General features: G+C 43.5%; 4 protein-coding genes across 5 annotated transcripts; 2 read left to right on the forward strand and 2 right to left on the reverse strand.

Annotated features, from left to right (window-relative positions):
* Window positions 1–4,665: 4,665 nt before the first annotated feature.
* Window positions 4,666–8,184, forward strand: srd5a3 (steroid 5 alpha-reductase 3). Its single transcript, XM_084185482.1, has 5 exons — window positions 4,666–4,912; window positions 5,147–5,301; window positions 5,436–5,627; window positions 6,499–6,630; window positions 7,830–8,184. Exons 1-5 carry the CDS (start codon window positions 4,692–4,694, stop codon window positions 8,087–8,089), a joined length of 960 nt encoding a protein of 319 aa, XP_084041608.1. The 5' UTR covers window positions 4,666–4,691; the 3' UTR covers window positions 8,090–8,184.
* Window positions 8,185–8,867: 683 nt separating this feature from the next.
* LOC311148499 (putative divalent cation/proton antiporter TMEM165) lies at window positions 8,868–12,669 on the forward strand. The gene is made up of 6 exons (XM_084185480.1): window positions 8,868–9,210; window positions 9,757–9,985; window positions 10,166–10,341; window positions 10,458–10,640; window positions 10,939–11,044; window positions 11,350–12,669. Exons 1-6 carry the CDS (start codon window positions 8,956–8,958, stop codon window positions 11,424–11,426), a joined length of 1,026 nt encoding a protein of 341 aa, XP_084041606.1. The 5' UTR covers window positions 8,868–8,955; the 3' UTR covers window positions 11,427–12,669.
* Window positions 12,670–12,747: 78 nt separating this feature from the next.
* On the reverse strand, window positions 12,748–83,698 carry clocka (clock circadian regulator a). 2 transcript variants are annotated; one of them, XM_084185466.1, is made up of 23 exons: window positions 83,639–83,696; window positions 61,757–61,846; window positions 41,344–41,408; window positions 40,835–41,079; window positions 39,061–39,152; window positions 33,618–33,680; window positions 33,341–33,489; window positions 31,420–31,511; window positions 28,605–28,694; window positions 28,348–28,468; window positions 25,952–26,065; window positions 25,717–25,835; window positions 25,476–25,558; window positions 24,919–25,025; window positions 24,649–24,796; window positions 24,391–24,472; window positions 20,986–21,130; window positions 20,781–20,875; window positions 20,519–20,686; window positions 20,245–20,403; window positions 19,599–20,017; window positions 19,162–19,417; window positions 12,748–19,076 (listed from the first exon to the last, which is right to left on the reverse strand). In XM_084185466.1, exons 5-23 carry the CDS (start codon window positions 39,078–39,080, stop codon window positions 18,798–18,800), a joined length of 2,709 nt encoding a protein of 902 aa, XP_084041592.1. In that variant the 5' UTR covers window positions 39,081–39,152; window positions 40,835–41,079; window positions 41,344–41,408; window positions 61,757–61,846; window positions 83,639–83,696; the 3' UTR covers window positions 12,748–18,797. The 2 variants fall into 2 exon arrangements, with proteins under 2 accessions (XP_084041592.1, XP_084041593.1); XM_084185467.1 differs by lacking the exon at window positions 31,420–31,511 and having other exon boundaries at window positions 83,639–83,698.
* A 41,726-nt stretch (window positions 83,699–125,424) lies between these two features.
* On the reverse strand, window positions 125,425–134,617 carry LOC311148502 (neuromedin-U-like; the record flags this gene model as incomplete). Its single annotated transcript, XM_084185483.1, has 7 exons — window positions 125,425–125,460; window positions 125,552–125,605; window positions 131,431–131,457; window positions 131,653–131,706; window positions 131,936–131,983; window positions 132,135–132,190; window positions 134,470–134,617. The coding sequence occupies 7 exons, from the start codon at window positions 134,615–134,617 to the stop codon at window positions 125,425–125,427; spliced, it is 423 nt and encodes a 140-aa protein (XP_084041609.1).
* Window positions 134,618–144,179: the final 9,562 nt, after the last annotated feature.

The following is a 144,179-nucleotide window of genomic DNA, read 5'->3' on the forward strand; positions in this document are numbered from 1 at the left end:
GACTAATTCAGACCATTCTGTCTCCTGTGGGAAAATTGATCCTAATTAAGTGTCTGTTGTACTGCAGACGCAGTATAATTACTATAGAGGAAGAGGAGGACTGAATTTATAGCCTCGTAATGAATTTCAATTGTCATACATATAATGTCCAGGAAATGGCTTTATCCTTGAGACAGATAAGAACAGAGTAGACCAACGCTATTACCATTAAATCAAAGCAACTATAACTGAACCTTGTTGGCTAAAGAATAACTGCTATTATGTTAATGAAAACATTATTTTATGTTGCTCCCCTACAGTACTTTTATGAACACAACTCACTGTAATCAATCAATAATATTGCAAATTATTTTAGACACTATGGAGCTCGTTCTCCTTTCAGTTAATAAGAAATATTTTGTCCGTCCTGTACACAACAAGTTCGCCATCGGTATTTTAACACCCACAGTGTTAAATGTAATACTTTCTTAGAAATGATATGTGACCATCTCAAATAGTCTTAAACTAACACTAAGTGTTGATAAACTAACACCCCAAGAGTGTTGGGTCCATAACACCATGGGTGTTGCAAATTTCAACTTAAATTAAAGACCATGAACAGTCCAAATCATGTTTTTCATGAAATTGTATGATATTTGGATGAAACCAGATCAAAGTATGACGACCAAAGTATGAAAAATAACTGTTGCTTCTACATTGATCAAGTTTGATCATAAAGTTACTGGTCCCCTCCCCCGTGTCAAACACTTAAATTCAGGAGGTGGGATTATTAAGGGGATAGGGTGACATCACCCTAACGCTCTCATTTTAATACACCAATGGTAACATGATATTCTCTTGCCTAATTTAAATAAGTACCGCCTTGTAACCGCAGAGGGGCGTGGAATATATAGCTAGATAGCTACTCTACTGGTGCCAAAATTTGACTTTTGGGTGTCAGCAAATATAATTACAAGTTTACCCTATTCATACAGTTGAAGTCGGAAGTTTACATACACCTTAGCCAAATACATTTAACTCAGTTTTTCCCTGTCTTAGGTCAGTTAGCATCACCACTTTATTTGAAATGTCAGAATAATAGTAGAGAGAATGATTTATTTCAGCTTTTATTTCTTTCATCACATTCCCAGTGGGTCAGAAGTTTACATACACTCAATTAGTATTTGGTAGCATTGCCTTTAAAAAAATGTACTTGGGTCAAACGTTTCGGGTAGCCTTCCACAAGCTTCCCACAATAAGTTGGGAGAATTTTGGCCCATTCCTCCTGACAGAGCTGGTGTAACTGAGTCAGGTTTGTAGGCCTCCTTGCTCGCACACGCTTTTTCAGTTCTGCTCACACATTTTCTATAGGATTGAGGTCAGGGCTTTGTGATGGCCACTCCAATACCTTGACTTTGTTGTCCTTAAGCCATTTTGCCACAACTTTGGAAGTATGCTTGGGGTCATTGTCCATTTGGAAGACCCATTTGCGACCAAGCTTTGACTTCCTGACTGATGTCTTGAGATGTTGCTTCAATATATCCGCATCATTTTCCTTCCTCATGATGCCATCTATTTTGTGAAGTGCACCAGTCCCTCCTGCAGCAAAGCTCCCCCACAGCATGATGCTGCCACCCCAGTGCTTCACGGTTGGGATGGTGCTCTTCGGCTTGCAAGCAACCCCCTTTTTCCTCCAAACATAACGATGGTCATTATGGCCAAACAGTTCTATTTTTGTTTCATCAGACCAGAGGACATTTCTCCAAAAAGTACGATCTTTGTCCCCATGTGCAGTTGCAAACCGTGTCAATATAGGACTCGTTTTACTGTGGATATAGATAGTTTTGTACCTGTTTCCTCCAGCATCTTCAGAAGGTCCTTTGCTGTTGTTCTGGGATTGATTTGCACTTTTCGCACCAAAGTACGTTAATCTCTAGGAGACAGAACACGTCTCCTTCCTGAGCGGTATGACAGCTGCGTGGTCCCATGGTTTGCTATCAAGAAATGTGTGGAGTGGTTGAAAAACGAGTTTTAATGACTCCAACCTAAGTGTATGTAAACTTCCGACTTCAACTGTATATAGGGTAAACTTGTTCCCCATTCATCTGTGTCTGGTGTTAGCTAGTTACCTAGGTCTTCAGCCAGCATGGAACAAAATGGGGTGAAGGGTCATTCAAAACTCCGACACAGTTGTCAAGTCAAAACATCCGTCAGTGCTGCTGTGAACCACATCACAAGAAACATGGCAAACAGGAGACGTATATAAAAAAAAGGAATTGATATCATTGATGCAATTTCAATGTTGTTTGAGTTGCTTTGTGCATCACCAAATTGTCTTGAGATGATTTTACTGCAACACTGCTCACTGCATCCAAGTTTCTTGACATAGGTGTTTCAAAGAGCTGTCAAACAAGGCGAGCTCATGAATGTAAGCTCCCCGCCCACTTAGCCTGTCTTTTAAAACATCCTGGTAGTTAGCCATGAGAGAAAAATTACTTTTTCTCAATTTATTTGCATTTCTATCCCCAAAAAATACTATGGTTGATTTTTTTGTTACTCAAAATGTTATTTTACATTGGAATCAGAATGACTGTTTGGGACCTTAAACACTTTATTAGAGCTGATGCTGTTCAACTTTCTCAGTGTTAGGGAATTAACACCTGTGGTGTTACAGTAACTGGTTTTGCAGTGTTGTTTTAACACTGTAGGGTGTAAAGCCTTATTTGCATATTTATTTCCCAGGGTGCCTTTCGAGGGAATTTTAGGTGCTAGTGACAGAGACATGGTTGTTGCAGTCGATGACTTTAAGTCCTGTAGCCTTCACAAAGTGGGGGCCTAAGTGACTATTTTATCATAAAAACGTGATTAATCATGACAATACCATACTTTGACAGCTTAGTGTTACCCTAACACAGTGGTATAAAACTCCTGGTTTGCAGGCCACATCAGCCAGTCACATTCTGTTGGCTTGCAAAGTGTTATATAATTGCTATTGGAATTCAGCCAGAGTTAGGATAGCCAACAATTGGACCTTTCCAGCACCCACAACTGCAGTTAGAATGACTGCCAAGATTAGGAATATTAATAATTGAGACTACCTAAACCATCTAAACTGGAACAACCATCTCAATAACGGGTGAATAAGTCCAACCACTTACAGATTGGATTAGGTTAGAAAAATGTATGTTATTTATCTTTGTGTAGTATAAGACCAATTAATCAATCAATGTGCGTACAGAAACATAGATATTAAAACAAACTATTCTAAAAAGCAACCTGCAACAAAGCATGCTGGGAAATATGATAATGATGCCCCTCCCAGGTCTTTTTCACTCAGAGTTAACGGAAATTAACTCAACACATTCGAGTAACAACAACACCACGATTCTGTAAATTCTGTTGTTATTTTGTTATTATAATCTGTGAACAACGTGCCCTAATTTCTGCCAACAAAGCCAATGTCAGCCATTCCTCTCCTGTTCTCATTTAGGGTTGTCAGAAGCCAAGACTTGTGAGCGTCATAGAGCATGTTACATGTGCGTGTTCCTGAGACTCAGCTTTTCATAGATAGCTTTTAATAGTTTGTAGCTCAAACCATTCGGACTCTACATATGTTTTTGTATAAAAGACACGGCCCCGGGCCCCTTCGGGATCCACCCTTGTCTCACAAACACCGCTCTAGCTTGTTAATCACACAGACTACAGATGCAGAAGAAATAGACATATCCAATGGTACAACCCAGAAGTTTGTAGCTCAAACACACTATGTTTAAACAGGGTTAGAAGTCCAAAACGTGCCTGCAATACAGTGTGACTCATTGGGTTAACATCTTTTTAGCTTCCTCTCATGGATATGTTTTGTATAATTTGTATATTTTTTTCTTGTGTTTTGTTGTTTTCTTTTGCAGGGACAGTGGAGACACAGGGTTCCTAGTGGAGGCTGTTTTGAGCTGGTCTCCTGTCCTCATTACTTTGCTGAGCTGCTGATCTATGTGTCTCTGGGGATTGTCTCTGGCAGTCACACTCTCACCTGGTGGCTCATTGTCCTCTTAATAAACACAGGCCCTTCCTCACTTTGATGTCTATAGTTCTGACTGGGTCTTGACTGCTGGAGCCACTGTACCTCTCATACCGCCTCCAACAGAAGGCCATTAAAGGAAATAAATGGAATAGAAACAGTTAACATGGTTCTGCCTACATTTGCTCTACAAAAGCTGAATGAATGTGTTCAATGAAAGTTCCCACAGCAGCCACTGGATGGCACTATAAATTTGAGTCAATGACAGTTTGGATATTTTGCATTGTGGATTTTCTGAGCTGTTTTCTCAGGCAGTGGCTCGAGCAGTGAAGTCAGAGGCTGTCAAGAGGCAGAGACTGTAAAAAATATACTATCGGAGGTCTTCTGGCCAAACTCTTGCTGCCACCTGCTGTTTACACCTGTAACATCAACAGCACATTAATGAATCATTGTGTTTTTTATCATCTATTGATTGGATCAGTTATATCAGTAATGTATCATACAGTATTGTGGTTATTTATCTGATGACCTACCTAATACACGACTGTCCCTGTGTAGTCTCCAAAACCCGACCCTAGGCAACGTTGTCAAGGGTCGAGTTTTCGAGACTAGTCCCTGTGCAGCAGTTGAGCATCGGAACTTGAATGCTCTATTGGTGTTTCCAGCCGGAGGTTTTTGAGTGCCTTACCAAAAAATGCCAACGCTTTTAGGATTTTGTGTTATTGATTTCCTGTGGTTATCCTTGGCTTCGTGTTTTCTCTTAGCTTTTTGTGTCCACAAACTTTCACTTTACCTGCCGACTGGATGTGAGCAGTCAAAACTGTATCTATTATTCCAGGATCTAATCCGATACGGTAAAACCAAGGGACCACTGAAACGAGACCACTGGCTGCGTGTTTTTCATATCCCCAAAAGGTAATGCCTCGGCCCTTTTGAGGAAATGGGAAAACATATTTCAAATGTATTTTAAATTATTCACTTCCATATATTTACTTTATTGAGGGGACGTTTATCAGCACAATGTAATGTAACAGCTGATCAGAAGCCCAGACTTCGAATGGCCTTGGAAGACTAGAGCCCCGATTGATGATGATGATGACACTTGACTGAGTGTAGGCCACTGTTTTTAATTAAACCTCTTATTTGTAGATGGTTCTGGCACTTCTATGCAATATCTGTTGGCTGGAATGGTTTGCTTATTGTCCTGTCACTTCACATGATTGTATGGGGCCAGCAATTCCCATCATGGTTGACTGACATATTGGGATTCCTGACTACTGGTGGACCAGTGGCAGTCAGGCAAGGTAACTTTTCCAGATTTGGGATATTTTATGGTTACCTCACATTTTTGTTTTCACTCGCTGTGTTGGCACCTGGTAAGACCAACTCCTCATATTAGATTGTATGTACCTGTAGAATACTGACTCATCTTTTTTAGTTCCACAGGTGTCAGCTGTGCTGGTGCAGGTGTTGTTATGGGTCCATTCCCTTAGACGACTACTGGAGTGCCACTTGGTCAGCGTGTTCTCTGATGGGGTCATTCACATTGTTCAGTATATATTCGGCTTGGGCTACTACATTTTACTGGGACTGACAGTGCTGTGCTCGGATCCTTTGATAATTGAAGAAGGTGAGCTTTGTATTGAATTGCTTCACAATTCACATACTGTTTGATGATCGTTACTGAACAAAAATAGAAACGCAACATGTAAAGTGTTGGTCCCATGTTTCATGAGCTGAAATAAAAGATTCCAGGAATGTTCCATAAGCACAAAAAGCATATTTCTCTCAAATTGTGTGCACAAATTTGTTTACATCGCTGTTAGTGAGCATTTCTCCTTTGCCAAGATAATCCATCCACCTGACAGGTGTGGTATATCGAGAAGCTGATTAAACAGCATGATCATTACACAGGTGCACGTTTTGCTGGGGACGATAAAAGGCCACTCTCTAAAATGTGCAGTTTTGTCACACAACACAATGCCACAGATGTCTCAAGTTTTGAGGGAGCGTGCAATTGGCATGCTGACTGCAGGGATGTCCACCAGAGCTGTTGCCAGAGAATTGCATGTTCATTTCTCTACCAACGTCGTTTTAGAGAATTTGGCAGTATGTCCAACTGGCCTCACAACCGCAGACCACATGTAACCACGCCAGCACAGGACCTCCACATCCGGCTTCTTCACCAGCTGATGAAACTGAGGAGTAGTTATGTCTGGGTCTGGCTCCCCAGTGGGTGGGCCTGGCTCCCAAGTGGGTGGGCCTATGCCCTCCCAGGCCAACCCATGGCTGCGCCCCCTTGCCCAGTCGTGAAATCTATAGATTAGGGCCTAATTTATTTATTTATTTCAATTAACAGATTTCCTTATATGAACTTTAACTAAGTACAATTGTTGAAATTGTTGCATGTTGCGTTTATATATATTTTTCAGTGTATTATATGTGATTGTGATATGATTTGATATGCTGCTGATGCCAGACTGATGGTGTTGTTTTGATAGGGAGCCCTGCTCTCCCACTGCTCTCCCAGCTGAGGTGGTACCATATGGCTGGAGCTGTGCTCTTCTCCTGGGCCTCTCTGTTGCAGCATCGCTCCCTGGTCCTGCTGGCCAGACTGCGCACTGGAGGATCAGGTGAGGTCATGCAGATCAGATGTCTAAATTATTAGCTCGAAATGACTCAGAGAGAGCACACTCAGCAAATAAATGTCACTTTAACTCTACCCACATGTACATATTACTTCAACTACCTCAACTAGCCGGTGCCCCCGCACATTGACTCTGCACCGGTACCCCCCTGTATATATAGCCTCCCTACTGTTATTTTATTTTACTTCTGCTCTTTTTTTCTCAACACTTTTTTGTTGTTTTATTCTACTTTTTTTATTTAAAATAAATGCACTGTTGGTTAAGGGCTGTAAGTAAGCATTTCAGTGTAATGTCTGCACCTGTTGTATTCGGCGCATGTTGCCAATAAGATTGGATTTGATCACATTAACCCTATCAGTCCCGAGACCCCAGCAAAATATTTTATTTTATCTGACTTTCATTTATCTGCATGTCCAGCCCTTATATTTAGCATCACAATGAAGTGTTTTACCTTTTTTTTTTTTTTTGGACAACTAGGGCTACAAGTAGCAAACAAAACAATTTCACACAAACTTGCATTTATGAGTTTTATTGACAAATGTCAATAAAGAAATGTCAGCCAAAGCAGAAACCTGATAAAAAAGATTTTTTTAGGAATGCTGTAAATACAGAAATGGTTTGTTCACTGGGAAATGAATATCCAAATAGTCAGTGACAACTGTGTGGAGTTTGTGACAGCAACTATGTGAGCTTATTACAGTTTAGACACTATGTCCTGGGATTTCCTATGATCTTCTTTGTAGAAGAACATCTTACGTTCTAACGACTCTTGTGTGGCTTGTGAGCGTCATAGAGCAAAATGTTACATGTGTGTGTTCGTGAGAGTCTCGGCTTTACATGGAAAGCTTTTAATAGTTTGTAGCTCAAACCATTCGGACTCTGCATATGTTTTTGTATAAAAGACCCGGCCCCGGGCCCCTTCGGGATCCGCCCTTGTCTCACAAACACTGCTCTAGCTCAGCCCCGGTTAATCACACAGACTACGGATGCAGAAGAAATAGACGAATCCAATGGTAAAACCCAGAAGTCTCTAGCTCACACACTATGTTTAAAAGGGGTTAGAAGTCCCAAATGTGCCGTCGATACGGTGGGACTCATTGGGTTAGCATCTTTTTAGCTTCCTCATGGATATGTGTTGCATAATTTGTATAATTTTGTTGTTGTTTTGTTGTTCTCTTTTGCAGGGACAGTAGAGACTCTAGCCCACAGGGTTCCTAGTGGAGGCTGGTTTGAGCTGGTCTCCTGTCCTCATTACTTTGCTGAGCTGCTGATCTATGTGTCTCTGGGGATTGTGTCTGGCAGTCACACTCTCACCTGGTGGTTCGTTGTCCTCTATGTGCTCTTCAACCAGGCGCTGGCTGCCCAGCTCTGTCATGAGTTTTACACAAGCAAGTTTCAGTCTTACCCACAGCATCGCAAAGCATTCCTCCCATATTTATTGTAACTGATGCATGATGTGAACTGATGCCTGATATGAATAATGTGATTTATTTTGTACAACCTATTTTGCAAGAAAAATAAATCTAAAGACATTGTTTGTTGAAATGATTGCATTGAATATCTATTTTTGAATAGAATACATTTATAGATTTAAGAATGAACAGGACAAGATTGATAAGGACACCTTTAACAGTGGAAATAATTTGTGTACATTGGCAAGGACTGATAAGGGAGTGCTTTGGCTTCTGTATTTAAGGTGACTTAATTAAGGTGCAGGGTTTACGCCAAGCCCTAGCCCAGTTTATGCTGTCACTGACAACAGCAGCTCCACTAGATAATGAATGGCATTGGTGTCCATTTCGGCGGCTTTATACCATCAAGGGGTTCATCTTACATATCCTGAGATTGTCCCCAATTTAAAAAAGCAGTAATTACATCAATAGAAAAGTCTTCCAGCATTTAAAAAAATTATCACAGTATTTGAATTGTTTATTTGACCACTTTTATTACTCTACATGAAAGTTTAGCTACTATATAGTATTGTTTCATAGAGCCTCTTCCGCTCTGGCTTTATTTGCTCGTCTCCCACTATGGGTTTGCATTTGCAAGTCTCTCTAGCTTGACATTTTCCATGACATCTACAAATTGACAGTTGAAGTAGCCAATGAGAGTACTGCACGGTAGGTACGTCAGCAAATAACATACGCGTCCTCCTTTTAGCGATCCAATCACATTAGTCGTTTACTGTCTTTCAGGTAGAATGTTCACAACTTCAAAATTCCGTATGAGTTCTATCCTCAATGGTTCTATCAGTGAGGGATAGGCAAGCTTATCTACCAAGACCAACTGGCTCATTATATCGAGTGATTTATGCAGTCAGGGGCAGTGATTAAAAAAAATTTGTTTTACCCATACGCTTCTGTAAACTGCCTTTATTATCAGCATTTTAACACAATCTGCGCGCTTCGCTTTGTTAAAATGTATCTCCTGGCCGGCGGAAGGGATGGAAGGGCTAACAGAAGTGTGATGTGTGTCCTGCTACCCCTGGCTGTCGCGGTGTTGTCGGCCGGAGTTTCTGCGATGCAGGAGGAACACAAACCAGTCCAAGAACAACCACCACAAGAGGTAACTAGCTAACTAGCAATCAACGATAAAATGTAATTAACCGATGTTTCGCGTGCATGCTAACGATAGCGAGCTAACTCGTTATCTAAATACCATTCCACATAACTAATAATGCTAACTAACTAGCTAGCGTCGTTAACATAGCCAGAACAAGATGATGTGTAAAGTCACCCCCCAGTATCTATTTCACTCGGTCACTTTGACCTCTTTCTGGGTTCATGCTTTGGGGACATGCCATAGGTGGAAAACATGGCTAGTTGGGTTAGCCACTTACCAGCTTGCTATTTTACTGGCTGTTCTTACCTTCGAGCTCGTGTGTGGTGTTCAGTTCAGCGTTGTCCTGGTCGTTACTAGCCCTAGTCTGGAAGCTGAACTCCCATAACTACCTAGTTGTATTGTACCCCCTGTCTACGTGACTTGACTACCTGCGTCAATGAGAAAGACTGTACCATTCCAATATGTGTACAGACATACAAATTAAAACATGGTTTTCATGGCTAACTTGTTGTGGAACTGAACTGACATATTTTTTTCACCCTTCAACAGAAAACTCCTACTGCTCATGCCATTGGTTCAGAGGTCAGTGAAAATGATTCCAGCAAATCTGGTGACCTGGGCTTCATCCATGCCTTTGTTGCTGCCATCTCTGTCATCATTGTCTCTGAGCTGGGAGACAAGACTTTCTTCATCGCTGCCATCATGGCTATGCGCTACAACCGCCTCACCGTGCTGTTAGGGGCGATGCTAGCGCTTGGCTTTATGACCTGCCTTTCAGGTTGGTGGATGGATGGGATGTTTGGCTCCTGATGGTTGGGGTAGATATTACCTTTTTAAGTTTGTTAATGTATCCCAATTAGTGGAGGTACCATATGCAGATGCATCCTGGGTTTGTCTGAATGTTTGGTTCTGTACAGTCTGTCCTTTGTCTTACTAAGTCCCTCTTGTGTTTTGTCAGTGATGTTTGGCTATGCCACCACCATTATCCCCAGGATTTACACATACTACGTGTCCACGGCTCTGTTTGCCATCTTTGGTGTGCGCATGCTGAGAGAGGGGCTGAAGATGAGTCCAGACGAGGGTCAGGAGGAGCTGGAGGAGGTACAGGCTGAGATTAAAAAGAAGGATGAGGAGGTCTGTACAAACACACACACTGCCCACACCTACATTTACATATTGTTTTCATATTACCCTGCTGTAACTCTTGGTCTAGGGTTTCATTGTTTGGTTTGTATTCCTATTTCCTATAGCTCCAGCGGTCTAAGCTGGTGAATGGGGCTCCAGATGTGGAGTTGGGTTCAGGGTCAAACCATCCTCATGGGAAATGGCACAGCTTCATCTCGCCTGTGTTCATCCAGGCCTTCACCCTCACCTTCCTTGCAGAGTGGGGAGACCGCTCTCAGCTGACCACCATCATCTTGGCTGCCCGGGAGGTGAGTCCTGACAGACCCACTATGGAGTCTGAGTCTGCTTTCCTAGTAAAATGGCACATGTTACACTGAAATCAAGCCAAGGCTAAAATGCTGAGGTGTGGCTGCAAAGCATTCATTGTGGATCTAAAGTCGGAGTTCATGATTAAGGTCAGGATATAGGGTTGCAGTGTACGTGTAATATACTCAAAGGGAATTATATTGTTAGGGAATCACTGTTGTTCATTTTTGCTACTGCACTGTGATACTTGTTGGTTCTGTGAGAGGGTTAAAGGTGTCATAAACAAAAGCTCTGTCTCAGGATCCTTTTGGAGTGGCGGTGGGTGGTACTCTGGGACACTGTCTGTGCACAGGACTGGCTGTGGTTGGAGGAAGGATGATTGCACAAAAGATCTCTGTCAGAACTGGTGATATATTTTATATATATATGTTCCCGTTTAAGTGGCCATAGCCTAAACCAGGGCTCTCCAACCCTGTTCCTGGAGAGCTACCGTCCTGTAGGTTTTCGCTTCAACCCTAATCTAGCGCACCTGACACTAATAATTAGCAGGTTGATTAGATTAATCAGAAGTTACAACTGGGTTTGGAGCGAAAACCTACAGGAGGGTAGCTCTCAAGGAACAGGGTTGGAGAGCCCTGGCCTATACTGTAATGAATGTAGCTAGTAGTCATTGTAATTGTGTTATGGACCCCTATGTTTTCTCCTCCTCAGTTACAATCATTGGTGGGATCATGTTCCTGGCCTTTGCATTCTCTGCCCTCTTCGTCAAGCCAGATGCTGGAATCTGATTGGAGTGAAGACATTCAGGCAAATGTTGTACATACCTGTAAAGCTCAACTATGTGTATAGAGAGGCTGTACTCTTGACCGTGTGTATGACCGAGTTGTACTGTACTCTCATGGTGTGGGTGAATGTGTGTGTGTGTGTGTGAGAAATATGGAGAATATTCTCTAATGGGACTCTAATTGGTGAGTGTGTCTGTGTGAATGTTGCCCTCTTGTCTTACTGAGTCTTTGATCCCTCACCAGTCTGAATCTTGTGGCTTACAAACAGAACAAGACTTCCCTCTCCCTCAGGCCCGTCAGTACTGAGCTTGGGTCTGTTTATTCATTCGTCCCCATCCTTGGTTATTATATTATGATTTAAGAGCAGCTCGTTCTTTCACTGAGTGCATGGAATCTCCCCTCTTCAGCATGAGCTCAGTGTTATTGAGCAGCCAAGTCACTGCTGGTTGAATGCTGACTCCAGGGCAGTCCCATGGAGGGCAGTGTTGGGATCACTGTGGAGAGACGCAGTCCCTCTGCTCAATGGCCAGGCCTCAGGTCAACTCCCATATATTTTGTTCCCTTCAGAATGTCATCTGAGAACAGAACATAGGGCTGCCTTAGCGACATAACCCACATAATGAGGAGACTTACCATTTTCCAGATGTATCAGTGATAAGTATATTACTGTTGGGTGATTTCCATCTGATTGATAGACAACACATGCCAGTTGTAAGCATCATTGGGATCTTGAAGCAGAAGTAACCCATTCAGTATTGTCTACATTCCGGCCTTGTAGTAGCGGGGGGGTGGGGGGACACGTCCACCGGCCAGTCTGTCCGTTGTCTACAACTCAAATTACTACAACGGTTTATAAAAAGGTTGTGTGAGGCCTACTGATGAAGAAATCATGGTACTAAATACTTCATAGCTTCCTCCTAAATTTCACTGCCTTGTTTTGAGACCTGAGCCATTGTCTACTACACCTTTCCTGAAAAGTGGTTGGTTATGGTATTTATTTACAACTTTGGAGCGGAGAGATTGTTAATGTTAACCGTTTTGGGGTTTTGTTTTTTAGCTGAAGTACTGTACACAATACATTTTTAAAAAGTGCACAGGGAAATGTCACTACATTGTCAATATTTGACTAGTTTTACCCTGTGATGACCGACCAAGCGTGTACATGTACGCTGTTTGCGATATAGATGGACTTGATTGTTAAAGCCTGATTTAATGTAAATACTCAATAAAACCTGTCATGCCTAGACTGGTTTCTTACCTTACATTCTTGTCTAGCCCCTACATTTTATGCAGTGACTAACTTATCCTGGATATGAGTAATTGCAGCAAATTGCAAGAAGCAGGTTTCTAACCTGACAATTGACGCCTGCCTTCTGGTTTATCCATCACAAGTGAATGTCCAAAACGAGGGATTTCTCAAAAAACAAACATTTATTTAAAAATTGAATAAGGGGCGCAAAAAGCACTGCTTGCTTTAAAAGGTTCCATTATGTTTAGTTTATGTAAGAATGGTCTGGCTCTAGAAATTAATTTATAGCAGCGAACTTTGCAGTGATATTACAGCACTATTAAAATGCAAAATGCCTTCAGAATGTCTCAGGTTGTGTGAATACCCTAACTTACCTATGCTGCAGGGCATGGTTAGCACCATTGAAATAGAAGGGGCAGAATGGACATTAAAATGCACTTTTCATTTTTGGGATATAAATCTGGCCACTGTAGTAGTCTTAATATGGGTACTCTGAGAACAATTCAATGTATCATGTTGGTCCATTCCACTGATTTCTGGGCACCCACAACGATCAATGTGTTTGAACTTTGTGTTCACCTGATAGTGTCACAGAACTAGAGAGGTTGTGAAATGCATTGAACTACAAACTGTCCATTCTACTTGTTCTAAAAGTATGTAATTATGGGTCAAGAACAATTGATGTAAAAAGTGGAACACAGCCCTAGGTTATGACTCAATTGTGCAATAATGCCAAGAGAAACTATTTCAGTTTCAGGTGCTTTTTGGAAAGTGTACTGAACAGATTAATTTCATGAGCCAAACAAGTGTTCTGCAAAGAACGCCACACATACAAAGATTAAATGATAGCAGAGAGAACACTGATAGACATTCAGAACTTCTAGTGCGTACATCAGAACTACAGAACATTAAACATGATTCACCACCTTTTACATTGGGCTTTCCATCTGGGTATTAAAAACAAGTATAACAATTTAGTATTCCCATCTTTCTCTTTGGATACAAAGCATCTTTACCACCCCTTCCCTCCATTTTCCCCACCCCACATCTTGCATATGGTCTGGGTTGAATTACCTTGTAGCCTTTTGAGATACAACATAGGAGATCCCTACTTTGATACTTTAGGTAAACGTGAATAATAAGTCTTATGGGTAATTTGTGAAAAAGGAACATCAACTTGGTCATCCTAGAGATGATCCAATATATTAATCTAGCATTCCTCTCATAGCACATTGAGAGAATTCATAAGATTTATTTGGCAATTGAAATCAATTACATGGGGGGGATATACAGTATATGCTATTAAACAAGGATTTCTTTCAACATTTCAATACACCTTTGCATAACCATGAGCTAATGATGAGTCCTTATCAAGGAGCTCAAAGTGCCGATTCTGTTTTGGGGAAATTAGATCAATAGTTCTTACGCGTGTCACAGTTTGTTTAATTCCTTTCTCATTTGAAGAAAATCATTAGGTAGATGTTTTTTCTGGTTTGCTTTCCCTTTCTACACCATGATGGCAGTATATTACAGTGTATGACATTACATATCTACTATAGCTCTATTAATCTTTTGAGGTCTAGCTTGGCCATAGAAAAATAATCTTAAAATCTGAGGTTTGTGTTCTGTTAAAACACTCTTAAATTCTTTACACATACCAGTTTTTACACAGCTATGTTAGTGTTTGATATTAAATTACATTCATTCAAGTATTGCACTGCCTGACCTACTAATGGTAGCTGTAAGGTTTATCACGCCATAGGTGGCGCACGTTTACTTTGTGTTAATAAAAAAGCAGCATAAAATCAGTGACCAACCAACTATTAAGTAAGAGCCACATATACCGTTTCTATACAACTTGTTGAATAATCTGTGTTGATATGCATTACTGGCAATACAATAACTTTGTGGTTATAAGTACCGACTTTGTTCTACTGTACAGGGCAATGAACCACCAATAGCCTAGCAGCAGGGACCACCATTCGCACTAAGCGTGAGTAGTGACTAGCAGGCTTTGTGTGACTTATTGTACTTGTGAACACAAGGGCCTGGGACAGTTTTGCCATGAGGTACTGCAACATGAACATGGATTGGACCAGCCAGCCTTGTGAGAGACCGGAGCAGGAAATGACCCCTAGAGGGCCCAGACATTCTACAGTGTTGCGCTGTGATACCAGAGAGATTTGATATGAAATATGTGGTTTGTCAACTTCCACCAATAAAAAAGTGAAACTTAATGCAGGTTTCACACAATCCTTCTCAAGAAAACGATGGCCAATGATGAAGAATATTAAATATTCTACACTGAACAAAAATATACAACGCAACATGCAACAATTTCAAAGATTTTACTGAGTTAAAGTTCATATAAGGAAATCAGTCAATTTAAATAAATTCATTAGCCCTAATCTATGGATTTCACATGACTGGGAATACAGAAACGCTTCTGTTGGTCACAGATACCTTTAAAAAAGAAATTGCAGCGTGGATCAGAAAACCAGTGAGCACCATTTGCCTCATGCAGCACAACACCTCTCCTTCATATTTTGATCAGGCTGTTGATTGTGGCCTGTGGAATGTTGTCCCATTTCTCTTCAATGGCTGTGCAAAGTTAATGGATATTGGCGGTAACTGGAACACGCTGTCGTACACGTCGATCCAGAGCATCCCAAACTTGCTCAATGGGTGACATGTCTGGTGAGTATGCAGGCCATGGAAGAACTGGGCCATTTTCAGCGTCCAGGAATTGTGTACATATCTTTGCGACATAGGGCCATGTATTATCATGCTGAACCATGAGGTGATGGCAGCAGATGAACGGCACAACAATGGGCCTCAGCATCTCGTCACAGTATCTCTGTGCATTCAAATTGCCATTGATAAAATGCAACTGTGTTTGTTGTCCTTAGCTTATGCCTGCCCGTAACCAAAACCCCACCGCCACCATGGGGCACTGTTCACAACATTGACATCAGCAAACCGCTCACCCACACAACGCTGCCATCTGCCATCTGCCCGGTACAGTCGAAACCGAGATTAATCTGTGAAGAGCACATTTCTCCAGCGTGCCAGTAGCCATCGAAGGTAAGCATTTATCCACTGAAGTCAGTTACGACGCCAAACTGCAGTCAGGTCAATACTCTGGTGAGGACAACGAGCGTGCAGATGAGCTTCCCTGAGACGGTTTCTGACAGTTTGTGCAGAAATTCTTTGGTTGTGCAAACCCACAGTTTAATCAGCTGTCCAGGTGGCTGGTCTCAGATGATCCCGCAGGTGAAGAAGCCGGATGTGGAGGTCCTGGGCTGGCGTGGTCTGCGTTTGTGAGGCCGGTTGGACGTACTGCCAAATTCTGTAAAACAACATTGGAGGCGGCTTATGGTAGAGAAATTAACATTAAATTCTCTGGCAACAGCTTTGGTGGACATTCTTGCAGTCAGCATGACAATTGCGCACTCCGTCAAAACTTGAGACATCTGTGGCATTGTGTTGTGTGAAAAAACGGCATATTTTAGAGTGGCCTTTTATTGTCCCCAGCACAAGGTGCACCTATGTAATGCTCATGCTGTTTAATCAGCTTCTTGATATGCCACGTCAGGTGGATGGATTATCTTGGCAAAGGAGAAATGCTCACTAACAGGGATGTAAACAAATTTGTGCACAAAATCTGAGAGATAAGCTTTTGTGTGTATGGAACATTTATGGGATCTTTTATTTCAGCACATGAAACATGGGACCAACACTTAAAATGTTGTGTTTATATTTTTGTTCAGTATATAATAAATGTTTTATAGAGATGAAATTAACTGACCGGGTCCCTGACCATGCTACTCTAAGTGAACATTCATGACGACTACTACTAAAGTGCCATTCTGCAGAGGCCCCTGACAAGAAACGAGCAACTGGGAAAACCAGAGGCTCGATCCCCAAGAACCTCACTCGACTTCATTTACCATAGAAACCTGGAAATCCACTATGGAAGTTAATATGGCAACATACAGTACAACCAGTCCATAGGACCCCACTCAACAAGTCGTTTTAAATTCACCATGGCACGACAATCAAACCATCACCTTATAACCTTCCAACACAGTTACATGGGGATATTTACTGCCTGACAGGAGGAGCAGAGCAGAGGAGCAGAAAAACTTCAAACAGACATCTGTTTTCCGTATTTGTTTCAATCCATTCTTTTGGCAGGTCCAACTAACGCCAGTTTCACTTGTTTCAGAGGTAATTTGCATTCTTGGATCAAATAGCCTCAGCATTTTATCTTCTTGTCTGTACTGGGCCTAGCCTACACCTTAAGGAGGCATTTCCAGTATTGTAGTTTGTCTTCTCCATTCGAACAACTGAGAAGAAGTGAAGAGTACTGTTTGTAGGGGGTTCTTAATGTTAGAGATGTCAGTAGCCAGAGTTTCAATAAGTGCTATACGTTTACTTTAATGAATGACCGCAGTAAGTCAGATTAGCAGTTTAATGTCTTGATTAAGACAGCAACCCCCCACAGTGTAATACTTCCATCACTGGCTTCAGACAAACATACAAAATTACTTCACGAACACATGAAGATGAACTCGGATCACAACAATTGCTAGCGGCATTCTGTCCAAACACCTATTTGATGAGATCCACCTTCATTACATTTCTCCTCTAAAGAGGACAAATATCAATAATTTGTTTGCTTTGACCCATAAAAAGCTTCCTTGGAGATCAAGGTCATAAATATGCTGTAGTTGCTGGTTGTAAGTGACAGGAGAAAGTATGGCCATAAGAGGATGCATTCATTCATAGAACAGACACAAAGGATTCAGTATTCATTCCATTTCTAACAGAGCTAATATGTGACAATGTGTGGAAATATCACTGTCGTGAATTGCATTTCTTAGTTTAAGGTAATGTTTGTGAACATTTAAAACGTCATTGAATATATAATTTTTCTATAAGAATACTTATATTTTTCTACACATTAAGCCTTCAGGGCTAAAATAACTACAGTATTGTAAAGCATTATGACTTGGCCATTGTGTAGTCTGTACCTAGAGGTACTATTCATGCATCACTATGAGCATTATGTGACCACTCTTTAAAACATTCATAATGCCTCAGGTTTAAATAAACTAAAAAATGCTTATGAATAGCTTTTGGCATGAGGCATTATGGCAGAGTAAAGAATGAACTCATAAGGTTTCCATAGGATTCATTTAAAGTCTATTTGGTCTACTGTGGGTCTTTGCTTTATTAACTGTTTAAAATATTGTTTTGAGTAAGATTGTGTCTATTTAGAGTCCCCAACATGTTGCTTTGGACCGCAATGTATATTCAAAAAAATATATTGTTTTCTTTACCAAGACTTCGAAAGTGAGGAAGAGGATGAAACAAACTGTGACACGACCAGCAGCATCAGCGGTGTCCGCTACGCAGACACACCCCCCCGAGAAGAAGGAAGTCTGTGAAAAGATCTGCCATTAAGCGTGTTAGGTTTGCTTTCTTTCATAGAGTCCTAGATAAAAAATATATATTCAAAGCTACAAATAACAGACAACGCTTTTCATTTCATGCATCATATAAAATATGAGTTCTCTTTTTGTCCATATATTTACATATTATTTTACATGTGTTCTGTACCATAAAAGTACAATCCACATGACATTCTTAAAAATATTTTCTGACCCATAATTACTTTAACATGAAAAAACTAAAATAGGAGGAAAAACAATACACACGAGGAATCTCTGCTGTCTGTTCCGTAGGACTTCTTTGAAGCCTGGATTGAAGCTCCAGTGGGTCGACTGGATCATCCTGCATAAATTAATCCTGTGAGGGTGACCGGAGCACACACTGAACACACAAGAAGAGGGCAGGGGAGGGGACAAACACTGGCGGGACCAGGGTTTCCTCCCCCTGTCACCGTGGTGAGGGGACCTCAGTTCTGAGCATGGCCGTGAGGCAGAGCGATCCTGTGCTCACTGCATCAACAGAGCATTGTTTTCTCTCAGAAGCGCCAATCGTTCACAAGTTCTATTGATCCACCCATCCATCCATCCACTATACCTCTTCACCCCCCCCACACAAACACAGAGACCTTGGCTTGGTTCAGTCCACATGTCTAATTGGCTGTTGCCAGGTTACTGAGGCTGTGTGCTGGAGCGGCCTGACATGCTACCTGCCCTGTGAGAGGCCAGCTGCAGTTCCTGTTGCTGCTGCTGCTGTTGTTGGAGTTGTTGTTGCTGTTGTTGTTGCTGCTGCTGGAGCTGTTGCTGCTGCTGCTGATGTTGCTGTTGTAGCTGTTGTTGTTGTTGCTGCTGCTGCAGATGCGTGGTGGCGAAAGCGCCTTGCTGCTGCAGTGGGAACGCCGCCTGCAGGATCAACTGGGTGGACTGGTTTCCATGGAGCAGCCGAGGGCCCTAGAGAGGGAAAACAGAGAGGTGAGTGGGTGGGAAAAGTACTTGATATACCTTTACAGACGGTACTCTCTATTGGTCACCTCACCTGGAGGAACTGTGTTTGTTGCTGGGCCAGCTGGGCCTGTCCGTGCTGTGTGGCTAAGGCCTGAGACTGAGCCTGCGTCTGCTGCTCCTGCTGCTGAGGCTGCTGCTGGGCGATGCTGATGGTCTGAGTCTGGCCCTGCTGAGGAGCGAACGCCGTCACCACCTGGCCCATGAACATGGTCGTAGGGACCATGACCGCTCCACACGCCATCGGACCAGTCACCAGCTTAGTCAGCAACTGAGAGCCAGCAGGGAACCTGAGAGAGATGAGGGAGAGAGGGTGGAAATAAATGATCAACAGATAACAACCAGACACGTACACACAAAAAATGTATGCAAATCCCTTGAATAATCATTATAGTTCTCAGCAACACCAGCCGCGGAGTGTGGAGCATGCTGAGTGAGAGGAGAACATACCCTGTTGGTGGCATCATGTACCTGATCTGTCCCGAGCGGTCCTGGGCAAAGGTTGCCACAGTAGCTGTGTTGTTGCTGCTGTTCTGGGCCAGGCTGTTGGCGATCTGGACCACATTGGCCTGGTTGGGCTGAGAGATCATCATGGTGTTGTAGAGGGAGGCCGGCAGGGCACTCTGCTGGGGCGGCAGAGAGTGAGTCGACCGCACTGAAGACTGTGAGAGGACAGAGCTGGTGTCTCGTAGCAGGTTCTGTTGTTGAGGCTGGGCCTGCTGCTGAGGTTGCTGTTGAACTGTGTGCTGCTGCTGAGTACTGCCCTGCAGGCTGCCTGCAGACACCACCTGGCCCTGCATGGTGAGAGCGCCCCCTGGCTGCATGGTGGTCCCCTGGGCCAGCTGCACAGAGCCCAGGCTCAGCCCACCTGCACCAGGCTGGAGGAACATCTGCACCAGAGCAAATACCACAGAGTAAGACTCATCTTCTCGCATAGACAAACACAGGCATAATGACACATGCATGCATCCACACAAATGTAAGCAGACATTTTGGTTCAAGTACTCAAACATTCAGTCACTAAACCCTTTCCCAGTTCTACATAAGAGGGCCATGGTTAGTATATGGGGCCCTTATAGTGCTGTTCCCCAGACAGACAGCAGGGGGCAGTGCTAACCTGTAGGCCCTGGCCCTGCACCTTCTGGAGCTCCTCCTGGATCTGCCTGAGCTCTTGCTGCTGCCTCTGGATGTTGGCCTCGATCATCCTGGTCCTCTGCTCCAGCTGATCCTTCAGGTGCTGCATGGCATCCAGCTGGGTGGAGAACTGTACCATTGGCTAACAAAGTTGAAAATAAGGGATGTTTGTGGACGGCTCATTATAATTGAACATTTCTGTCACTGACACTAGGAAAATAAACTGCCAAATTACCGTCCTGAGGGAGATTTCTCACCTGGACACTGGGCTGGATCTGCAGCTGCTGTTGTGGTGGTTGCTGCTGTTGCCGTTGTGGTTGTTGTTGCTGCTGCTTCTGCTGTTGTTGCTGCTGTTGTTGTTGTGAAACTATGGACGGGGCCATGTTCTGCCCTGTATTCTGGGTGTGCTGGGAGCTCATCGATTGCTGTTGGAGACAAACACAGGAACTACATTAGGAACCAAATCACTATCAAATTTAGAGATGCGGTGACCACAAGCTGAAGAAAGCCCACACTGACCTGACTGCTGACGGACGACCTTCGCTGTGATGTCATCTCAATAGCAGAGACAGACTGGCAACCCGGTGTACCCCCGTCTGTCTTTAGCTTAGGTGCTGAGGAGGAAAAAACAAACACCTTACTATTAGGATCAAAGTAGCTCTCAGAACGGATGAGAAAATATTAGACGAGATGGATGTAGTGAAGTCATGTGGTCAGTGCTTACAGGCTGGGTTGGAGACGGCGGTGTGGGACGAGGACTTGCGGGAGCTGCGTGAGGAAGCGGAGGGTGTGCGGCTGCGGTCAAATCGCTCCAGGGCCTCCTTCAGGCTGGAGGTGTTGAGCTGGTGTTGAGACTCAGAACCAGAGTCCTGAGATGGAGAGAGCAGAGAGAGAACAGTCAGCAGAGACTCACTACTACAACTCCCAAACCTTGTTAGGAGACTTTGGAAATACATCATTCCTTCCTCCCTTGCATGAGGTAATCACTGATCTAACACAGTTGGATAGGTGAAAACAAAATGTTTTTATATATTTTTTCATTTGTATATTTAGCTCACATAATATAATTTAAAAGTATGCATTAAGTGTCTGTAATAGAATAAATGTGGCAAAAACAAATGTAGACATTAATAAAGGCATTTCTATAGCTTGCTAAATATTTTTTACAATGGTGGGGTAGTGCCAAGATGGAGGCAAGGTGGCTTCAACACAGCGCCTCCTATCAGTCATCTAGTGTATATATAAATAATTGGTCACAACCTCTCCAGCAGTAGGAGTTGATGCTTTCACACAGCACACTCGAGCTGTCCAGAGCAAAATAAAGTGCCCATCAATCTACACTCTGAGCTTATTTATTTTAGGTAAAGTAATTTACAAAAGTACACTTTCAATAGTGAACATACAAGCAATATGCTGGCTACTGTTGATAGTCTGCAAAAGAAAGCTACAAAAAGACACTAGCATTGATCTTGACTAGCCTACTGTAGCCATTTTGATCTCTCTTTTGGAACGTTTGTCTTAAAGGGGCAGCTTCCTATTTTCAAATATTCTCAAAATGACATAGTTTAGAAACAAATGAATGCAATTAATACAACGCAATTCTAAAGAATAGAGTAATGACTTGCATTGCTAAATTATATTACACAGCTTTTTAATACATATCATAATAACCATATGTAGCCTATTAATAGCTGAATATAGAAAGAAAGCATGCCAACCTATAGGCCAATGCATTTAAGAACTACACCATGTCCGGGCCAGTAGAAATTCTGTTCAGGCCAGTAGATTCTTGGCCAACTAGCCCGACCAGGCCAGTGAAATTTTTTTTTAACGTTGGACCCTGCAGTGTTTCATACGTAGCCACAAAGTGGTGGCGTATAGGCTATTTACTGTGCTTTGATTGACGAACAGCAAGCTTGACTAGTTTATAAAAGGTGCCGAACAGACTGAACGAAGTCGACCTCATATTTCCTTGCCATTCATAAATCATACAACGTAGTTATATGTTCATGGTATCGCATCCGGACAAGTAAACTAAAAATCTTGTTTGTATTTTCGATAAGAAGTCCATCAGGACTTGCCAGACAGTGACGTTAAAGTGAGTGACTTGTCAGTAGCCTACCGAATTGCATCGGTAAGAGAGCTGTTCATTTCGCTCCCTAATTTGCATACTGGTAGGCTTTTTGACGATTATCTGCAGATAAATTATGAAAACATTTGATGAAGATGGTGAAACCTCCTCACTGCAGGAACAATAGGTGGTCCAAAATATGATAAAAGCAAACAGATTGAATTGTTTTAAAAGCTAATGATACTTATATTGTATTTTCAAAGATATTGATATAGGTCTTCCGATTTAATCAGTGTTGACAATGGAGTAGTCAACTGCTGCTTTCTGTGTAGCAAAGGAGTGTTTAACACTGGCACTCTTGGCATTCTCTCAACCAGCTTCATGAGGTATGCTTTTCCAACAGTCTTGAAGGAGTTCCCACATATGCTGAGCACTTGTTGGCTGCTTTTCCTTCACTCTGCGGTCCAACTCATCCCAAACCATATCAATTGAGTTGAGGTTGGCTGATTGTGGAGGCCAGGTCATCTGATGCAGCACTCCATCACTCTCCTTGGTCAAATAGCCCTTACACAGCCTGGATGTGTGTTTTGGGTTATTGTCCTGTTGAAAAATAAATGATAGTCCCACTAAGCGCAAACCAGATGGGATGGCGTATAGCTGCAGAATGCTGTGGTAGCCATGCTGGTTAAGTGTGCCTTGAATTCTAAATAACTCACCGACATTGTCACCAGCAAAGCACCCCCACACCATCACACCTCCTCCTCCATGCTTCATGGTGGGAACCACACATGCAGAGATCATCAATTCACCTACTCTGCGTCTCACAAAGACACAGCGGTTAGAACCAAAAATCACAAATTTGGACTCATCAGACCAAAGGACAGATTTCCACCGGTTTAATGTCCATTGCTCGTGTTTCTTGGCCCAAGCAAGTCTTTTCTTATTGTTGGTGTCCTTTAGTAGTGGTTTGTTTGCAGCAATTCGTCCATGAAGGCCTGATTCACGCAGCCTCCTCTGAACAGTTGATGTTGAGATGTGTCTGTTACTTGAACTCTGTGAAGCATTTATTTGGGGTGCAATCTGAGGTGCAGTTAACTCTAATGAACTTATCCTCTGCAGCAGAGGTAACTCTGGGTCTTCCTTTCCTGTGGCGGTCCTCATGAGAGCCAGTTTCATCATAGCATTTGACGGTTTTTGCGACTGCACTTGAAGAAACTTTCAAAGTTCTTGAAATTTTCCGGATTGACTGACCTTCATGTCTTAAAGTAATGATGGACTGTCGTTTCTCTTTGCTTATTTGAGCTGTTCTTGCCATAATATGGACTTTTCACCAAATAGGGCTATCTTCTGTATACCACCCCTACCTTGTCACAACACAACTGATTGGCTCAAATGCATTAAGAAGGAAAGAAATTCCACAAATTAACTTTCAACAAGGCACACCTGTTAATTGAAATGCATTCCAGGTGACTACCTCATGAAGCTGGTTGAGAGAATGACAAGTGTGCAAAGCTGTCATCAAGGCAAAGGGTGGCTACTTTGAAAAATCTAACATTTATTTTGATTTGTTTAACACTTTTTTGGTTACTACATGATTCCATATGTGTTATTTCATAGTTTTGCTGTCTTCACTATTATTCTATAATGTAGAAAATAGTAAAAAAAAAAAAAAACCTGGAATGAGTAGGTGTGTCCAAACATTTGACTAGTACTGTATATATATTTTTTCTTTATCAGTGTTATTTCCTGATAGTTGCTGGTTGAAGAAACAATAGCATTAAAATGTACCAGAGGCCAACCAAAATAGAGCTTGTAAGGCAAAAAAATTATATCTTAACACCCCCACCCCAGCCCGGGGGAGCCTGGTTGACAATTTTTCTACTTGGCTGGCTACTTCATGTGCTTGTGGAAAACACTGGTCACAGACATCTTATCCTTTAAGCTGAACAAGACCTCATTAACCAAACTCAGCCCCCTCTTTATCCCCTGAACTCAGTGATTTCTCATGCTCAGCAGTCGGCGAGACGAGCTCTCACGTCAGTCTCATAAATGTCTCACCTTATCTACCGCAAAGATTTCTGGTGGTGACTCCTCAACAATCCCCAGCTCCCTGCGCTGTTCAGCCCTCACCTCAGCATAGCTGCAACACAACAGAGAAAGAGGGGTATGAACGTCATAACACAATGCCTGATGGTGTGTCTGTGATAGAGTGATCAGGGAATAAATGCAATACTACTGGTTATCCATTGTATAACATACATACTTCTTGTGACATATTCATATGAATATCATTATTAGTGATTGGCCAATCTATACCTGACGACAGTGTGCGTGCAGACGATGAACTCGGGCCTTGAGTTCCACTGGTGGTAGGTGATGTAGTAATGAGTCTGGAGCCAGATCCACTGCTGCCCTTTGGTGAGAAACCTGTAGTAGCACGACTTCCCCTTCCCGTACTGCATTACTGCAGAAGAGAGAGAGAGGAGTGAACTGATGTCACAGGTGGACATGGGACAGGAAAACACAAACACACTCATAAAATGTGCACTTATATCAAATACACAAATGTGACAGAAATTGACTCACAGTGTCCATGGCATTTGGCCAGTGACTCCAGGTCATCCACGTGGTAGTAGTCATACCCAGATGTACCCAGAACCTCAAACGGCAGGTAACCTATTATGGGTGGAGCCCTGGGGAGGTAACACAATATTATTAAATATGACAGCACAACCCATTCAAATATAATAATATACTGTTTCTCACCCTGTAAAGCAGTGATAATAACACATCAAAAACACACAAAGCAATGCATTACCCTCTGGACATGGTTTCTACAGAGGACAGTATAATAAAGGTATTCAGTGGCAGTGAAACACTAAGTACTCTATCTAGTGTTGTTGCTCCCAAACGGTTGAGACTCAGAGCTGTCCCCTCTAGAGAGCAAGCTGACTGACTGGCCCAGAGACAGAACACAGCAGCCAGCTAATTTGATTTGAGCTGAACCAAACACTCTCACTGTGATTGTGTTCTTACTGCTGTGTGCCTAGTCTCAAACAGCTAGAGGCTAACTCTCTAACATGACATAGGCAAGTAAACACACACACAGACATGGCTATAGACAGCCTGACAGCACACATTACCTGTGGTCCAAGAAGAGGAACTTCCATTCTAAGCTGTGTCTGGAGGTGAATTCTTCATTGGGTTCTTCCACAGTGCACATCTCCTGTGGGTGAGTGAGGAAAAACTAGATGTTTACTTCTTATACAAAGGAAATAATTTACAGAGCTGTCACTAAGGAAACCTTACAGTACAACATTAGACATACATGGTTACCTAGCTACCTAAATATGCAGTCTGTGATCTACTGTATAAGTGTCTTACCTTAATAAACTGTGGTTTAGCTAATCTCACAGTTGCTATGAAACAGACTCGGTCCTCAAAAGCGGGCCGGAGTGAATGCTGAATCACCCCTTCCAAGCCGTTTCGAGTTGAGTTAGGCACTTTGGGAGAAAGGAGAGAAAATAGAAATGTGGACAGACCAAAAGGCAACAGTTACTAAGTGCATTTATGGTCACAAACTAAGTACAGACCAGCTACAATATAAAATAAAACTCACCATTATTCAGGGCCTTGAAGTTTCCGATGAACTTGACGTACTCGTACACAGGGGGCGCTTTAGGGTCGATCGTCCCTCGGAGCATGTGGCAACAGAATTCTAACTGGTTTTTAGCTGAAAACAAATGAATTATATAATAAAACCGTACAAATAATAAACTCAGGGGTACATCTAATTCTGAAACAAATTATCTGCTTAATCTGTGGCCAAAGAAACTTGACATGGACCATTTAGGCAACTGCGGCCCGTGGATCAATTTCCAACAAAACAAAAGTCTGGGTCTCAATGTACTGTTGAGGTGCAATTTACCTTTTATTTTTATTTTCGCACAGTCTCTATGCACACTCACAGGGCCCTACACACTCACACACACACTCACTCTTCTCACTCACACATAATATGCACCAGTGAAGGCTCCTCAGAGGAGGAAGGGGAGGACCATCCTCCTCAGTGAATTTCATAAAAATCAAAATGGTAAAACATGAAAATAGTTCTCATTTTTAGATACAATTATACTAAATATATTCACGTCACCAAATAATTGATTAAAACACACTGTTTTGCAATGAAGCAAAACAAGCATTTCGCTACACTCGCAATAACATCTGCTAACCATGTGTATGTGACCAATACATTTGATTTGAAGGTCTACAGTAGCCTCAACAGCACTCTGTTGGGTAGCACCATGGTGTAGCCAGAGGACAGCTAGCTTCAGTCCTCTTCTGGGTATATTTACTTCCATACAAAACCTAGGAGGCTCATGGTTCTCACCCCCTTCCATAGACTTACACATGAATTATGACAACTTCCAGAGGATGTCCTCCAACCTATCAGAGCTCTTGCAGCATGAACTGACATGTTGTCCACCCAATCAAAGGATCAGAGAATGAATCTAGTACTAAAAGCATAAGCTACAGCTAGCTAGCACTGCAGTGCATAAAATGTGGTGAGTAGTTGACTCAAAGAGAGAGAAAGACAATAGTTGAACAGTTTTGAACAAACGCATTTTTTTCTAAAATGAAGGAGAAGCAAGAGAGAGAGAGTCATTATTTTTCACTTTCAGTTTTTCTTACTTAGCTAGCAAATGCATCTAGCTAGTTTAGCCTACTCAAACACCCTGCTCAAACAGAGGGATGCTATGTTAGCTAGCTGGCTATGACTATCCAACACAACACTAGAACTCTTCCAAGTCAAGGTAAGCTTTTGGTTTTACTAATTTATTGCCACCGGGGCCCGCTGGTGTAACTGCTTACTGACTATACACTGTAACGTTACTGCATGATTGTAGCGGGTTTACTATCGCGTTAGTTATATTAGCTATGTTGACTATGACGTTACTTTAGCTAATATGGGGACAACGATGTAGGCTGTGTGTAGCGGTTATGATCTGGTTTCGAAAGTTTTTTCCGCCAGGTAACATACAGCTGATGTGTTGTGCATTGAAGTCTACAAATGAAGAGAAAAGATGAGAGGAAGAGAGCGCATAGATGTGAGAAGGAATATAACGTGGTTGCTATTAAAGTGAACTGTGTTTACACGTGATCAGGGGTGTATTCATTCTGCCGATTCTGTTGAAAAACTTTTCTTAAACGGAAGCAAGCGGAACGAGCAGGGTTAAATATACCTTAATTTGTCCAATAGAAACTCTCATTTGCAACTGTTGGACTAACGATTACACCCTAGATCAGCTAGATGCAGGCAAGAGTGTGCAAGGCGATATTGAATGTGTCACTGTCTGTCCATGTGTCACGGTCTGTCACCTAAAAAAAATCTCTCAACCTGTGTGCACCTACGTTGTAAACCTTCATTCATAGGCTAGGTTGTAGCAACCTCATGATGGGTATAGAAAAAATGTGAGTATCATGTAGTAGCCTAAACCTATCGGTGTTACATTGAACTGGGTGAATGGAATATGAATGACAGTCATCCAATATGCTGTAATAAAAATAAGGCCATGCTCATTAAAAAAATGTTTAAACGTCCTCCCTCATCATAAACGGCACTGACCGCCACTGATATGCACATACATTTATACTGACTCTACACACATGCAGGCACACCCACTCACACACAAGCTGCAGCTACTGTTTATCTTATATCCTGTTGCCTAGTCACCTTACCCCTATACATACAGTATCTACCTCCATCACTCCAGTATCCCTGCACATTGTAAATATGGTATTGGAGCTGACCCTGTATATAGTATGCTTACTTACTTACTGTGTTTTTCATATTTCTTCTTATTTCTCGTGTGTTTTTTCTAGTATTACATTGTTATTGATTATTGCATTGTTGGGTTTTGAGTTTGCTAGAAAGGCATTCAACTGTACTTGTGCATGTGACATTAAAATTTGAAACAGAAAATTAAACAATACTAAAACAGCTCCAGCACTTACTCTTGAGATACTCTGGCGTTAGGGTCTCTCCCTCCAGTATGTGAGACGACAGGGCTTTATACACGTCTGAATGTTCCCCCAGGGGCAGGAAGTTCAACAGGTTCTGATCCACCAGGTCAGACTGAAACACACACACACATGGATGTCAACCTAAGTCATGTATGTCATCCTTGGTCATGGATGTCAACCCTTAGTAATGAATAACAACAACCTTACATAGGCATTAAGTCATGTTTATGAACAGATTGAATACTCACAGGAAGATGTTCCAGTAGAGATGTAACACTCTCTGAGACATAGATTATGTTCCCATCAGTCATAATTGCTAGGAAGAAGCCGTCTAACGCCTAGCAGATACAAAACAGTTGTTAAAGCACCATCTACTTGCAATATAGAAAATTACAAAGTAAACTATGTAGAAAAAAGGGTACCATTGCACTTAACTTTTAACTTGAATAGTCCTTGGTGTGTTAAACCAATAAGCAATGAAGTCCAAAAAACAAAGGGTGGTTTGCACACAAGCATTTACAGTTGAAGTCGGAAGTTTACATACACCTTAGCCAAATACATTTAAACTCAGTTTTTCACAATTCCTGACATTTAATCATAGTAAAAATTCCCTGTCTTAGGTCAGTTAGGATCACCACTTTATTTTCAGAATGTGAAATGTCACAATAATACTAGAGAGAATGATTTATTTCAGCTTTTATTTCTTTCATCACATTTCCAGTGGGTCAGAAGTTTACATACCCTCAATTAGTATTTGGTAGCATTGCCTTTAAATTGTTTAACTTGGGTCAAACGTTTCAGGTAGCCTTCCACAAGCTTCCCACAATAAGTTGGGTGAATTTTGGCCCATTCCTCCTGACAGAGCTGGTGTAACTGAGTCAGGTTTGTAGGCCTCCTTGCTCACAGACACTTTTTCAGTTCTGCCCACAAATGTTCTATAAGATTAAGGTCAATGCTTTGTGATGGCCACTCCAATACCTTGACTTTGTTGTCCTTAAGCCATTTTGCCACAACTTTGGAAGTATGCTTGGGGTCATTGTCCATTTGGAAGACCCATTTGCGACCTAGCTTTAACTTCCTGACTGATGTCTTGAGATGTTGCTTCAATATATCCACATAATTTTCCTTCCTCATGATGCCATCTATTTTGTGAAGTGCACCAGTCCCTCCTGCAGCAAAGCACCCCCACAGCATGATGCTGCCACCCCCGTGCTCCACGGTTGGGATGGTGTTCTTCGGCTTGCAAGCTTCCCCCATTTTCCTCCAAACATAACGATGGTCATTATGGCCAAACAGTTCTATTTTTGTTTCATCAGACCAGAGGACATTTCTCCAAAAAGTAAGATATTTGTCCCCATGTGCAGTTGCAAACCGTAGTCTAGCTTTTTTATGGCGGTTTTGGAGCAGTGGCTTCTTCCTTGCTGAGCGGCCTTTCAGGTTATGTCAATATAGGACTCGTTTTACTGTGGATATAGATACTTTTGTACCTGTTTCCTCCAGCATCTTCACAAGGTCCTTTGCTGTTGTTCTGGGATTGATTTGCAATCTGTTTGTAAACAATAAGTAAGTAGATGTCCTAACCGACTTGCCAAAACTATAGTTTGTTAACAAGAAATGTGTGGAGTGGTTGAAAAACAAGTTTTAATGACTCCAACCTAAGTGTATGTAAACTTCCGACTTCAACTGTATATAAATATTCATTTTTAGTTTTTTAACCTACAGTGTGTGGGTGGCCTCTGGACCTGTTTTAAAACTGGCTGCTTTAACCCACACACTTTTTTCTCTTGTTTACACAGCAGACAGGGGAAAAAATTCACACAGACGTTTCGTTGTCAACCTTCTTCAGTAAACTATGAACAAAAACATGTTCAGAATGTTGCTACTGCTACTGACATCCTTTTTTGACTGACATACTTTCTTTGTACACTGAACAAAAATATAAAACGCAACATGTAGTGTTGGTCCCATGTTGCATGAGCTGAAATAAAAGATCCCAGAAATGTTCCATACGCACAAAAAGCTTATTTCTCTCAAATGTGGTGCACAAATGTGTTTACATCCCTGTTAGTGAGCATTTCCCCTTTGCCAAGATAATCCATCCACCTGACAGGTGTGGCATATCAAGAAGCTGATTAAACAGCATGATTAAAGGCCACTCTAAAATGTGCAGTTTTGTCACACAATGCCACAGATGTTTCAAGTTTTGAGGGAGCGTGCAATTGGCATGCTGACTGCAGAATTTAATGTTCATATCTCTACCATAAGCCGCCTCCAAAGTCGTTTTAGAGAATTTGGCAGTACGTCCAACTGGCCTCACAACCGCAGACCATGTGTATGGCGTCGTGTGGGCGAGCGTTTTGCTGATGTCAACGTTGTGAATAGAGTGCCCCATGGTGGAGGTGGGGTTATGGTATGGGCAGGCATAAGCTATGGACAACGAACACAATTGCATTTGATCGATGGCAATTTGAATGCACAGAGATACCGTGAAGAGATTCTGGAGGCCCATTGTCGTGCCATTCATCTGCCGCCATCACCTCTAATTTCAGCATGATAATGCACGGCCCCATGTCACAAGGATCTGTACACAATTCCTGGAAGCTGAAAATGTCCCAGTTCTTCCATGGTCCGCCTACTCACCAGACATGTCACCCATTGAGCATGTTTGGGATGATCTGGATCGACGTGTACGACAGCGTGTTCCAGTTCCCGCCAATATCCAGCAACTTCGCACCGCCATTGAAGAGGAGTGGGACAACATTCCACAGGCCACAATCAACAGCCTGATCAACTTTATGCGAAGGAGATGTCGTGCTGCATGAGGAAAATGGTGGTCACACCAGCTACTGAATGGTTTTCTGATCCACGCCCCTACCTTTTGTTAAGGTATCTGTGACCAACAGATGCATATCTGTATTCCCAGTCATGTGAAATCCATAGATTAGGGCCTAATGAATTTATTTCAATTGACTGTTGCATTTATATTTTTGTTCAGTATAGATCCTACTTAGTGAAAGGATGTGCATACTACTGCACTTTGAGTGTGTCGACTGCCACTCTCACCTCCAGCATCAGCTGTGTGAACTCTTCATTGCTAAGAAAAGGAGGTTTCCAGTCCTGTCGAATCTCACTAGACTCCGACTGCGTAGCGATTTCTGACAGAGAGAGACACAAATAGGGGAATCACTAGCGTGAAGTACTCAAACAGCTTTGTTAAAACTAGGGGTTGGAACCGGTTTAGGGAACAGAACCGAAAACCGGACAAAAATGTTTTTCCGAAGAACAGAACCAGAACCGAGAACGAAAGTGATCTATCCATGGGTTGCACGTTTCATCACAATAATTGTTTTGAACATTCGTTTTAGAACAGATGCCCAGATGAGCATTCTAGTCAATACAGTCTTAATAGGTGGGGAGGACGATCTCATCTCAAGTGCATTACTGTGGCTTGGAAACACAATTACATTTCAAAAGGAGGCAAATAATTAGTAGGACATGTTTTTGTCATCATTGTAATGTCGCCAGATTGACTTTAGATGCAGTATAACTTTAGCTAGCTAGCTATGATTGAGGGGAGAGCGCTGACATTTTAGCTAGCTTAAAGTTAGCATTGCTAGCTATTTCTGACTAACTTTGCTAGCACATGGCAACATTGCCATTTCTCTAAAGTAAACTTGACAACATCATAATGCCAATGTTGTTGTCTACGAATTATTTGCCTACTTTAGCAATGCCATCGTATTTCCAGGCCACTATAGTGTAATTTTGACAAAACAGTCATTAGTCCCCGTTCAGAAAGACTGAGCATTAACCATCAGTCGGATATCAATATGCTGCGGCATCTGTAGAACCTTGATAACAATGGCAATGACGTGACCGAGTGACGGAGGTGCAATCCATGAATATTGTTGAACAGAACCATTATTTTAAAAGCATGGGAACTTTCCAGTCCCACAAAAAATGCAACAAAGCGCCCATGCAAAGAAACTTATTCCAGTGTCGGCCTGTCTGCCAGCTGAAAATCTTTACCAGTGTGTTCAAGCTACCGGCCCCTCGCCCTCCATCCAAAGCATGCATAGTCTATTGTAGTTACTGACGTTACAGGCGTGACTTAGAAATTAGGGAGAGAGATTTTTAATTAGAGAACAATGGATTCACTTTTTCCATGCAATTTAAGGATACTATATTTACAGTATCATGTTTCACATTGGATATATTAACTACAAAAAGGTAACGATTTTATTTTAATTGTGGTGCTGCTCTGCACACACAAGTTTGAAGCTCTTGAACACTCTAGCCGGCATTATGAGTAATGTAATGGAACTGAGAGTCATGATCAAGAGCTGGGTCTGGTCTGTTAGTTAAGCCAACTCTCTGAAGTTCAAAGACATTCAAAGTTCCTTTATAGAAGCCGCTCCTCCGTAGGTATAATTCTGTGGGCTTAATTCAGATAATATATGTCATAACAACAAGATGCCCAGTGCGGCAGGTAGCTTAATGGTTAAGAGCATTGTGCCAGTAACCGAAAGGTTGCTGGTTCTAATCCCCGAGCCGACTAGGTGAAAAATCTGTCGATGTGCCCTTGAGCAAGGCACTTAACCCTAATTGCTCCTGTAAGTCGCTCTGGATAAGAGCGTCTGCTAAATGACCTATTTATTTATTCCTCACCCGCCAAATTTCAGTCGCATGTCGCACACTAGACTTGTCTGTCCAATACATGTACATTGCTTGCCTGCTCCATAGCAAGCTGCTCTATCCATTTGTGAAGTAATTTTCGAGCTACATGTTTAAAAAAATGTTGATTTCAGAAGTTTAAAAAGGAACAATATAAACAGTTACTTTTTTGGGGTTCGAACCGGTTCAGATCTTTATTTTGCTGGTTGGAACAGTGGAATCATTTCGGTTCCCTGGTTAAAACAGTGAAATGTTCCTATTTTTCCAGACATGTTGATGTCCAAGGGCTAGAAGGAGGAGAGGTCCTTACCTTTATGCTTGCGCAGGAAGTCGATGCTCTTCTGTAAGATGGTAGACTTGTCCATCTTCCGAGTGTTGCCCGGCAACATGGTAGCCAGCTCCTTGATGAGGACATTGAACTGGTCTCTGCGCTTCTTCTCAGACTTGTTACGGGACACTCTGGAGGGTTGGAGATGTTAAACATAAGAATACACATACTAAGATGCAAACAAAAACAACACAATGATCCAACTAAGCCTTGTACAGAGTTCCCTTTAATGGAGTGCTGGAGCTTATTAAGACCTCACCGTTTTGCTTTGTCCTTTTCATCTTCTTCCATTAACCCATCAAAGATACTGCTGGCGTCATCCCTGCAAAACAACCAACCAACCAGTCAAACAACATCCTCCAATCCTAAACCTCTACTCAATAAGGACCAGCCAATCACATACCACGGCCCCAAAACAATTTAAAATCTATTTATTTAAATGTAGTGCACTAACTTTACATTTACTTACACTTAAATAATGTCAGAGGAATATTATAACATATATTCAATTACAGACCAGAACAAAAAAACCTTGACAATGGCATTACAAAATAATTATTTTGGGCCAAACATAAGAGGTGCAGATAGCATTGGCCAGACTGCTACCTCAGCCCAGGCAGTAAAGGGCAGTGCCAGACTCAGTCTATATTTAGACAGAGACTTGTGCTCTGTGACTCAGCTGCTATCAAGGAACAAAGGCCGGGGATGAGACTCATTTGCCTTGGAAGGGAGAACCATTCGCTTACTCAGCCGACCAAGACTGACATCACTAACGTATGTCAAATGGTCATTATTAGGACCTTGACAAGTGGCATTGGCAATGTTCTGCCTGCAGTTAGAAAATAATAATAAGTACAGTGTGGATGAGACCTATTGAAGCCTATGGTGCTGTGTATACGTGCCAATATGCATGTAGCTGTGCGTGTGTGTGTACATGCAGTAAATGTTAATATGTACACCTCCAAGAAAATATTTTAAAGTACTCGTCTGTCTGTCTACATGCATTGCATGCGTGGATATGCAGGTGCACTTTCCTCAGGTCCAGGTGAGGGGTCACTGTGCTCCTCAGTCCTTCCAGCCAGTACCATAGATGTTTATTGGCCAACCGGAGTCACTCCTGAGGTCTATTTTCACTGCACACTTCCTCCCTTTCAACAATCATTCATGAATCACTGATCGAGATTCCTTGGAGGGGGGAAATCATGCTAATGCACATGCGTGCTGATCTGAGCCTGTGCCATTCTGTGGAATGAGGTATACTGGCACACTTTCTGTATGTGTGCATCTGTCCCCATATTTGCCCTTATGCGTTTTGGTGCATGCTGTGTGAGTATGAAAATAATGTTTTGTGTGAGTGTGTGTGTTTTTAACCCCAGAGCTGCTACGATCAAATCAGCTTCAATTACACTCACCAATGCTATTTTTAGACGAAGCCATTAACATCAACAATGTAGAAACCTGATGGTTTAATATCAAACAGTAATAAAGACACAGTAAAAACAAGCACACAGCCACGGACAGATAAGTACAGCCAGGCTCTGGCTTATCATTAGCCCTAATGGTGTTTGCACTCATATGAGAATGAATGGGACTCGGGAGAAATGTGAACTGATATAGACGGAAAGACCTTTCTTTTTACATTCCCCTTGCTGGAGGCATCAGAGCAACAACAAATGCCCAAGAAGATGCCACCCGACTAAATGAAACTCTACCCATAGTACACTATTAAATTAGGCCACCTAAAGCTGGCAGTGTTTTATTATGCTGCCATGTAAAACTTGAGGATTGGGTATTTAAGCTGGTGTGAATAGTGTGTCGACAGCTCTACCCTCTGCCTTACAGGGGCAGAGCTACAGAGGACCGGAGGGCTATATGGGTGTGGCAACAAAACACTATTTCTTTAAGTAGCAGCCAAAGAGGGTCAAAGTGTGAATAAGTAAATTGAGTTACATTTTTCTAACATTTACAGTGCCTTCAGAAAGCATTCATAGCCCTTGACTTATTCCACATTTTGTTGTGTTACAGCATGAATTAAAATTTTATTATATTTTTTAAATCTCACCTCCTACACACAATACCCCATAATGACAAAGAGAAAACATGTTTTTACAATTTGTTGACTATTTATTGAAAATGAAATACTTTGCAGAAGCACCTTTGGCAGCGATTACAGCTGTGAGTCTTTCTGGGTAAGTCTCTAAGAGCCTTCCACACCTGGATTGTGCAACATTTGCTCATTATTATTTTCAAAATTCTTCAAGCTCTGTCAAATTGGTTGTTGATCATTGCTAGACAACCATTTTCAGGTCTTGCCATAGACTTTCAAGTAGATTTAAGTCATAACTGTAACTCGACCACTCAGGAACATTCACTGTCTTCTTGGTAAGCAACTCCAGTGTAGATTTGGCCTTGTGATTTAGGGCAACTACAGTGTAGATTTGGCCTTGTGTTTTAGGTTATTGTCCTGCTGAAAGGTGAATTAATCTCCCAGTGTCTGGTGGAAAGCAGACAGAAACAGGTTTTCCTCTAGGATTTTGCCTGTGCTTAGCTCCATTCCATTTCTTTTTTATGCTGAATAACTCCTCAGTCCTTAACGATTACAAGCATACCCATAACATGATCCAGCCACCACTATGCTTGAAAATATGGAGAGTGGTACTCAGTAATGTGTTGCATTGGACTTGCCCCAAACATAACACTTTGCATTCAGGATAGAAAGTTAATTGCTTTGCCAAATTTTTTGCATTATTACTTTAATAATAATAATAATAATATGCCATTTAGCAGACGCTTTTATCCAAAGCGACTTACAGTCATGCGTGCATACATTTATTATTATTATTTTTACGTATGGGTGGTCCCGGGGATCGAACCCACTACCTTGGCGTTACAAGCGCCGTGCTCTACCAGCTGAGTTTAGTGCCTTGTTGCAAACAGGATGCATGTTTTGGATTATTTGTATTCTGTACAGGCTTCCTTATTTTCACTCTGTCAATTAGGTTAGTACAGCCATTAAACTCTATCTGTTTTAAAGTCACCATTGGCCTCATGGTGAAATCCCTGAGCGGTTTCCTTCCTCTCCCGCAGCTGAGTTAGGAAGGCATTGGAAAACCTCCCTGGTCATTGTGGTTGAATCTGTGAAATTCAGTGCTCGACTGAGGGACCTTACAGGTAATTGTACAGTGAGGGGAAAAAGTATTTGATCCCCTGCTGATTTTGTACGTTTGCCCATTGACAAAGAAATGATCAGTCTATAATTTTAATGGTAGGTTTATTTGAACAGTGAGAGACAGAATAACAACAAAAAAATCCAGAAAAACGCATGTCAAACATTTTATACATTGATTTGCATTTTAATGAGGGAAATAAGTATTTGACGCCCTCTCAATCAGAAAGATTTCTGGCTCCCAGGTGTCTTTCATACAGGTAATGAGCTGAGATTAGGAGCACACTCTTAATGGGTATACAATGACCCAAAACACACGGCCAAGGCAACAAAGGAGTGGCTCAAGAAGAAGCACATTAAGGTCCTGGAGTGGCCTAGCCAGTCTCCAGACCTTAATCCCATAGAAATCTGTGGAGGGAGCTGAAGGTTCGAGTTGCCAAACGTCAGCCTCGAAACCTTAATGACTTGGAGAAGATCTGCAAAGAGGAGTGGAACAAAATCCCTCCTGAGATGTGTGCAAACCTGGTGGCCAACTACAAGAAACATCTGACCTCTGTGATTGCCAACAAGGGTTTTTCCACCAAGTACTAAGTCATGTTTTGCAGAGGGGTCAAATACTTATTTCCCTCATTAAAATGCAAATCAATTTATAACATTTTTGACATGCATTTTTCTGGATTTTTGTTGTTGTTATTCTGTCTCTCACTGTTCAAATAAACCTACCATTAAAATTATAGACTGATCATGTCTTTGTCAGTGGGCAAACGTACAAAATCAGCAGGGGATCAAATACTTTTTTCCCTCACTGTATGTGTGCGGTACAGAGATGAGGTAGCCATTCAAAAATCATGTTTGACACAATTATTGCACACAGAATGAGTCCAAGAAACTTATTATGTAACCTGAATGCAAATGTTTACTCCTGTACTTAATTTAGGCTTGCCATAACAAAGGGGTTGAATACTTATTTAATACGCATTTCAGCTTGTCATTTTTTATTAATTTGTAAACATTTCAAAAGTCAATTCCACTTTGACATTATGGGGTATTGTGTGTAGGCCAGTGACAAAAACATCTCAATTTAATCCGTTTTAAATTCAGGCTGTAACAAAACAAAATGTGAAAAAAAGTAAAGGGATGTGAATACTTTCTGAAGGCACTGTACATCAAACACCAACTATCACCCTAACCTGTAAATCACTTATCTTCACTGTATTTAACAAGGCAAGTCCATTAAGAACAATTTCTTATTTACAATGACAACCTGGAAAGGTATAGTATATCCCTGACTGGAGGAAAAGTATACCAGGGTTGGGGTCAATTTGGAATATCTGAATTTAATTAATTTCAAACAATTAATTTGAATTCGACACACCCATAGGAAGAAGAATTTGAATTGAATTTGAATTTAAAGAAGTAGAATTTAATTCAAAGCAATTCAAATCAATTCAACTGAGACGTGAAACATGAAAGTCTCATGCATTCGACAAATCTTTTATCAAAAGGATATTCCACTTAATGCAATGAATACTCAGTCAATATTCATGTAATAATAAGGAATTCCCCTCAACCACGCCCACAAATTGAGGAAAACAAACATTCTTTGCCATTGACCCCCAGTGTAAAAGAGCCATCTTCATCATACATTTTTTGTTATACAGAAATATCAAAACATCACGAAAAGCTGCTGTGTTGTTCAATGTAGATGTTACCAGGTCAAAAATCCCGACCTACGATTCGCAATACTCCCACGTAGGGAAATAGAGCCTGCAAGAAGAGCCCTGTGGCTTCAGGCTATTCAGCGTGGGAGAGTGGGAAATGTGGGGAACCCGGTGTCCATGTAGGCTACACATGTGTGGAAAACATTTCATCACAGGTAAGACATTTATCTTGTTTAGTATAGTTTGTTTGTAACTGCACTCACTCCTTTTTAAATTTTTTACCCTTATTTTTACCAGGTACGTTGACTGAGAAAACATTCTCATTTACAGCAACATCATTTTTCTGATATTTAAAAACATTAAGGGAATTATGAATTATTATAGACAACCCACATGACAGTGGAGGTAGAGTTCAGTGGTGCCTGACAGAGAGGCCCCTCTGTTGCATTAGACGGCATGCACACAAACACACAAACTGAGGGAAGAGAAAAACACCACCCACTCAAAATGGAGCAGGGATGAGTGGCATACTAATCCTGGGGTTAAGAGCGGGAGATCCCGTGCTGGTAGGATACAGGGACACTCCCGCTGTCACTCAGCTAGCCAGCCAGTTAAAACAGGTCCAGAGCCACAGAGTCCACCCACACACAGGTCAGTCAGTCACACACACCTAAAACGTTGCTTGAAATCACCATGGGGACTGAGTGCAGCCAAGGTGAAGCTCCGATTACGATATATTTTTTTTTACTCCTCGGTTAAGGATTTTTAACCACAGGTGATTTCAGAGACAGTGTCTCAGTTACCAGTTTGATGAGCAGGTAAGGTAGGATATTTATTTCTCTCAGGTGTAGGAGGAGATTGGTAGACTGACTCACCCGCCTATGCTGGAAGTCATCTTGTAGCCTGTTCAGGGTCGCAGTGGTGGAGAGGGGCCTTTTAATCGTGAGGTAGACATTTGTGAATTAACCTGTCAGAAAAAGCGAGATTAGCAGTGAAATGGCCTGAAACAAAAAATGATGTACAGTACCAGTCAAAAGTTTGGACACACCTACATTATACTTCTACATTATAGAATAATAGTGAAGACATCAAAACTATGAAATAACACATATGGAATCATGTAGTAACCAAAAAAGTGTTAAACAAATCAAAATATATTATATATTTGAGATTCTTCGAAGTAGCCACTCTTTGCCTTGATGACAGCTTTGCACACTCTTGGCATTCTCTCAACCAGCTTCATGAGGTAGTCACATGGAATGCATTTCAATTAACAGGAGCCTTGTTAAAAGTTAATTTGTTGAATTTCTTTCCTTCTTATTGCGTTTGAGCCAATCAGTTGTGTTGTGACAAGGTAGGGGTGGTATACAGAAGATAGCCCTATTTGGTAAAAGACCAAGTCCATATTATGGCAATAACAGCTCAAATAAGCAAAGAGAAACGACAGTCCATCATTACTTAAAGACATGAAGGTCAGTCAATACGGAACATTTCAAGAACTTTGAATGTTTCTTCAAGTGATCTCGCAAAAACCATCAAGCGCTATGATTAAACTGGCTCTCATGAGGACCGCCACAGGAAAGGAAGACCCAGAGTTACCTCTGCTGCAAAGGATAAGTTCATTAGAGTTAACTGCACCTCAGATTGCAGCCGAAATTAATGCTTCACAGAGTTCAAGTAACAGACATCTCAACATCAACTGTTCATAGGAGACTGATGAATCAGGCCTTCATGGTCAAATTGCTGAAAAGAAACCACTACTAAAGGACACCAATAAGAAGAAGAGACTTGCTTGGGCCAAGAAACATAAGTAATGGACATTAGACCGGTGGAAATCTGTCCTTTGGTCTGATGAGTCCAAATTTGAGATTTTTGGTTCCAATCGCTGTGTCTTTGTGAGACGCAGAGTAGGTGAACGGATGATCTCTGCATGTGTGATTCCCACCGTGAAGCATGGAGGAGGAGGTGTAATGGTGTGGGGGTGCTTTGCTGGTGACACTGTTGGTGAATTATTTAGAATTCAAGGCACACTTAACCAGCATGGCTACCAGAGCATACTGCAGTGATACGCCATCCCATCTGGTTTGCACTAAGTGGGACTATCATTTGTTTTTCAACAGGACAATGACCCAACACACCTCCAGGCTGTGTAAGGGTTATTTGACCAAGAAGGAGAGTGATGGAGTGCTGCATCAGATGACCTGGCCTCCACAATCACCCGACCTCAACCCAATTGAGATGGTTTGGGTTGAGTTGGACCACAGAGTGAAGGAAAAGCAGCCAACAAGTGCTCAGCATATGTGGGAACTCCTTCAAGACTGTTGGAAAAGCATTCCTCATGAAGCTGATTGAGAGAATGCCAAGAGTGTGCAAAGCTGTCATCAAGGCAAAGGGTGGCTACTTTGAAGAATCTCAAATCTGAAATATATTTCAATTGTTTAACACTTTTTTGGTTACTACATGATCCCATATGTGCTATTTCATAGTTTTGATGTCTTCACTATTATTCTACAATGTAGAAAATAGTAAAACTAAAGAAAAACCCTTGAATGAGTAGGTGTGTCCAAACTTTTGACTGGTACTGTATATCACACAGAATAGCCCACAGCCTCCATCCCTGAAGGGCAGCAGCACCCAGCCCAACCTTACCTCTTGTCTACCCTACTCTGTGGGAGGATGAGGAGTGTGGTGTAGGATGAAGGTCCAGTCTGTGAGGAGACACTGTGGGGAAGGCAGAGGTCTGTGTGCCCCCTAGGGGAGATGGGTTGTTATGAGAGTCACAGAGAGGATCCTGTGTCAAAGACCAGCTGTTGTCAACAGGTCCTTGCTGAGCTGAGCTTTCCGCCGGGTTCGGTTGTGGACATACCTCATGACAGCTACATCGGATGCTCTAACTGGTTACAAAACAGAAGACATTACATGAGTAAACCTTTGGAGTTTTCTATTTATTCAATCCCAAATGTACTTGTGTACCCTAGGTCCTTGTGTCTATCTGAAATGAATGTTTGGAGAAATGTTACATGGAGAAAATTCCACCTAGCGTATCAGTGGGCTAAGTGGCGCTATAATTCTCATGTGCCTAGGGGAAGGGTGTAGGGGTCAATTTGGGACTGTCTGTAAATCACACTGGTTAGTACAGAGCAGAGGTAAGCACTTACTGATCACATGGTTCGTCTGGAGCCGCTACAGCACTGGACTAGAAGATACCTTTTTCTTCTCAGATCTAAAATAAGAAAACACACATGACATTATACCCTGAAACACACGCACACACACACACACACCCACAACGTTATACCCTGAAAACAGACACACAAATAACCTTACATACAGACGCACACATAACCTTATACCCTTAGAGATGACACATGATGATGGAACAGCTGATTCAAAGAGATAGATGGGTCACAACAGCCACAGCCTCATGTACGCAACCAAAAACACAAACTGACATTATAAAATCCTTGTTTAGACACAGGCCCTAGTCTTTAAACTGATTAGCGGTCCTAATGATACCTACTTCTGCCAATGCAAGGATGTCTACAGTAGAGCTCGACTGACCAATATAAATCACTAATGGAGAGCTTTCCTAAAATGACCCAACAGATTGCAATGCCTGGATAGAACAGACCATCAGATTTAGTGTTAGACAAAATGTTAAACTATGAACACATTTTAGGAGAGAAAGAGAGAGACAGACATTAGGGTGTGGTGGGTATGGCTGAGTGTCTAGGTGAATGAGGGGAGTGCTGGGGCCAAGTGCCTGATAGAAGGGGGGCAGGCCAGTGTCACAGGCCATTGCCTTTCAGCTATGCCCATTTTGCTGCTCTCTGCATGTGACAGATACATTTGACCTGCACAGGCAGCATGACACACAGACTCTCACACACAAACACATCACATAACACACAGAGAATAAGGTCTCTGTCCATAACATAAGGTTACAGGTTTAATGAACTCTCAACGTGACCATGTATGTAAGCAGCAGCACGTTTCTATCCACTTATGTAGCCTTGCAACACGGGCACAGCCAATTTTTTGCAGTTGTCTTTCAACTTCTGGCGCATTGACACAGCTGGTGATGTCGTTAAATATAAATTACATTTGTCAAAACTATAAAATAACTTGTGACTATAAAATAACTTGCACAGAATTTGAAAGATACTCCAGTGCCAAAATATATAGATTTCTTTTTTAGCATACTTTTTCACGTAGTATAAGCTAGGGATGGGCACGGTTAATCGAATATCCGAACAGACGTTAGTATTCCATCACTTGTTGTGTATGTTAATTTGAGAGAAAAAAATCTTGGCCTTATTTTAACAATGAAAAATCTGTCTAAATTAAATGATCCCTGTGACATTGCTGCATACAAGGACATACCATGACATTTGAAATGATTAACTTAATAAAACAAACTTTTGAATGTAGTTTTTATGACGGTGTGTTGTTTAGCCCACCAGGCAACTCTGATAACATTATGCTATTTTCCCCTCTTTAATTAGCGATTACAGGCACACACCTAATGGAGGTTCCACAAGACCTGACACAGATCAATGCAAAATACTCAGCAGAAAACATTCTTCAAACAGAATCCGTTCAAATCAAATTTATTTGTCACGTACACAGTTTACAGCAGGTATAAACGGTGCAGAGAAATGCTTACAGTTCTATCATGGCAAACATCAGACTTCTCTTTCACTGTTGCCGTTAGCCAAAAACTACCGGAGAATAGCAGCCTGTCTGCTGTTGTGGTACCTCTGCCCTCAGTAATTGTGTATTCTGATTGGTCAAGAGCAATTTATTAGATTTTGTTTTGTGTTTTTGGACTATCTGGTTATCCGAACTAATTTCAAGATATTATTCAAATAGTGAAATAATTTCAAATGCCCATCCCTAGTGTAAGCACTTGGAAGCCGACGTTATCATAATTAGCATTCCCATAGGAGTTGACAGGTTTTAATGTTTTCATTAATTTTCCTCAACTAATAATTAATATTTTAGATTCTGTGCACGTTATTTAATAGTTTTGAAAAATGTTATTAATATTTAACGATGGTTTTGCTTGTGGCTTGGTTCAAGTGGGCAGGGCTACATAAGGTGAACACGGGTCCCAGCATGTGAGTGGTGTCTCCTCTCATCTCACCTACAGCTTTTTGAGGGGTAATCAGACCAAAGCAGAGAGCAACATTTCATTCATACACTGTTGTTTAAAAAGCTGATAATCACTAAAACTGTGTCAATACCAAAAAAGGGTCAGAGTAGACAGTTGGATCGATTCCGTGGAAAAGTCAACCTGAGTATACACAAATAAGGTTAGTCATTTCCAAATGAAACCACATTGACACTTATCCTTAAAGGGGCAGTGCCGTTAAAAACGTGATTTCCTGTGTTTTACACATATTTCCACACTAGGAGGTTGGAATAATACTGTAAAATTGCAAAAATTATGATAATGCACTTTTATTGTAAGAGCTGTTTGAAAAGACCGCCTGAAATTTCAGCTTGTTTGGCTGGGTGGGTTTTTTGGACCGCCTGGTGACATCTGGCGGTATAAGTTAATAGACCAATAACAAAGAGTTTGCCCTCATCTCTGCCAATAATAGTTAGTTTTCAGGTTATAGGTCCCTCCCATAAGGCCCCTCAGACCACTACCAGACAGTCTTAGCAAAATTCTTGCTTGAGAAATTGCATTTTTGGGGGGGGGGGGGTGGGGGGCATTGTAATTGAAGACAATCACAGTAAGGTACTTCATTGTTGCCCAATTTAAAAAATATATATATATTAAGATCAAAACTGCTGCATCGGACCTTTAAGGTCAGTATGTTGGAGTTCAGACTTTACTTGAAAAGTTTAAGTAGGAACTTGCATGAATTTTGACCATTACAGAGTAGGATGCCAAGTCTCAAAAAAGGCTTTTCAGTCAATCATATTTCATGGGGAGGCCCTGCTCTCTCCTTTCCCAGATGTTTAGTTCATTTCATTCCGATCTCCTCTGCATTATTGTAGCCATCTGCTACAGCCTGTCAACTATGCCTCTGCCTATCCCTGTTCTCTCCTCTCCACACAGGCTACACAAACGCCTCACACCGCGTGGCTGCTGCCTCTCTAACCTGGTGGTCCCTGCACGCACCACACACCTGGAGTTCCAGGTCTCAGGCAGCCTCTGGAACTGCCGTTCTGCTGCCAACAAGGCTGACTTCATCCCAGCCTATGCTACCCTCCAGTCCCTCGACTTCCTGGCGCTGACGGAAACATGGATTACCACTGAAAACACTGCTACTCCTACTGCTCTCTCCTCGTCTGACCATGTGTTCTCGCATACCCCGAGAGAATCTGGTCAGAGGGGTGGTGGCACAGGAATCCTCATCTCTCCCAAGTGGTCATTCTCAATTTTTCCCCTAACCCATCTGTCTATCTCCTCATTTGAATTCCACGCTGTCACAGTCACTAGCCCATTTAAGCTTAATATCCTTGTCATCTATCGCCCTCCAGGTTCCCTTGGAGAGTTCATCAATGAGCTTGACGCCTTGATAAGTTCCTTTCCTGAGGATGGCTCACCCTTCACAGTTTTGGGGGATTTCAACCTCCCTACGTCTACATTTGACTCATTTCTCTCTGCCTCCTTCTTTCCACTCCTCTCCTCTTTTGAACTGACCCTCTCACCGTCCCCCCCTACTCACAAGGCAGGCAATACGCTTGACTTCATCTTTACTAGATGTTGCTCTTCTACTAATCTCACTGCAAGTCCCCTCCATGTCTCCGACCACTACTTTGTATCCTTTTCTCTCTCGCTCTCCTCCAACACTACTCACTCTGCCCCTACACAGATGGTAACGCGCCGCCGCAACCTTCGCTCTCTCTCTCCCACTACTCTCTCCTCTTCCATCCTATCATCTCTTCCCTCTGCTCAATCCTTCTCCCTCCAATCTCCTTATTCTGCCTCCTCAACCCTCCTCTCCTCCCTTTCTGCATCCTTTGACTCCCTGTGTCCCCTATCCTCCCGGCCGGCTCGGTCCTCCCCTCCAGCTCCGTGGCTTGATGACTCATTGCGAGCTCACAGAACAGAGCTCCGGGCAGCTGAGCGGAAATGGAAGAAAACTAAACTCCCTGCCGACCTGGCATCTTTTCACTCCCTCCTCTCTACATTTTCTTCATCTGTTTCTGCTGCTAAGGCCACTTTCTACCACTCTAAATTCCAAGCATCTGCCTCTAACCCTAGGAAGCTCTTTGCCACATTCTCCTCACTGCTGAATCCTCCCCCCCACCCCCCCCCCCTCCTCCCTCTCTGTGGATGACTTCGTCAACCACTTTGAAAAGAAGGTTGACGACATCCGATCCTCGTTTGTTATGTCTAATGACACTGCTGGTCCTGCTCACACTGCCCTACCCTATGCTTTGACTTCTTTCTCCCCTCTCTCTCCAGATAAAATCTTGCGACTAGTGACTGCAGGCCGCCCAACAACCTGCCCGCTTGACCCCATCCCCTCCTCTCTTCTCCAGACCATCTCCGGTGACCTTCTCCCCTACCTCACCTCGCTGATCAACTCATCCTTGACCGCTGGCTATGTCCCTTCCGTCTTCAAGAGAGCGAGAGTTGCTCCCCTTCTCAAAAAACCAACACTCGATCCCACTGATGTCAACAACTACAGACCAGTATCCCTTCTTTCTTTTCTTTCCAAAACTATTGAGCGTGCCGTCTTTAGCCAACTCTCTTGCTATCTCTCTCAGAATTACCTTCTTGATCCAAACCAGTCAGGTTTCAGGACTGGTCATTCAACTGAGACTGCTCTTCTCTGTGTCACGGAGGCTCTCCGCACTGCTAAAGCTAACTCTCTCTCCTCTGCTCTTGTCCTTCTAGACCTTTCTGCTGCCTTTGATACTGTGAACCATCAGATCCTCCTCTCCACCCTCTCCGAGCTGGGCATCTCCGGCGCGGCTCACTCCTGGATTGCGTCCTACCTGACCGGTCGCTCCTACCAAGTGGCGTGGCGAGAAGCTGTCTCCGCACCACGTGCTCTCACCACTGGTGTCCCCCAGGGCACAGTTCTAGGCCCTCTCCTTTTCTCCCTATACACCAAGTCACTTGGCTCTGTCATATCCTCACATGGCCTCTCCTATCATTGCTACGCTGACGATACACAACTAATCTTCTCCTTTCCCCCTTCTGATAACCAGGTGGCGAATCGCATCTCTGCATGTCTGGCAGACATATCAGTATGGATGACGGATCACCACCTCAAGCTGAACCCTGGCAAGACGGAGCTGCTCTTCCTCCCGGGGAAGGACTGCCCGTTCCATGATCTCGCCATCACGGTTGACAACTCCGTTGTGTCCTCCTCCCAGAGTGCGAAGAGCCTTGGCGTGACCCTGGACAACACCCTGTCGTTCTCCGCTAACATCAAGGCGGTGACCCGATCCTGCAGGTTCATGCTCTACAACATTCGGAGAGTACGACCCTGCCTTACACAGGAAGCGGCACAGGTCCTAATCCAGGCACTTGTCATCTCCCTTCTGGATTACTGCAACTCGCTGTTGGCTGGGCTCCCTGCCTGTGCCATTAAACCCCTACAACTCATCCAGAATGCCGCAGCCCGTCTGGTGTTCAACCTTCCCAAGTTCTCTCACGTCACCCCCCTCCTCCGCACACTCCACTGGCTTCCAGTTAAAGCTTGCATCCGTTACAAGACCATGGTGCTTGCCTATGGAGCAGTGAGGGGAACGGCACCTCCGTACCTTCAGGCTCTGATCAGTCCCTACACCCAAACGAGGGCATTGCGTTCATCCACCTCTGGCCTGCTGGCTCCCCTTCCTCTGCGGAAGCATAGTTCCCGCTCAGCCCAGTCAAAACTGTTCGCTGCTCTGGCACCGCTCCCTCACGACGCCAGGACAGCGGAGTCACTCACCACCTTCCGGAGACATTTGAAACCCCACCTCTTTAAGGAATACCTGGGATAGGATAAAGTAATCCTTCTACCCCCCCCCCCCCCCAAAAAAAAAAAATTGTAAAGTGGTTATCCCACTGGCTATAGGGTGAATGCACCAATTTGTAAGTCGCTCTGGATAAGAGCGTCTGCTAAATGACGTAAATGTAAATGTAAATGTAAAGGGCTCACAGAGCTTGTTTTTCCATTCAAAGCTGTCCCCCAGTGTTAGTTATGAAGATGAGATGTTAATGAAGCAATACAGACCAAATTAAAGTGTCTTCAGTTTTGTTTGCATGTTCTACAGTCTTGTAAAAATAGGGGGCAACTGGGACAGGCAATGTAACATCCATAATGTTTAGGAATTTTTTTTGTAAAACATGCACCTTACATTGGATCATCTTGAAACTTTCTCTGTAAAGCTAACTATCATCAAGGTTTCATATGGTCTAATTGGTTCCTCTCTTTTCATTGTCAGTATCTTTTTTTAGCGTTTTGCTTTCTGTAACATCTATAACGGTTGTGGATGTGATGGATGGGTGAAGCTTGTGCATTCACCACATTTTGTGTGCTTGTTCTGATATGTATTTGTCAGACATTTACTGAAGTAATTGTAGATATCTTGAAAATGATGTTGTTGCTAAGATTAACTTGGAAAATCAGGCAGGTCACCTGTGATACAAGTCAGTATTAGACGTCCATCCATGTCTGAGGACGTCGGTAGATAAAGGGGAAACCGGCCACTAGGGGCAACATTGAGCGCTGTTACCTTCAAGTAAGCATGTTCAAATCTAGCGATAGAAAGTTGCTTTTGATATATTTTTTTAAGCCTATCCCAAACCTTAACCATTCGGAGTTAATGCCTAACCTTAAGAATTCGGAGTCAATGCCTAAACTTAACATTAATCCTTAAGTCTATTGACGCACCCGTGTGTCAATCTAAGTAACATAATAAAATCCCCATCAAAATCTGTCAATTTAAGCTAGAGATATCTGTTTTGCATGGGCTGCGTCTCAATCCACTGCATCCGCCTATGTTGGCCTTCCGCATCTGTGGTGGAAGGTGGCCGAGCTACAGCGGTGTTTGTCAGACCATGAGACATCCCGAAAATCGGTCTTCTCATGAAAACATATGTAGCGTCCGAACGATTTGGCCTACAAATAATATGACCACTCTATGGAAAGACGAGACTCTCGTGAAGGTAAGCCATACAAATGAATGGAAGTATGGAGGTAAATTTGTGCCAACAAAAATAAGGGGTTAAATATGTGTCCAAAAAACTAAAATATGTATTCTAACCTTATTCCTTAGGATTCCTTTTTTGACTGTCTTTGTTTTGCCATTTATGAATGTGTTATTCAATGTGTTTCTATGGGCTATAGTAATAAAGCCCAAATTCTATATTTTATCAAATCATTTTTGTTTTTGATACCTAAAGGGGTACTATAATTCAAAATCAAAAAGCTAAAACGATCCATGGTATGACCATCTTAAAACAATTCCATATGTTAGCTTAGTAGTAGTTGGCAGTATAGACAGGCACATGTATTTTGTTTCATTTGCATATTTTGTTACATTATATGTGTCTATATTCGACAGGTAAAGGTTACTTTTGATATAGGCCTATATAAAGATTTTAAAAATACCTATTAGGGTGTGGTGCCTGGCCTTGTATACTATTCAGGCTACCTGTAATGATGCAATCCTAAGGAACTAGGGCTGGGTGATATGGCCAAAATATAAAATCACAATATTTTTCACGACAGTATTTTATGATTGTTTTATAATAAAAAGTTATAAATATGCTTTGAGTAGTTCATGACCCTAGGGTGGCAAAACATAAATAATTGATATCAATGGGGCTTTCTCCATTCTGATTGTTTTATACTGTTCAATTCAACTTCAACCCCCCCAAAATAATCTGCATTTTCATCTATTTTTGCATTTATTTGTTATCATTTCCACACTATGCCATGTAGGGCTGCATGATATTGTCAAAAAATCTAGGCCAAATTAATTAGTGAACTGTTAGAATCATGGAAATATACTTAATGTTAAATTCTAAAGTTGGAATATAGTGGACAGCACTTTTAAATTGAAGCCTTAGCGGGAAAGAAACTCCATCTGCAGCTCATTGCTATGAGCAGGAGGTGAAAGACTTTGGAGAAACCCCAATCTGATGATGAATCTGTTCAATTTATTGAAAGGAGTGGAGTGATGGATGTCTAGAAAGTTCACATACAGTATGTAGCTAAATTGAAGGATTAAATTGAAACTTTAGCTGGAGTTAACTCCAGCACGGTTGCTGAGATGAAGGATTAAATTGAAGCCTTAGCGGAAAGGCAACTCCATCTGTAGCTCATTTATGAGCTGAATGGCACGGTTGCTAGGGTGAAAACTGTGGTTGTAGCCTTAGCTGGAGGAATTGTTGCATTTCCATTGTCATTTTCATTGCACTTGCATTCAGTAGCATCTATGAATCACATTATTATTATGTATAGTATTGACGTCAAAACAGGAAAACCAAGGACACGGGTGGTTCCTAATGTTGTGAGATTCTTGCTAGTGTTTACAAACCAACTGGTTCTGAGAGATTAGGATCAGGATCTGCAATTGTAACAGTAAGCAACTGTAACAAAATGGATGACTGCAGTGTAGCCATTATTATGATGTTGCATGTATTGCTAAGACATAAGAATATGAAAGTGTGTTCTTATTTTAAATGTACAGTGGGGAAAAAAACGTATTTAGTCAGCCACCAATTGTGCAAGTTCTCCCACTTAAAAAGATGAGAGAGGCCTGTAATTTTCATCATAGGTACACGTCAACTATGACAGACAAAATGAGAAAATCACATTGTAGGATTTTTAATGAATTTATTTGCAAATTATGGTGGAAAATAAGTATTTGGTCAATAACAAAAGTTTCTCAATACTTTGTTATATACCCTTTGTTGACAATGACACAGGTCAAACGTTTTCTGTAAGTCTTCACAAGGTTTTCACACACTTTTGCTGGTATTTTGGCCCATTCCTCCATGCAGATCTCCTCTAGAGCAGTGATGTTTTGGGGCTGTCGCTGGGCAACACGGACTTTCAACTCCCTCCAAAGATTTTCTATGGGGTTGAGATCTGGAGACTGGCTAGGACACTCCAGGACCTTGAAATGTTTCTTACGAAGCCACTCCTTCGTTGCCCGGGCGGTGTGTTTGGGATCATTGTCATGCTGAAAGACCCAGCCACGTTTCATCTTCAATGCCCTTACTGATGGAAGGAGGTTTTCACTCAAAATCTCACGATACATGGCCCCATTCATTCTTTCCTTTACACGGATCAGTCGTCCTGGTCCCTTTGCAGAAAAACAGCCCCAAAGCATGATGTTTCCACCCCCATGCTTCACAGTAGGTATGGTGTTCTTTGGATGCAACTCAGCATTCTTTGTCCTCCAAACACGACGAGTTGAGTTTTTACCAAAAAGTTATATTTTGGTTTCATCTGACCATATGACATTCTCCCAATCCTCTTCTGGATCATCCAAATGCACTCTAGCATACTTCAGACGGGCCTGGACATGTACTGGCTTAAGCAGGGGGACACGTCTGGCACTGCAGGATTTGAGTCCCTGGCGGCGTAGTGTGTTACTGATGGTAGGCTTTGTTACTTTGGTCCCAGCTCTCTGCAGGTCATTCACTAGGTCCCCCCGTGTGGTTCTGGGATTTTTGCTCACCGTTCTTGTGATCATTTTGACCCCACGGGGTGAGATCTTGCGTGGAGCCCCAGATCGAGGGAGATTATCAGTGGTCTTGTATGTCTTCCATTTCCTAATAATTGCTCCCACAGTTGATTTCTTCAGAAATCTTGCTTGTTTGTAGGTGACCAAATACTTATTTTCCACCATAATTTGCAAATAAATTCATTAAAAATCCTAGAATGTGATTTTCTGGATTTATTTTTCTCAATTTGTCTGTCATAGTTGACGTGTACCTATGATGAAAATTACAGGCCTCTCTCATCTTTTTAAGTGGGAGAACTTGCACAATTGGTGGCTGACTAAATACTTTTTTCCCCCACTGTAGTTCTATTAATGCTAGAATTTGTCTTATTTTTATGTAGATCTGTACCTGTCTATGTTATGTACTATGTCATATTATGTAGTTCTGTCCTTCAGCTGTAATTGTCTATTAATGTTTTATACAACGGGTGGGTCTAATCCTAAATGCTGATTGGTTAAAACCGAATTCCAGCCGGTGTCTATTCCACAAGTTAGGCAATTTATAAACATCTCACATTGCTTTTAGACTAACATTTAGTTTTCAACAGCGGAGATTTGTATAAACCTTGCTGTCTGTCTCTCCGACATTTGCAACATTGTTTCAATTTTCAAATTCGATCTCCAGCTGTCCCATAGTAATGAACGTGTCGGCAGTCGGGACGAGACAGACAGGCAGGCAGGCAGCATTTCTCAGCCAGTCGAAATCATGAATCAGCTGGCATAATTTTTATGGATATGCAGTGGGGAGAACAAGTATTTGATACACTGCCGATTTTGCAGGTTTTCCTACTTACAAAGCATGTAGAGGTCTGTAATTTTTATCATAGGTACACTTCAACTGTGAGAGACGGAATCTAAAACAAAAATCCAGAAAATCACATTGTATGATTTTTAAGTAATTAATTTGCATTTTATTGCATGACATAAGTATTTGATACAACAGAAAAGCAGAACTTAATATTTGGTACAGAAACCTTTGTTTGCAATTACAGAGATCATACGTTTCCTGTAGGTCTTGACCAGGTTTGCACACACTGCAGCAGGGATTTTGGCCCACTCCTCCATACAGACCCTTCAGGTTTCGGGGCTGTCGCTGGGCAATACGGACTTTCAGCTCCCTCCAAAGATTTTCTATTGGGTTCAGGTCTGGAGACTGGCTAGGCCACTCCAGGACCTTGAGATGCTTCTTACGGAGCCACTCCTTAGTTGCCCTGGCTGTGTGTTTGGGATCATTGTCATGCACGACCCATCTTCAATGCTCTTACTGAGGGAAGGAGGTTGTTGGCCAAGATCTTGCGATACATGGCCCCATCCATCCTCCCCTCAATACGGTGCAGTCATCCTGTCCCCTTTGCAGAAAAGCATCCCCAAAGAATGATGTTTCCACCTCCATGCTTCACGGTTGGGATGGTGTTCTTGGGGTTGTACTCATCCTTCTTCTTCTTCCAAACACGGCGAGTGGAGTTTAGACCAAAAAGCTCTATTTTTGTCTCATCAGACCACATAACCTTCTCCCATTCCTCATCTGGATCATCCAGATGGTCATTGGCAAACTTCAGACGGGCCTGGACATGCGCTGGCTTGAGCAGGGGGACCTTGCGTGCGCTGCATGATTTTAATCCATGACGGCATAGTGTGTTACTAATGGTTTTCTTTGAGACTGTGGTCCCAGCTCTCTTCACGTCATTGACCAGGTCCTGCCGTGTAGTTCTGGGCTGATCCCTCACCTTCCTCATGATCATTGATGCCCCACGAGGTGAGATCTTGCATGGAGCCCCAGACCGAGGGTGATTGACCGTCATCTTGAACTTCTTCCATTTTCTAATAATTGCGCCAACAGTTGTTGCCTTCCTACCAAGCTGCTTGCCTATTGTCCTGTAGCCCATCCCAGCCTTGTGCAGGTCTACAATTGTATCCCTGATGTCCTTACACAGCTCTCTGGTCTTGGCCATTGTTGAGAGGTTGGAGTCTGTTTGATTGAGTGTGTGGACAGGTGTCTTTTATACAGGTAACGAGTTCAAACAGGTGCAGTTAATACAGGTAATGAGTGGAGAACAGGAGGGCTTCTTAAAGAAAAACGAACAGGTCTGTGAGAGCCGGAATTCTTACTGGTTGGTAGGTGATCAAATACTTATGTCATGCAATAAAATGCAATTTAATTACTTAAAAATAATTTCTGGATTTTTGTTTTAGATTCCGTCTCTCACAGTTGAAGTGTACCTATGATACAAATTACAGACCTCTACATGCTTTGTAAGTAGGGAAACCTCGGCAGTGTATCAAATACTTGTTCTCCCCAATGTATATAAGAAAGAGAAAAATGAAAATAGAGTTAAGAAAATATTTACTAAATAAACTAGCTAGCCAGTGCTAGCTAACATATTCATGCTTTGACTATTTCAGACTGTAACATCCATAAGTCATTTTTCGTCTCTAAAGTAATCATGGAAATGACAACCTTTACAAAATTATAGTTTTTGTGTTCAGCCAAGCCTTTCCATCAAAATGGCTATCCATGTTATGACCTAAGACTTAAAGACTTTCGCTAATATGTTCAGTCTCCTCAAAAAGCTTGTCCATTTCATGTAACATCCATAACACTTCGCATTTGCTTTATTTCTCCAACATGCCAATATTTAGAAGTCCTCTTTTTGGGGTATAAACTCCCCCCTAGGGCTACTATACACACACAAAAGTTTCATTTATATTTTTTGTAAATTCTTTGAGACATTAAAGTTGTGATTTTGCGTGCAAGTCCATAACACTGGAATCGCCACGGAGAAAAACATGCAGACAGAGCATGACGTGAGAGCAGAGGAATGATAGGGAGTAGGATTAGGGTTAAAAAGCTACCGCAACATTTCTGTTTCCTCTAAAATAACAACAGTTGCCGTAGCAACACTAGCGGTAGCTAGAGCTAAAGGCTGTGCTTGTATAACTGTGAGGTCACTCAGTGCTTCACTGACCCGCTGACACAATTACCAATTTTCCTCCTCCTTCCCCTTTAACTTCATCACAGCTCCACAGGCAGCCAATAACAGAGCACTTTCAGTCACCATGAAACCCTGAGCAGCCAACCAGTGAGCAGAGAAAGTTACCATGAGCCCTGAACAGCCAATCAAGTCCCTAATCGGCATATCACAACATTCAAAAGCCAATTACACAGTCACCAAATGCATCCTGGCTTCTCTGGGGCAGTAGTGAGACAAAGGAAAGAGGAAGAGAAGAGAGAGGGAGACACAGAGGATAAAGGGAGCGACATGGAAAATGAGGGGGTGGAAGGGGAAGAGAAATGTTTTTAAAGCAGCCACTCATTAATCACTGAAGCCACAAATGTCCTGTTTCTCCCTCATATACACAGTAACCGATTAATACACTTCCCACACAGGAGCCCCCTCATCATTTCTTAGTAGCCTAAAATACAGAGCCTATAGGGTAGTGTGGTGCCAGGACAACAACCTCTCCCTCAACGTGAGCAAGACAAAGGAAATGATCGTGGACTACAGAAAAAGGAGGGCCGAACACACCCCCATTCACATCGAATGGGCTGTTGTGGAGTGGCTCGAGTGTTTCAAGTTCCTTGGTGTCCACATCACCAAAAACGATCATGGTCCAAACACACCAAGAAAGTCGTGGAGGGCACGACAACGCCTTTTCCCCCTCAGGAGACTGAAAAGATTTGGCATGGGTCCCCAGATCCTCAAAAAGTTATACAGCTGCACCATCGAGAGCATCCTGACCAGTTGCATCACCACCTGGTATGGCAACTGCTCGGCATCCAACCGTAAGGTGCTACAGAGGGTAGTGCATACAGCCCAGTACATCACTGGGGCCAAGCTTCCTGCCATCCAGGACCTATATAATAGGTGGTGTCAGAGGAAGGCCCAACATTGTTTCAAAGACTCCTGTCACCCTAGTCATAGACTGTTCTCTCTGCTACCGCACGCAAGCGGTACCGGAGCACCAAGTCTAGGTCCAAAGGGCTCCTTAACAGCTTCTACCCCCAAGCGATAAGCCTGCTGAACACTTAATCAAATGGCTCCCCCCCCCCTACCTACATGTACAAATTACCTCGACTAACCTGTACCCCCGCACATTGACTCGGTACCGGTACCCCCTGTATATAGCCTCATTATTGTTATTTTATTGTGTAACTTCTTTTATTTTTTTTACTTTAGTTTTTTTAGTACTCTATTTTCTTAAAACTGCAATGTTGGTTAAGGGCTTGTAAGTAAGAATTCAAAAAATCTCACTCACCAACACTTTTTCACCAATTCCCTCTCACAGGCATTGTGCTGATGCACTTTGTGTGTGTGTGTGTGTGTGTGTGTGTGTGTGTGTGTGTGTGTGCAGGCACTGACTCAGATGTAGGTCAGAGGAGCTCTGAGGATATGACTCACTCTAAAGTGGATCCTCGGCGCAGCTCGTCGTCACGCACACCGATGCATGCATCGAGACGCCAGCATATCGTCAGTGCCCATTGGCAACCCCATAGCAACCGCCCGCGCCATGCAGGGTAAAAATAGCTCAGCTGAATTCCTCTACAGCTGAGAATCGCTCCATCATGAGTGAGCACCCCCCTATTCTATTATAGAGCAGAGAGAGACTCCCTTTATCTCTGTTGGAGGCTGAGCTCCCCCCTATGATGGTCTACCTATCGCAGAGAGAGAGGACCTACCTCCGTCACTGGACGCTGCTCGCTAGTAGTCTTTACCAATCCATTACTGTTTGAGTGTTCTCTAATGCTATAAGAAGAGACTGCCCCATACGTGTGCTTTCTATGTTTTACCGTTCAAACTCTCCCTGTTCATTCGAGAGAGAGAGAGCGAAAGAGAGTAAGAGAGAGAGTAAAGGCATCAGCATGCTTCGGTTCAGCTGGCGCCTAGCCCAAGTCGGCTAGGCGAACCGAACGAGTGTGCTCGCATACTCCCTTAAAATACCTTTGCTTGAAAAAGCGGCAATAGTACTGTTTGTCCATCTTGAGACACTGTAGCCAGTATGCTCTTCCTCAAAATAGTCTGAATTAATTTAAGATAACTCAAGAAATCTGTCATTAATTTTGACATTTTTGCCAAGATCTTAGTCGCGAAATTTTACATATAACTAAGATGTTTGGTGCAGTATTTCTCAAGTAAAAAAATATGTGCATGAAAACGATTCATCGCTCATTGAATGACAACAAACACTTCATTGAAGAATCCCTACTGTTGACCAATCACTGACGAAGGGGCATAGACTTTGGCTACCAACTTCAGGTTGCCTAGAGACATTTATGCGTGTGCCGGAACAGCCGAAAAACCTTGCCGCAGACCAAAAGAGAGACTCAATATCTTGGTGTCATTATACTCCTAGTGTGCTCTAACATATGGACCTTCTGAAATACACATTTCCACATTCATTTATTTAACATAAAAAATATTAATATGAATGAATCTAAACAGTACCCTTTTTGATTTTGTTAATTTTAAGACGTATTGTTTGGAACAATATCTACTCTATAAGTACATACGATTTCCAGAGTGGCCTCTGCTAATTCTGATCAATTTTATGAGCATCACCAACACAGTGAATGGGAAAATGGATTCAAAGGGATCTCTGCTGGTGATTTCTTGAATGTGCAATCCTAAAAGGAGGGCTGTGATTGGTTAATGAACTATAATGTACATTTCTATGTATAAAATGGTCATATCATCAAGTACCAGAGTGCCCCCTCTTGAAATGTGATGTGTTTGAAGAGTATATGGGTCCAAACAATGTCTAAAAATAAGCAAAATCAAAAAGGGTACTATAAATGAATGGGAATCTAGACAGAATCTAGATAATAATTCATATTTGAGAGCACAATATAGACTAAGGAGTATAATGACACCAAGATGCTGTCTGTATCATGTACGGTTCACGGATCATAGGGTCTTACTGGAGGTATGTAAAACGTACCTAGATTAAACACAAGAAATCTGATCCGGATCGTATGGACCTTGGCATACAGAATAGGTCCTCTCTAAGCTCAGCCTAAGCCTGTGTGTACCATCCCCGACATATTCTGACATCGAAAACCAAGAGGAATTTGTGGACCATCTATTAGTAAGGGGTTAGGATAGCCGGAGTGTCACCATGTGAAAAGCAGCAGTACTGCTTTTAGGGAACTGACAGTGGGGATGGGAAAAATGTGTCCGCCATAGAAACGGGTCCATCGGCTCGCATTGCCGACATTTAAAACATTCAGCCGTTCAGACAAGGAGCTGGAGGAGGAGAGGTTCTGCTCTAAGTGGCAGAGAATCCCTCATTAATCTAACGCAGTTGGAAACCACCAATGAGCATCAACACATTCATTGCCGGGAAAGCGAACCAAATATACATTTACCCACACTTTGCATATACACCCTCTCTCTCTCCCGCTCTCAGACGCAAAGGTTACACCTCTCCCTGTTAATCAGACAATAAGAGAGAGTGTGCCTGCTACAGCGCACACGGTGGTTAATGGCTTCTAATTTGTAGGCTGACAATTCCAAGAAGAGGGAGAATACAGTGGATTTCTCTGTAAGTGGAGTTACTGACAAACAACAACAGCAGGCTCGATGATTCTTCTGACAGTCAGTGACCCATACTGTAGCTGGGCTTAGGCTAAAGTCTAGACCTTGAGCTACTGTTCCTCTTTCCATGCTGCTGCCCAGTTCCCTGCCCTCCCCTGCCCGTCTCCCCACCACTGGGCTGCTGAAGCCCCCAGAGCTGGGCAACCAGTTGTGTTCCGCCCCGGCAGCACAAAAGGGGTCTTTGTTTGCGTTTGCGTCCCGCAGTCCACAGACAGGAATGTCTGAGAGTAGGGCAGCGGTTTCCAATGGCAGCGGGAGGGAGGAGAGGCTGCCAGGAGCCCTGCCACTTGCCCATTCTCCCACAGTGGCCGGTTCAGAGTAGAGAGAGAGAAAGAGAGAGGGGGATGAGCACTGCCAAGCCAACACAGGAGAGGAGGAAATTAAAGATGCCATGCCAACTGCCCACAGTGCCCGCTATCACCGCCTACCACAATATGTGTCATGAGTGTAGGCTTACATGAGCGTTTTTCTCTGCACGTTGACAAGTTGTGCAGACCCACCGTCCAAAGGTTGTTTTTATTGGCTGGGGTCAAACAGAACATTTCAGATTCCTTAGTCACCTACTACACCTAGGTTACACTAGCATAGGGGTCTCCAACAGCTAGATCGTGAGCTACCAGTAGCTTGTCCCTCAATTCTGAAAGTACATCCATTTTCATGTGTTCCATCGCAAACTGTCATAAACATAAAGCTACTATCCAATCAAAGCCACATTGACATTATCCCACCACTGGTTAGCAACTATTGGCTTAAAAAGCCAAACGTAACACAATATCTGGCAATTCATTTCCAGCAATATTGCCGCCGTCGGTCTGTTTGGTGCATGTGTTAGCGATGCTAATGATAACCATCTTGTGGGTAGACAAAGACTTTCCTCAAAAACCTTCTCAATTAAATGTTTACTGCAAAGTTGGCTTACCTGACAGAACTACATCATTATTTGTATCAATTGGTTGGCCAATGTTTTGCAAACTCTGCCATGACATGTGCTATAGCAATACGTCTAACAGCAGAAACATGCGCAGTTAAAGGGGAATTACACTCAAATCTATATACAGTACCAGTCAAAGGTTTGGACACACCTACTCATTCCAAGGTTTGTCTTTATTTTTACTATTTTCTACATTGTAGAATAATAGTGAAGACATCAAAACGATGAAATAACACATATGGAATCATGTAGTAACCCAAAATGTGTTAAACAAATAAAAAAATAGCTGTCATCAAGGCAAAGGGTGGCTACTTTGAAGAATCTCAAATATAAAATATATTTTGATTTGTTTAACACTTTTTTGGTTACTACATGATTCCATTTGTGTTATTTCATAGTTTTGAGGTCTTCACTATTATTCTACAATGTAGAAAATAGTAAAAATTAAGAAAAACCCTGGAATGAGTAGGTGTGTCCAAACTTTTGACTGGTACTGTATATTTTAACAAATTGGATGGTGATTTAATCATTGACATGGACTCAGAACATACATTTTTGTTGTTTCTCTATGAATAGCATCACAGCCAATGGTGGTGATGATGATGATCAGGGATGTCAAATTATCAAAACCACAATTTTATTCAGCTCCAAGCCTTTAGTCCCAATACTTGTTGTAGAGTTTCTGCTCAAACTCAGTTTGTCACATACATCCCAAAAAGTTTGAACTGCCCCTACAGATTACCAACTCCAGCAACAATGCATTCCTGCTGAGATCAGGTGGTCCTCTGTAGCTCAGCTGGTAGAGCACGGCGCTTGTAACGCCAAGGTAGTGGGTTCGATCCCCGGGACCACCAATACACAAAAATGTATGCACGCATGACTGTAAGTCGCTTTGGATAAAAGCGTCTGCTAAATGACATATTATTATTATTATTATCAGCTCCGTTAGGCCTAATGTTCATATCCTCAAACCCAGTCCTGGGGCTGGGGGTGGATGGAGGGTGGGTGGAAGGAGACAACCGTGTAACCGACGGTTAACAATGAAGACCGTCATGAAAATAACTGTCATAACGTAAAAAAAGATATACAGCTGACTGAAGACAGGACAGCCGGGCATTCGTGCGGTTGAGTCAGTTTCTGCGGTAACATGGACTCAATTGGTGGGCTGGGAATTGCCAGGGACCTCACGATACGATATCACTTGCTGATACGATATGTACTGCGATTCAACACTGTGATTTTAATGCAATTCCATGGTGCTCACTATTATGTCTGCTGCAGAGGAACAAGAGAGAGCCATGAGAAAAAGAGTTTTGATCAGTCATGGAAATTAAAGTGCTGAAAACAAATTGGCTCCCCATTTTAAAAGAAGATGGAGAACAAGCTATAGGATGAAAAATACTGGAGTTTTGGTGCAGATACAGACAACTAGCGCAAAAATAATATTGCGATAGATTGTCAAAAATAATATCCCGATATGTAACTGTATCAATATTTTCCCCCATCACTACTTAATAGGCAGGGCAAACCCGTTTTGGTGATTTCTGGTATATCATCAAAATAAATAAATCACAGCATGTTTATGAACTCATTCAGCAGTTTTTACCAGATTACGTACAATACCATTGGAAAATACTGTTGTTAATAAAGTTCAATTTATATTACAAAAAATGTAATTGAAAATTATGCTGTCGCTGCTTTCTGTTGACAAGACATTTTGATAGATAGCCCAAAGTCAAAACACAGTTTTAAAGTGTCCAAATCAATACCCAATATGCAGAAACAGTTTGTGATATATTGAAAACCTAAATATACAATTTACTATATAAACATACTTGTGCAACAATAGAAATCATATTACTTGTATTTTTTTTAAACAAGCACCTTATAAACTGCACAAATATGGCAAAATAATTTAACATGTCAATTTATGATAGTATACACTGAGTGTACAAAACATTAGGAACACCTGCTCTTTCCTTGACATAGACTGACCAGGTGAATCCAGGTGAAAGCTATGATCCCGTACTGATGTCACCTGTTAAATCCACTTCAATCAGTGTAGATGAAGGGGAGGAGATATGTTAAATGATTTTTAAGCCTTGATACATGGATTGTGTATGTGTGCCATTCAGAGGGTGAATGGGAAAGACAAAATATGTAAGTGCCTTTGGTAGTAGGTGCCAGGCGCACCGGTTTGAGTGTGTCAAGAACTGCAACGCTGCTGGGTTTTTCACGCTCAACAATTTCCTGTGTAGCAAGAATGGTCCACCACGCAAAGAACATCCAGCCAACTTGACACAACTGTGGGAAGCATTGGAGTCAACATGGGCCAGCATCCCTGTGGAACGCTTTCGACACCTTGTAGAGTCCATGCCCCGACGAATTGAGGCTGATCTGAGGGCAAAAGGGGGGAGGGAGGGGTGTTCCTAATGTTTGGTATACTCAGTGTAGAATCATGAGAATCGCAATACATATTGTATCGGCACCCAAGTATCATGATAATATCGAGGATGTTGCCCACTTACAAACTATTGCAACAATAACATTTATTTCTCACTCATTTAACTATTTAGAGAGATTAAAAATACTCTTTACCCGGGCACACTAGACTAGAGCCTCCATAGAGTCTGTGCAGCAGCCTGAACATTTGACGTCCCTACTCTTAACAACGTGATGAAACTTCGTTGCTCCTTGCTGAAACAAGCAAGGTGTTGTAGCGAACAAGCACACATAGAAAAGGTGCAAGCAAGGTGCAACAGCAGCACACAAAAAATAGTCTATGGCAGCACATGCAGTCAGGAGCAGAGGAGAGGAAAACATTAGCGTCAAAAAATTCGTATTGTTTTTTTTTTGTTGCTATTCGAACAGTTATTACGGAGACCGCGGTCATTTGGCTGGCCAATTACCGTCATCCAAAATTCCATGACCGTCACAGCTCTAATGTCAACATCAGAAGCAACATTCAACAGATATTTTAACAATTTATCCCAAGCTAGTCAGGCAATAATTTACCCATTATTCCAAAACACTTACGTAACACCGTTTTGACCTATTACCTGGACACATTTTAACAATTACTTTACTCTACTTGGGCAAACCCAAATACCCACTTTGAGAAACCCTAAATCATGTTTCAGACTCCAATAAACTGCCACATAGCTATATCATCAAATATAAATTACATACACAAATAACCTAAATTCTACACTGCGTGTATGCAAAAATGATTTAGACCACATTAACGTAATAGACCCGTCACACCAATGGTGCCAGTCTAAATGGAGTTGTTGCATAGACTGTACAGTACATTCCTTAAATGCCATGCAGCCTTTTTCTTAATCTCCTTACCTCGTTCACTTTATTAAGCGATGTCCAGTAAGGCAACCAACCTTCTGTAGCCTGTGGTCTCAGCACAGTCGTTTTCTTCAAAATGTTGACCTGGAAAATCAAAATAACAAAAGGCCAATGAGAACCATACATACATTTGATCAAGATTGCCCTGTGGTCTGGGCGAGTCTACATGGTAGGAATATGAAACAGTTGTTACCTAACATTCTTGTGCAGTGACCCACCTGAAGCTTTTCGAATTTCCTTGTGACCAGCCAAAGAAACAAACACAATATATTGTGCCAGAGTGCAGTCTTTAGCAGGCAGAGACTAGGGCTGGGAATTGCCAGTGACTTCACAATACGATATTATCACGATACTTAGGTGTTGATACGATATGTATTGCGATTCTCACGATTATATATGTATAGCGATTCGATAATGCGATTCGATGTTCCAAACATTGCTCCCCATGTCTGCTGCAAAGGGACAAGAATGAGCCATGATCAGTCATGGAAATAAAAGTGCTGAAATCATGTTGGCTCACCATCACAAAAGAAGGAGAACAAGCTAGAGAAGGAGTTAGGGTGTTGCTTTATGTTGCTTTAGGTTGCTTGAGGTGAACTGTGTTTCCAGAGGACAAGGCAGTGACGTGTGAGAGCATAGCAGTGCTGAAGGTTCTAGCCATCAGCTCTGCTTCTCCCAGAGGTTTTGATAAGAGATTAATCACATCCTGAAGCTCCCAAAGCACTCACATACCAGTCAGAAAACTCAGACACACTCAATCACACACACCTCCTAAACTCATTTACAACCATCGCTCGGCACTGTGTCAGTCAGCTGGGATGGGGGGTTCGGTACCACAGATGTAAACACAAGCTTCCATCTGCTCCTGGATCCACATGAAATTAAACCTCAGTGTGTGTTGTTGGCGAGAGAGAGAGAAAGAGAGAGAAAGAGATAGAGAAGGGTTGGGCTCATTTCAAATTGATTTCAATTAAAAATGTGAAATAAATAGCTTCTACTTTTCAGTTTATTGAAAAGTCTTTAAATTGTAATTTTAGTTTACTTCCTGAATTTACTGCCTTCAATATGAATTGAGCCCAACCCTGACAGACAGACAGGGCTAGTGACTTGAAGGGGTTTAAAAGGTGCTGCGCATAGAATTTCTCCCCTACGTGGAAGCTAGGTGAATTGCAACAGTGCTAGGCTGCATTCAAAACAAATCTCCCCCGCATCTCATTTCCCTGTAACATGGTGGAGACTCACGCTTGAGCCTTTTACTTTCGGTTTTGGTCCACCAGCTTCAAACAGCTGGAAAAACTCTATTTTTTGTGATTTAAAATATATTTCACAGCAATTTAGATGGTACAACGATTCTCTACACTCTTCAGTGCTTGTTTTCTCACATAAACTGAAATTGAGCAAACAGTGTAGAATTTTAGCAACCAGGAAATGACAGACCGATTTCTACAATGGCCACTTGACCCGATTCCCACTAGATAACACAGCCACAAAGTAAAAAAAGCAACCATAAGCTGCCTCCAACATTGTTTTAGAGAATTTGGCAGTACGTCCAGCCGGCCTCACAACCACAGACCATGTGTAACCACGCCAGCCCAGGGCCTCCACATCCAGCTTCTTCACCTGCGGGATCGTCTGAGACCAGCCACCCGGACAGCTGATGAAAATGTGGGTTTGCACAATTGAAGAATTTCGGCACAAACTTTCAGAAACCGTCTCAGGGAAGCTCATCTGTGTGCTCGTCTTCCTCACCAGGGTCTTGACCTGACTGCAGTTCGGTATTTTAACCGACTTCAGTAGGTAAATGCTCACCTTCGATGGCCACTGGCATGCTGGAGAAGGGTGCTCTTCACGGATGAATCCCGGTTTCAACTGTACTGGGCAGATGGCAGACATCGAGTGCCCCATGGTGGCGGTGGGGTTATGGTATGGGCAGGCAAAAGCTACAGACAACGAACACAATAGCATTTTATCGATGGCAATTTGAATGCACAGAGATACCGTGACGAGATCCTGAGGCCCATATTCGTGCCATTCATCCGCCGCCAACACCTCATCTTTCAGCATGATAATGCACAGCCCCATGTTGCAAGGATCTGTACACAATTCCTGGAAGCTGAAAACAGTGTGTTCCAGTTCCCGCCAATATCCAGCAACTTCGCACAGCCATTGAAGAAGAGTGGGGACAACGTTCCACAGGCCCCAATCAACAGCCTGATCAACTCTATGCAAAAGGGATGTGTCGCACTGCATGAGGCAAATGGTGGTCACACCAGATACTGACTGGGTTTCTGATCCACGCCCCTACTTTTTTTTTTAAGGTATCTGTGACCAACAGATGCATATCTGTATTCCCAGTCATGTGAAATCCATAGTTTAGGGCCTAAATCATTTATTTTAATTGACTGATTTCCTTATATTAACTGTAACTCAGTAACATCTTTGAAATTGTTTCATGTTGCGTTTATATTTTTGTTCAGTGTATATAATAGCAATGAACTTGGAAACCAAAGGATTAAATGGATGTGTTGTGCTTTAAAACAAAAGGCCAATTTATCCTTTCCAATAAGCTGCTCATTAAATGTACATCATTCAGGCTAAAGGCTTGTTATTTATGACCCACCGCCTTGATTTGAAATTGTGTTTTTTACATTGGATAAGAGTAGAGACTCAGAGCTACAAAATGGTATATTATACACTGCAGTTGAGGAACAATGGGAAAGTAATTCTGCTTTGAAAGTTGATAAACTTGTAACCCCACTTTTGAGAAAATGGCCCTTGAATGTTTTGGTACACCTACTGGAGAGCTATTCTTTGTCTACACCTATTCAGCATCGTTCACACCATCTTAAGCCTTAGCCCCACCCATTTCTTAAGCCTTAGCCCCACCCAAGCCTTAGCCCCACCCATACACTTCATCTAGTCCTTGGCTATATCCTAATCTGACTTTGAAAGTGTCCAGTTAAAAATATTGTATACATATTTTAGAATTATTAGATGATTCTTACCCAGACACTTGTCTAAATTGATGGGTCATGAAAAATAAATGCTATAACCACCCCCCAGACACAACTGACTAACTTGATGGGTCATGTAATCATTCTCTTGCGAGTCTTTTGTTTAGAGATGTAGCTAGCTAAACAATGAACCATAATCCCAACCCATAGCTACAGTACAAATGGATTGTCATAGCTAGCCACTATGCATGAAAAGCTAGAGTATGAATATGCAGGTAGCTAAAGCTAACCAACTATAACTAGCAATGCAAATGGCTTTCTGAGATACGAATAATATTACTACACAGATCATACACGTAACGTTAGCTAGCGAGCCAGCAAGCTAACGTTCACTAGCTAGCTAACGTTAACAGTATGCTTTGACGCAATGAAAACGACTTTCTGACAAAATTAGAAATGTATAATATCTGAAAATGTAGCTAGACTCTTACCCGTATACATGGATGAACGCTTCATGGCAGCGTGTCTTTTCCGTTTGGTTTGTAGCTATCTACAGCTTGTTCAGCCCGTTGTTGTGTCAAGTCACTCCGGTTCACACTGACCGTGTGCAGAAAAGTACTCAGTCACAACTTTTCCCCACTTGTCTTTGTCGATAACACCTGCTAAATTCTGGGCAGCAATGTTGTTGAGAGCAGTAGCAACACTTTTGCAGATCCATTGCTAAAGTGATATATTTTTTTAAAAGCCGCAATAGCAAGGATTATATACACATACTGAGCAGCTCATGTTATAGACAGAAGCGAGCTACATGGCAGACCAATCCGAACTCATCTCTCGGCATGTCCAGCCCATCCATTATCTCAGCCAATCATGGCTAGCGGGAAGATTCCAGTCTTTTTCCGTGGCTAAACCAATTAGGCTCATAATTTAACAATTGTATTCATATTTACAGATGGCATACGAGTTTGTTATTAAGGCACATGAAAGTTCACATGTTCCAGAAGGCATTTCTAACCCCCAAAAAAGTATTATAAAAACTTTTTAAAACTTTCAAATGCCTCTCCTGTGAAGCAGTGACGTGTGACATAGGCCTAGCTACTTGAAACAGGTCACATTTCAGACGATGGTCAAAGACGTGACAGATTGTTGTCAGTGACAAAAGCTTTGGTGCTCTGCCATAACAAAGGCTGTAATTCCAGGCAGCACCACAATGGAGTATACAATTGCCAGAGACCACAGACAAGCCTATGCTAAAAGAAAAAGCCATCTGTGTAAATCTCTGCCTGAACATCATGACACAGAGTGGTCAGTTTCGTCAAACAGTTGACATACATCCTGAAATGAGATGTGATTACTGATCAATTCAATTATACATTTATAATTAGTAGGTTCTTATCTGTTTTAACAAACCTTTTTTATTTTGTACTTATGTATTGTATATTGTTTTTTTGTGGTGTGGTTTTCATATAAGCCCTTGGGCTTCCAACCACACCTGCACGCTGTTTTTTTTGTGTTAATTTATTTGTATCTGTATTGTTGTCTATCACTTGTTTTCTTTGGAGCAAATAAAAAATCTTTTTTTTTTTTTTTTTTCAGACCTAGATACATTACTGTTGAGACATATGGGGGAAACACCACCTCAATACCTAAAAAGGGGACAGCAGTGTGGAGTAGTGGAGCAAGCTGGATTTGGTATTAGCCTAGCCTAGGAAGCAGCCTGCCTCCACTCTACTGGAATATAATAAATACAATTTAGAGCAAGTTCACAGAGTAGCTACACAAGGGATGCAGGCTAACCGCCATACTCACACATGCCTGCTTCTATCTCTCCTCACCCTGCCATCTTAAAAAATACATTCTGTTTTTGTGTGTTTTTTCATTAATTCTTTCCAACAGAGGAGTCATCACACCCCAATATAATGGCTTATTTCCAAACTCCACAGCCCTTGGTGATTATCCTGTACACATTTCACAAAGGTTTGGATGGATTGGTTTTTTTACACCGCAATTGTGATTGACTTGAAGACGGTCAAAGTTATTTTGCAGTGAAGGACTAACACGCTCTAAGATCAAAAGCCCTAAGGACATAGTCCTATCAGGCTGTAATGTAACTAGTTGGTGGGCATACAATATGTTCTGCCATGCCCTGCTGCAGTGCATCAGCTGTCAGCTTCAGCTGGGCTGTTGTGTTGTGTTTCTGTAAAAGCAAAAGACTGCCAACTGGCAATCAACTAGCCAGCTAATTCACCTAACCTTCAAATCAATAGGACGTTATCTTGGCATCAAATGAACAACACCATACGTCACTCCATCTGAGGCCAGCCAATATTGTATGCCTCTAGAGTCCCGTTTCTATTGGCACTTGAACCCGGGTTGAAGTCATCCCGGGTTGGGCTGGCCTGGATGGGCATAGTCCAAATTGCGTTTCCATTGAATCTGTGTGGTCCACTAGAATTATAAGTGATGTCAACATTGCTAAGCAACCTGCGCATTCCATATGAGTGATCTCTGCGACCTGAAAAATTTAGAACGTTGGAGAATTGATCCTGTTGATACTATCTTCATTCTATTTAATTATTGGTCAGCTGGCCTAAGATACCCATGTTTAACCAGTTCGCTGCTAATTTTGGAAAAATATTTGAGCATTTCTGAATGAAGAATATAACATGTTGTACTGAAGTGTCTACCCAGATTGGCAGAAGAGTCTGGACCTCCTCAAAGGCCCAGGGAACCAACTTATTAGTTCTTTGCCGCAACAGTATCCATTTTTCAGTTGATTGATGAAGAAGCTGATAACTGGTTGCTTAGCAATGGTGTTTGCCAACTTGAGCACAACGTCACTGGCCTGAATTTTAATCGGGCTAGCATCAGTTGTGAAACTGGGCTGCACTGGCCAGGGTTTCCTCCGACCCAGCTCGAATTTGAGAATTCCATTCGAGCTAGCTCGAATTTGGCCCTACTTCAAAGTGCTGTCAAAATGCACATCTCCTCATATAAGTTATTTCCTCACTCTGCAGTTTCTACGAATACAAGGTTTAGGCTAAGGAATAAACTGTACTATTTGGGGAGCGACTGACACACATCCTAACTTGGTCACGGTCAAACCAAAAGTCACTGTGCAGTTTCTAGAATTCAGACAACAGGCTACTTACTGTGCATGTTGTGTGCAGTGCTCAAGGACAACTTCCCCACGAATACTCCTAAACACAAACAATAACACTGAGGACACAGACAAGGCATGCAGACATAGCACTATAGATATCACAAGATGCAGGGCAAACTAGGTCTCTAGTACTGCCGGCAAAACAGATGCAGTTCAGAGTGGATGAGAATTGCTTACCATGGCCTGCCCTGAACAACTTGTTCAACCATAGAGCCACTGAACAACTTATTCCGTTTCCATGGTCAAATGTACGTTTCAGCATTGGTTACATGCTGCGTCTGTCAGTGCAGATATTGGATAGGTAAAATTCAGAGGGCAACTTAGCAATAACAGATGACGTATCTATCTTGGACTACACAAACATTGGCCATTGCAAGATGGTACTGCTTGAACAGCTGATAAAGACACATATTGGTATGTCTTCAAGGCTGTCCAAAACACAACCCTACTGAGCATCACAGGAACCAGTGCACCAAACTGCATTAGACAGGCATTCCGTGCATAAATAAGCAAAATGTGTAGCCTACATCAAGGCAGTAAATTAATACAATGAACATGGTCAGATAGCTCTAGTTGAATATAGCAGTGGCCATTAGATTTATGCCAGTGGGATACATTGTATCCTAGTCAAAAGCCGTATACGGGTGATTCTCATGAAACCAGTTTAAAACATGTCTGTAGCAAATAGAGTTACAAAACCATGATACATCTGGAAAAATCAACTATCATTCTGCAGACTAAGATGTCTAGTTTTTGGCAAAGTGCAATATGTAACTTTCTGGGTGACCTGACCAAATTCACATAGAAATGTGTGTTATAGATCTGTCATTCTCATTGAAAGCAAGTCTAAGAAGCGGTAGATATGTTCTATGTGCACCATTTCTGTTTCACTTTTGTGTCTTTTACTTTCGGTTTTGTACACCAGCTTCAAAACAGCTGAAAATACAATATTGTTGGTTATGGAAAATATGTTTCACAGCAGTTTAGCTGGTACAATGATTCTCTACACTATACTTGCTTGTTTTGTCAAAAATTAGGCGAACTATTAGAATTTTAGCAACCAGTAATTGGCGGCATGATTTCTGCATAGTGCATCTTTAAATACATTTTATATTTTTGCCTGAATATCTTACATTTTCACCCAAAATTCTCATTACCGAAATGCGTCCGGATTAAATTATCGGGTCATTCTATACAATCTTACTTTATAAAAAACAAACTTATTTGAATAAAACACAAAATATGTGCTGACGTTTGTCTATAAATACATATATTTTTTATAATAGTTGACGTTTACATTAAACTATCATTCAGTATTTATTACGTAAAAACACTGTCTGTGGACGTCTCATTACCGTAACACTTTTTCAAGTTCCTGTAAAAACTCCAATAAATAACGTTATATTCAACCATGCTTGATGCATCCTCTAGAGGAGTAGTCCTTAGATGAGCATAAATTCATGTATTCGCTTAAATGCCTTCAGAATTAGGTTCTTATTCTCAAACACCCCCTTTACCTCACTTGGCCTTCTCATTACCAAAACAGCAAAAAAGTTCAAATTGGGAAAAAGTCAGAGAACCATTACCTTCCCAACAGGGAGGCATGAATGGGCTTTAGTGATGTGGTCAATTGTTTGTTGACTCATAATGGCTCTCCTATTATTTGCAGATTGAGCTAAGGGCCTCTCATTACCAAAACACACATTTCTCATTACTACATCATTTTCAGGTCCGTTTCGGTAATGAGAACCTTAATTTCGGTAATGATACTAAGCTAATTCTAATCTATACTCAATGGGTGTGCTGTGCTGGTAACTTAATTTATTTACTAGGAGCTCTTCTTAAACCTATTGCATAGATATTTTTGTAACACAACAGTTATTTGATTAAGTAGGGTTTGTTAGGAAAAATGGGGTGTATAAACCCCATGTAACTTACTTTAAGCCACAATTGGCAGGATATCCCTGATTTCGACATGTGTGCCTGTTTTCACACTTGTTTGATATCCCAAGACAGTTCTTGGTCCATATCTCACGTATTTAGATACTTTATAGGCATATTGTGTAATGCTGTTTGCCCATAGGATCCCAATCAATCCAGAAATATACCTAAAATACCTTTCAACCACAAATATCCACATCCTAATAAACTAATACAGTGGGGGAAAAAAGTATTTAGTCAGCCACCAATTGTGCAAGTTCTCCCACTTAAAAAGATGAGAGAGGCCTGTAATTTTCATCATAGGTACACGTCAACAATGACAGACAAATTGAGATGATTTTCTCCAGAAAATCACATTGTAGGATTTTTTATGAATTTATTTGCAAATTATGGTGGAAAATAAGTATTTGGTCACCTACAAACAAGCAAGATTTCTGGCTCTCACAGACCTCTAACTTATTCTTTAAGAGGCTCCTCTGTCCTCCACTCGTTACCTGTATTAATGGCACCTGTTTGAACTTGTTATCAGTATAAAAGACACCTGTCCACAACCTCAAACAGTCACACTCCAAACTCCACTATGGCCAAGACCAAAGAGCTGTCAAAGGACACCAGAAACAAAATTGTAGACCTGCACCAGGCTGGGAAGACTGAATCTGCAATAGGTAAGCAGCTTGGTTTGAAGAAATCAACTGTGGGAGCAATTATTAGGAAATGGAAGACATACAAGACCACTGATAATCTCCCTCGATCTGGGGCTCCACGCAAGATCTCACCCCGTGTGGTCAAAATGATCACAAGAACGGTGAGCAAAAATCCCAGAACCACACGGGGGGACCTAGTGAATGACCTGCAGAGAGCTGGGACCAAAGTAACAAAGCCTACCATCAGTAACACACTACGCCGCCAGGGACTCAAATCCTGCAGTGCCAGACGTGTCCCCCTGCTTAAGCCAGTACATGTCCAGGCCCGTCTGAAGTTTGCTAGAGTGCATTTGGATGATCCAGAAGAGGATTGGGAGAATGTCATATGGTCAGATGAAATCAAAATATAACTTTTTGGTAAAAACTCAACTCGTCGTGTTTGGAGGACAAAGAATGCTGAGTTGCATCCAAAGAACACCATACCTACTGTGAAGCATGGGGGTGGAAACATCATGCTTTGGGGCTGTTTTTCTGCAAAGGGACCAGGACGATTGATCCGTGTAAAGGAAAGAATGAATGGGGCCATGTATCGTGAGATTTTGAGTGAAAACCTCCTTCCATCAGCAAGGGCATTGAAGATGAAACGTGGCTGGGTCTTTCAGCATGACAATGATCCCAAACACACCGCCCGGGCAACGAAGGAGTGGCTTCGTAAGAAGCATTTCAAGGTCCTGGAGTGGCCTAGCCAGTCTCCAGATCTCAACCCCATAGAAAATCTTTGGAGGGAGTTGAAAGTCCGTGTTGCCCAGCGACAGCCCCAAAACATCACTGCTCTAGAGGAGATCTGCATGGAGGAATGGGCCAAAATACCAGCAACAGTGTGTGAAAACCTTGTGAAGACTTACAGAAAACATTTGACCTGTGGCACTGCCAACAACTGGTATATAACAAAGTATTGAGAAACTTTTGTTATTGACCAAATACTTATTTTCCACCATAATTTGCAAATAAATTCATAAAAATTCCTACAATGTGATTTTCTGGATTTTTTTTCTTCTCATTTTGTCTGTCATAGTTGACGTGTACCTATGATGAAAATTACAGGCCTCTCTCATCTTTTTAAGTGGGAGAACTTGCACAATTGGTGGCTGACTAAATACTTTTTCCCCCCACTGTATTACCTGTAACGACCTTGGATAAAAAATGAATATTAAGTCACTTTAACAACGTTTAAGTCCACTTTTGAAATTACATACATGCAATTACTTTACTTATACTGAAATAAGGGGTGTTTTTGTAAATTGCATTAAGATCGGTGATTTTATACTGAACAAAAATGTACAGTTAAAAAATTTACAGTTCATATAGAAAATCAGTCAATTGAAATAAATTCATTAGACCCTAATCTATGGATTTCACATGACTGGGAATACAGATATGCATCTGTTGGTCACAGATACCTTTAAAATAAGGTAGGGGCATGGATCAGAAAACCACTCAGTATCTGGTGTGACCACCATTTGCCTTATGCAGCGCAACACCTCTCCTTCGCATAGTATTGATTGTGGCCTGTGGAATGTTGTCCTACTCCTCTTCAATGGCTGTGCGAAGTTGCTGGATATTGGCGGGAACTGGAACACACTGTCGTACACATTGATCCAGAGCATCCCAAACATGCTCAATGTGTCACGGATTCTGCCGAGGCTGCTCCTCCTCCTTGCTCGGGCAGGCTTCGGCGTTCGTCGTCCCCGGAGTACTAGCTACTGCCGTTCGATGTTATCGGTGTTTGTTTAGTTTTGTCTGTATTGTTTACACCTGTACGTCATTATGTTTAATTGTTTCCCTTATATTACCCCTGTCTCTCATCAGGACATTGTGTGTGATTGTTTTTCCCTTCACGGTTGTCATTTTAGTGAGCGGGTTATTTCCTCCCTGCGTGGAGTTATTTCTGTGTTCTTTTGGATCCTTATCGGATTAAAGTACGTGTCCGAGAGTTCTGTGTCCTGCGCCTGACTTCTTTTACCGCATCTCACCGACAGTCGTGACAGAATCACACACCTTAACATGGAGTCAGCAGGAGCGACGGCACCGACTGGATCACTCGAGGAGCGCGTCCTACAACAGGCAGCGATGCTCCAAAATCTTGGTGCCGCTATGGATAACGTTATGAACACTTTGGGACGATGGGAGAGAGGAGGTTTGCCCACACCTCCTCCAACGATACCACCACCATCGGCTACTCCTATCGTCTCACATCCGGAGTCCAGTGGGATTCGGCTCTCGCTCCCGAGGGCTTATGATGGCACCGCAGCCGGGTGTCAGGGTTTCCTGCTCCAGGTGGAACTTTACCTGGCAACCATTCACCCGGCACCCTCGGGATACGAGAGCGTGTCCGCCCTCATCTCCTGTCTGTCCGGCAAGGCACTGGAGTGGGCCAACGCCGAGTGGTGAGGGATAGACGCCGCTACTGTGAACTATGCGGAGGAATTCGCACTGGACTTCCGGACTCATGCTGCCAATTCGGGATGGAATGAGAGGGCCCTCATCGACCAATACAGGTGTAGCTTAAGAGAGGACGTTCGTCGAGAGCTGGCCTGCAGGGACACCAACCTAAGCTTCAATCAGCTGGTGGACATGTCGATTCGCCTGGATACCCTGTTGGCTACCCGCGGACGTCCAGCGCTGGGGCCGTCCATTCCATCCCCCAGCACCTCCGAGCCGAGCCCTATGGAGCTCGGGGGTGCTGGTAGTAGGGAGGCCAGGAAGGAGGCAGTCCCCTGCACCAGCTGTGGCCGCCGAGGACACACGACGGTTCGGTGCTGGGGAGGGTCTCCTCGGACTCGAGGCAGCAGGCAGCGCACTGATGAGTCATTCCCGGTGAGTAAGGTCCCAACTCACCCAGAGCTCTCTGCTGTTCATATGTGTATCCAAGTTATGTTTCCAGAAGTTTCTTCTTACTCTCAGCATAAGGCGCTAGTCGATTCAGGCGCAGCTGGGAATTTTATGGATCGCCATTTCTCATATAAGTTAGGAATCCCTATATTACCAGTCGATGTGCCCTTCCCTATCCATGCCCTAGATAGCCGGCCTTTGGGGTCGGGATTGATTAGGGAGGTCACAGCGCCACTGAAAATGAAAACGCAGAAGGGTCATGAGAAGACTATACAGTTGTATTTAATTGACTCTCCTGCGTTTCCAGTGGTGTTGGGACTTCCCTGGTTAATATCTCATGACCCCAACATTTCATGGCAACAGAGGGCTCTCAAGGGATGGTCTGATCAGTGTGTGGGGCGGTGTGTAGGTGTTTCCGTAGGGGCAACGACGGTGGAGAGTCCGAACCAAATGCCCACAATGCACATTCCTCCTGAGTATGCCGATTTGGCAAGCGCCTTCTGTAAGAAGAAGGCAACTCAATTACCACCTCATCGACAGGGGGATTGTGCGATAGACCTCCAGGTTGGCGCTGCGCTCCCTCGCAGCCATGTGTATCCTCTGTCTCAGGAGGAGACGGCTGCTATGGAGACATACGTCGCCGAATCCTTGAGACAGGGATACATACGGCCATCCACTTCTCCTGCGTCCTCAAGTTTCTTTTTTGTGAAGAAGAAGGATGGGGGTTTACGCCCGTGTATTGATTACCGTGGTCTCAATCAGATCACTATTAAATACAGCTATCCTCTCCCTCTGATTGCTAGTATGACGGAGTCATTACACGGGGCGCGCTTCTTCACAAAATTGGATCTCAGGAGCGCTTACAACCTGGTGCGCATTCGGGAGGGAGATGAGTGGAAGACAGCATTCAGTACCACCTCGGGTCACTATGAGTACCTCGTCATGCCATACGGTTTAATGAATGCTCCTTCAGTCTTCCAATCATTTGTAGACGAGATTTTCCGGGATTTGCATGGACAGGGGGTAGTGGTGTATATTGATGACATTCTGATATACTCCGCTACACGTACCGAGCATCTGTCCCTGGTACGTCGGGTGCTGGGTAGACTGTTGGAGCATGATCTGTATGTGAAGGCAGAGAAATGTCTGTTTTTCCAGGAGTCCATCTCCTTCCTGGGACACCGGTTGTCTGCGTCAGGGGTGGAGATGGAGATTGACCGCGTTTCAGCCGTGCGTAATTGGCAGACTCCAACTACAGTATAGGAGGTGCAGCGTTTTTTGGGTTTTGCCAATTACTACCGGAGGTTTATCCGGGGTTTTGGACAGGTAGCAGCTCCCATTACCTCCCTGCTAAAGGGGGGCCCGGTGCGTTTGCAGTGGTCGGCTGAGGCGGACAGGGCGTTTAGTCATTTGAAGGACCTGTTCACCTCAGCTCCGGTGCTGGCACATCCGGATCCCTCTTTGGTGTTCCAAGTCGAGGTGGATGCGTCCGAGGCGGGAATCGGTGCTATACTGTCTCAGCGCTCGGGCACGCCTCCAAAACTCTGCCCCTGTGCTTTCTATTCTAAGAAGCTCAGTCCGGCGGAACGCAATTATGACGTGGGGGACAGGGAGCTGCTAGCTGTGGTCCAGGCCCTGAAGGTGTGGAGACATTGGCTTGAGGGGGCTAACCACCCTTTTCTCATTCTGGCTGACCATCGTAACCTGGAGTACATCAAGGCAGCGAAGAGACTGAACCCTCGTCAGGCTAGGTGGGCCATGTTTCTCGCCCGGTTTGTCTTTAAGATCACTTATATCCCAGGGTCACAGAACGTTAAGGCAGACGCCCTGTCCCGACGATATGACACAGAGGAGAGGTGCATTGAGCCCACTCCCATACTACCGGAGTCTTGTCTCGTGGCACCGGTGGTGTGGGAGGTCGACACGGAAATCGAGCGGGCGTTACGTACCGACCCTTCTCCCCCAGAGTGTCCAGAGGGACGGAGGTACGTACCGCTCGAGGTCCGTGACCGACTGATTTATTGGGCTCACACGTCACCCTCCTCTGGTCATCCTGGTATTGGTCGGACGGTGCACTGTCTTAGCGGGAAGTACTGGTGGCCCACCTTAGCTAAGGACGTGAGGGTTTACGTTTCTTCCTGCTCGGTGTGCGCCCAGTGTAAGGCGACTAGACACCTGCCCACAGGGAAGTTACAACCTCTCCCCGTTCCACAACGGCCGTGGTCTCACCTGTCGGTGGATTTTGTCACGGACCTTCCCCCCTCCCAGGGGAATACCACGATCTTGGTCGTTGTGGATCGGTTTTCTAAGGCCTGCCGTCTCATCCCTATGCCAGGTCTTCCTACAGCCCTACAAACGGCCGAAGCCCTGTTTACTCACGTTTTCCGGCACTACGGGGTGCCTGAGGATATAGTGTCTGATCGGGGTCCCCAGTTCACCTCTAGAGTGTGGAGGGCGTTTATGGAACGTTTGGGGGTCTCGATCAGCCTTACCTCGGGTTTTCACCCTGAGAGTAATGGGCAGGTGGAGAGAGTAAACCAAGATGTGGGTAGGTTTCTGAGGTCCTACTGCCAGGACCGGCAGGAGGAGTGGTCGGGGTATATTCCCTGGGCAGAGATAGCCCAAAACTCACTCCGCCACTCCTCCACTAATCTCACTCCTTTCCAGTGTGTGTTGGGCTATCAGCCGGTTCTGGCACCCTGGCATCAGAGCCAGATCGAGGCTCCTGCGGTGGATGAATGGTTTCGGCGCTCTGAGGAGACATGGAACGCTGCGCACGTCCATCTGCAGCGGGCTATCAGACGGCAAAAGGCGAGCGCCGATCGCCGCCGCAGTGAGGGTCCGGTTTATGCACCGGGAGATCGGGTCTGGCTCTCGACCAGAAACCTGCCCCTTCACCTGCCCTGCCGGAAGCTGGGCCGGCGGTTTGTGGGGCCATTTAAAGTCCTGAGGAGATTGAACGAGGTTTGTTATAGGTTACAGCTGCCTGTTAATTATCGCATTAACCCCTCGTTCCATGTGTCTCTCCTCAGGCCGGTGGTAGCTGGTCCACTCCAGGAGAATGAGGTACGAGAGGCCCCTCCGCCCCCACTAGACATCGAAGGGGCTCCGGCGTACTCAGTCCGTTCCATCGTGGATTCGAGGCGTCGGATGGGGGGTCTTCAGTATCTTGTGGAGTGGGAGGGGTACGGTCCGGAGGAACGGTGCTGGGTCCCTAGGAGGGACATCCTAGATCCCTCCCTGTTGACAGAGTTCCACCGGAGTCACCCGACTCGCCCTGCTCCGCGTCCTCCTGGCCGTCCCCGAGGCCGGGGTCGGCGCACGGCTGGAGCAGCGCGTCAAGGGGGGGGTACTGTCACGGATTCTGCCGAGGCTGCTCCTCCTCCTTGCTCGGGCAGGCTTCGGCGTTCGTCGTCCCCGGAGTACTAGCTACTGCCGTTCGATGTTATCGGTGTTTGTTTAGTTTTGTCTGTATTGTTTACACCTGTTCGTCATTATGTTTAATTGTTTCCCTTATATTACCCCTGTCTCTCATCAGGACATTGTGTGTGATTGTTTTTCCCTTCACGGTTGTCATTTTAGTGAGCGGGTTATTTCCTCCCTGCGTGGAGTTATTTCTGTGTTCTTTTGGATCCTTATCGGATTAAAGTACGTGTCCCAGAGTTCTGTGTCCTGCGCCTGACATCTTTTACCGCATCTCACCAACAGTCGTGACACAATGGGTGACATGTCTGGTGAGTATGCAGGCCATGGAAGAACTGGGACATTTTCAGCTTCCAGGAATTGTGTACAGATCCTTGCGACATGGGGCTGTGCATTATCATGCTGAAATATGAGGTGATGGCGGCGGATGAATGGCACAACAATGGGCCTCAGGATCTCGTCAAGGTATCTCTGTGCATTCAAATGGCCTTTGATAAAATGCAATTGTGTTCATTGTCCATAGCTTATGCCTGCCCATACCATAACCCCACCACCACCATGGGGCACTCTGTTCACAACGTTGACATCAGCAAACCGCTCACCCACACGATGCCATACATACATAATGTCTGCCATCTGCCCGGTACAGTTGAAACCGAGATTCATCCGTGAAGAGCACACTTCTCCAGGGTGCCAGTGGCCATCGAAGGTAAGCATTTGCCCACTGAAGTCGGTTACGACGCCAAACTTCAGTCAGGTCAAGACCCTGGTGAGGACGACGAGCACGCAGATGAGCTTCCCTGAGATAGTTTCTGACAGTTTGTGTAGAAATTCTTTGGTTGTGCAAACACAGTTTTATCAGCTGTCCGGGTGGCTGGTCTCAGACGATCTCGCAGGTGAAGAAGCCGGATGTGGAGGTCCTGGGCTGGCGTGGTTACACGTGGTCTGCGGTTGTGAGGCAGGTTGGATGTACTGCCAAATTCTATAAAACAACATTGGAGGCAGCTTATGGTAGAGAAAAAGCATTTTGTGCATTTCAAACATTTCTGGCATCTTTTATTTCAGCTCATGAAACATGGGACCAACACTTTACATGTTGCGTATATATTTTTGTTCAGTGTATTTCACCTCCAAGCCATCAAATTTTCTAGGTAATTAAAAGCTCAAATTTGTGACAGTCTCTGTGGTCCAATAGGTATCAGAGATGGTCCCTAATTTAGAGAATCTCAGATGCTATAAATGCTTTTGCTTTTACTACAGGCTATGGCAGTGTTTTTTGTACTTGCAGTCCAGCCAATTAAAAAGTGCACATTCACTTCCATAACATTTGTTCTAGGCTACCAGCATGTAAGATAAACATGCACAATAACACAGGATGCCCTTACAAAATTTTACTGCAAGTTTTAAATGCAGTAAAACTGCAGTACAATGAAATAATGGTTATTTAATTAATGATATCTGGATTGCTTGCTGTGTGTGTTGGCTTCTAATGGTAATTTTTTGTCTGTGTTAGCTAATTGCACTGTTTATTGTGCTATACATTTTCTTCTGTTCCACTAAATGCTGTTTTGATGTTCTAGTATGACTAACTAAATTTGTTTTCAGAATTTAACAAATAACACATAGGCCTCTGTCTTTTAATTCAATAGCCTACTACAATCCACCAGGATTGACAAAACTCTATTTTTATCGCATTTATTTCCATCAATAATTAGTCCAATATTATTGCACCTGAATATGACCCAGAAAATATTACTATTTTTCCTGAAAGGTTGTAAGCAATTAAAATAATGCATGCAGTAATTGGATTTTAATTTCAGTAGCTAAATAAGGAGGTAAGCATATCAGTTCCAGCTAAAGCAATGGAATATTTTTTGTTTCACTACCCCGTACAGTATGTGGCGGCAGTACACCAATAGGTGTAGTCTGCCATAAAACCTTTAAGAAAACTAAGCTAAAACTTGGATTGGAATCTGTGTCTCACGCGCAGCAATATATCTCTGCGCTCAGGCAGCCTGCTCGAGCGCATCCTTCAACATTCCATATGGCAGTTGGGACAGAGCGCCCGGTAAGCTACACAACAACACAGCTGGAAAACCACAGTTTCTCGAAATATACACAAGAAACTTTGAAAAGATTTGACTGCTAAGTGGTAGTCCCCTGTTCTCCTGCATTTCTGTTTTACTTTTGTAAGTAAAGCAGCGGTTTGTTGGGGAGAAGAACATTAAGGAACGTGTTTAGCTAGCAACTGTAGTTAGCTAGCTTGCTAATTTAGCTGGCTAATTTTAGCTAACTAGCTGTTAGCTCTCTGACTAATCCTCCATGGACATGATACATTTTAATTTTGACCTGTTGTAGGCGTTGGTTGTAGCTAGCTAACTGACACTTTGATTTCTGTTAATGATAGTAAATGTGTGTGTGTCAGTGGAGGCTCCTCAGAGGAGGAAGGGGAGGACCATCCTCCTCAGTGAATTTCATAAAAAATAAAACAGGGTGAATGGAATATGAACGACAGTCATCCAACATGCTGTAATAGAAATAAGGCCATGCTCATGTAGCAACCTCATGATGGGTATAGGAAAAATTCGAGAATCATGTAGTAGCCTAAACCTAACGCTGTTACATTGAACAGGGTGAATGGAATATGAACGACAGTCATCCAACATGCTGTAATAGAAATAAGGCCATGCTCATGGAAAGTAAAAATCGTCCTCCCTCATCTTAAATGGCACCGACCACCACTGGTGTGTGTGTCCTCTATGTGTGTGTGTCCTCTAAATGTGTGAGAGAGATAACTTTAGAAAAAACATTGTCATGTCAACGTTGTCATGCTAACTATGTGTGTATCTGTGTGAGAGGGGGAAGAGAGATTATGATTATGATCACAATAAATTATAGAAAAGATTGTCATCATGTCAATGTTGTGTCATGTTAGATGTGTGTGTGTGTGTGTGAGAAAGAGAGAATACATGAATACACTAAACATTGATTGTTTGTGTGCGTAAGACTGTAAACTACGCTAATTCTTGAAACTTCTACCCCCAATATGGATGTGAAGATTTTCTTAATTCATCAGAGATCCTTGTATTTTTGTGTATTTTATATTTGAGAATACCATACATTTTGCCAATCCCTGCTCCCCCTCAACACACATTATTACATTACACCGCTCAACTGCCTTTGTCAATTCTTTATTCTCTGTTTTTGCAGGAATCTTCCAGCTTGGATGGAAGGATGGAGGAGGGAACAAAGGGAAGGAGTACAGAAGTGATCCAGCCTGCTGACTAAGAAATGTAAATAGCCTATGTTTTGCTGTCTATCCCTCGATCTCTCTCCGTCTGCCTGCCTGACTGCCAGATTGCCAAAGAACCCTTTTGGAACCCTTTTTTCTAAGAGTGTAGTGTAAGTAGATCCAATTTAAATTGCACCGCTTCTAATAATATAACATTGTAAAGAAAATCAAATCGAATTTTAACTCGCCTTTTTTCCCCAGGTGCAAAACCCTTGTGTCCTGATTTAACAGACACCTCCCTTGGTGAGCAATGTTCCCTCTAAGCTGCGCGTGGGCGCGCATTTGCCCAGAGACTGCCGGGAGCGCAGAAGAAATATCAGCCAACAGAGAGAAGCACGAGATTGAACTTCACTCAACTTTCTAGAGTTTTCCCTGTTAGTTAACACTATCAACGTTTCCCTTTACTGTGGCAATTGTGATCCAATCAACGCAATATTAGCCACTTTCAATGCAACATACCAAAACAAAACGAACTATGAAAGAGATGTTGTTGTAGGCAGAACGCATCGGAGTAGGATTCTATTGGGCATGACTCAGCCTGTCCTCTACACAGACCAGTGCAGCATAACCAATCAGAGCTGCAGTAGGCCTATATGCAAATAGACCATTGCCATATATGGACATGTGGTGTTTACTTTGAACTGGACTTTGTTTACAGCTGTGGTCTGAGTAGATGAGCTTGTTTTGAGATCAAAGCAAGAGCTGCATGTAGCCATGTGTCCACATTTTGTTCATATTCTTTGCTAGTTATTGAGTTATTAGCCCAGTTATAGATCATTTGTAGTCAGCAATGGGGGAGTGATTGCTTCCTACAAGAGCACAAAACGTGTACATTTCTAGACATTGTTGAAAGGCAAGTCGGGTAAAGAGCTTTTTTTGTCTTAAAGGGGCAGTTTGTATTTTGAGACAGGCTTGAATAAGCTAAGTAGCCAATAGGCAGAGGGTAGCATAATTTGTCTGATTCTTTGTAATAATGGTATGGGAATAATAATGCATTTTATTTTGTAAAGTGGTTTCTTGCATCAAACAACAAAACAACATTTTCAGTCACCTCCTTGTCTGAAGAACAAGTGGATAAACAGGTTAATGTCAAGCCCTGCATGTTTTTTTCAAAAGTCTCATAATTTAGGCCTACATTGAACACCACACATTGGCTGCTACTGTAGGCTGAATGATAGAACATCTATTTCCATGTTAAAATGTTATGGGATGCATTTTCTATATTGTTTTTGACGGTAGACTACTCTGGGAGGCCTACATTATGATCAAATAGCCACAGTAGCCTACATGGCCACTGTTAAAACTGTAACTTAAAGTGGGTACAGCCTCAGTGTTTACAGCAAAAGCGCACTGGAAGTTGCATAGAATTTTCACAACATTCAAGTTTGCGCTCAGCAGACCTGAAATTTGCTCAGTGCCGGGAACATTGTTGGTGAGTGATGTAAAGTTTCTCCCATTTCTCTCTTGCTCATTCTCTCTGTCGCTCACTCAAACACGTGTGAAGTTGCAGAGAAGAGGACGAGATTAGCCAATTACACCCATTTCTAACACTGTTTGTTGCAGGAATTATATGACAGACACCTAACTTTTGAACAATATAATATTTTATTGTCTCTATTGCCTCTTTACACAAACTTCCTCAATTGGGGAACCTTTGTCCGGGACAATGTCCTCAGGATTATGGAGCGGTATGTTTATAAAAAGAATATTACATGTATTAGGATTAAGCAAAACTTTACCATTTAGAGAGGAGTTAAACATTTTCATTATCCAACTACTGTCTAATTTTGATATCCTCTTTCTTCAAAATGTTTCTGTTTGATGACCAATTAATTAATGTCCGACTTCAATATGTAGGGACAGAGGAGCAAACATGCCATTGCTACCACTTTTAGTCGATTCTGACTGTTTAAGATATTTTACTGTGCGTTATTGTCATGTCGTGTACTGCATGCCCACATTATGCTAATCGTTAATCATTAAATGTTTTATGCTTACAGTAAGTGTCATGAAAACTCAGGAGATTGATGTGTTGCGGGCCCTCTGGAAAGTCCCGAAATATGCCCCTAAACCGTGTTGGTGAAGGACGCAAAGTATGTATATGAGCAAGTTGTTCTTTTTTAAAGACATCTCTAAGCTACAACTGCCACAAAATTCTTCAACTAGTACCATGCAAATACTTTTAGCCAGCTGAGTCCACAAAGTTTCTTCAAGAATGTCCTTTTCTAGTTTGCTTAAAAAATCTCAAATTGATAAAGTTGTAATGCGCTGATTCTCTTCACTGCAGATCTGATCCATCACACGACTCTTCAAGAGGGCCACTATGCTCCAGATCGCTTTCTGTGCTCAGAGGTCCTTGATGAGGATCTACCGCATCACACCACTCTTATTAATCATTAATCAAATAAAACAATGGGCCTTTATATACTCACAATATTTCTATGCATGTAATTTCTGTGGGTGAATTATGAAACAATTACTGTACGCAGGTTCTACATGGAACCAAAAAGTATTCTGCCTAGAACCAAAAAGGGTTATTCGATGGGGACAGCTGAAGAGCCGTTTTGGAACACTTTTTTCTAAGAGTGTAGGTAATAAGCTGTAGTCAGGTGGTCATTACCAGGTTATGATGAGGTCTTAACTATGACCAGTAGGCTACATAATATAGCACATAATATAGTGGTCAGAATTATGACCAGCTGATCAGATAGAGGTCACAATTACAACCAACTGGTCGTATGGTGGTCTGAAAAATATGTAATATTCTGGTCAGTAAAAAGACGTTAGAAAACATAATTTTTCAACCAGTTTGCGACCAGAATAAAACCTCATACTGACGTCTTTTCAACCAGATCCTGACATGCAAAGTGTTTACTCCCCTTTTACGGATTTCCTCTGCATAATATTGATGTGTAGCCTATCTGCATTTCTCACTGGATCACCCAGCTACGTTTACAGGTTGCGTCCGCAGATCCTGGGTGAAAATGTTGGGGGTAAATTGGATTTGTTTCAGCCCCCATCCCTGCAAAAGCTTCCGATTGCACTGTACAAATTTAACTCACATTCACAGCTACTGTTCACTTCACTGCACAACCGCAGCGTTCAACCCACTGACATTATAGGTTCAACCCCAAAAGGAACATCGTTAGAAATTACAGTGAAAGAGACGCAACTGTGCTGTCATTGCAAACGCGCACCCGAAACCAACTGCGTGTTTCATCACTCCAAAACAGGGGTCAATGCGAGCTACCAGGCTAAATATAGCAACGTAGTTATAACACATTATGCGACAGATACATCCACAATACTAATTAAAATGGTAAACACACGAAAACCAGGGGCATATTTAAACATCAAAAACCTATGCGGCGTTCTACTGCACACTCCCGGGTATTTCTAGCCTAGATTACGAATGTGGGTCACCAGGCCTTCTGAATCAAGCTTGCATAGCTAAGAAAAAAAATACCTCCGTTTACTCCTCTTCAATATAACTGTGTCTGCACATAAACCTATGACAGGCGCGTTTCCAAATTACGTGGATTTTGTCGGTAAAAATTTAATTCTTACCTTGTCTGTTCATCTGGATTTCCCTGCTTCTTGTTTTGCTTCAGCTGGCCGCGTTGGGTTGAACTCATAGAGAATGATAGAGGCCTCTAGTGGCCAAAAAGCTATATTAGCATGGGCACCGCCATTGAGGGCTTCCACCATTTTAATGTAGTCAACTGGGTGGGACTTCCAACTTCATTGGCTGATCCTTCCTGGTGGGGTTTCCACTAGTTACCACAGCCACAAAGTCAAAATGGCTGTATGGTAAAAATTCATTCATTCAAAAACAAACATTTGCTTTTAATCTTAATTTAGGGTTAGGATTAGGCATAAGGATAGCAGTGTGGTTAAGGTTAGATTTAAAATATTATTTTAAGAAGAGAAATTGTAGAAATAGGCAGGGTTTATGACTTTGTGTCTGTGGTAACTAGTGAAGACCCTTCTGATGACCCTGTTGAAGTCATGTCCAACTGGGTCATCAGGAGGGATCAGCCAATCGTGAAGAAGAAAATTGACTACTTCAAAAAGGAGATTGCCTCAATTGCGCCACCCATTCTGTCACAGACGCTATAATAGCACACGTACAAAAATGAGTCCTCTATCTATCTCTATGTTTGAACTGGATTTGAAAAAAACAGCAGGGTCTACCGCCGTCTCTTGACGCGCATGCGCAGCTTTTACTGAGCAATACATTTGGCACAATAAACTCATCTATAACCACGTGCCCATCCACGGTTTTCATGCGAGTAAAATCATTGGCTACTGCATACATATAGAAAAAAAATCACGACAGCTGTGATGGAAACAGGAAGTTTCGGTACAATTTTATAAATGCCGACAGATAGGCCTACTTTGTTCGTTCGATATGGTGGGATATTTTTGTATCGGAAACATTTATTATGCGCGAAATGGCGGTGGAAACGCCTTTATGCGCAAGTATTGATATATTAACCATCATATCGAAGTAAACTTGGAATCACGAGATGATATGGCGTGTCGTCCTCACTACGACTCACTGGAGGGAAAATGCACATCTTTTCTTAATGCGGATTTTAGAATATTAGCATGAAAGTCTGTCGCCAATTGGATGGCAACCTAGCTACTGTTTTACAAATATTGTAAGATGTTTGAAGTATGTTGCGAAAAACATTCAAATTAATTATATTTATCTTTGATAATAACACAAACCTACAGTTCAACAACCATAAACATTTTTGTTGTTGAATTATACCATTTTGGAAGTAGGCTACATTTAGGAAAAAAGTGTTCCGTGCATAGGCCTACCTACATAATTATGAATATATCAAAGTAAATATAGATAAATGGCAAATTTAGTATTTTATAGGCATATTGAATAAAAAATTGTTATACATATATTCAATTATTTGTAATGTTTCATAGTTTATATTAGTGGTTAATTATCTGTGAACTAAAGGGTAACACCTCTATATAATGTGTTGCTATTGAGACCTTTTTCTCACAATAGCCTACAAACATTTGCGCCTTCAGTTATGTGAAAAATGAGCTTTTCATTGTTTATATATTTATCATAAAACAGAACGACAACAAACACAATCCTTTCGCTTTTGCTGTTAGATGCTGTAAAGCAAACTTTATTTGATGTATTGCATTCCAATAAACAAGCAAGCTACTATTTTTGTTTCATAAGGATATTTTTTATTTTTAAGAATGATCAGGTTTTTGGCCACGCAGGTGATCTCTGAATTCTTGTTATACAATTGTTCAAAATCCTTGGCCTTCATGTGCCACTCACTGCGTTGGCAGGGTGCCAATTAAGTAAAACTCACGAACTAACCAACCATCCCTGTGCACGTGGGAAAATACATGCTTGACCGATGATGTGTCGAATCACTGGATTGTGGGTTTGCAAGACCAAACCAAACAGCCATTTCAATTTCAGCCCCGAGCTCCCCACCTAAAAGCAACTGAATTGTAGGACTAAGTGGGAGCTTATCATGACTATTTGTAAATTGACGAGCTAACGTTAGCTATATAACACTTCTAGAATATTGTAATATATTGTTAATTACTAGCTAGCTAGATAATGTGCGTTTAATGAGCTTTCTTGCCGTATTTAAATGTCCTGTAGCCAACCATGGCAGTGGCAGCAAGAAAACGTCCATGGTTACAAATGTATCCAGTCGTGAAGCTAACTTTACACTTGTTTACTTCTCTCATCATATCAAGCCTACAGCTTTTGAAACTTTGTTGTCATCGACACGATGTGTCTGACCTTCCAGATATAACACTGGACCTCATCCATATGCCCCTGTGCCCAGATGTGGGAGCCATGGATCATCGTGATCATATGACAGAAGAACAAGCAGAGGTAGTTGTTTGTTTGATTTGTAATTTCGAAAGTTTATTATTCTTCTACAATAGGCCTATGTCCTACAACACATTATCATTCCCATAATAGATTCACTGTATTTCCTCAAAAGATCATCACTGAAGATACAGAGGAGATGTGCCTGTCTCAGATCCTTATGCATCATGACACCCCAATGTACGAGCCAGTGCCACCCTGGGCAAGGAGGCTTGCTGGTGTGAAGGAGATGGTGGCTGTCCAGTGGACGCTCCTGGGGGAGGTCACAGGCATGTGCAGGGTGCAGAAGGAGCTGCTGAAGTAGGAGAGAGAGAGATTACCCCTGGAGAATGAGAATGAGAAGTTTGCCATGGAGAAGCGAAAAATAATAATATTGGGATGTGGCATCCTGTTTTGTATGCAGATGTTGTGCAAGATACATGCCGAGGTTATGATCTTGCATGTTTTTTCTGGGCTGTATAAAATAACTCCCCAGAGCGGTCAATGCATCTGAATCTGGATTTTAGGACTCCGATAGATCTCTCTACTAGACACCTTGTTTTCATCTGAGCATGATTATAGTTATCCTCTGCGTTGTTGTTAGTGTGTTATGAGCCATGTTTTTTGTCCATAGCCACTATCACCTAAAACCCCCAAAATACAAAGTATTAAATTGATATTATAAGAAGCAACACTATTTTAAGTGTGCTGTGGACCATAAAACAATTACACAGGTAACAGGTATCAGGTAAAGGAAAGAAAGGGTTAGTGATTTCTTTACCTAATAGCCATCCATCAGGAATGTGCCCTTCCTCAAACTTGACTCCCAGGGCTGAATTTGATCAAATTAAGGAGTCGTGTGCTCCCAGGCCATTTGGCAACAACATTTGTGAAGGCTAGTGTGGCATCGCAGACTACTTGGACATTGATAGAGTGGAAGTTATTTCGATTAACATACATTTCCTCCTCTTCACGTGGACCCTATCAGGAGAAATGGTAAGACTACATCAGATACTTATAAGGCCTACTGAAATAATCCATTTTGGTGGGGTGCAAACTGTACTTATGTAGACATGTTTTGACAGAAGCTTGTCATTGTCACTGACCTTTATTCCCACATGGGTCCCATCCACTACACCAAGGACATTGGGGAAGTTAGCCACCTCAAAAAACTTTTGTTTGGTGCTTATTTGTTCAGCTGCAGTTGATGGGAACTTGATACATCTTCACACATGACGACACAGTGCATCACACACACTGCACTAACCACCCGACTCACAGAGGACTGACTAACTCCCACTGTCCCTGCTAGCAAGGCTTGAAAGGATCGCAATGCTAGGAATCTCAGGGCTATCTTGATTTGTAGGATGATTGGAAGAGGGCATGATTTCATGGTCTTTCTTTTTAAGTTTTCATTTAGAAGGTCAGCCAAGTACATGATAGTGTCATGGTAGTCGATATTGCCTCAGTAGAACATGGTCAGGGACATGTAGAGGATCCATCCGATCTCTGAGTGGCTTCTGTGGGTTCTCCCTCTCTCTAGCAGCTATCCAAAGAACTTCCATCCTTCAAAGTATCATAGTAAGCTTTGAATCACTAAATATTCATGTTTGATTATTACTGTTTTTGACTATTGCCATTAAATGGAAGTTGTTTGACTATTGTTATTTTAATACTTTAATAATACATTTAGCTTGTCTTCATTTGATTTTATATCACCATTTCAACTATTATTATTATAATATTCATTATTTAGTCAAATATGTAATTAAAAGCTTTTCAAATGAAGGTTTACATTGATGTTTTTAGTTAAAATGTATTTTTTTTAATTCTCACCTCCTGACCAGTCTGCGCAAGACAAGGGTTTAGCCGTCCTAAAGCTAAGTACATTTCCAAGAAGAAATCCAAGAACATTATTTTCAAGAATCCCATTTCTTCTTAACTTTTTTCTTAGGAAGAAATGTAGAAAGAAACATTTCCAATAACTTTATTGAGGAATAGCAACTTTTTGTAAGTTTCTTCTTAAGTATAAAGTTGAGGGGAAAATGGCACTTATTAAGACATTTCTTAAGAAGGTTTTGTGAATCCAGGCCCATTGCGTTTCACTCCATTAAATTGGCTAGGCAGGAGAAAACTGTACTTCCCAATTCGTTTGGAGGTAGCTAAGGGTGTTTTCACACTTTCAGGCAACTTTTGTGAACTCGGTGCAGTTCGCTGAATTTTTTTGTCCAGTGTGAACACTCCAAAGTAACTCAGACCCCTCAAAAGAGCCCCCAAAGCGAACTGAACTGAGACCATCTCGAGAGGTGGTCTGAATTCGATTTGCTTGAATTTCTCGGTCCGGTTCCCTTTTTTAGGACAATGTGAACACAAAGCTCCCCAGGTTCGCTTGTCATTATTCCCACAGCAGACACTAGAATACTGCAAAACAGTTTCCCCTGCGATAACCCCTCACATTGGTGCCACAAAAGAGGGAAGATGATGAGCAGGTTCTCAGACAAAAATGTGTGTGGTTTTGGCATATTGTTTAGCAATTGGCAAAGGATGTACAGAAATTGCAAAATATGTGTGGAGTTTTTAGTTCAGATATGTCACAACTTCCGCCGAGGCTGCCTCCCCTCCTTGTTCGGGCAGGTTTCGGTGTTCGTCGTCACCGGCTTACTAGCCACTGCCACTCCATTATTCTTCATTCCATTTGTCTTGTCTTGTCTTGTCAATCACACATACCTGGTTCTTATCCCCTCATTAGTCCGTGTATAAGTGTTCCCTCTGCCCACCTTGTCCTTGTGGGTGATTGTTTATTTGTGAGAGTAGTGTAGCTCGGTGGAGCTACTCGTACCTTATTATTGCCGGGGTAGATATTTCCCCTGTGCCTGTTATTGTTGGAGCTACCGTTACCTTGTATAGCCAGGGTAGATTTTCCCCCTGTGCCTGTTTCGCTTGTCGCTATCCAGCGCTATTTGTGTACGACGGAATAAACTCTGCATACGGTGATAATGTGTTTGCAATATGTGATTTATAAAGAGAGCTTCATAAACTGCTTATTCTCTTGTGGGGTTTGAATAGTGTGAGAAGATTACAACATATTTGGTGAGAATCACAACATAGGGTACAAAATCTATTCTAGCTCTTAAAGGGGCAGTAGCCTACATTGGGTGCATTGTGTAATCTGCAGTTATTCTTCTGCTATTTATTCTGTTACCAATAGTATTTACATGTAAATAGTATCTTCTGATTGCAATTATGTATCATCTTTTAACTAAATGCAATCTATTAGCTTCCAAAATGTAAGTAGGTGTAAAGAGTGCATTCGGAGAGTATTCAGACCCATTGACTCTTTCCACATTTTGTTACGTTACAGCCTTATTCTAAAATGGATTAAATAATTGTTTTCCCTCATCAATCTACAGTCGTGGTCAAAAGTTTTGAGAATAACACAAGTATTGGTCTTCACAAAGTTTGCTGCTTCAGTGTTTTTAGATATTTTTGTCAGATGTTACTAAGGTATATTGAAGTATAATTACAAGCATTCCATAAGTGTCAAAGGCTTTTATTGACAATTACATTAAGTTTATGCAAAGAGTCAATATTTGCAGTGTTGACCCTTCTTTTTCAAGACCTCTGCAATCCGCCCTGGCATGCTGTCAATTAACTTCTGGGCCACATCCTGACTGATGGCAGCCCATTCTTGCATAATCAATGATTGGAGTTTGTCAGAATTTGTGGGTTTTTGTTTATCCACCCGCCTCTTGAGGATTGACCACAAGTTCCCAATGGGATTAAGGTCTGGGGAGTTTCCTGGCCATGGACCCAAAATGTCGATGTTTTGTTCCCCGAGCCACTTAGTTATCACTTTTGCCTAATGGCAAGGTGCTCCATCATGCTGGAAAAGGTATTGTTCGTCATCAAACTGTTCTTGGATGGTTGGGAGAAGTTGCTCTCGGGGGATGTGTTGGTACCATTCTTTATTCATAGCTGTGTTCTTAGGCAAAATTGTGAGTGAGCCCACTCCCTTGGCTGAGAAGCAACCCCACACATGAATGGTCTCAGGATGCTTAACTGTTGGCATGACACAGGACTGATGGTAGCGCTCACCTTGTCTTCTCCAGACAAGCTTTTTTCCGGATGCCCCAAACAATCGGAAAGGGGATTCATCAGAGAAAATGACTTTACCCCAGTCCTCAGCAGTCCAATCCCTGTACCTTTTGCAGAATATCAGTCTGTCCCTGATGTTTTTCCTGGAGAGAAGTGGCTTCCTCGCTGCCCTTCTTGACACCAGGCCATCCTCCAAAAGTCTTCGCCTCACTGCGCGTGCAGATGCACTCACACCTGCCTGCTGCCATTCCTGAGCAAGCTCTGCACTGGTGGTGCCCCGATCCCGCAGCTGAATCAATTTTAGGAGACGGTCCTGGCACTTGATGGACTTTCTTGGGCTCCCTGAAGCCTTCTTCACAACAATTGAACCTCTCTCCTTGAAGTTATTGATGATCCGATAAATGGTTGATTTAGGTACAATCTTACTAGCAGCAATATCCTTGCCTGTGAAGCCCTTTTTGTGCAAAGCAATGATGACAGCACGTGTTTCCTTGCAGGTAACCATGGTTAACAGAGGAAGAACAATGATTTCAAGCACCACCCTCCTTTTAAAGCTTCCATTCTGTTATTCTAACTCAATCAGCATGACAGAGTGATCTCCAGCCTTGTCCTCGTCAACACTCTCACCTGTGTTAACGAGAGAATCACTGACATGATGTCAGCTGGTCCTTTTGTGGCAGGGATGAAATGCAGTGGAAATGTTTTTTGGGGATTAAGTTCATTTTCATGGCAAAGAGGGACTTTGCAATTAATTGCAATTCATCTGATCACTCTTCATAACATTCTGGAGTATATGCAAATTGCCATCATAAAATCTGAGGCAGCAGACTTTGTGAAAATTAATATTTGTGTCATTCCACGACTGTACACACAATACCCCATATATTCCTGTTTGATATGCAATTATATAATTATATTGGACATGTTATCCTTTATCACATGCCAGTATTTGCATCCAATGCATTTTGCTTATATTAGGATAAAGTAGCCTAAGCCTTCTTATCTACATTTTAGTCATTTAGCAGACGCTCTTATCCAGAGCGACTTACAGTTAGTGAGTGCATACATTTTCATACTGGTCCCCCGTGGGAAACGAACCCAAAACCCTGGCATTGCAAGCGCCATGCTCTACCAACTGAGCTACAGGGGACCAGTAGATTACATTATATCACCTTTCAATATTAGTTATCAACGAATATAAAACCATGTTATCCTGAACATCAATGTAATTGAATAATATGCACAGTTCTGATAGTTGTATGAATTAATCACAATGTAAGCCTACTCATAGAAAAAACATTAGCAGCTCTAATGCAATATTAGCTTCACTGTGAAACACCACTATTTTGGCTAATAATCATTCTTAAACAGTCAGTAAAATATCTTATTTAGCTAGCTCAAAAAAATTTATCCTGTATCATTGCATGTAAGCTTGCTTGTCTGTCCAACGATGGAGCTGCAGACCAAGCAATATGCAAGAGGAGGACCCTATACTGTAGGATAATTATTCTGGTCAGCGTCAACTTAATTCATGAACAGGTACTGAGGAGATTGATTCTGTTACTTGTTTACTTGTTATTCGTGTCAGATATTTCCATTTTGGGATAGTTGTTCACTGAATTGCTAGCACTAGTTGCTCACGCTGCTACAGTGGCTACAATGTAAACAAACGTCTCACACTCAGTGGAATGCAAATGCCTTTTTACGTGATGCTGCCCATCCCAAATGTTAATTTCTCTATCATAAGCTGCCTCCAACGTAATTTTAGAGAATTTGGCAGTACATCCAACCGGCCTCACAACCGCAAACAATGTGTATGGCGTTGTGTGGGTGAGTGGTTTTCTGATGTCAACGTTGTGAACAGAATGCCCCATGGTGGCGGTGGGGTTAGGGTATGGGCAGGCATAAGCTATGGACAATGAACACAATTGCATTTTATCGATGGCAATTTGAATGCACAAAAATACTGTGACGAGATGCTGAGGCTCATTGTGAGGCCCATGCATATCTGTATTCCCAGTCATGTGAAATCCATAGATTAGGGCCTAATGAATTTATTTCAATTGACTGATTTCCTCATATGAACTGTAACTCAGTAAAATCTTTGAAATTGTTGCATGTTGCGTTTATATTTTTGTTCAGTATACTTTAGATGGAAACAGGACTTCCAGACAAAGACATACTTGGAACGTTACAAGGACTGCGTTATCTACTTTGCCATGTGGATGGGTCGAGGTGCTTTCATTTGAGGATCAAGTGTTTATGGCGCTTATGAAGTTGCATCACAGCTACACCAACGTGCACCTGGATCAACTATTCAGTTGTAGTAAAAGCACTGTCAGCATTGTTACCATCACTTTCATTCACGTGATCCACAAGCTTTTTTTCATTAGCATCATGAAGACTGTTCCAAGTCGGGAGAAGAACCGAACGTGCTTGCCTGCGCCTTTTCAGGGGTCCAGCAGAGGATGGTCATTGACTGTACTGACATAGAAGTTGCTACTTCAAGTCCTATGGATCTGCAGAAGCAAACCTACGCTGTGTACTGTTTAATGCACTCATTCAAGCTACCTCTGGGAGTTGCACCTAATGCGGTGATAACATACTGCAGTGATCTGTATCCAGGATCTGTGTCGGACAAAGCCATTGTCCAGAAGTTGTGGTTTAAGAAGATCTTCACGTCTGGAGACATGATTTTGGAAGACAAAGGCTTCTTGATCTAGAGCTTGATGCCTGCAGGAGTCCCTGTGAACATTTCAAATTATCATCATCTGGTGAGTGGAACTGGGTTTTTTATTGCAGTGTGCTTGCTGTTGTTAGCCATCTCTTTGAAAATAACTTATGTGTGTGACATTTTTTTACATTTAAAGTGCAACATGAAATCTTATTCAAATCTGTTCATTTACACCCCAGGAGGAATATGACATAAAAAAATAAAAATCTGATAAGCGACTACTTAGATATGGTCATTTTCACTTTTTCATATATTCTTAGAATGTTCGGGAATTACGTATACTAAGGCATTTGTGAAAATTCTCTAGCGATATAATGGGAAAGCGGCCATGCGCTTGGACAATTAATAGACACTGCAGTAAATAAAACCGAATAAAAACATCTGTCTTGTCCAAGACTGGAGTCTACACAAACCGGTGCACTATAGCCAATCAGAGCTACAGTAGGCTTTTATACAAACAAGCTATTTGCCACATAGGCCTGCCATCATTCACGTTGAACAGGACTGTGCGTTTACAGGCAGTTGCAACAGCGCGACTTTAGATCATTAGAATGCATTCGCCAAAAGCCACAAAATACACCTGAATGGATTTCTGAAGATATGCAAACACCACAGAAGTCCTCATACATTTGGGAACTTTACAGTCCTATTGATGAAATAACCATGAAAAGGTAGGCTCTCTCTCCCTCAGTTATGCACATCAACAACAACAAGATCAAAAACTAATGCTAGCCAGAGCAAAATGAGCTAAAGTCTAACAAAGGAACATTAGATTAACCCTCTCAAACTTTTTCAGCTAGTTGGCCGTCAAAATTGCACTGATAAACAATGGGGAACTGTAGCCTCTTCGTTCTTCTGCAGCTTGCCTGCCAATGCATGCTTGTCCCAACCAAGCACCCAAGCTAACTGGCTAAAGTTGGCTAGCTTGTTAGCTAGCTACTTCCAGACACAAATGAGAGAACACCTCACTCTGACCATTTTACTCGCCATAGCAGAGCTGGTTAGGCTGTTTACATGTTATCTAGAGTGTTCTTGACTGACTATTACATACATTTTTGCCTACGTTTACTGACACCTGTCATATTCAGTGGGTGTTGCGCGTTTGCAAATTCATCTGTTGTTCTGCACTCTGGCACACTCAGACGAGAGTGCTCTGAAATCAGAGTAGATAGCGAGAGTGAATTTGCAAACGCAAAAGATATGCTAACTGGATAACAGTTGTTCAAGTTCTTGCTAGCTAACCAAATGACACCTGCATCTCTAGCTGTGTATAGCCACCGAAAAACGATATGAGGGGAAAAGTCAGTCACTCACCCACTCCTCCAGTGGCATGACATCCTCCTAGCAGCTAGCTAGCTATCTAGCTAACATTAGGCTCTGTGTTTAGATATGCTAGCCTATTAGCCACGTTATGACTGACTTGTGATCATTGCTCTTGCTAGTTTGATTGTATTAACATTCCTAGCCTTAGTTAGATTCATCAGTTTTTGTCCAGAATATTGAGTCATTGAAAGTGAAACAGTGCATCCCAAATGGAGGCAGCAAACAATGTACCAGGCCAGCTGTGATTTACAACCTGATAGCAATATTTTTTGGACTACCAAGAAATGTATTGGTGAATTATATTAATCATGCATTGAACTGCATCCATCTATTCTGCCAACAATGCCTTAGTGTACATCATGGAACGTTGAGTCAAATAGAACCTACATTTACTTTTAAAATCTCTTATAAAGTTGGTTTTGTATAATAAACTGGGAATTAGATATTTTTGACTGATATTATGATTGTCTGTTTGTTTCATATCTGCAAAGTAGTTAAAACGCTGTCAGTTCCACTTTAAGCTTTAGGTCAGTGGTTACTTTGTGTGCTAAATGTGAAATGTTTTTTGCAATGGTAAGTAATAGTTGTACATTTCGATTGGGAAATGCTTAATGGTTGTGTTTTTGTATTCTTATGATTGGGACCTACTGCCTTATTATGTCAGAGATTATGGACTCCTTTAACATCATGCTGTCTTTCCATTGGCCCTATGCAGTGGTGTAGTGGTGCTTGGAGAAGTGGGTATACTCTAATTATGCCAAAAAAAAGTTCCCAAACGGCCCACCAAGCAAAGGAAAGGCACCCTGTGTGAAAAATCCTATGTTTTCCTATGGTTTTTTATGAGTTTTCCTATAGAATTTTGTAATAGAAAAAATACACACATTTGATGGTCTAAGTCAACAACAATCCTTAAACCACAATCTGTTAGGCCTACTGCTGCTAGGTAGCTCTCTCTCTGCTCTCCCCCTCCCTTCTGTCTGTCCTTGATTGCAGGAGTGAAGTCTGGTGTGCGGGAGTCAGGGTTCCAGCTGCAGCTCATTCACCATAATCACCTCAGCCTTAAAGACCCGGTCAAACTTGCCACTCATCGTCAGATCATAGTCAAGACGACCATGTTAGTTTCGCTGTTGACTCAACCTGCTTGTTTTCGCCCTTTGTGTTTTTGGCCTGTTCTAGTTACTTTTCTCCTGTGCCACAGATTATTGGAACCTGACTCCTGCCTCCGCTTCACTCCTGCCACCACCATCCTGCTTTCCACTACCGGACCTCCCTTTTGGACTCGCCACGGACACTAGGACATTACGGTACCACACCTGCTCTGAACCTGGATCTGTTACCCTCCCTGTAAACCTGGACTTGCTCTTCCCCTATTATTGGAAACCTGGACAAATTGAACTTTGTAAATGAACCTGTTAAACCTTCTCTGGCTCGGTGTAGTTGTCTGCATTTGGGTTCAAATCCAGTTAAATCATGACAGTATGATCTGACCAACATGAACCCAGCAGACAGTAGCTCGGATACCACCCCAGAGTGCACTCAAATTTGGACTGCCATAGCCAATCAGGGCATTTTACTTGGCCAACATGATACCCTGTTTAAGACTATATCCGAGAACAGTCAGGTGCTGCTTAATCAGGTTCAATTACTCACCAATCAAGTGTCTGCCCTTACTACCCAAGTTAATAATGCACCCCTCGTTCATGGCATACAAACTGCTCCTTCTCATGCTCCGCCTGTTTTTCCGGCTCCTCCAGCCCAGATCAGAGAGCCTTTTGTTCCTGCTCCAGAGCGCTATGACGGGAACATGGGAACCTGTGGTGATTTTTTGACTCAATGCTCGTTGGTGTTTGAACAACAGCCCCTCACCTACGCCTCAGAAAGAGCCCGTATTGCCTACCTTATCAACTCTACTAGCAGTTCCGCTCGTTCCTGGGGATCCGCGGTCTGGGAGAGTCAGTCGGACATTTGCAACGCTTACGTTGCCTTCACCACTGAGATGAGGAAGGTTTTCGACCACCCCGTACGGGGCAAGGAGGCTGCTAAACGTTTGTTTTCTCTTCGGCAGGGGTCTCGCAGTGTGGCGGAGATGGCAGTGGAGTTTCGGACTTTAGCGGCAGTGAGTGGTTGGAATGACGAGGCATTACAAGGAGTGTTCATTAATGCTTTGGCTGAGACCTTGAAAGATGAATTGGTGTCATATGATGAATCGCCTACGCTGGATAATCTTATTTCACTCACCATCAGGTTGGATAATCGGATTCGGGAGCGCCGCCGGGAGAGGAGTGGTAGTTCCAAGCAACCTGTCTGTCGTCAACCAACTCCTCCCCGCCTCTTCCCTACGGAGAAGGCCGAGTCTTCCCGAGTCGATACTAGGAGCACTGAACCCGAAGCCATGAAGGTGGGTCGTGCACGGTTGTCCTCAGAGGAGCGTGCACGTCGTATTCAGGCTCGGGTCTGCCTGTATTGTGGAGAAGCTGGTCATTTCGTTCCTTCCTGCCCAGTTCGTCCGGGAAAAGGGCCGGCTCATCATTAATGGGAGAAGTTTTGGTGAGCCGAGCAGCGGATTCTTCCTCTTCTCCCCGCATTCTGCTCCAGGCATCCCTCCAGTGGCAGTCCCAGGATTTCCCTGTTAGTGCGCTGGTTGACTCTGGTGCCGATGAAAGCTTTTTGGATCGAGAGTTGGCTCAACAAATGGATTTAGAGACTGTACCTATGGACCGTCCGCTGCAGGCTAAGGGTCTAAATGGACAATTGTTGACCCGTATTACTCATCAGACTGTGCCTGTTTGTCTCAGAGTGTCGGGTAATCATCAGGAGAACATTCAGTTTCACATCATTGACTGCCCACAGACCCCCCTGGTCCTTGGTATCCCCTGGCTCATAAGACACAATCCACACATTGATTGGGTGACAGGTAGAATTGTTTCATGGAGCACATTTTGTCATGTGAATTGTTTGTGTTCTGCTCAGACCCCTGCCAGCACTGTGCCTCAACCTCCACTGGAGTCCATGGATCTCTCTGCTGTCCCTGACGTGTATCATGACCTGGCATCCGTTTTCTGCAAACACAGAGCTACTTCTCTTCCTCCTCACCGGCCTTACGACTGCGCCATTGACCTCCAGCCAGGAGCCCCTCTCCCCAACAGTCGCCTGTACAATCTCTCCCGCCCGGAGACGGAGGCTATGGAGAACTACATTCGGGACTCCTTGGCGGCAGGTATTATTCGTCCTTCCTCGTCACCTGTAGGAGCGGGATTCTTTTTTGTTGGAAAGAAGGATAAGACCCTCAGACCCTGTATTGATTTCCGTGGACTTAACAACATCACCATTAAGAACAAATATTCTCTGCCTTTAATTAATTCTGCTTTTCCCCTCCTTCATGGTGCAACTATCTTTACCAAACTGGATCTACGAAATGCGTATCACCTGGTGCGCATTCGTAAAGGTGATTAATGGAAGACTGCCTTCAACACACCCTTGGGACATTTTGAGTATCTGGTTATGCCTTTTGGGTTGTCCAATGCCCCTGCTGTTTTTCAGGCACTAGTGAATGATGTCCTTCGGGACATGTTGAATCGGTTTGTTTTTGTCTATCTGGATGATATCCTGATTTTCTCAGAGTCCTCCCAGGAACATGAACTGCATGTGCGCCAGGTGTTGCAAAGGTTGTTGGAGAACAAACTGTTTGTGAAGATGGAGAAATGTGAATTTCATGTGTCTGAGACCTCTTTTTTTGGGTTACATAATAGCTCAGGGGGAGTTGCGGATGGACCCAGCTAAGATCTCTGCTGTCACGGACTGGCCAGCCCCCTCCACCCGCAAACAACTTCAACAATTCCTGGGGTTTGCGAACTTCTACAGGAGGTTCATCAAGGACTACAGCCGCATTGCGGCGCCACTCACCGCTCTCACCTCCATCTCACTACCGTTCGCTTGGAATGAAGGGGCCGAATCAGCGTTCGAAGAACTGAAACATCGCTTCGCCTCGGCTCCCATTCTGATGCAGCCGGACCCCGACCGCCAGTTTGTCGTGGAGGTGGATGCATCCGACACTGGGGTAGGTGCGGTGTTGTCACAACGTTCTCCTGAAGATAACAAACTGCATCCCTGTGCTTTTCTTTCACGGAAACTTTCTCAGGCAGAGAGGAATTATGATATTGGCAATCGTGAACTGCTCGCCGTTAAGCTGGCTCTCGAGGAGTGGCGGCATTGGTTGGAGGGGGCGGAACAACCCTTCATCGTTTGGACGGATCATAAAAATCTGGCATACATCCAGTCGGCGAAGCAGCTCAACCCCCGTCAAGCCAGGTGGGCACTATTTTTTGGGAGATTCAATTTTTCTCTGTCTTACCGTCCTGGGTCACGCAACGTCAAGCCTGACGCCCTGTCTCGTGTTCATTCGGCTGTTGATACTGGTAGTAACCCTGAACCCATCTTGCCTCCTACCTGCAGTATTGCGGCCATCACATGTGACATCGAAGGGATTGTTAGACAGGCTCAACATCATCAAGCTGACCCTGGGAGGGGTCCTCCTAACCGGTTGTTTGTCCCTGAGTCTGTTCGCTCCCAGGTACTTCAGTGGGCTCACTCGTCTCCCCTTACCTGTCACCCTGGAGTTACTCGGACCCTTGACTTTGTGCGACGGAAGTTCTGGTGGCCCAGGATGGAGGCGGACACTCGAGCCTTCATTGCTGCTTGTACGGTATGTGCACGAAGTAAGAACTCCACCCAGGCCAGCGCTGGTCATCTACGACCTCTGCCAATACCCAGCCGGCCCTGGTCGCACATTGCTATGGATTTTGTCACTGGACTTCCCCCCTCGTCTGGAAAGACTGTCATTCTTACTGTGATTGATCGTTTTTCTAAGTTCGCTCATTTTTTGGCCCTACCTAAACTGCCCACTGCCAGAGAGACGGCTGATATTTTGGTTGAACATGTGTTCCGCTCTCATGGTCTACCCACTGATATTGTCTCTGACAGGGGTCCCCAGTTTGTCTCCCAGGTATGGAAAGCTTTCTGTAAAGCTTTAGGCATCACATCCAGCCTGTCCTCTGGATATCACCCCCAGACCAACGGGCAAGCCGAGAGAGCGAACCAGGAGATGGAGACCGCTCTCCGCTGTGTCACAGGGTCTAACCCTGGGTCATGGAGCTCCATGCTCCCCTGGGTGGAATATGCTCATAACACCTTGACTAACGCTTCCTCTGGTTTGTCTCCCTTTCTGTGTGCTCTGGGTCATCAACCTCCCCTGTTCCCTTCTCAAGAGAGGGAACTGGCGGTACCCTCGGTGCAGTCCCACATGCGCCGCTGCTTCAAGGTCTGGAGGAAGGCCAGGGTAGCTCTGTCCCGAGCTTCGTCGTACATGCAGAGGCAAGCCAACCATCACCGGTCCCAGGCTCCCGGTTAATCTCCTGGTCAAGAGGTATGGCTTAAGTCACGTGATCTTCCATTGAAAGTGGAGTCTAAGAAGATGGCGCCGCGTTTTATAGGACCGTTCAAGATACTGTCTATTGTTAACCCCTGCGCGGTTAAGCTACAGCTTCCTGCCTCCCTACGGGTTCATTCCACTTTTCATGTTCCCCAGATTAAGCCTGTGTCGGTTAGCCCTCTGTGCCCGCCCTCTCGTCCCCCTCCTCTGCCCAGGATCGTGGGTGGGGGTCCTGTCTACACTGTCCGGCGACTTCTGGATGTTCGCCGCCGGGGTCGTTGTTTCCAGTACCTGGTGGATTGTGAGGGTTATGGTCCTGAGGAACGTTCCTGGGTGCCCAGGAGCTTCATTGTGGATCCTGCTCTGGTCCGTGAATTTCATAGGTTACATCCCGATAAACCCTGTCGGCCGCCAGGTGGCGTCCGTAGAGAGGGGGGGGGGGGGGGGGGGGGTACTGTTAGGCCTAATGCTGCTAGGTAGGACTCACTCTGCTCTCCCCCTCCCCTCTGTCTGTCCTTGATTGCAGGAGTGAAGTATGGTGTGCGGGAGTCAGGGTTCCAGCTGCAGCTCATTCACCATAATCACCTCAGCCTTAAAGACCCGGTCAAACTTGCCACTCATCGTCAGATCATAGTCAAGACGACCATGTTAGTTTCGCTGTTGACTCAACCTGCTTGTTTTCGCCCTTTGTGTTTTTGGCCTGTTCTAGTTACTTTTCTCCTGTGCCACAGATTATTGGAACCTGACTCCTGCCTCCGCTTCACTCCTGCCACCACCATCCTGCTTTCCACTACCGGACCTCCCTTTTGGACTCGCCACGGACACTAGGACATTACGGTACCACACCTGCTCTGAACCTGGATCTGTTACCCTCCCTGTAAACCTGGACTTGCTCTTCCCCTATTATTGGAAACCTGGACAAATTGAACTTTGTAAATAAACCTTCTCTGGCTCGGTGTAGTTGTCTGCATTTGGGTTCAAATCCAGTTAAATCATGACACAATCAGATTGATTGGGTGTGCGTGTCACGGCCTGTGTCCTCCCAGGCCCATCCATGTCTACGCCCCTCATGCAAACAGCGCATGATGACAATTGCGCATCACAAATAACCATCTAACCAACACTTTGGACTAAACTTTTTCAATACCTGGTTTGCATACCCATTGTTGCCTTAGTTAGCATTTACTGGCAGATATCATAAGTTGAAACGTCTTTCCTACCCTACCGGCTACCGATGTCATTCTTCTGTGAGTGCTACATGCCAAAACCAGTTGAGAGCTGCACACTCTTGCTGCCTGCAGATGATATTCTGTTGAAACTTGGCTATGTGTGCGGCGCGCATGTGAATATATTTCACGTGCTTTGCGATTGTGTAGGCTACTTTGTGCATGATTTCTCTATTGTACTATATAATTGATAAGTCGTATACCACCACCACTACACTACTTTGATACGCATCAGTAGGGATTAAGAAGTGAGTATACGCAATGCCCACTGAAAAAAAAGTGGGTATACGGTTCATACATGCATATACCCTCCACTACACCACTGGCCCTTTTTGTTTTACAAAAAGTGCACTCTCCTACATGAGTGTACTGGTATCACGGTTGCTGTCCTTTCAGAATCACAAACCTGTCACACACTGAAAGCCTATATATGTTTGCCACTGCGCAAACATCTGGTCTCGGCTGGTCTCGGGAAGAAATTATGAGTCCTCACTGTCCGAGACCGAGTCAAGACAGAGTACAAATGTATCCATTTACATTACATTTACGTTTACGTCATTTAGCAGACGCTCTTATCCTGAGCGACTTACAAATTGGTGCATTCACCTTATAGCCAGTGGGATAACCACTTTACAATGTTATTTTTTTTTTTTTTTGGGGGTGGGTTGGGGTAAGGGGGGGTAGAAGGATTACTTTATCCTATCCCAGTTATTCCTTAAAGAGGTGGGGTTTCAAATGTCTCCGGAAGGTGGTGAGTGACTCCGCTGTCCTGGCGTCGTGAGGGAGCTTGTTCCACCATTGGGGTGCCAGAGCAGCGAACAGTTTTGACTGGGCTGAGCGGGAACTATGCTTCCGCAGAGGTAGGGGAGCCAGCAGGCCAGAGGTGGATGAACGCAATGCCCTCGTTTGGGTGTAGGGACTGATCAGAGCCTGAAGGTACGGAGGTGCCGTTCCCCTCACAGCTCCGTAGGCAAGCACCATGGTCTTGTAGCAGATGCGAGCTTCAACTGGAAGCCAGTGGAGTGTGCGGAGGAGCGGGGTGACGTGAGAGAACTTGGGAAGGTTGAACACCAGACGGGCTGCGGCATTCTGGATGAGTTGTAGGGGTTTAATGGCACAGGCAGGGAGCCCAGCCAACAGCGAGTTGCAGTAATCCAGACGGGAGATGACAAGTGCCTGGATTAGGACCTGTGCCGCTTCCTGTGTAAGGCAGGGTCGTACTCTCCGAATGTTGTAGAGCATGAACCTACAGGATCGGGTCACCGCCTTGATGTTAGCGGAGAACGACAGGGTGTTGTCCAGGGTCACGCCAAGGCTCTTCGCACTCTGGGAGGAGGACACAACGGAGTTGTCAACCGTGATGGCGAGATCATGGAACAGGCAGTCCTTCCCCGGGAGGAAGAGCAGCTCCGTCTTGCCAAGGTTCAGCTTGAGGTGGTGATCCGTCATCCATACTGATATGTCTGCCAGACATGCAGAGATGCGATTCGCCACCTGGTTATCAGAAGGGGAAAAGGAGAAGATTAGTTGTGTGTCGTCTGCGTAGCAATGATAGGAGAGGCCATGTGAGGATATGACAGAGCCAAGTGACTTGGTGTATAGCGAGAATAGGAGAGGGCCTAGAACTGAGCCCTGGGGGACACCAGTGGTGAGAGCACGTGGTGCGGAGACAGCTTCTCGCCACGCCACTTGGTAGGAGCGACCGGTCAGGTAGGACGCAATCCAAGAGTGAGCCGCGCCGGAGATGCCCAGCTCGGAGAGGGTGGAGAGGAGGATCTGATGGTTCACAGTATCAAAGGCAGCAGACAGGTCTAGAAGGACAAGAGCAGAGGAGAGAGAGTTAGCTTTAGCAGTGCGGAGAGCCTCCGTGACACAGAGAAGAGCAGTCTCAGTTGAATGACCAGTCTTGAAACCTGACTGGTTTGGATCAAGAAGGTCATTCTGAGAGAGATAGCAAGAGAGTTGGCTAAAGACGGCACACTCAATAGTTTTGGAGAGAAAAGAAAGAAGGGATACTGGTCTGTAGTTGTTGACATCAGAGGGATTTAGTGTTGGTTTTTTGAGAAGGGGTGCAACTCTCACTCTCTTGAAGACGGAAGGGACATAGCCAGCGGTCAAGGATGAGTTGATCAGCGAGGTGAGGTAAGGGAGAAGGTCACCGGAGATGGTCTGGAGAAGAGAGGAGGGGATAGGGTCAAGCGGGCAGGTTGTTGGGCGGCCGGCCGTCACAAGTCGCAAGATTTTATCTGGAGAGAGAGGGGAGAAAGAAGTCAAAGCATAGGGTAGGGCAGTGTGAGCAGGACCAGCAGTGTAATTTGACTTAACAAACGAGGATCGGATGTCGTCAACCTTCTTTTCAAAATGGTTGACGAAGTCATCCACAGAGAGGGAGGAGGAGGGGGGGGGGGGATTCAGCAGGGAGGAGAATGTGGCAAAGAGCTTCCTAGGGTTAGAGGCAGATGCTTGGAATTTAGAGTGGTAGAAAGTGGCCTTAGCAGCAGAAACAGATGAAGAAAATGTAGAGAGGAGGGAGTGAAAAGATGCCAGGTCCGCAGGGAGTCTAGTTTTCTTCCATTTCCGCTCAGCTGCCCGGAGCCCTGTTCTGTGAGGTCGCAATGAGTCATCAAGCCACGGAGCTGGAGGGGAGGACCGAGCCGGCCGGGAGGATAGGGGACATAGAGAGTCAAAGGATGCAGAAAGGGAGGAGAGGAGGGTTGAGGAGGCAGAATCAGGAGATTGGAGGGAGAAGGATTGAGCAGAGGGAAGAGATGATAGGATGGAAGAGGAGAGAGTAGCGGGAGAGAGAGAGCGAAGGTTGCGACGGCGCATTACCATCTGTGTAGGGGCAGAGTGAGTAGTGTTGGAGGAGAGCGAGAGAGAAAAGGATACAAAGTAGTGGTCGGAGACATGGAGGGGAGTTGCAGTGAGATTAGTAGAACAACCGCATCTAGTAAAGATGAGGTCAAGCGTATTGCCTGCTTTGTGAGTAGGGGGGGACGGTGAGAGGGTGAGGTCAAAAGAGGAGAGGAGTGGAAAGAAGGAGGCAGAGAGAAATGAGTCAAATGTAGACGTCAGTAAGATAATCATAAACCATGAACAGGAGTCAGAGCTCAGGCCTATCGAGGAAAATGTATTCATTAAAATATCATGATCAACAGGATCAAAAGCTTTTGACAGGTCCACAAACAAAGAAGCACATTTCATTTTAGTGTCTAAAGCATTGATGAGATCATTAACAACTAAACTGGTTGCTGTAATAGTGCTATGCCCAGGCCTAAACCCTGATTGGTTTACATTCAAAATACATTTCTCAGATAAAAAAGAGCAAAGTTGTACATTTAGCAAGGATTCAAGAATCTTAGCCAAGGACAAGGAAGCCTTGAAATGGGGCGATAATTATTAAGATCTCTACTATCCCCGCCCTTATGGAGTGGCAGCACAAGAGAACATTTCCATACTTTTGGAATACTTCCTGTTAAATGTCAAATGTGGATTATTGAGCCAACAATGATGGGCGCTGCACACTTAAACAGACCGGGATCCAATTAGTCGGCCCCTGTGGATTTCTTGTTGTCTATTGCTAGCAAAGCATCCAGGACTTATTTTTCTGTAAGTAGCCTAAAAAAAGCTTTGACTATTATTTATCTGATCATTCAGCAAGTTTCCCTTATCAGCATCCAGCCCAATATCATTGTGAATAGGCTTAGAAGTTCATTCAAAGAGATAGCCCGCTGAAATAAAATGGTGATTAAATGCATCCATAATGAGGCCAGGTCTGAATTAATTTGTTGTGGCAGGGATTTGACAGTTTTGCAGAATTTAGCCAGGTTCCCATTACAATCCGAAAGAGTAAACATAATAATCTGATTTAGCCTTTCTGATTTGTCTAACACAATCATTTTAGTCATTTAGCAGACGCTCTTATCCAGAGCGACTTACAGTTAGTGAGTGCATACATTATAATTTTTTCATACTGGCCCGCTGTGGGAATCGAACCCACAACCCTGGCGTTGCAAACGCCATGCTCTACCAACTGAGCTACATCCCTGCCGGCCATTCCCTCCCCTACCCTGAACAAATTGTGCGCCGCCCCATGGGTCTCCCGGTCACGGCCGGCTACGACAGAGCCTGGATTCAAACCAGGATCTCTAATGGCACAGCTAGCACTGTGATGCAGTGCCTTAGACCACTGCCCCACTCGGGAGGCTATGATTCTTCAGTTGCTTAAAAGCTTGCCAGTCCGGGCCTAAGCCTGTGTTCCTGGCCTTGATCCAAGCATCATGAATGACTTCTGATAATTCCAGAGTGTACCAGGCATTCAATTTACCTTTAACCCTTAATTTTTTTAATGGAGCATGATTATCCACAATAGTATTGAAGACATCTGCAAAAAGGCTGAAAGTTAAATCAGGTTCAGTGATAGCTGAAATACAATCAAGGTCACTAAAATAAAGATAATGTAAAAAAAAAAGAAGCCTGGTTCACTTTATTTGTAATGGCAAGCCAGATAAAATTAAACGGGCCTATTTATATAATTAATATGAATTCGGAGGGCAGAAATTATTAAAAATTAAAGCACTGGACCTCTCACTAAAGGCTTCAGTCATACAAACGCTATACTTAAATCCGAACTGGTTCTCTAGCAGATTAGTAAGAATGGCTCACCCCGTGTTCAAGAATGGCCTTTTTCCCTTTATTCAGATTACAACCTCTCACTTTCAGTTATTTGAAAATTAAAACAAGGCATAGAAAGCTGGTTGCAATTTCAGTTTAAGCTACCAGAAAAGACAGAACAAATATTACAACAAATATTATAGTTAAACTCAAATATACTAATTCATAATAAAAAACATTATTTCTGAAGGTTTTTACTTTTTAAATGATCTAATCTTTGTAAATTATATCATAAATAGGACTTGTGGAGGTATGTCACATCCAGTTAACAAAAAATATATGGAAATGTCTACTCTATCCAAAACTACAACCAACTGGTTGCAGCATTACCATAGAAATGGAGAAGGCAAGTAGAAGGGGGAGAAGGTAAGGAACTTGTCTGTCGGCCCTGCATTTAAGACCAAAATTGTGACAAATAAAAAAGTATACCAGTTTCATTTAAGGACCAAAACCTTGACAGCTGCCCCATACATGTTGCAAAATAGTTGGGAAGAGATTTCCGATGTACCGATTCCATGGCACATGGTTTATGAACTGATACATAAAACGACGCCGGATACAAAACACAGTTTTTCAATTTACATTATTATACAAAAATAATGTTATATACAGTATATGGGGGATACAACCATCCCAACTCTGCAGATTTTGCTGCGAAGAGACAAAATCATTAGATCACTTGTTTTGGTACTCCCCATATGTAGCTTTTTTGGTCACAGATTCAGGAATGGCTGAAGAATTGCAACATTTACCTGGCACTAACTCTGCAAATACCACTGCTGGGTGACTTGAAAAGCCATAGCCAATCGGTCAATAATATAATAATACTCATAGCAAAAATGTTTTAAGTTACAATCCGTAGAAACGATGAGAATAGAAAGGTTCAGAACATTTGGGAAACATCATAGCACAGTTGAAAAATTAGAAATCAAAACTGGATGGTTTTCAGAGATAGATGGGAGCGGTTGAGGGTAGCTGAAGGGTGGGACAAAAAAGAAAACAAAGTTAACTAATATAAAATGTACTGTGTCCGTAAAATGTATATAGTATGTACAGTATAAGCTGGAAGTAGAAGCCTAAGTATTGTTGTCCATTAATCTCCAATTAGGGGAGGGTTGGTAGGGTTAGGGGAAAATAATAAAGAAGGAAATTATATTTAATAAAAAATATATATATTAAAAATAATATTTACAAAATAATATATATATGGGGGATTGGAAATGATGCAGACAATTACATTGATAGAAGCCCCAATCTATCTGCATTATTAAAGCTGATCTACTCTAAAAAGCCTGTTCACTGATGTTTTTAAAGTTCCTCTTTGTGTTGACATGAGGCTTAGATTTTTGTATTCTCACATCTCTAACACAAAAAACTGGGTAATGGTCACTAATATCTTGGGCGAAGACACCAGTAGAAAATATATTTGCAATTTCAGTTTAAGCTACCAGAAAAGACAGAACAAATATTACAACAAATATTATAGTTAAACTCAAATATACTAATTCATAATAAAAAACGGGCGGCAGGTAGCTTAGTGGTTAAGAGCGAAAGGTCGCTGGTTCTAATCACCAAGCTGACTAGGCGAGAAATCTGTCAATATGCCCTTGAGCAAGGCACTTAACCATAATTGCTCCTGTAAGTCGCTCTGGATAAGAGCGTCTGCTAAAATGACTAAAATGTAAAATATTTCTCTGATGCATTTGTTAAAATAAGATCAATCAGAATTGACTTTGAAGGATCTTTAGGGTTCGGCCTTGTAGGCTTAGTCACCAACTGGGTTAGGTTTAGATCATTACACATGTCTTTTACATTGTCTGAAGCCTGCATTTCCCAATCATAATTTAGGTCACCCAGGATAATAACTTCTGATTTAGTAAAAGAAGACAACAAACTAGTTAACTCCTCAAGTGCACAAAGGTTAGCTGAGGGAGGACGGTAGACCCCTATGACAGTTGTGGATACATTTTTCCCCAGACAAAGGCTTAAAGATAGTATCTAAACATTTTTGACAGACAGAGAAATTATTTTTTATAAGAATGGCCACTCCACCACCTCTACCCTGTCTATCAGCTCTGAACACATTGTAACCCCCAATATTAATATCTGAGTCCAGAATGTCCCAAGAGATCCAATTTTAAGTCAATACCAGAATGTCCGTATTCGTCTGCATTAGGAATGTTAACAGTTAACCATTAGTCGGTTAGCCGCAGAAAATAGATTTGAAAGGTCTTGCTTATCGGTTTATAGGGTGATTTGCATAATTTTGTGGAATGAAAGTGGCGCATGTGTATTTTTGTGTCTTTGGTGTGAAAACGAATTTGAACTGTAGAGGGCGCTTTACAACCAAGAATACGCTTGGAAGCATTCACATCGGCTAGAGGCCTTGCTAAAGTTACAGTGAGGGAAAAAAGTATTTGATCCCCTGCTAATTTTGTACGTTTGCCCACTGACAAAGAAATGATCAGTCTATATTAATGGTAGGTTTATTTGAACAGTGAGAGACAGAATAACAACAAACAAATCCAGAAAAATGCATGTCAAAAATGTTATAAATTGATTTGCATTTTAATGAGGGAAATAAGTATTTGACCCCTCTGCAAAACATGACTTAGTACTTGGTGGCAAAACCCTTGTTGGCAATCACAGAGGTCAGACGTTTCTTGTAGTTGGCCACCAGGTTTGCACACATCTCAGGAGGGATTTTGTCCCACTCCTCTTTGCAGATCTTCTCCAAGTCATTAAGGTTTTGAGGCTGACGTTTGGCAACTCGAACCTTCAGCTCCCTCCACAGATTTTCTATGGGATTAAGGTCTGGAGACTGGCTAGGCCACTCCAGGACCTTAATGTGCTTCTTCTTGAGCCACTCCTTTGTTGCCTTGGCCGTGTGTTTTGGGTCATTGTCATGCTGGAATACCCATCCACGACCCCTTTTCAATGCCCTGGCTGAGGGAAGGAGGTTCTCACCCAATATTTGACGGTACATGGCCCCGTCCATCGTCCCTTTGATGCGGTGAAGTTGTCCTGTCCCCTTAGCAGAAAAATACCCCCAAAGCATAATGTTTCCACCTCCATGTTTGACGGTGGGGATGGTGTTCTTGGGGTCATAGGCAGCATTCCTCCTCCTCCAAACACAGTGAGTTGAGTTGATGCCAAAGAGCTCCATTTTGGTTTCATCTGACCACAACACTTTCACCCAGTTCTCATCTGAATCATTCAGATGTTCATTGGCAAACTTCAGACCGGCATGTATATATGCTTTCTTGAGCAGGGGGACCTTGCGGGCGCTGCAGGATTTCATTCCTTCACGGCGTAGTGTGTTACCAATTGTTTTCTTGGTGACTATGGTCCCTGCTGCCTTGAGATCATTGACAAGATTCCCCTGTGTAGTTCTGGGATGATTCCTCACCGTTCTCATTATCATTGCAACTCCACAAGGTGAGATCTTGCATGGAGCCCCAGGCCAAGGGAGATTGACAGTTATTTTGTGTTTCTTCCATTTGCGAATAATGGCACCAACTGTTGTCACCTTCTCACCAAGCTGCTTGGCGATGGTCTTGTAGCCCATTCCAGCCTTGTGTAGGTCTACAATCTTGTCCCTGACATCCTTGGAGAGCTCTTTGGTCTTGGCCATGGTGGAGAGTTTGGAATCTGATTGATTGATTGCTTCTGTGGACAGGTGTCTTTTATACAGGTAACAAGCTGAGATTAGGAGCACTCCCTTTAAGAGTGTGCTCCTAATCTCAGCTCATTACCTGTATAAAAGACACCTGGGAGCCAGAAATCTTTCTGATTGAGAGGGGGTCAAATACTTATTTCCCTCATTAAAATGCAAATCAACATTTTTGACAAGCATTTTTCTGGATTTTGTTGTTGTTATTCTGTCTCTCACTGTTCAAATAAACCTACCATTAAAATTATAGACTGATCATTTCTTTGTCAGTGGGCAAACGTACAAAATCAGCAGGGGATCAAATACTTTTTTCACTCACTGTAGCTTGGCAACTGAGGGAAAATGAAGTGCACCAAACGTAGCTAATTTCCCCCCAACATCGGACACCCCCTAACTTCGGACACTCTCTAGCGGTTGGAGGACTAAATCACCTCGAGCTCAACATTTAAATGGACTGGAAAATAACGGTACGTTTTGCGACTAAAGACACCCTTCTAGCTAGCTGACCACCAATTTTCATTGCAATTTATGTAAGTTAAGTTAGGTTATGAGAGTATTCAAAAAAGTAATTATATACACATTTTGTGGGACACGCTGTATATTGTAAAATTCGACTGCACGACAGATCACACATCAATATAATATCTAACTTTTTACCTCTGAAATATATCTAACGGATTTGCTAATGTTGCTAGCTTAGTTGCTAAATGTTGTTAGAACTGTTTAGTAACCAAAAAGGAAAGAAAACAGCTAAATGTTGTCAAGCTTTACCGTATCAAAATTGGAGTTGTCTGTGACGGGGGCGTTTTGCGCAATCTGCAAACAATTATTTTGAACTTTGAACCATGAACTTTGACACCTATCACTGTTTGGCTATGTTTCATCTTACAACAGCTACATCGAGGCAGTATTTAGTCAAATGTTACAATGTATCCATCAATATTAAACTAATTGGGACACTAATTTTCATTACAGATAACATCTTTCTAAAATGTGTATAGTATGCCAAGTTATTTAGCTAAATGTATTTCCCACCACAGCATGGAGAAAGTCAAGAGCTGAGTCCGACGATGGACACCTTCTTCACTTCTTATGAGAAGCACTTGGAGGAGAGTGGGTTGAGGGAAAAACCCAGACAAATCTATAACTGCGATGAGTCTGGGTCTCTTAGCAACCAGAGCAGGCACAAAGTGCTGGCTCCCGGGACGCAAAACACGTGTACCAGCAGGCTACGGGGACCAAGGAGCACATCACAGTGCTGGCCTGCTTCAAAACAGCTGGGGAGGACGTCCCCCTGTTTATCATCTACCCCAAGTGTTTCCCCGGTGGCCACTACGCACTGGGAAGCCCCCCCAAGCCTTGTATGGATGGTCTAACAGTGGCTACATTGACGGTGACCTGTTCAGGAAGTGGTTTTAGCACTTAATGAAGCATGCAGTGAAGGAGTGCCTTCTCCTAATCCTCTTTGATGGGCCCAAGAGCCACATGGACCCGGAGGTGCTCGCGGCGGCACAAAGGGAAGGGGTTATTCTTCTTTGTCTTTCACCACACTGCACCCATGTCCTGCAGCCACTGGACGTGGCATACTTGGGCCCTTTACAGGCTGAATTCTCCAAGGTAGCTGGAGACCTCAGCCATTTTGACCACTCCTACATGGTAAACAAATCAGAATTTGCCAGAGTATTCCGCTACCCGTACCAGCACTGCAAGGACATGCGCTATGTGGTGGAAGGGTTTAAGAAGTGTGGCCTCTTCCCTTTTGACCCTTCAGCCATTGAAGGGACCCGTTTAATGCCGTCTCGGTCCCTACCAGGTCCCACCACCGCCTCTCCTGGAACCAGCAGCATTGTGCCGTCCACCAGCACCTCCTCCCCAGCAACCACAGGAGGGCCCTCAGCCCCTGCTCCAGTTCCAGCCCCTGCTCCTGGTTAGTTGTCACACAGAGTAAAGTTATCCTATACAAATATAGGCCTATTATTGTTCAGTTAGGCTACATTTATTTGCCACAGTATTTGTTTCAAATGTAGGCATACAATTTGCTGACGACAGTCCACTTCGATGTGCCTGCTGTTAATTGAAAGATTAAATGTTAACGGTTTTGAAAATAAAATGGAAACGCTAAATAATATATTGTGGTTTTTGTTACTGTTGTTTTGTTAATTTGGTACAATATTTGTTGTACAGTGTAGCCTACATTTTTCTGACGATATGTTATATTTCGACGAGCCTTTACTACTAATTGAAATAGCAAATGTTTTATTTTGGAAATGAACGTTTTTACATTTGGCTGCTTCATTTTAATAAAGCTCTTAATGAAAATGGCCTTTCCTTGTACGTATGCAATTCACACAGGAGTCAGAAGTTATCAGGGTAACATTATTTTATTTAGTCAAGTTTATCTGCCATGGTTGCTAAAAAGGAGTAAAAATGTGTAACAGAAAGTGTCTCTCATTACAACGAAATTACTGTGTGTGTTGATAAATCAAATGCATCAAAGGAATATTTGTCAGAAGTGTAGAGAGGAGTAGGCAGTCGTAGGTTTCAACTACTGACTTTTTTAAAGCACCATAGCTTAAAGCGGGACGAAACCCACAGTGCAAAATATAAAGTACTCAGGAAATAGTAGGAGAGATTAGTCTCAGGAAAACAAGCAACATATACAATGACCGACAAAGACAAATGACAGAGGGAGTATATATACAGTGTAAAAGTGGGGATTGGAACCAGGTGTGTGTTAGGATGACGAGACAAGTCTGGGGTTGATGAGTGTAGGGCGTTTGCCAGCAACAGGTTCGGCAGCAGCTAGAAGGCTGGCGACGCCGAACGCCTGAGCTGGACAGGAGGGGGAGACAAAGCGAAGGCTGGTGTGACAGTACCCCCCCGAGGCGCTGCTCCAGCAGCGGGGCGCCACCGTCCTTGGGGACGACCCCGGAGACGCGGTGCGGGTCGGTCAGGACGACGCCTGTGGAAATCCCGAATGAGAGAACGGTCCAGGACGTCCCGCGCCGGAACCCAGCACCGCTCTTCGGGACCGTACCCCTCCCAGTCGACCAGGTGCTGAAGAGTCCCCCCATCATTGATTCTCCTCAGGACTTTGAACGGCCCCATATACCGCGGGCTCAGCTTCCGGCAGGGCAGGTGGAGGGGCAGGTCCTTCGTAGAAAGCCAGACCCTGTCACCGGGGTGAAAGACCAGGGGCACACTGCGGTGACGATCGGCCTGTGCCTTCTGCTGGAGGACGAAGCGCTGGAGACGGGTGTGCACTGTGTTCCATACCTCCTCAGCGCGCCAGAACCAATCGTCCACCGCAGGAGCCTCGATCTGACTCCGGTGCCAGGGTGCCAGGGCCGGCTGATAACCTAGAACACACTGAAATGGTTTGAGGTTAGTGGAGCAGCCCACTCCCCCGGCTGGTCCTGACAGTAACTACGAAGGTACCTACCCAGTTCCTGATTTACCTTTTCCACCTGCCCATTAGATTGGGGACGGTACCCGGAGGTGAGGCTGACCGTGACCCCCAGTCATTCCATAAAGGCCTTGCAGACACAGGAGGTGAACTGAGGACCACGGTCAGACACGATGTCCTCCGGGATCCTGTAGTGCCGGAAGACATGAGAGAAGAGAGCCTCCGCGGTCTGCATGGCCGTAGGGAGACCAGGCAGAGGAATCAAACGACAGGCTTTGGAAAACCGGTCCACAATGACCAGGATGGTGGTGTGCCCCTCCGAGGGGGGAAGGTCTGTGACAAAGTCCACTGAGAGATGGGACCAGGGTCGTGTGGAACCGGAAGTGGATGGAATTTGCCATAGGGGAGGTGTCGCTGTGTCTTGCTCTGTGTTTGCAGGTGGCGCAGGAAGAGACATAAACCCGGACGTCCCGGGCCAAGGTGGGCCACCAGTAGTTGGCAGAGAGACAGTCGATAGTAAGGAATGGGTGTTGAGCACCCTCCAGCCAGTGCCACCATCCCTTCAGCGCCTTGTTGACGGCCAATAACTCACGATCCCCCATGTCGTAATTCCGCTCCGCGGGAGATAGCTTCTGTGAGTAGAAGGCGCATGGATGGAGTTTAGGCGGTGATCCAGTACGTTGAGAGAGAACAGCCCCTACACCAACCTCAGATGGGTCCACCTCCACGATGAAGGGCAGAGACGGGTCAGGGTGAGCCAGAACCGGTGCGTTCGTAAACCGTTCCTTGAGAGCATGAAAGGCTTCATTGGCCTCCCCAGTCCAGCTCAGCTATCGAGGACCTCCCTTCAGGAGGGAGGTGAGAGGGGCCACCACTGTGCTGAAACCCCTAATGAAGCACCTGAAATAGTTGGAAAAACCTAGGAAGCGCTGAACCGCCTTGATGTTGGAGGGAACAGGCCACGACCGCACTGCACTGACCCTCTGTTCTTCCATCTCCACTCGCGCGGTGGATATCCGATAGCCCAGGAAGGAGAACGCCTGTTGGAAGAAAAGGCACTTCTCTGCCTTGGCGTACAGGTGATGCCCTATCAGCCTCTCCAAAATGGACCTGACATGAGAGACATGTTGCTCGCCAGTGGAGTACACCAAGATGTCGTCTATGTACACCACTACAGAGTGAGCGAACATGTCTCTAAACACCTCGTTAATGAAGGATTGGAACATCGAGGGCGCATTTGTCAGGCCGTAGGGCATTACCCCGTATTCGTAGTGCTCGGTGCTGAAGGCGGTCTTCCATTCATTCCCCGCTCTGATGCGCACCAGGTTGTAGGCACTGCATAAATTTAATTTGGTAAGTACTTTGCACCGTGCATCTGTTCGATCATAGTGGGTATGAGAGGCAGGGGATAACTGAATTTAACCGTAGCGTTATTCAGTGTCAGGTAATTGATACAGGGGCGGAGACCTCTGTCCTTCTTCTTCACGAAAAATAACCTGGAAGAGGCCGGAGAGGTGGACAGACAGAGGAATCGTTGGGCCAGCGCCTCCTGGATGTAGACCTCCATGGCTTCGGTCTCTGTATGCGAGAGATGGTAGATGTGCCCCCGCGGTAGGGTATAACCAGGCAGTAGGTCGATAGTGCAGTCCCATGGGGGATGAGGGGGCAGGCACGTGGCACGAGTCTTCAAAAAAGCCACCTGTAGGTCCCGGTATTCCTCCGGGATAGGGACGTGGTGGCCTGGTCCGGACTTTCCTGTCACGACTTCCGCCAAGGCTGCCCCCCCCCTCCTGGTTTGGGCAGGCTTTGGCGTTCGTCGTCACCGGAGTACTAGCTACTGCCGATCCCATTCTCATCACTCCACTTGTCATGTCTTGTCAATCACACTTCCCCTAATTAGTATGTGTATAAGTGTTCCCTTTGTTCCACTTGTCTTTGTGAGTGATTGTTTTGTTGTGAGAGCGTCTGGCTCGGTTGAGCTACATTTCACTGTGTTATTGCCAAGGTGTATGTTTTCCCTTGTACAGTTTCGTTTAACGCTTGGGGTGTTTGATTTATGCAAACGGATTAAACTCTGGACTTCGGTATTTTACCTCCTGCGCCTGACTCCTTCTTTCACACCTCGTCACAGAATCACTCACCTGATCTGATATGGAGACAGCAGGAGAAGACCGCATGCCTGGAGTTGTGGCAAGGGTCCAGGAGCATTCCTCAATGTTGGCCAGCTTGGGGGAAGCGATGGATCGGGTTCTACAGATGGTTGAACGCCTGGAGAGGAGAGGATCCGATCTATCGAGACCAGCTGGTCAACCGGATCCAGCCACCTACACCCCAGCCCCTGGAGGGATCCAGATATCCAGGCCACTGGCATTTGATGGGACTGCAGCGCGATGTAAGGGATTCCTTCTCCAACTGGAGTTGTATTTCTCCAGCATCAGACCGGAGCCCCGGGAGCGGGAGAAGGTATCCATCCTCGTTTCCTGCCTTTGTGGGAGAGCCCTGGAGTGGGCCAACGCGGTGTGGAACGAGGGAGGTACCACGTTGGAGAACAACGGGGTTTTTGATCACCTGCCTGAGGGTTGAGAGGTGGGCGAACGACAGGTTCGAACGGCAGGGGACGAGGACCGCTCAGGACTACGCGCTGGAGTTCCGGACGCTGGCAGCGGGGTCTGGTTGGAACGAGTGGGCCCTGATAGACAATTTCCGGTGCCACCTAAGGGAGGACGTCCGACGGGAGCTAGCCTGCCGGGATGCCATGCTATCGTTATCCCAACTGGTGGACATGGCCATCCGGCTGGATAATCTGCTAGCAGCCAGAGGACGTCCTGGTAGGGGTCTGCCCGTTCCCACTCTGGACGACTCTGACCCCAAGCAGATGGAGCTGGGGGGAGCCGCCGGTCGAGAGAGCGCAGGAGGACAACGAAGGGACAATCCACCTCACGTCGCTGTCAATGTGCTTTTGGGTCTGGAGGCGGTAGGCAGGGTACTCATTCATCACCCCAGGTAACGAACACCCAAACGTGTACAGAGCCCTTTGCGGTGTATTTTATCTATCTCCTTTCCAGATCACTTGGTAGGTTCCCAGTGTAAGCTGGGAATTTATTGGACAGGGCATTTGCACACCGTCAAGGCATTTCATTGGTTCCCCTAACCATTCCACTCCCCATCAGAGCACTAGATTGTCGACCATTAGGGTCCGGGTTGGTTAAGGAAGTTAATGTACCATTCACCATGATTACGCAGGAGACACATGTTGAGCAGATCACCTTTACGATTATTGAGTCTCCTGCTTACCCTGTAGTCTTGGGTATCCCGTGGTTAGCCCTTCACAACCCCAATTTCTCATGGCCGCAGAGGGTTCTTACGGGGTGGTCGCGTGAGTGTCCGGGTAGGTGTCTAGGTGTTTCCGTTGGTGCGACCACGGTGGAAAGTCCAGATGGTACCCCCACCGTGCGCATTCCCCCGAATACCATGATCTGGCGCAAGCGTTTTCCAAGACGCAAGCGACTAAATTACCACCTCATCGGGAGGGGGATTGCGCTGTACCTCCCAGGAGTCATGTGTATCCCCTGTCGCAGGCTGAAATGGAGGCTATGGAAATATATGTCACCGAGTCCCTGCGCCAGGGGTATATACGTCCCTCCACTTCACCTGCCTCCTCGAGTTTCTTCTTTGTGAAGAAGAAAGATGGTGGTTTATGCCCGTGCATTGATTATCGACCACTGAATAATGTGACGGTTACGATTTAGTTATCCTCTTCCCCTCATTCCTTCAGTGATTGAGTCAATGCATGGGGCCCGTTCTTTCACCAAATTAGACCTCAGGAGTGCCTACAACCTGGTGCGTATTCGGGAAGGGGATGAGTGGAAAACAACATTCAGCACAACCTCGGGCATTATGAATACCTGGTGACGCCCTACGGTTTGATGAATGCTCCATCTGTTTTCCAGTCCTTTGTGAACGAGGTGTTTCGGGACATGCTTGGTCGTGGTGTGGTGGTCTACATCGATGACATCCTGGTGTATTCCACTACGTGCGCCAAGTATGTGTCCCTGGTTCGCAAAGTACTGGTCCGACTGCTGGAAAATTATCTTTATGCCAAGGTTAAGAAGTGTGAGTTTTTCCAGCAGTCAATCTCCTTCCTCGGATATCGCATTACCACCACAGGTGTGGAGATGGAGGGAGACTGCATTGCAGCCGTGCGTAATTGGCCGACTCCAACCACGTTAAAGGAGGTGCAGCGCTTCCTTGGCTTTGCCAACTACTATCGAAGGTTTATTTGGGATTTTGGCAAGGTCGCAGCTCCCATTACCTCCTTGTTGAAGGGTGGGCCGTCCCGGCTCCGCTGGTCTGCTGAGGCTGATTTGGCATTCAGTAGATTGCGGGGTCTGTTCACCTCAGCCCCGGTACTGGCTCACCCCGATCCATCACTACCATTCGTAGTGGAGGTGGATGTGTCCGAGGTAAGGATAGGAGCTGTCTTATCCCAATGCTCGGGCACGCCACCCAAGCTCCGCCCCTGTGCCTTCTTTTCTAAGAAGTTCAGTTCGGCGGAGCAGAACTACGGCGTTGGTGATCGGGAGCTGTTGGCTGTTGTCCGAGCTTTGACGGTGTGGAGACATTGGCTCAAAGGGGCGAAACACCCTTTCCTCGTCTGGACATACCACTGTAACCTGGAGTACATTCAGGCAGCGAGGAGGCTGAATCCTCGCCAGGCCAGGTGGGCCCTCTTCTTCACCCGGTTTGATTTCAGACTCTCATACATTCCGGGTACGAAGAACGTGAAGGCACTGTCTCGGCTGTATGACACAGAGGAGAGGCCCAGAGACAACACCCCCATACTCCCGGCCTCATGCATTGTGGCGCCGGTAGTATGGGCGATGGACGCAGATATAGCGCAGGCATTACGCTCAGATCCATCTCCACCGCAGTGTCCAGCTGGGCTGCAGTACGTGCCTGCGCTTATCCGTGATCGTCTGATCTACTGGGCACACACGTCACCCTCCTCTGGTCATCCAGGTATTGGTCGTAAAATGCGCTGCCTGACCGAGAAAAACTGGTGGCCTACCTTGGCTAAGGACGTGAGGGTGTATGTTTCCTAATGCTCATTGTGCGCCCAGAGTAAGGCACCTAGGCACCTCCCAGCGGGTAAGCTACAAACTTTACCAGTTCCACAACGACCATGGTCTCACCTGAGTATTGATTTTCTCACTGATCTTCCCCCCTCCCAAGGTAACACCACGATCCTGGTCGTTGTGAACCGCTTTTCAAAGTCCTGCCGCCTCCTTCCTCTGCGCGGTCTCCCCACGGCCCTACAAGCTGTGGAGGCTCTGTTTACTCACGTTTTCCGGCACTACGGGGTACCAGAGGATATAATGTCCGACCGAGGTCCCCAGTTCACGTCTAGAGTCTGGAAGGCTTTCATGGAACGTCTGGGGGTCTCGGTCAGCCTGACCTCTGGTTTTCACCCCGAGAGCAATGGACAGGTGGAAAGGGTGAATCAAGATGTGGGTAGGTTCCTGCGGACCTACTGTCAGGACCAGCTGGGGGAGTGGTCGGTGTTCCTGCCATGGGCAGAATATGCTCAGAACTCTCTCTGCCACTCCTCCACTAACCTAACAGCCTTCCAATGTGTTTTGGGGTACCAACCGGTCCTGGCACCGTGGCACCAGAGCCAGACCGAGGCTCCCGCAGTGGATGACTGGTTTCGGCACGCGGAGGAGAGTTGGGACGCTGCCCACGTTCGCCTCCAGCGCACCGTGCGTTGTCAGAAGGCCAACGCTGACCGCCACCGCAGGGAGGCCCCGGTGTTTATACCGGGGGATCGGGTCTGGCTCTCGACCCGGAATCTGCCACTCCGCCTGCCCTGCCGGAAGCTGAGTCCGGCAGGGCGGGACATCCTCGATCCCTCCCTGTTGAGGGATTTCCACCGTCGCCATCCGACTCGCCCTGCTACGCGTCCTCCTGACCTTCCCCGAGGGGTGGGTACTGTCACGACTTCCGCTGAGGCTGCCCCCCCTCCTGGTTCGGGCAGGCTTCAGCGTTCGTCTTCACTAGAGTATTAGCTACTGCCGATCCCATTCTCATCAGTCCACTTGTCATGTCTTGTCAATCACACACACCTGGTGTGTGATTTGTATGTGTATAAGTATTCCCTCTGTTCCCCTTGTCTTTGTGAGTGATTGTTTTGTTGTGAGAGCGTGTAGCTCGGTTGAGCTACATTTCACTGTGTTATTGCCAAGGTGGATGTTTTCCCGTTTGAATATTGGGGCATTTGATTTATGAAAACAGATGAAACTCTGGACTTCGGTATTTTACCTCCTGCGCCTGACTCCTTCTTTCACACCTCGTCACATTTCCACGGAGGTGGCACAGATAGAAACTGAGAGACACCTCCCCTGACACTCCTGCGACCAACCCAACAACCTCCTCTCTGTCCACGATATACTGGGGTTATGCAACTGTAACCAGGGGAGACCTAAAACTACGGGGTGTGCAGGAGAGTCTAAGATGAGGAACGTGATGCGTTCATGGTGGTTGTGATCAACTGTGAGGGAAATGGGAGTTGTGGTCTGGCTCACCAGTCCTATTCCTAGGGGACGGTTGTCTAGGGCATGGACTGGGATAGGGGGTTGTAAAGGGACTAGAGGAATGCGTAATGATAAGGCCACTGACCGGTCTAGGAAATTACCTGCAGCACCTGAGTCCACTAAGGCAGGACTCAGTGGGGGACCAGGATAGTCCGGGAAGGTGACAGGGAGGAGGACGGGCTAGTTGGACAGAGAGGAGCAAGGCATGTCCACGCCTACCTTGGAAGGTGCAGGAGCGCTCCTCAGCCTGTTGCTTCCTCACCTGGTTCTCCTTCTGGGACAGGAGTCCAGGGGTTGTCCGACTCCCCGCAGTAGGAGCAGAGACCCTGTTGACGGTGGCATTGACGTTCCTCTGGGGGAAGGTGCGTCGTGCCCACCTCCATGGGCTCAGTCTCGCTGGAGGTTCCTGGGAGAAACCTGAACCCCTGGGATGGGCGACGACGGGCACGCAGGAGATTATCCAGACGGATGGCCATGGCGATGAGCTGGTCCAGCGTGAGGTCCTCATCACGACAGGCCAGCTCGGTCTGGACGTCCGCCTGTAGCCCACTGCAGAAAACTGTCAACAGGGCCTGGTCTTTCCAGCGTACTCAGACGCTGTCCTGGACCCCTGGCACAGATGTTGGAGATGCTCACCTCCCTCTCGGCCCTCTGTTGGGTGGTCGGAAATGGCACGGAAGAGTTGGATGAAGCGCTCATAGGACTGTACTTCTGGACCGTCCCGCTCCCAGATGGCGTGCGCCCACTCCAGAGCCTGGCCTGTCAGCACTGAAATCACCAAGGCCACCTTGTCCCTCTCAGAGGCCGTCCCGGCATGACGTGCAAGGTGGAGGTCACACTGCAGGAGAAACCACCTACAGTGAGCTGGGGTTCTGTCAAACCGCTCAGGGAGGGGCAGGTGGACGTTGCTGATCGGACCGGGTGATGTTGATGGTGGGGGTGTGGCTGGAATGACCATGAGGAGCTGGGAAGGTGGAGGTGTAGCCTGCAGTTGGTGTACGGTCCGGATCACCTCGTCCATGGCAGTCCTGAGGTGCTCCAGGCACGAGTCGTGCTGTAGGAGCTTCGCTTCGCTCCTACAGCGGAGAGGTCGGGATGTCCTGCTGCCTCCTGTTTTCTTGGGTCGGTCATTCTGTCACGAGTGTAGAGAGGAGTAGGCAGGAGGCAGTCGCAGGTTAGAACTACTGAATTTTTTAAAGCGCTATTGCTTAAAGTGGGACGAAACCCATGTGCAAAATATAAAGTACTCAGGAAATAGTAGGAGAGATTCTTCTCAGGAAAACAAGCAACATATACAATGACTGACAAAGACAAATGACAGAGGGAGTATATATACAGTGATAGAGTGGGGATTGGAACCAGGTGTGTGTAATGATGATGAGACAAGTCCGGGGTTGATGAGTGAAGGGCGTTTGCCAGCAGCAGGTTTGGCAGCAACTAGAAGGCCGGAGACGCCGAACACCTGAGTTGGACGGGAGGGGGAGCCAAAGCGAATGCTGGTGTGACAATATGGTGTGACATTAAATCAAGACCATAGACTTAACATCTAAATGAAATGTAGGCCCAGTTAAAGCCTCTAAATATAGGTTATTAAGTCACAACAGGGCAGACTAAATGCCACATCAACGAATGAATGCATTGCCGTGCCTGGGGGCCGGATTCATCACCTCTGAATGGACAGTGCTTAAAATGTGGCGCCAAAACTAATCCGAAACAGGTATAGTCGGCAGAGCTCCATGGTGCTGAATGAACAGTGTTTCTGTCTTGTATTTTCTGTAGGTCACGTCATTTTACTGTTTTGAAAACATTTTGCAGTTTGTTGACCGGTTAATGAGGGTCGGTTAGTCCGCAGCAAAATTGACCGAAATTTGCATGCAGCCCAGATCTAGATCAGTGGAGGCTGCTGAGGGGAGAACGGCTCATAATAATGGCTGGAATGGAGCCAATGGAATGGCATAAACCATGTGTTTGATGCATTTGATGCCATTCCATATATTCCGCTCCAGCCATTACCACGAACCCGTCCAACCCAATTAAGGTGCCACCAACCTCCTGTGATCTAGATACAGTTTACCAAAGACCGCTGCCTTGAGCTGGGCTTACGGTGTGTGACATGCCTCCACTGGGATGCAACTACTCTGTAGTTGCAAAGTAGCTAAAAAGTAGTAAGTATTTGCAAAGTTGCCAAAATGCTAAAGTTGTCTGTGATGAGATTCGAACACCAACCTTTGGGTTGCTAGATGTTCGCATTAGATGTTCGCATTACACACCCACCCACCTTACTTTGATTTTGCCTTAAAGGTATACTTCGGGATTTTGGCAATGAGGCAGTGTATCTGCTTCCCAGGAGTCAGATGAAGACGTGGATACCATTTTTATGTCTCTGTGTCCAGTATGAAGGAAATTAGAGGTAGTTTCACGAGCCAATTCTAACTAGTATTAGCGCAATTAATGGAAATTCTGTCTTATTTAATCATACCAACGTAACATATCATACTAATTTCAGTGTCCGGGATTTCTGTTTACTATGTTACATCTAGTCTATGAGACCAGGCTGTTCTGTTGGGTCTTAAGACATGACATGATCTGGTTGTTTGAAAATTATGGACTTTATCATTTTGGCAGTTGTTATCATCAAATCATAGCCTACTCTGAAATAATTGTGTTGTTTTCACTATTGACCTCACGTTCCACTAATGATAGCTCTCTGGAGTATAGTTCAGTGCAAAGTAAGTCAGTTTGCAGGTTTGCAAGCTGACAAAGAAAGAAACTGTATTAAGGCTACTGTGTTACTGAAGGTGTTGCTGGATGTTACTGTATATGTAATAATAAGGTAAGGCTACTGGACCTACATACCATGACACAAAGTCTGTCCGCTTTAGCATATTCTCTGGGCCCTGTTAAATGAGCTGTTTCCCTGCAGGAATCGAGAACTAAACAAACAAACCAATAGCTGAGAACAAACTAACACTTTATGCTGTATGGTTTTTAAAATTATGAGAATGATCTTTCACCAATTTACAAAACTTTTGAATGAGGGAAAATGTAGATATTTACATTTTAGTCATTTAGCAGACGCTCTTATCCAGAGCGACTTACAGGAGCAATTAGGGTTAAGTGCCTTGCTCAAGGGCACATCGACAGATTTTTCACCTAGTTGGCTCGGGGATTAGAACCAGCGACCTTTCGGTTACTGGCACTACACTCTTAACCACTAAGCTACCTGCCGCCTTATATATAGATATGTCTCGCATTGTATAACCTTATTATTCTGAAATCAGGATTGCTATGAGAAATGTCTGCTAAGTGAGTTGATTTTTCTGCAGTTCAATGCTTTCCAAGGACGGATTTAGCTGATGGAGATTAAATCCATGTAAGAAACTGTGTTGATGTACAAAACATTAAGAACACCTTCCTAATATTGAGTTGCATCACGTTGTTAAGAGTAGGGATGTCAAATGTTCAGGCTGCTGCACAGACTCTATGGAGGCTCTAGTCTAGTGTGCCCGGGTAAATTGTGTTTGAGAGTATTTTTAAACTCTCTAAATGGTTAAATGAGTGAGAAATAAATGTAATTGTTGCAATAGTTTGTGAGTGGGCAACATACTCACGATATGATATTATCACGATACTTGGGTGCCGATACAATATGCATTGCGATTCTCATGATTCTACACTGAGTATACCAAACATTAGGAACACATTCCTAATATTGAGTTGCAGCAGCCTGCAGCAGCCTGCAGTTCTTGACACAAACCGGTGCGCCTTGGTGTTCAAAGACACTTCAATATTTTGTCTTGCCCATTCACCCTCTGAATGGCACACATACACAATCCATGTCTCAAGGTTGGAAAATCCTTCTTTAACCTGTCTCCACCCCTTCATCTACACTGATTGCAGTGGATTTAACAAGTGACATCAATAAGGGATCATAGCTTTCACCTGGATTCACCTGGGTAGTCTTTGTCATGGAAAGAGCAGGTGTTCTTACTGTTTTGTACACTGTGTATGTATACATTATTTGCTGATAGTGACATTGTATTTGCCTTGGAGCAGTTATCTTGTATCCCCCCCCCACAAAAAAAGGATTTGTCATATTGTCAGTTTGATCAATGAAAGGGACTAGCCTATCTCCCTTTAGGGTCAAGGTTTTTCAACAGTCTTGAAGGAAATGTAACATTGCCTTGGGATGGGCTTGGTGCTGAAGATAGAAGGACTATGCTTTCTGAGATGTTATTTTTACCACCACTAGATAGCGCCATGGTCAAATATATGTTCCACACAGAAGTGAATTGATCCTGCATCAGGATACAAATGTGTGTTCCTCTTCTGTGTTATCTGGTGCAATATTATGTGCAGCTGGCAGGTATTATATTTTACCAGCTCTTCTCACCCTTTGGCAGAGCATTCTGGCTGGTGACAGAACACATGCTTTCCGCTTGGCTGAGTTCTCACACTCAGAGTTGTCTTGTGGGGTGTCTTGTTGCTTCACACCCCCAACCTCCTCAATCCCCTACCCAGCTCTAGCTTGTCAGGGCACGGCAGCCTGCTCATGGACTACTATCAGTCCACAGCCTTCCAGCTACTTCTTTCAAGAAATACTCCCACAGTGGGTGAGAAACCAGAAAGGAAAGAGATACACTTCCAATGACTCATCTTTTTCACAGTATTTGTGTAGTGTCATTGTCAATCATATAGCGACTATTGTGTGTGTGTGTGTGTGTGTTAAGTCTGATAATAATAGTTACTAGATAGCAAAAACAAAGTATACATTTTTATTCCATACCTGACTCTCCACAAATATTTTCCTAATTAACAAAACAATTAATCATGCTGCAAGGTAAATACAATTAGTAAGTCATCAGAATGAGTTTCGTTTTTCACCTGAATGTAATAGTTGGTAGCTGAAACAATTTGAGGTTTTGGTATATTGAGACTATAATCAACCTTTCTGCTCTTACGTCTGTTTGAAAGGTGGAATTTAATCACAGAATGTGGGTGCAACATAATCGTGTTGGGTGAGATCTCAATCTTCTGTCATAGAAAATGTTTTAGAGAGAGACATTGTGTCGTTTTTTGAGCACACTATGTATTAGGGGTGTAACGATCCATCTACTACATCGATGTATCGATTTATATTCCTATGATCCAACTACATCGATCTGTGCTCGGCGAGTTGGCCTTTTGGACAACATATATCAATCTAACATAGTTTTAAAATGTAATAAATCGATTGTATCGATACTAGGAAATAACCCATTGGATTTAAGCACGTCAGACTTTATATGGATGTTTTTTCTTAGCACTTTTAATGATAAAGGCTTTAAACATTACTCGATTCAGTCTGCCTATCCGTGACGTCATCGCCCCGCGCCAGCAGCAGCGCAAAGGCGCAAAGACAACAAAACATAGCATGGCGGACGACAGAGGAGAAGCCGACGAGCGAGAAATTATCAAGCCACCATTGCGGTCCTTACAAGAAACAGGAATCTAGGAAACTTCACCTGCACTGTCCAGTATCCAGGTATATATTTCAGTCACACTGGTTGAATTTTTGGCTAAAAGGTTACTGAATCGATTTCAAGTCACTGAATCGTTTCGGATCGTATCGTTCTAAATGAACCAATATCGTCCTTGAATCGTATCGACAACCACGAATCGTGATACAAATCGAATCGTTGTTAAAACCAATCGTTACATCCCTACTATGTATGGTCAAGAGTATTTCAGCTCACACACACAAACACACTCCTCTTTTGTGTTCACTGACAATTTTCCAGTTGCGTCAGGACCTCTTTGTGCAAGTTTCATAAGCAGTATCTGTCTGTTTGCAAAATCATGCCACCACAAAAATAACCATATGACAATGCTTTTACTTCAAAAGACGTAACACAAATAAGACTTTTGGACCAACAAAGATTATTTTACTTAGACTCTAATTTCTTTGTTGTTCATTTTTGTTTCTTCATTCTTTCAACATCGTTTCGGCGGTGGTCTGGACCACTCTATGATGGTTGTGCCTGTTCGGTTCTCTGGTTCTGTGTCATCTCTGTACAGCGTATAGTAGGGAGTCTATAACACATGCAAGCACAAACACAGTAGACTTACAGTTAGTGAGTGCATACATTTTTTTTTTTTTTTCATACTGTTTTCACAGTAATAATCACCAAAGAGTTTCATGGAAACATGCCTCCCCTCTCTGTCAGATTACAGTTTGATGTGTTTTTTCCCCCCCATCCCAACCCTTTCAGGGTACACTAGTAAATGGACGTCAGTGTTACAGCAGTGTTCACTAATAATAATGGCATTGAGAAATACCCCAAACCTTACATTTACTCAAATTCCAGGGTTCGTCTTCCATTTCTTGGCTGTAAGTAAGAAAAATAAATGTTACTGATGTATGAAGTCAAATAAACTTTTGAATGGAGCATTCCTGTTCTCTGAATGTGTCAATCATACCCGATATAAGAAGTACCCTCTATTCTGAATTCCCCCAGGTCCCTGGAGATCATCCTAAACAGAAAGCACAGAAGATATCAATGATCAGGTGCTATAAAATCAGGTATTGTCTTATTTGATTAAGGCAGTATTTATTCAGCCGACAACCACTTTAAAATTAAAAAAGTCAACATTTCAGTTGGAACAGAAAGAAGTGTGCTAGATATCCTTGTTTATCTGTCTAAGCTCCTTTTCCACTTATTTCATTCTTTCGTAGGCAAAACCATTAGAGCAGACGTCACTCCCATTGAGTCTCTGCCGTAAACAGACACACACTAAGCTGAGCACTTCTCCACTCACAATTCTGCTGTAGCTACTATGTGAATGCCAACTCCAGGTAGAATGAAGGATTAATTATGTTGAGTTAAAGCACTAATTTTAGACTGTAATTACCTGCATCATGGAAAAGAACAGCTAATGTAGACAAGTAGAAAGAGTGACAGTATGTGTGTAAAAAAGGTAGCCTCTATACGCACAATGAAACAGTCTCATAATAGGGCAACACACTGAAAAAATGACAAATCCTGCATACGTTGACAAAGTGAAAAGAGAATATCCTCCAGATGCCCTATATTGACTGCTTGGGGCACATCAAGAGTTTTAGCTCTCCTGTGTAAATAAAAGCAAAGGGTGTTCACAAGATCTTTAATTTGATCATTAGTACCACACTATAACAAAGCACTGCAAATTGTGATTAGAGATTACTGAGAGATTTCCTCTCCAAAGAAGTGAGAGGTGCAAAGTAGATGTAAAAAGGAACATGCAGAGGGTACATACGCGGACCACAAACTCTCCTCTCTCTCGTCTGGTATGGAGTTGAGGAACTAGCTGCAGGAGAGGGTGCTTCACAGGGGACTGACACATCCACAAAACATCCACATACGGACAGACATGAAGAAACATGAGAACCATGAACAACTGCCCTGACATCAAGACAGAGGGCTGGGGGTTGCAGAGAGGACTCCATATACACACACAACATTCCCCCCTAACATCCCATCCATACAGACACAAGTATGAATGCATGCTCCAGTGGATGCACCCATGTGCACGCACACACTCACACACCAGGGTTGGGCTCAATTCAGAATTTTGGAATTGACTCCCATTCCACTCATGAGTTGAAATTCTAATTGAATTGGCCACACCCCACAGGATGTAGAATTTGAGTTTGAGTGACAGGAAGTAGAAGTTCATTCAGTGCAATTCAAATTAATTCCACTCAGTCATAGAACATGAGAGTTTCATTGAATCTGACTGGTCACACTTCCAGATACCAACAAATATCACTTTTCTCTGAAAACAATGTTTATATACTCTTTTAACATTAGTGCTTAGAATAGCCAATTATATTTCCACCAACCAATTCATTTGTTTGGCTTCTTTTTGAATGCCTCAGGGTCAACTTGAGGGTTAAACTAATGCATCCTGGGAAATTAAGTATTTTCCCCATTTTGAACAAAATGTATGTGATTAATGAAATCTAATGACTTAGAATATTCATAAACAGGTTTTGTTTTCCTTAATTGTTCCTTTAAGAGTTTGTCCTGAAATCAATTGTTTCAACAATGTTTTATATGCATGTATATAATGACATTTTTTATATTTGTTCAATATGTATATTTGTATAGACTACCAGGTACTTTACCCTGCACCTTATACTGCTTTTCTATGTACATAGTCATTGAACACTGGTCACTTTAATAATGCTTACATACTGTTTCTCCCACTTTATATGTACTGTATTATAGTCATGGCTCATCATATATAACTTATTTTGTAATTCTGTATTTTTGTATTTTTTTGTTGCTAGGTATTACTGCGCTGTTGGAGCTCGATTTGCAGATGTTATTGCAGGTGCAGCGAAATGCTTGTGTTTCTACTAGAAACACAAGCAGTGAAACACAAGCATTTCACTGCACCAGCGATAACATCTGCAAATCTGTGTATGTGAACAATAAACTTTGATTTGATTTGACTACACCTAATATAGAATAGAAGAGGCATTTTAATTTTATAGAATTTCACTGAATTCAATTATATTTCCTTTAATTCAAGAATTGGAATTTGATGCATTCCTCGATTCAATTCTGAATTGGGCAACACTGACACAAACACACACACACACACAACATTTTTTGACAGCACACTCTCCACATGCAGGCCATGCCAGTACATAGAAGTGCTATACTTTCTCTACAGATGTAATGTACCAGCATCATGGGCGGCAGGTAGTTTAGTGGTTAAGCGCGTAGTGGCAGTAACCGAAAGGTCGCTGGTTCTAATCCCCAAGCCGACTAGGTGAAAAATCTGTCGATGTGCCCTTGAGCAAGGCACTTAACCCTAATTGCTCCTGTAAGTCGCTCTGGATAAGAGCGTTTCCTACATGACTAAAATGTAATGTCATGCGTAGGTAACATTGAACAAAATTTGGTGTGGGATGTCATAATGATGGAAGTGATGTCAGATAACTGATTACAATCAGTTAAATAAATATTTTCATGGCGTAATCACAATGTCTAGGAAATACATATTTTGATTGTTATCTGGTTGACAAGTTTCACATTTTGTCAACTCAACTTGATTTTACTGTGCTAACATCCTCTGAGGAAGAACTTTGCAAATCCAACCTCCGCCCAGTGACTGTAAACAGAGCTATATCCTAAATGAATTAATGAAGCCATCACAGGAAATAGAGAATATCATTTCGGTGCTATTACAATGACTTGGAGATTTGAGAAGAAAATAGTTGGCACTTAAAAATACATTGTCCTTTCTGTTTATCTAATTTGCGCTGATGATGTTCCCCCACGTCAGTCATACTGATGACACAGCGGAAGTGAGGGGGGCATGAGTAATTTAAATTCTCATGCAAACAAGACAGTATACATTGATGTGGAAACAGTGGCGTCATGTACCCCAAAATGTGAGGGGGCACAAAGTAAGTGAGGATAGCTGGGGGGGTGGTCTGTAGGGGGGGCTAGGTCCCCTGTCCGTAAGTTAGAGAATTTGGCATTTTTCAAACACCTGAAACACCTTTTTTTTCTGCAATCTAGTCACATTTTAACAGTAAATTTAAGCGCAGGCGGTAGCGTTATAGGTTCAGGGGTGTGTGCTATTTTCACTATCACAATTATCAGCACACTTGTTGGTGTTGGCGCGAAAGGGCTGGGTTTTGATTAATAAACAAGTTGTGGGTGTGTCGAGGCTCCATGGCGAAATATGTGGTTGCTTCAAGTTGTGTATTTACGGTCTTTTATGTATGGCCTTCGAATCAACTCCAATTCCAATGTTAGTCCGTTATAGTTTGTTAAATGGCTTGCAGAAATGAAATTTAAAAAATGTAGACATATCTTTGCTAAATACTAACTTGAACCCATTTGCAGTCCATATTGTTCTAAGTAATTGCATGGCTTCAATAGCATTCACACTGATATAGGGGCTAGGCCTACTGTAAATTGCATTATGGCTGAGCATGGACATGCCAAACATTGTCAATAAGCAAGATTAAAATTAATTATTGATAAGGCTTAAAAAGATCATTAATAATTCTAATCAAATTCTAAACAAAACGAAACAACAACTGGTTTTAAATAGGCTATGTCACACTTAAAAGCACCATAATTTCTCCCCATGGGCATATAATATTAAAACAACGCAGACTATGGAGGGTTTTACACACATCCAGACTTTTCACAGTAGCTGGAAAAAGATGCATTATAAAGAGAAATGGAGAACGTCCACTCACCGGGCCAGCAGGCATGCCAGCTAAGATAGACAAGCTAGCTACTCTAACTTCATTGACAGCCTGAAATGGCTTCTTGGTAGCTAGTTATGAGGTTGGGAGATTGGGAACCTACACTATATATACACACAAAAGTATGTGGACACCCCTTCAAATTAGTGGATTCGGCTATTTCAGCCATACCCGTTGCTGACAGGTGTATAAAATCGAGCACACCGCAATGCAATCTCCATAGACAAACATTAGCAGTAGAATGGCCTTACTGAAGAGCTAAGTGACTTTCAACGTGGCACCGTCATAGGATGCCACCTTTCCAACATGTCAGTTTGTGAAATTTCTGCCCTGCTAGAGCTTCCCCGGTCAACTGTAAGTGCTGTTATTGTGAAGTGGAAATGTTTAGGAGCAACAACGGCTCAGCTGCGTAGCGCATAGAAATCGTTTGTCCTCGGTTGCAACACTCACTATCAAGGTCCAAACTGCCTCTGGAAGCAACGTCAGCACAATAACTGTTCATCAGGAGCTTCATTAAATGGGTTTCCATGGCCGAGCAGCAGCACACAAGCCTAAGATCACCATGCACAATGCCAAGTGTCGGCTGGAGTGGTGTAAAGCTTGCCGCCATTGGACTCTGGAGCAGTAGAAAAGCGTTCTCTGGAGTGATGAATCACGCTTCACCATCTGGCAGTCCGACGGACGAATCTGGGTTTGGTGAATGCCAGGAGAACACTACCTGCTGGAATGAATAGTGCCAAGTGTAAAGTTTGGTGGAGGATGAATAATGGTCTGGGGCTGTTTTTCATGGTTCGGGCTAGGCTCCTTAGTTCCAGTGAATGGAAATCTTAACGCTACAGCATACAATGACATTCTAGATGATTTTGTGCTTCCAACTTTGTGGCAACAGTTTGAGGAAGGCCCTTTCCTGTTTCAGCAGGACAATGCCCCTGTGCACAAAGCGAGGTCCATACAGAAATGGTTTGTCGAGATAGGTGTGGAAGAACTTGACTGGCCTGCACATGGTCCTGACCTCAACCCATCAAACACCTTTGGGATGAATTGGAACGCCGACTGCTAGCCAGGCCTAATCGCCCAACATCAGTGCCTGACCTCACTAATGCTTTTGTGGCTGAATGGAAGCAAGTCCCCGGGGCAATGTTCCAACATCTAGTGGAAAGCCTTCCCAGAAAAGTGGAGGCAGCAAAGTGGGGACCAACTCCATATTAATGCCTATGATTTTGGAATTAGATGTTCGACGAGCAGGTGTCCACATACTTTTGGTCATGTAGTGTATCTGGGCTAGTTAAAGCCAACTTCATAAAATTGCTAGGTGGCTAGAAGTATTACAGAGATACAACAACAACAAAAAACTGGACAAATCTGAGGGGGCACATGCCCCTGTGCCCCCTAGGGCATGACGCCTCTGTGTGGACACATGCCGCACCTAAAATAGTTTGCATGAAAGTGTGCATCTTGCATGCAGAGCAAGAAACAAGGGAAGCACTTTGGCTGGTGGAGTTTTTTTCAACCTTTGTTATACCAGGGATGGGAACACTATGGTATTTCCTGTACCAGAAACCAGCAACCTAAGGGCCTATCTCCTTGGAGGACAACTCTTGAGAAGTGACTAAGTTAACAAGCTGGGCAGCAATAGGGTGTGTGTTTGTGTGAGCAGGCATGCATTTTGAGAAAGTGAGTGTCTGCAATTCATGCCTCAAAATATTTGGTTTACTCTGGAAAAGAAACTAAGCTAAAACGTAACACTTTTCCACGATATAAATTCACGTTATGGAATAAAAAGGTAATACAATACTAAAAGCACAGTACAAGTAACAAATAATTTAAAAAATGCAGTGTGCTTTATTGTGTCAAGCCGCAAGCAGTGCATGGTGAAATTGAACTTTAACCCAACTTACCGCCCCCTCTGTTAAGCCAGCACCTTGTTGCTTAACATAATGAAATAAAAACTGTATACGCAAGCAAACACATAGACGCACAAATAAAAATGGTCAAAAGGTTGGATGTTGATTGCATTGATAGGCGTTCACTAAAGGTAACATATTTCAATAGATGGATGAAACAGACATGATGCCACACTTACCCTTTTACTAGGGTTGTCCTGTCCTTTCAAGTCCTGCAACGACATCGAAATAAAACTCAATTTACTCTTGAGAATGATTAAACACTGCAAATCTGAATATACATGCAACTGTGTTGTGCTCACATAACAGGATAAACCACTATAATGTTTGTATTTGTGTGTTTATACATGTGATATGATTATTGTTTGAGCTACTATGCTGGAACATGAAGGGTGGAATACCTTAGACTTCTGTGCAAGCATGAACACACAGAGTTCTCCTAAAACATTGGGTATCTAGGGTAGCAACCAGAGAGCAGGGGGAAAGAGTTGAGCGCAAGAATCTGATACAGTTGTACACCATTTTAATTTCAAGCCTGTTATTGACTATTTTAAATTTCATCATAATTGGAATTGATCCTGAACTTGAAAATATGAGAGAGGTTCAGAGAAAGAAAACATTGAACATTCATCCATTCCCTTCAGCGCTTTCATTTGATCATTTAATTATTCTAGTCTTACTCACACGAAATGCCAGGTCTGCAGAAATGTAGGATGAGCACACATCTTCTAGCTATTGGAGACAAGACAAGAGAGTGCTGTTATGATAGAGGGAGTGAACAGTAAACATGTCTCTTTATTGCAAAGGAGAGCAACAACTCAGTCTTAGTATGGGAAAATGTAGAGAGAGATACAAAGAGAAGCACTGTAGTTCTGTGGCCTACCTGGTTGAGACGCTGGTGCTGGTCTATTGTTGCTCTTTGCTGTTGTATTGGAACACCTTCCATTAAAACACAGACAGGCACAAGCATCATTACATCATCACATTGATGCTGTAGGACTGAGCTGGTAGGAGTGTGCAGATCATGATTAAAAACCATAACAATCCACTTTGAGTGGATCATAGACATGAACTAATGCATTTTGACAATACAACAGGTGGATGGGAAATTAGAGAGTGTATTGAAGCTTTCCTATGTTACCCTGTGGTCATATTTGTTCATATTCAAAAACTCACAGTGACCAGCTAAATATAAACCAACAGCTCTGTATCCCAAAGGTGTATTGACATCCAGCAATGGTATGCCCCAAAGGGGATGTCTTTCTTGTAAACCACTATTTTCCCTTATAGATCCGTCTTTCCCTCTCTTCTTTCCTTCTTTTCGTCTGACACAGCAATAGCTCTGTTATCTCTTCCTGTCACCATCGCGGTTTAACTGTCTCTAAACACCTGTGCCAATTAACACATAAGAGCATCAAAGCTGTGATCAATCTCTCAATGTCACAGCAAATAACCCTTAACAAATATAATTGATCACATCTGAAGAGTGATTGACACGATTGCCATTCTAAATCTATTGACGTCTCAATCATTTGTGACATTATTGCTGTTTGGAGTCGAATCCAATCCAATGTTAAGTCATTACGATTTTGCCTGTTTGTCAGGGCCAGAGTTTGCCTGCCTCAGATTATCCTGACATGTCTTTGGGGGGTAATTGTAGTAGATTCAAGCTGTCAGTCATAGGACAAGGAAAGGAGTGAGAGAGGGAGAAGAGGGCCATGCATGAAATAAATAAAAGATAGAGAGAAATTACCAGTGCAATAAGTACACTAAAATCATAGTTTTACCAAAACAAGCTGCAACAATGCCACAATAGATGTTATTCCCAGAAAGGTTTGACAATACTAATGGGTAAATTTTAAACTAATGATCAGGCTCATCCACAACAAGTTCCAATAGGAAGTCCCATGATGGTTCAAAATACTGTGAAATTAACTGATTGTTGATTAGAAGGTCATTTCCTTTCCAATGTATGTTAGATGGCTATGGGGAGTCATAAAAGTGTAGCCTAATTTCATACTCAAGAATAGGGCTGGATTTCCCCAAATCATCATTGAACTAAGATCATCTTTCATCCATTTAGTTTCAATAGAATTAAGTTTACCACCTATGATGCTTTTGGGAAACCCAGCCCAGGTCTGTTCAGTTCCGGTACTGGCGGGATGAAACACTTCTGTTTTTGTTTCTACCTGGTAGTTAATTGCGCTCACCTGGTCTCCCAGGTCTGAAATAGTTCCTTATTAGAAGGAGAAGATGAAAACCAGAAGTGTTTCGGCCCTCCAGGTCCGACATTGAACAGCCCTAGAACAACAGGCTGTGAAGCCGCAGTACTGGTGGTGGGTGCCTATAGGCTTACACCAGTTCTCTATGCAACACAGTTTAGAATCAATTCAATTCCAGTCAGAGAAAATCCCATAAACGAAAATAAAGTATTGGATAATAGGTTAAATAGGATAAATAAATAAAACATCGTTGTAATGAAAGATTGCCATCAAATCTAGCGCTCTGATTTTAGCAACAATCTGGGAGACCCCAGGCCCTCTTCAGAACAAAATAAACTTACCAATTGAAACTGCTGAAAGTGTTGATGACATGGCAAACGTTTAATTGAATGCAACAGGCAACAATTGCCGTACATTTACTGATAATTATAATGATAATCTGCATTTAACGTAGACTTAAGTAAATGTCACTATCCACAACAACAAAAAACTTTTAATTATTTCTCAAACCTTTTCTCTCCTTTGGGAACGTTCCCAAGAATGCGTAATTACGCACAATAATATAATGTTTGGCATGTAAAATAATCTTGAGTTTAAACATTGATATGGGTCTATTCATATTGTAAGGAATTGAAATAGAACTACGTTTAGTCTACAGTTAAATTTTTTCAGGAGTTGTACACATTAAAACAAACAAAGAGAGATGATTGATTAACCTAGTTTTATTTTGTAGGCTAAACAAATGTCTATCTTTTCAACATATATATTGTTTTTGTTGAGCTTGTTGATTAGGCCTATTAGCAATTTATGTTGCCCAAATTTAATGGTTTAGAAAAACTTTCATAACCTATTCAATTAGGCTACACCAGACCCACAAATATTTCCCATTGCCTAAAAAGTTTTTCGTTTTAACATCTTGACTTCGACCTTTAGCAATGCACAAGACTTTCCATATTCTATACCCAAAGCATGGACAAAATATATTATTAAACTTACTTTTGCAGACGGGGATCGCTGAGATGAGGAGAACTAGGAGGGTGAGGCTCGCACTGCTGAGCGGGTTCATTGCGCTGGTGCTGAGGCCGCTCATGTAGCTCGCGCTGCCGCTCTGAGAGACTCTGGTTTGGCACTGAGAGGTCTTCATAATTACTTCTCTCTGGTTGCTGTTTGCTTGTGTTCTTGTTCATCTGTGATAAGTACTATTCCACCGGAACAATTTTACACAGTCACACCCTCTCTACATCAATGACTGCGTCATTAATTCCACATCACATGCACGCGTAGGCTACACTAGGCTAGGGCCTATCTAATTGATGATTGAGGCTATGAGGAAACGTGATGCTATAACAACATAAATAATATTCTGCCTGAACAAATACACGAATGAGATATAAAACAGTATATGTTTGACAAAATATCTGACATTATTCAGTTTAAAATTATTTTATCACAGTGAGGGAAAAAAGTATTTGATCCCCTGCTGATTTTGTACATTTGCCCACTGACAAAGACATGATCAGTCTATAATTTTAATGGTAGGTTTATTTGAACAGTGAGAGACAGAATAACAACAAAAAAATCCAGAAAAACGCATGTCAGAAATGTTATAAATTTATTTGCATTTTAATGAGGGAAATAAGTATTTGACCCCTCTGCAAAACATGACTTAGTACTTGGTGGCAAAACCCTTGTTGGCAATCACAGAGGTCAGACATTTCTTGTAGTTGGCCACCAGGTTTGCACACATCTCAGGAGGGATTTTGTTCCACTCTTCTTTGCAGATCTTCTCCAAGTCATTAAGGTTTCGAGGCTGACGTTTGGCAACTCGAACCTTCAGCTCCCTCCACAGATTTTCTATGGGATTAAGGTCTGGAGACTGGCTAGGCCACTCCAGGACCTTAATGTGCTTCTTCTTGAGCCACTCCTTTGTTGCCTTGGCCGTGTGTTTTGGGTCATTGTCATGCTGGAATACCCATCCACGACCCATTTTCAATGCCCTGGCTAAGGGAAGGAGGTTCTCACCCAAGATTTGACGGTACATGGCCCCGTCCATCGTCCCTTTGATGCGGTGAAGTTGTCCTGTCCCCTTGACAGAAAAACACCCCCAAAACATAATGTTTCCACCTCCATGTTTGACGGTGGGGATGGTGTTCTTGGGGTCATAGGCAGCATTCCTCCTCCTCCAAACACGGCGAGTTGAGTTGATGCCAAAGAGCTCGATTTTGCTCTCATCTGACCATAACACTTTCACCCAGTTCTCCTCTGAATCATTCAGATGTTCATTGGCAAACTTCAGACAGCCCTGTATATGTGCTTTCTTGAGCAGGGGGACCTTGCGGGCGCTGCAGGATTTCAGTCCTTCACGGCGTAGTGTGTTACCAATTGTTTTCTTGGTGACTATGGTCCCAGCTGCCTTGAGATCATTGACAAGATCCTCCCGTGTAGTTCTGGGCTGATTCCTCACCATTCTCATGATCATTGCAACTCCACGAGGTGAGATCTTGCATGGAGCTCCAGGCCGAGGGAGATTGACAGTTATTTTGTGTTCCTTCCATTTGCGAATAATCGCACCAACTGTTGTCACCTTCAAACCAAGCTGCTTGGCGATGGTCTTGTAGCCCATTCCAGCCTTGTGTAGGTCTACAATCTTGTCCCTGTCATCCTTGGAGAACTCTTTGGTCTTGGCCATGGTGGAGAGTTTGGAATCTGATTGATTGATTGCTTCTGTGGACAGGTGTCTTTTATACAGGTAACAAGCTGAGATTAGGAGCACTCCCTTTAAGAGTGTGCTCCTAATCTCAGCTCGTTACCTGTATAAAAGACACCTGGGAGCCAGAAATCCTTCTGATTGGGAGGGGGTCAAATACTTATTTCCCTCATTAAAATGCAAATCAATTTATAACATTTTTGACATGCGTTTTTCTGGATTATTTTGTTGTTATTCTGTCTCTTATTGTTCAAAGAAACCTACCATTAAAATTATAGACTTTTCATTTCTTTGTCAGTGGGCAAACGTACAAAATCAGCAGGGGATCAAATTCTTTTTTCCCTCACTGTAGTCTAAATCCAGGCCTTTAAAACACCAAACCATCAACATAATGAAATAGATATTGTAGCATAATGAATTTATATCTTCAACAGTAAATCAAATAATCCAGAGACTTGACAAGAAAGTGACAAGAAGTAATGAAAACACAATATTAACTAAACTTTACTATGGAACCATGGGAATTTAACACTATAAAGACCTAGGCTATTGTTAAAATAAATGTTTAGCTTTTAGGGACCAAAAAATAAGACCTAGAAACTTTGTTATGGCTACAAGTTTTCAATTTTGCTTATTGGTTTATTGAACTTCATCAACTCTGCCGAAGGAGGAGAAGTGTATTTCTTGTATGTGGAAGATGGACTCGAGTGAACTTAGACAACTTTCAGCACCTCACTGGCGTGGACAGCACTTGGTCCAGAAAGGGCATCATGGCGGTGCTGAAATTGCTGCTGTTTTGCCACCCCACTCATATTAGAAATGTAAGGGCCATTTTACTGAGTGTTGAACAATGTAGTCTTGAATAGCATGTTTGTGGCCAACAGCCTTTCCACAGTAGGTCAGCGAATCAGACTTTACCCCCAAAAATAACAATTAAAGAAGGACATAAGGACATAAAACTTGATGTAGATAAAAGAACATGCATTAGCTCTCACTTACCACCACCCAAGGGTCACCAGGACAGAGCCATGTATTGTAGCCTACTGTAAGTTAATGTGAGAGGTTATGGTTGACCTGTGTAAGACTACTTTAGGTCACACATTATTTGGATAGTCCGGAAAGTCAAAATATCAACAAGCTATCTGTTGATAAGCAACTGCTTGCTAAGGTTACGGTTAGGGTTAGATTTAGAATAAGGGTTAGGGTAAGGGTTAAGTTTAGAGGGTTAGGGTAAGGGTTACGTTTAGGGTTAGGATAAAGATTAACGTTAGAGCTAGGGTTAGGTTTAATAGATACACTATATATGCAAAAGTATATGGACACCCCTTCAAATTAGTGGATTTGGCAATTTCAGCCACACCCGTTGCTGACAGGTGTATAAAATCAACCACACCGCCATGCAATCTCCATAGACAAACAGTGGTAGTAGAATGGCCTTACTGAAAATCTCAGTGACTTTCAACCTGGCACTGTCATAGGATGCCACCTTTCCAACAAGTCAGTTGTCACATTTCTGCCCTGCTAGAGCTGCCCCGGTCAACTGTAAGTACTTTTATTGTGAAGTCGTGTGAGTGTCACGCCCTGGCTCTGGGGACTCTTAAATGTTGAGCCAGGGTGTGTAGTTTCTATGTTTAGTTTTCTATGTTTGAGTTTCTAGATCGTGTAGATCTATGTTGGCCAGGGTGGTTCCCAATCAGAGGCAGCTGTAGTTCGTTGTCTCTGATTGGGGACCATACTTAGGCAGCCGTTTGGCACCAGTCTGTGTGGGATCTTGTTCCGTAAAGGTATGTTATTAGTCTACCTTGGACTTCACGTTTAGTTTGTTTGTTGTTTTGTTCGTGTTATGTACTTTAATAAATATGTACGCTTATCACGCTGCGCCTTGGTCCGTCTCATCCGTAAACGATCGTGACAGAAGATCCCACCAAATGAGGACCAAGCAGCATGCCCAGGAAGAGAGAATAGCGATGTCTCAGGTGGGCAAATGGTGGTCATGGGAGGAGATATTCGCGGGGAAAGGGCCATGCGCGAAGGTAAATGCCCAGGCAGGAGAGGAGAAACGGCGCCAACCGTGCCGACGACGGACACCCGAGGCAACCCCAATAAAAAAATGGGGGGGGGGCACACAGCGTGGACGACGAGGCAGCAGGAGGCAGCGACAGGGCGAATCTGCAGATTAGGAGAGGAGGCCACCAGGTTACGGGGGCTATTGGTCCAGAGGGAGCAGGAGTTAATTGGTCAGAGGGAGGAGCTACAGGAGGCGATAAGGGAGAAGGAGAGTGTAGAGGCACGGCGAGAGGAGCTGGTTAGGCAGCAGAAGGAGCGGGGGTTTAGAAGGGAACCCAGTCCCGCTCCTCGAACCAAGCAAGTGGTGTGTGTCGCCAGTCCGGTCCGGCCCGTTCCTGATCCCCGCACTAAGCCAGTGGTGCGTGTTCCCAGTACGGCCCGACCCATTCCTGCTTCCCGTACAAGGCCAGTGGTGTGTGTTCCCAGTACGGTCTGGCCCGTTCCTGCTCCCCGCACTAAGCTAGTGGTGCGTGTTCCCAGTACGGCCCGACCCGTTCCTGCTCCTCGCACTAAGCCAGTGGTGTGTGTCCACAGTCCGGTACGGCCCGTTCCTGCTCCCCGCACCAAGCCAGTGGTGCGTGTTCCCAGTCCGGCCCGGCCCGTTCCTGCTCCCCGCACCAAGCCAGTGGTGCGTGTTCCCAGTCCGGCCCGGCCCGTTCCTGCTCCCTGCACCAAGCCAGTGGTGCGTGTTCCCAGTCCGGCCCGGCCCGTTCCTGCTCCCCGCACCAAGCCAGTGGTGCGTGTTCCCAGTCCGGCCCGGCCTGTTCCTGCTCCCCGCACCAAGCCAGTGTTGTGTATTCCCAGTCCAGCCCGGCCTGTTCCTGTCCCTCGCACCAAGACAGTGGTGCGCGTCGCCAGCCCGGTCCGGCCCTTTCCTGCTCCCCGCACCAAGCCAGTGGTGCGTGTGTCCAGTCCGGCACGGCCCGTGCCTGTTCCACCGGTGCCTGGTCCGGCACCGGTCAGCTGCTCCACTCCGGAGCCAGAGCAATCCGCTCCACCGGGGTCCGGTCCAACTCCAGTCAGCGGATCCACTCCGGAGCCAGAGCAATCCGCTCCACCGGTGCCCAGTCCAGCTCCGGCCAGCGGCTCCAGTCCGGAGCCTGTACAGTTCGATCCACCGTCGTCGGGTCCAGCTCCAGTCAATGGTGCCAGACCAGACCAGGGGCGCAACAGGGAGGTGGAGAGAAAGTGGTGGTTACGCCCGGAGCCGGATCCGCCTCCGAGGCGGAATGCCCACCCGGCCCCTACCCTGTTATGTTTATGGGGCGCGGGCATAGTCCGCACCTTTGGGGGGGGGGGGGTACTGTCACGCCCTGGCTCTGGGGACTCTTAAATGTTGAGCCAGGGTGTGTAGTTTCTATGTTTAGTTTTCTATGTTTGAGTTTCTAGATCGTGTAGATCTATGTTGGCCAGGGTGGTTCCCAATCAGAGGCAGCTGTAGTTCGTTGTCTCTTATTGGGGACCATACTTAGGCAGCCGTTTGGCACCAGTCTGTGTGGGATCTTGTTCCGTAAAGGTATGTTATTAGTCTACCTTGGACTTCACGTTTAGTTTGTTTGTTGTTTTGTTCGTGTTAAGTACTTTAATAAATATGTACGCTTATCACGCTGCGCCTTGGTCCGTCTCATCCGTAAACGATCGTGACAAGGAGCAACAATGGCTCATCCACGAAGTGGTAGGCCACACAAGCTCACAGAACAGGACCGCAGAGTGCTGAAGCGCGTAGTGTATAAAAATAGTCTGTCCTCAGTTGCAACACTCACTACTGAGTTCCAAACTGCCTCTGGAAGCAACATCAGCACAAGAACTGTTCGTCGGGAGCTTCATGAAATGGGTTTACATCGCCGAGCAGCCACACACAAGCCTAAGATCACCATGCACAATGCCAAGTGTTGGCTGGAGTGGTGTAAAGCTCGCCACCATTGGACTCTGGAGCAGTGGAAACACGTTCTATGGAGTGATGAATCACGCTTCACCATCTGGCAGTCCGACGGATGAATCTGGGTTTGGAGGATGCCAGGAGAATGCTACCTGCCCCAATGCATAGTGCCAACTGTGAAGTTTAGTGGAGGAGGAATAATGGTCTGGGGCTATTTTTCTTGGTTCGGGCTCGGCTCCTTAGTTCCAATCGAAGGGAAATCTTAACGCTATAGCATACAATGACATTCTAGATGATTCTGTGCTTCCAACTTTGTGGCAACAGTTTGGGGAAGGCCCTTTCCTGTTTCAGCAAGACAATACCCCCGTGCACAAAGCGAGATCCATACAGAAATGGTTTGTCGAGATGGGTGTGGAAGAACATGACTGGCCAGCACAGAGCCCTGACCTCAACCCCATCGAATACCTTGGGGATGAATTGGAACGCCGACTGTGAGCCAGGCCTAATTGCCCAACATCAGTGCCCGACCTCACTAATGCTCTTGTGGCTGAATGGAAGTAAGTCCCCGCAGCAATGTTCCAACATCTAGTAAAAAGCCTTCCCGGAAGAGTGGAGGCTGTAATAGCAGCAAAGGGGGAACCAACTCCATATTAATGCCTATGATTTTGGAATGAGATGTTCGATGAGCAGGTATCCACATACTTTTGGTCATGTAGTGTAGTTAGTTTAAATGTTACTGATAGTCTGTAGACTGTCCAAATAAAGTGTTAACCAACTTTACACAAACAAAAGCCTTATGACATAAACAGACAATGAATTTTATAGCCACAAAGCACATTATGTAATTTCCAATTCCCCAATTCCACACCTTCCTACCAAGCTCGGGTTGACTACATTGTCATCTGATACTATTTAATTTGCTTTAAAATTATTTTATTAGAACGATTAAACAAGCCAGTCAACAATTTTATTCAACCCATCAGTTCTATCTGTTTCCATCCTCTCAAACTGACTATTTAAGTAGCAGTAGTGTGACCCCTTTTCACTCATAATCTATGCCTGGTGTGCTGAATATGGCTACAACCAGTGATGTGCAGTCGGGGTAGGCAGTGCTTACCCTGTGATAATCTAATTATAAACAGCTGTTATGAAAAGCCAAATAAAAAATACAATTATATACAAAATAGTCATTATTTTTTGTTATCTAATGTTTTTCCCTCAGTGATTCTGGTGGTTTTTATGCTCAAAATCTCAAAATGTGCTAAAACAGCATCAAAACCTCATGAGAGGCTCAAGGATATTCATACCTTTCTTTCCATCCATTCAAAGCCATTAAAATTCTTGACGTGCGCTGCCTTTCCTGACTCCAGTCATAGGGTCAGCATAGGTGTCGCTGGTTTGCCTAGCTTGAAGTAGTTACATTTGTTGCATTGAGCCAATTTTATATTTTGCGTGTGCGTATTGCCTAAACATGTTGTGTGGATATTGCCTGGGGTAAACTGTGTACATTTGGACGTGTCTACATAATTTGGCACTCGCATCCCTTGAACTGAACAAAGCTAGCTAGCAAAAACAACCTGACTAATGGAAACTACTATACTGCACCTCAAATAACGTAACGCACCATTTGGAGGGTTCAAAGAGTGGAATGTCAACTATAATGAAAGTTAAGACCAGACAGAGGCAGCATACAGCATACAAAACTTGACTTTATTCATGACAGGCAAGGCATGACAGAAGGCAACCACCAACTCCCTCACTGCTAGCTGTCAGGCAGGCGAACAGTGAGTACTGGACTGTCCACTTGTCTGAAACGTCATTACCAATTAGTAATTTTTACCCAGACTTTTACACATCTATGACATTTACTTTTGCTTTGTGGATGTAATGGGAATGGGGCTTCTCCCACCACTCAATGCAGGCCAGAGCCTTGGCTTCTACAAGATGGATGCGACTAACTACACTACAACTATTCTAAGTGCGTGGCTGCATGGGGGCACACTCGTGCAGGAGGATTCTTCTGCTCTCCGACCGGCTGGATTCCCTAATGGATTAATCTTCATGTGGGCGAACTGTGCTACCTACTAGCTACTGTTTGTGTGTGTGTGACTTTTTGTATCAGTGTGAAAATAGAAGGAGACCTTGGGGATGCCTCTCCAGTCCCACACGACCGTGGGCCTGCTGTGTGCATGCATAATAAAATAATGGACATAGGGTTCTGCTGTCACTTTTACAACACTGTCACCAAGAGGTTCACCAGACGAATTGACTTAATTTACAAGTAAAAGGTAGGCCTAAATGCATTTTGCTTTGCAATTTGCATGTTAAGCTACTGTTGAATCATGAAAATAGACCACATCCCTTCAAATGCATTTGATTTATCAAGCTAGAATTTAGTTTTTGATGAGACACTTTTGAACAGCCTTTTTTTGTCATTTCGATTGTTGATCTGGAAATTTCGTTAGAAAAGTATTAATTACATATGTGTGTGTAATAATATTTCATATTTTATGTGGTGTGTGTGTGTTTGCGTGCCCCGCGTTGTAAGAATTGTAAATCCATTGTGAAAGGCTATGGAGTTTGCGTTGCAAATTATTTGGATGAAATGTGTACATATATTGGTATTTTAGTGCCACCTATCAGTTGTAACTATGGATACTACATCGGTCTATGGCTGAGCTGAGTTGAGCAGTGTGCCATTTTGCTGGATGATATGAAATATGCTGCCATCAGAGGCTATCGCTTGTGTATCTTGGTATTTACATTTGGTGTCACTCTGGTTGTTGGATATATCTGTTGTATGGTGAACTTGGGCTTCATCAAGGTTTATTTGTGAATAAATCTGGCTTTGATAATAGCCTGTGCTTTCCCAGACACCGACCTCACTGCACGTCATTAGCCAACTGAATAGTATACTACTAGCTACTGGAAAAGGACAGACCAGAAATGTTCATTTTTATAACACTGTTGCATAGTGATTTAATATTTAATTGGTGTCAGATGCCTCAGCAGATCATTAGGGTAAAATGTGCCTCACCAAGCCTATTTTCATCAGAGGCATTAGTATGATCTCTTCTGGATGTTGGGGTCACAGTAGGCTAGAAAACCCCCATGCATATGCATGCCACATGTAAAACAAAACCACAACTCATCAATGATATCCTCATTAAACATTTCAGGTGACTGATGATACAAAAATGTGTTTAATTATTCTCTAACTTTTGTTTATAAAGATCCAGTCCATTTACAAAATTGGAGGCCCCTTACACTTCAGTGTTGTGATGCAAAAATCCTAGCAAAATGTATAGCGCATAGAATTAAAAAGGTATTGTCGGATATTATTCATTCTAATCAGACAGGTTTTTTACATGGAAGATACATTGGAGATAATATAAGGCAAGTATTGGAAACAATAGAACACTATGGAAAATATGGGAAACCAGGCCTGCTATTCATAGCAGACTTCGAAAAGGCATTTGATAAAGTTCGACTGGGGTTTATATATAAATGCCTGGAGCATTTCAATTTTGGAGAATCTCTTATAAAATGGGTCAAAATCATGTATAGTAACCCTAGGTGTAAAATAGTAAATAATGGCTTTTTCTCAGAAAGTTTTAAACTGTCAAGAGGAGTGAAACAAGGTTGTCCACTATCGGCATATCTATTTATTGTGGCCATCGAGATGTTAGCTATTAAAATCAGATCCAATAATAATATCAGAGGATTAGAAATACAGGGCTTAAAAACAAAGGTGTCATTGTACGCAGATGATTCATGTTTTCTTTTAGATCCACAACTAGAATCCCTTCACAGCCTCATAGAGGATCTAGATACATTTTCTAACCTCTCTGGATTAAAACCAAATTATGACAAATGTACTATATTACGTATTGGATCACTAAAAAATACAATTTTTACATTACCATGTAGTTTACCAATAAAATGGTCTGATGGTGATGTGGATATACTCAGAATACATATCCCAAAGGAAATAAATGATCTCACTTCAATAAATTTTAATAGAAAGTTAGCAAAAATAGATAAGATCTTACT

Source organism: Coregonus lavaretus (genome assembly GCF_964263955.1).
Source record: "Coregonus lavaretus genome assembly, chromosome: 21".
NCBI lineage: Eukaryota > Metazoa > Chordata > Actinopteri > Salmoniformes > Salmonidae > Coregonus > Coregonus lavaretus.

Bases quoted from the DNA above. Each gene is read 5' to 3' on its own strand.
- srd5a3 (XM_084185482.1), top strand. From the start codon at position 4,692: ATGCCAACGCTTTTAGGATTTTGTGTTATTGATTTCCTGTGGTTATCC. The intron at 5,302-5,435 runs GTAACTTTTCCA...CATCTTTTTTAG, and splicing joins ACCAGTGGCAGTCAGGCAAG to TTCCACAGGTGTCAGCTGTG. The intron at 6,631-7,829 runs GTGAGGTCATGC...TCTCTTTTGCAG, and splicing joins ACTGCGCACTGGAGGATCAG to GGACAGTAGAGACTCTAGCC.
- LOC311148499 (XM_084185480.1), top strand. From the start codon at position 8,956: ATGCAGTCAGGGGCAGTGATTAAAAAAAATTTGTTTTACCCATACGCT. The intron at 9,211-9,756 runs GTAACTAGCTAA...ACCCTTCAACAG, and splicing joins AAGAACAACCACCACAAGAG to AAAACTCCTACTGCTCATGC. The intron at 9,986-10,165 runs GTTGGTGGATGG...GTGTTTTGTCAG, and splicing joins CTTTATGACCTGCCTTTCAG to TGATGTTTGGCTATGCCACC.
- clocka (XM_084185466.1), bottom strand. From the start codon at position 39,080: ATGACTTCCAGCATAGGCGG. The intron at 25,836-25,951 runs GTGAGTTTTATT...TTTCTCCCAAAG, and splicing joins CTTCAAGGCCCTGAATAATG to TGCCTAACTCAACTCGAAAC. The intron at 24,797-24,918 runs GTGAGTCAATTT...TCTCTTCTGCAG, and splicing joins GGCCAAATGCCATGGACACT to TAATGCAGTACGGGAAGGGG.